The sequence below is a fragment of the Pinus tabuliformis genome, chromosome 3_1 (genome assembly GCF_031772625.1).
Source record: "Pinus tabuliformis cultivar Carrire ecotype Pingquan chromosome 3_1, CPIR1, whole genome shotgun sequence".
NCBI lineage: Eukaryota > Viridiplantae > Streptophyta > Pinopsida > Pinales > Pinaceae > Pinus > Pinus tabuliformis.
Genome location: NC_142301.1, coordinates 534,260,111 through 534,404,289, shown reverse-complemented (window position 1 = coordinate 534,404,289; position 144,179 = coordinate 534,260,111). Strand labels below are relative to the sequence as shown.

General features: G+C 40.4%; 1 pseudogene; it reads right to left on the bottom strand.

Moving 5' to 3' along the window:
* Window positions 1–69,601: 69,601 nt before the first annotated feature.
* On the bottom strand, window positions 69,602–143,305 carry LOC149188175 (putative cyclic nucleotide-gated ion channel 8 pseudogene; annotated as a pseudogene).
* Window positions 143,306–144,179: the final 874 nt, after the last annotated feature.

The following is a 144,179-nucleotide window of genomic DNA, read 5'->3' as shown; positions in this document are numbered from 1 at the left end:
AAAACATAGTCACCTCATGGAATTCAAGGCTCTTTGCATTACATGTCAAACATACTCCATCAAAACATAGCTTGCCAAACACACAGGAAGTCAGAGCATAGGATTATGAATTCTGAGTGATTGTGTTACAACAAGACTATAAAAGAACATAAAGTATAAAACACCATCATTATATTTGAACATAACAATCCATCGAGAATCTTGAGTAGAGAACAACACTGTTTTACTATTACTGTCAAAAAAGTCTTACAATGGCCCAAAACAACTCTGTTTTTCTATAAAATGTCCAACCCTTTCTACATTCTAATCTGATCCCTTTATAGGCAAACAAACTTCTCCACCTCGAGCTTCCTCCTCCAGCATGAGGGGAGCCTCGAAGGTGGCTATTCACTATCCCTATCTAGTGCATAACTAACCTATTAATTACATCAGTGCTGAGTTATGATTACATAAAGTTCTAATCAAACTAAAATACTAATTCCTTTCTCCTCGTAATATGATTCTTCTTGGATGCTGACACATGTCCTTTTGCTGATTGAGTTGAGAAGGCTGAGCTACAGATACAATGAATATTGATTTTGGATGTTTGAAAGCGCTGATGGCTCATTAATTGACCAAAAGATATGCTCCTATTTTAACGGTCTCTGTCTCCCATTTTCCTTCATCATATAAATACCACGCTCCAAACTCTTTAAACCTTTAATGACAACACATAATAACCATATGCCCTATGATTTGGATACTTCATGGACCAAACAGGTGTACCAACCGAACATTCTGGTAACCCCACCAATACCCTAGTAGCTCGGTCATAAAGTGCCTTTGAGAAAACTTTATGAAAATAAACAAAATATTTTATTTTCCCTTCAAGACCTACACCTGTCACTGTTTGAGCTGTTATGAAATCCATGTATAATCTCCCTCCTGTGTTTGAGACCTTCTTTTACCATTAGCTGACCTCATCATCAAAATTCATTGTTTTTTCACAAAACAGCATTCTACAGCAGTTTCGTAGCGCGCTACGAAACTGCTGTAGATGTCAAAACAGAACCTATGTATCTTTGAAGCGTTTTCTGCTTAGACTCATGATCTCTTCAGACATTTGTACAGCTATTAGGAACCTAAATAGTTTTAAAAGGATGAAGCTTGCTTCTGTCATTACATATCACAGCAAACCTAATTAGCATCAAACCAATAAAAAGCTTCATAAATCCCAACTGGAACATAAAGTCACTGTAGTATTCCTTGCTGTCTTCAAATCTTCAAATGAGGTGGTCTTTTTCAAAGTACAGATCTTAAAGTTGGAAGAATTCAATACTTGGACATTAAGCTCCTTAGGATTTCTCAGACCAAACTATCTCACCCTACTGTACCAATTTGACTAGGTCTACATATATCAACTTCAGCTTGTCTGTCAGAATCAACTGCATCTTTTTGTTGTAAAGTTTTCGAATTTTCTTAACCAATGAAACCATCACAATGAACTCCCCTGGATCTAGAAATTTCTCCCATTTAGAGTCAAAAGCATCGATAGTAGAAAATTTAGCCTTGTGCTCCTTATTCTCTACTGCCACTGATGATGAGACCAACTCTTTCTCTTTGAGAGTTGCTTCATCATTAGTAGAACCACATCCAGCATGTGAAAGAAGCCACCCTGCATCTTCAACTTCATCTTCCTTGTCAACAGTTAATGGTGGGGCTAACTTTGGAGTCAGCATACCCCTAACATTATCCCAGTCAAGTCCCTTGAAGAAAGGATGGCTCTTGAGAGAAGCATACCCTTCAGGGCCAGAAGCCAATCTTTTAGATGGGTTCATATCCAGCAAACAATCAATAAGGTGCCGTGCTTCAGAAGAAAAATATTCAGGAATTCAATGATAACTTGAAACTGAATCCCGAGATTTGAAAAATCCTTTCCTTTTTCTTTCTCTAACTGTTCAATCAGAAGCTGCAAGTATTCTTTACATTTTCTTTGTCCATCATCTTCTCCAATCGTATTTCTTGAGTTCAACAAAACATGGAAGGTAAGATGCCTAATACTTCCGCTACAGAGTGCAGAACTAACAGCATACTTATCAAACATGTGATAGATGTAATCTAATGTAGCGCAAGTCTTCTGAGAGCCATGGTTCTTGGAATATTTACAATCTCCCTCTGAATTTGACTTGTGCTTTGGTCCTCTCGAAATTCAAGAATATGTATTATATAGGGTAGGCAGCAACATACTGTCGCACACAAAATGAATGGCATGGCATAACCTATACAACTGAATGTGAGAAACACAATACACAACCTGTAAAGATTTGGAGCATCACTTGAGGATGAGTGACCACCAAATATCCACACTTTCCCAGTAACAAACCAAACAACAAAGAAGCAGTCTAAAGCCAATTTGAACCGTTCTACATATACATTAAACCTGGGATTCCTTCCTGCCATATGCTTCCTTGTCTTTATGATAGCGATTTTTCCTCTCTGTCATCGACATTTGATTATGAAAACCTTGAATTGATGGTATCTTTGGTATGAATTGCGCCATCCTTCTTTATCTTCAGGTATTGCAGTCTTATACTCGGGCCAGCGATAAACAATGGTTGCATTATTCGCTTTAAAGTGTCTTTAATGTGTTCATACACCTTCTCGACAAATGGTGTTGCTAAATACTGTGTTGTGACACCTGTCCAACGGACTTTACCGAGCTTACATGAATCAAGCCAGCCGTTTGCCCTGAATCCACAAGATTATGTATAAGTGAAACCATTCCTTTCATTAACCCCTCCTTTTACCGGACAGATGCTACAGTCATCTAAATCTCTCTAAAAATCCGCTGTTACAAATAACACGATTTTTCACAAGCGGAGAAAAGCCTGACGGTGGGTATGCAACAAGAAATGCCGCATTACAAATGACTTTCCTGGTATCTCCAGTGCCGACCTCCATAGTTGAGACATATGTCATGGTGACAGCGTCCAAAGGTGGAGCATTGTTACAGCTCAGTTGAGTTTATTTGTCGACATGTTCTCCACACAGCTTGAGAAGTCAAACAATGTAACCAAGCTAACATTGATAGATGACACCGACGCTTTTAAATCATTTGTATGGGATATTGTGATTTTTGTATGCGTAAGAGGGCGCCACAGTAAAGAGCGTTGATAGGCAGAGGCAACTCAATTTTGTTGTTTTATCTCTGAATTCACAACCCTTACATATGCTACCTGACCCAAAAAATATAGGAAATTAATCTCAAAACAGGTCCTTACTTCCTTCTCGAGGATCTTGGTTTTGTGTAGTTGCATACAAACTCCTCTTGCAGCTGTACCCTCAAATGAAAATCCTTGCTTATGACTCTCCAAAACTGGACTACGAGAGCATATCTAGATTCCAGTTCCCTCACGATCAAACGATGGATTAGGGACCTCCCATAAACAAGAATCATGATTCTCCAGCTTCCCTATGGAAGGTATTAGATTCTTTACCTTTATATAACCTCCATTCAAAATATCAGCGCAGCTATCTCCAAGGGAAGTATGATATGTTTTAGAATTAGTATAGTCCTGTGAGGCCACAAACAACATTTCCCCCAGCATTCTTTCTTCTTCAAAATATGCATCCATACGTCCATTTGGAACTATGTACTGAGAAAAGCTTATATTAACTGGAAATTTTGGGAACTCACTTTCCACAGATGGAAGACATGCAGATTCACATTGCATCCTTGGAGTGTCTAGCATAGCATCAACCTGTGTGTGAATTGTGTCCTCCTCAACTACCACACTTTAAGAGTTTGAACTAGTGTCATCCAGAAATATGTCTAACCATTTCTTAAGTGGCGCACTATCTCCAGTTGTATCAATTAAAATCTTCGATGATATTTTTGATAGTAAATGTAAATTTGCATCAATCCCCTCCACTGGCTTTGACTGATCTTCTGATTGCACTTCAATGTCACCAGAGTAACCAGGGGAGGGATTTTTCTTTGTAGGAGATAAATCACCCTTCTCAAGTGGTGCCGTGTACTGTTCTCCACTTTTTTCACCAAGTCCACTCTTCTTGAAAACACGACACAAGACAAAAGCATTCTTTAAGTAACTCAGCCGGAGCCTTGAATTTGTAAACCAGATTTCCTCTTGTAGAAGTACAGATCACAGATTAATAGCAGATTTGAAGTCACCACTGAGAAGCAGTTCTTGAACATTCAAAGAGGTGTTGAAGACATTGTTTTGGGCATAGCTGAACTTGGTAACATTGTTGAGTAGTCTATTAAAGGACCCCTGAAGCATTTTTATAACACCTGATGTTGCACCTTATATGTTTTTAGGCATGCCAAATGTAACCCAATATCAAAGGCCAGTTGAAGTGATAGATACACCACCAGTGGATCAATGACTAAAGCATAATCTTCAGACAAACAGTATGCTGACAGAAAGCCCATATGCTTCAAGCATGCCAGCTGAGAACATAATACTCTCTATGATTTGTGGAATTTTAATAGATTTTTTGTCTGGAGGATTCAACACAAAAACTCTTGCAAGTCTCCCACATTAGTATGGACATCCTTCACAATCACCCATGAGCCAGAATTCAGAGATAACTCCCTTAATGTACTTGATTCCAATCCCACAATAGCTGCATCATCATAGGGTGCCTCCTTGGACACACTGTCACTGCTCTCATCAACATTCCTGGAGGGAAGCAAAACTCTATACAATAGGCATGCTAGGATTTGGACCTTCGCTGAAAACTCGAACCAATTCCCAATTTCGTAGCACGCTACGAAACCACGCAAACAGGTAGCACTGCGAAACTGCTAAAAATAATTCAGGCACTGCGAAAACACCCACTCTTTAAGCCAGGCTAAAAATTTTTGACTACAGCATTTTCAGTGATAACACATGGCATGATCCAGATTAAGCTGTTGGATCACCCATCCAAAATTTAGTCAACATCAAGCTATGTACACATATTACCTTCTTTTGAAAATATGGGATCTTTGCATCACCAAAGCAGAGCATATTTGGAACTTTCTTTGCCAATCATGAAATATGAAACCTATTGGTATAGGTATCTAACAACTTCTATAAGCAGTATTGATACTTAAATAATATCAATTCTACCAAATTATTGATACAAATTTAATATTGTACCACGAAAACTCTTACGAATCCTTCTCAAGAAGGGATGTTCATTTACACAAAACAATTACTCCATATGAACCTATACCAACAATTGACATAGAGATACCAATTGAAGGCTAAGGGACATTCTAATCTTGTACCAATTTTGTTTCATGAACACAAGGCTACTACATAAAATGAAACTCACAAGATGAATGAAGTAATGGTATTTCACCCAAGATGCAAACCCTTCATTTACTCAGTAATGCTTCATCCTGAGGCTGAAAATCGTTGCCTACTACTGCTTAATAAATAAACTCCCCCTAAGCTAATGCTCTATGACTATTTCTTCTACTTCCTTGCTTCTTCTTGGGGATTGATCCAGTCAACATGACTTAAACTATGAGCATCTTCCTTTCACATTTCTGTTGCAACTCATCTTATTCTTGAAATATAAAGTGTTGTGAACTTCATCTACAACCATGTCAGATGCCCTCTCCTCTCTCTTTCTATGTTGATACATTTGAAGTAAACCAATTTATTACTATAATTAGCAAGGTGAACACAACCATACCTTCAACATTCATATGCACTTTTCTTTATTCTTCATTGGTTGCCTGGATCTGAATTATATGTCCTCACTTGAGGCCATTATCTTCTTTTAAAGATAAATATAGGATCTACTCCCCCTGAGAAGATCATCCTTCTTCTTCTTCCAAATATTCTATGGTTGAGCCCAAATAGAGGTACTACCCTCTAGTTGTTTATTTTTCCATGTTTGGGAATTCCCTTGACTACACATGGTTTGGGGAAATGTTTCCTTCACCTCCTATTTCTTCACTCAAACCCACTTGCTCCCATTTTTCTTTGTTTGCAAGAGAATGGTAATTAGGTTATTGTGTCGATCTTTCCTTACCTAAATCTTGTGTTGATTATATCTTGTGATTACAGAGGGTTGTCTTCCACTTCTATTTTGCAAGTCCTCCTCATACTGAGAACTCAAGTCAAACTCATAATCCTTTGCTCTTTTGTTAATTTTTGACTTCAAAGCCCAAGGTGCAATATTTGTATGCATACACTGAGAAGCATGTTTTTTCTTCTCATATTTGTAGCTTGCTCTCTTGTGCCCAAGATTGCCACAGTTGTAGCATTTGAAATAGCACTGGAATCGGACAGAGGTGTTACTATTCTCAACAACACTCATTTCAAACTATCACTCCCAACATGCTTACTCCTGGCCACTTTGTGCATTCTTAGGTTGTTTCTACCCAACATATCTTGTTCTGAAGGATTTTTCCTTGACGGGGAAAGGACCTTTGTTGGTTCTTCATGTGCCTTCCATGGTTGTATTGTATTCTTCCTTGTTGTTGGTTGGCTCTCTTCTGAAACAATTATCATTGTTGTTACTTACAATTATGTTGCTTCCTATTCTTCTGTTGTTGTTGTTTCTATCCAACAACTTATTTCCTTTGTTGTTGTTGGAATCACAACCAACCCTGATGAGAGGGGACCTCTGGTTCTTAATCATCTCTTTCAAGGACTTTTTTCTCTCCCCAAGCTTCTGATATTGAGATAACTCTTTATTGTCCCTTTCTAGGTCATGTCTCAGTGAGACTACTTCATTTTGTAGTCTCTCATAGTAAGCTTCTCTTTCACCTAGTTGAATGGTTATCCTTCCATTCAACATGCTAGCCTCTTCTTTTTGACCATTTAGATCAACTTGTTTTGCTCAAATTTTCATTCTCAAGGTAATAAATTTCCAATTTATCCTCTTTCTTGAGATTTTCTTCTCATAACTCCTTGATCTCTTTTAGTGTAGAGATCAACTTCTTCCTAAAATAGATCCTTTCATCTAGATCCTTTTCCTCACTATCATAGGTGCTAGCTGAGTCACCACAAAGGTCTAGATTCCTCTCGATGACCATAGGATCTTCCACAGGTCTGAGAAGTATCCCATCTTCATCACTAACAGGAGTACTCTTATTTTCTCTTATGGATGAGCACACGTGGGATCTTTATTCTTCCACTGAGGTACCATCATTGGATATTGATACAAATGTTGGTCTCTCTTGACAACCAGTAGATGTACTTATATATCTCTCTTCAAAAGCTTCACATGAACATCTAGAGGATAAATGATCTATTTTTTTACATTTATGATAGAGAAATAACTTACCTTATAAGCATCCTGCCCTATCTTTTGGTTCTTCATCGTCCTCTCGAGAGTGATGAGTAGACAATTTCTCATTGGAAGAATTTTTTTCACCATTTTGAGCTTATTTCCTCTAATATTCCTCCTCCTTCTTTTTCCTTCTCTTCTTATCATCAACAACTACATGTTCTAGTTCACTACTTGAGCAACAAGGTTCTTTGGCCTTCTCTTGAGCCACATTAGAATCTTCTCCATATAGACATGGCAATCTATCTAAAATTTTGTTTGTTGTCTCACAATGCCTTACTTTCTTAGGATCTGGCTTAGACAACCCTTTCATGATCATTTCCTTGGATTCTTCATTCTTCTTACTCTTTTCTCCATTCAGTAAGGAGCATCATACATCAACATAAAAATTCATTAAATAGACTTACATTCTAACCTTCCAGAGTGCATACTCTGATCCATTTAAAAATGGAACACCTTATGTTGTTAGCTAACCTTGATTATAAATTGTTTCCCTTTGATCTACCTTCAAGAGTTTAAGATGTTCCTAAAGGAACCAGGCTCCGATACCAATTGTTGGAAATAAGGTTAATAATAAGAGGGGGTGAATCAGTATTAAGGCTAATTCAAACTTTTCTACCAATTTATATTAACAGTCAAACTTGGCAATCATAAACAATTAACACCTCATAACAACAAGCATATGAATCAACACAAGCACACACATCATGAAAAGGACACACACATGACACATAGGTTTAATGTGGAAACTCTTCTCAGATAAAAGCCACCAAAGCTTGTTTCATTATTGATGCAAAATTAAGAGTACCTACTCTATTACATCAACTTGATTATGGGCCACCACTTACAGGAAGCATCAAATCCCTTTTATCATTTATTGGTGTTCGCTTGTTGGGGCCTGACCCAGGTTCAGAGTTAATTAGCCAAACAAATCCCTATATTATTGGTCCTTTCCACAATAGTCCGCGGAGCGAGGATTGAGGCCTCACCTAAAGTAGTATGGGGGGGTGCTAGAACTAGGTTTCTGCACCCTTGAGATGTCTAAGGGTTTGATTTGGTCCAACTGTGAGTCCCTTTGCGTAGGTTACTTCGCACACTTCCTTGGCCTTCGTGCCCTAATATATTCATCTTCACGCAATCCTAACTAGAGGCTGTGGGGCTTTCATGCTGTTGGAGCAACGATCTGCACTATTCCCTTAAGTCATGCCCACGATCTTACTTATCTTCTTATAAGAGTTAGTTATCTTCGTATAAACAGATGCCTTGTGTTATATTTATGTATTCATCACATTCATATGATTTCACTCAGTAAATAAATAGTAAACATGCAATTCATACCCAATAATACATAAAACAGGAAACGATACACAGAAATATGGTAAAAATTCTCTTTAATAATGCTTCCAACGATTACAGACTCGACCTGCCCTGCGCACTCAGCCGCAGGGGTCTGCACACTCAGTTGTGGACTACTAGGCCTTTGCGCACTCAGTTGCAGAGCCTTATCCTACTCTACGACCCAAAGACATGACTTACCCTTCGACTCAATCAATTCCATAGATCGTCCTCCTTTGCTTCTATTCCTCTTTTTACACTTAGAGCCTCACTCTATTTATACAATCCCATGGTCCGCGAACCATGGGCAGATCTTTCAATCTGACATTACATTACAAAAACAAGGGCGAACAACCCTATAACTCTATTATGACTTCGCGCTTCGTGCCCATAAATCGCGGAGTCTTTACAACGGAGTTAGTCAAAATTTGGGCTTTAAGCCCCAAAACATGCCTTACTGGGGATTCCATGCCCAGTAGGCCCCCAACACAAACATCATGACTTGCCTTGTCATAACTTCTTCCCCAGATCTATTCCTGCGTCCCCTGCATTTGCGTGAGCTTGCCTTCAATTTTTGCTGTTATGATGAAGGCCTCGTCAATCCAAGGTTGAACGGATGCCTTCAGAACTGCTTCTTTGTGTCATGCTGCATCCACTTGCTCTTTCAGCGCTTTGGCCTGCTACATCCACATGAGCCTCTAAGTGAGGGCCACCATCTGTGTCATCCCTTTGACATTGTCATACTGTTGTTGGAGCTCACATGCCTCTGTCTCTAAGCGTTGGATGTTAGGGTCCTCCTACAGATTGATGAGGACCTTGAAGGACTCTTCCAACATTCTAGTGCAGTCCCTTACTGCACTGATGGTCTCTTCCATCCCTGATGTAATAGCGCTGGCACGCTATTCTCTTACCTCTGGAGGGGTGGACAACTAGGCCTTCAACCACAACTTTGCTATCTGAAGGTTCAGCTCCAGCTAAATCTTAGTCATTTCTTCTTGCACCTTGCGCACCCCTGCTTTTAATCTGTGGATGCACACCTCTACTGGTGCGTCCGCTCGGATGGCCAACTCAAGGACCATCTAGCAGGCATCTTCCAGTACCTGTAGCATCTGCTTGTTCTACAACACAACCTCGTCGCGCTGCAAGTTCAACTGCTCCATGTTGATCTTTTTCTCAGTCCGCACTTGCAATCCACGACTCTCCCTAGCCCGCAATTTTGTAGTAATCTCGTCCTACAAAACATATAGCATCTCCCACAGGAGCATAGCCATGTTGATCCCTATGCCTTTGAGTGTACTAATCGTAGGCCTGTCGACCTCATTTTTTGTAACCAGTGCCCCTTCTGGCAGCACTATTGTGTTGGTTGTCCAAGCGCGTAGCATTTGCTTGGCTGCAGCTCTCCCTACTGAGAGGCTAGCCGAAAGAGTACCATCTTGAGGAGTGTGCACCTGCAACTCCTGAATCTGCACTCAGAGGGCCCCCAACACAATCTGATTCTCCTCCGCAAAGTTCTGGAGGGCCTCGGTGGTGACGTTGCGCACTATCTCGCCTATGTCATGCAGGTCACCCTCAGTAAGGGTGATTGGGTCGATCAACAGCTCAGATGCTCTCACCTTTTTGCACAGCCTCATCCGCTCACTCAGGCATTGGCACTTCAGTAGTGTGGATGCTGTTTGTGGGTCCGCATCACCCTCCTCTTCCTCAGTTTCCATCTCTTTCTCCTGCCCATGCGAAGGCAACTTCTGGTCCTCTCGGGCCCTATTTGTTTCCTTCTGTGTTGCTGCTACTGCGGCCTTTTTCTATTTTGTTGCTACCTATGCAACATCTTGTGCCTCCTGTGCTTTGTTGACGCTGCTTCTTGCTTTTGCTTTTTTGCCAACTACTCCATACATAGTTTGGCCTCCTCTTTCTTCCTCTGCGTAGCAAACTTCTCCACCACCGTGATGTCTGGGGCATGCCACTCCAGTGGCCGTGTCTCTACTACATTGAAAATCACATCATCTGTGGCTATGAAGGGTAGCTCGCTCTATTTTTTAGTCGGGTCCTTGCACGCTTTGAGATATATGTTGTGGATGTCCACTTTAAATTCCGCAAAACTTTGTAGGCTATTGTAGACAGTGGGTGATAATTGCAGTTTGTGGTTAATCCCCATTCTGATGTTCATCTCCATGAACACCCAGAATATCTCGACGTTGCGGATCCGGTTCACGTCTTTCATGGCCCACAACGAAGCATACTTCACGGCCTTCGGCAGATCCCTGTCAATTGTGGGGAACTGGATGTCCTTCGGCAATTCTCCTACCACCGGCACTATGGATAGGAGAAGCCATGCATAGTGGAACATTTTTCCTTATTCCTATGCCTCACAACAATTTTCCAGGAATTCTTTGCACAAGAACTCAGACCAGTTAAACTGGACCCCTTCCGTGCACTGCTCAGCAAGTGCCACCACCAGTGCGGGTACCTCATCCACGCGGCACTTTTGCATGAGCTTGCCTGCCAGTATCTAGGTCACAAATTTAACTGCTTTGTTGTTGATGTTGGATATGGCATAGGCCCTTTTCTTCTTCTCTAGCTTGTATTTCCTCTTCATGGCCTCTGTGATGGCCAAATCGCTGCTTTTCCCCTTCGAGATTTCTGCGGGGTCCTCTCCTTTACACGGAAGCCTGGTAATGGGTGGATTAAGTGGTTCATGATGGGGATGGGCTCCTCTAGCCACAAACACCCACCACACACCAAGTAGAGCAGCTCCCTAATGACGAATATCGTTACTAGGGTGCGGTGGAAATGCGGCACCCAGAGTAGGTTTAATAACCCTGCCTTTTCCACTCCACGTAACCACTTTCACGGCTCCAATTCGATAACCCCCACCACGGTGTTCTACTTGGGCTTCATGAGCTACACGGTCTCTAGATGAGGGAATTTCTTGTGGTCAGCGGGATCCCAATCTTCAAACTTCAAGTTTGGCATGTGCCCCAGGTGCGTTCCCTCAAAGATGATGTCGTCTGGGAGGAGCAAAGTCTGGAGAGAGATCTTTCTCTCGTCGAGGTCCTTGGGCACTTTCGCCTTCCGCTTCCATGGACGGATATACGTGGGCAGCTTTCCTGGAGGGTGCGCAGCCTCGGTTTCTACTTCCATGCCCTCATCCTTGTCTTCTTCAATTATGAGGTCCTCCAGGTCTTCCTCCTCCTTGTTGGTTTCCAAGCTAACTGCTTTCCCTTTATCCTCCATCATTAATCTAGTGTGCAGCAGGTTTCGTGGAGACACACGCACTAGAATCATTGGCTATTTATCCTTCTTCAGTCTTGGTGTGTGCAGTGATTTAGGGATTTCTGCCACAATACCGGCACCTTCACAGACATCTTCTATGTTCAGGGCTTGCGCGGCCTCCTTAGCAGTCATCTCTGAAATTTCCCTGGTTTCCTCAAATGCTGCCATCTTGCTCATCCAAAAATCTCTCAATTTCTTAATCATGAGCTCAATCAACACTCAGAACCAGGAAAACAAATCTCGGCTCAGAATACGTGGGGCGTACAACAACTCAATTCGCAAATGACCAAGTGTTGTTTTCTGGGCCATGCTTTGTAATTTATATTGCCTTTTGAATATGAATTTGACCATTCCCCCCAAATCCGGTTCATTAATGCTCCCTTGGCGGGAGAGTTTCCCAAATATTGCCCATAAATCACGTCTTAAATGTCTACCACCCGCTCCATTTGGTCTCAAGTTGAGCATCACATCGTGAATAGTGACTCCAATGGTCACTTTCGAGCTAACCCGCATGGCAGCGTAGCCCCCCTTGCATGGTCGTGGACCTTGTGACACTTTGCCCCTACCCGCAGCTCCAACATCATGCAGCTCCTTGGCAGAGTAGTTTATAGTCCCATTCCTCCTTTCAACTACCTGGAGTGCTAAGACTCTACTTCTCATGGCTAGTCAAGTAGTTGTGCCACCTGTATAGGTTTTCGATCGGTCATTCATTCCTTTTCCTAGAAAACTTCCATCTTTTATCGCTACTGGTTGCGTCACACACTTTATCATCTGCAACGCGCCACCATGGTTGATCCATTTAGTAATATGTGGTCTAATCAAAGGCATCAGGCTGATCAAATCTCGACGGTAATCCCCAAATTCATCAAGGTGATCATGCGCACCCTGTTTTATCACCTTGGTCTTCTTATCGAGGAAATCTTCCTTTATCTCATCCTCAAGATTCTTGACTTCCACTTCCACCAGAGCACTTTTCTCCCTTAATTGTACCCTTTCCTTCATAAGTACTTGTAGCCTAAGATCATCCTGTCATATTTCTTCCTCAGGTCCCAATCATTTTACTTCGTTCGGCTGCGCGGTCCCTTCTTCCAAGGCTCTGCGAGCCATCATATCTACTGGCACTGCTATGCGCAGTCTAGTCATTGTATACTCTATGGGAATTACATCGTTCGCTCCATACTCTAGCCTCGAAGGTGTTTGCTCTGTCAGTTTCTTTCAGATGGTTCTATAAGCCCACAGAACTGCTAGTACGCGCAGGTCCCAATCAGTCCGCTACACATTGTGTACCTTATTCAGCGCTTCGCATACTTCGTTGAAGGATTCTACGTGGATAACCTTCTGTGAACTTGTTCTTTCCATACCCCATTATTCCAACTGAAGGGGTCATTCATACAATTTCCTTGCCCGCATATTCTTACTGACCACGTCTGCCAACGTGAAGCGTATGTGCATCCGCGCAAGTTTTTTGAGATACGCCTGTATCCATCTAGACAGCTGTGTGCACGGATTGTTTCGTCCATCGTACTTGCCTTTCAATCCCATATGAGGCTTTCCAAAATGTATGTGCATCATTCTTCTGCATTCGTGCCAGCCCTCAAAGTTTCCTTGGTGTGTGCCCCACCACCTCGCGGGCGTCGCACGCAGTACCCATTTCAAAGCCTTGAACCATTGCTGTTCCGGAACCTTTCTTTCAAATTTGTTTAGGAAGTCACTACCTCGCTTAACCCATCATACATAGGTATATCCCTTACCTTCGTTGATATGCATTGCCACTATCTCATCATCATGTTACAGTTTAGCATGGTTACCTCATGTAACCGATTTTGCCATCGCTCTATTTCTTCGTTCGAATCCGATGTATAGGAGCTTTTTCACTCCCACGAGATTCGTCCATCTCCAGTGGGATTTACCCAGTCTTGCTCTCACGCGGTTATCTTGTAGATGCATTCCAAGTCATCGTCACTTTTGTAGTCACGCACTAGCTCCGTGTAGCACAATCCTTCCGCAGGGTCGAAAGGTACAGCTACATGTAGAGACTTTTTCTCAAAAATCATCTTGCACTTCTTCATATTTATCACCCCATTCATGTTAGTGGCCCAATCGATTCCTAATAGTGTGGTGTAGGGATTTCTATCATCAACAATCTCTATCACTTCAAAATCTGCCAGCGCGCTTGCTCCTTCAATATCCACTATGATCACCTCCAATCTTCCCTTAGGTAGGATCTTTTGTTGGTTCATCATTCACATTTTGATAGGAGACCATTGCAGCGTAGACCACCCCATGTGCTCCCATGTCTGCTTCAGTAGAATTTTTGCATCCAATCCTAGATCCAGAATCACTTGGTCCATCTCATATTCTCCAATTTGCGCTATCAATCTCTTCTCTTCCCATCCTCGTCGCATGCTTTCCGACCTTCCTGACTATGTGTGGTCCTCCTGGCGTGGTCCCAATGCATCGATTAATGAGTTCCTCCAGTCCCTTTACAGCCTTGTTGTCATGCAGCAGCTTCATGCATGTTTCCAGGAACGTCGTGAGCATCAATGGGTCCATTTTTGGTTGCATTCTATCTTTTCTTCCTGAAGTGGAGGCATCATCGAAGCTCTTCCTAGCTTCCATGAAGGTTTCCTTAGCGTGCTCCAAATCAACTCTGGTTCTTTCGTCGGAGCCTTGCGAACCCAAGTACTTTCTTTAGGGTCTTTGCCCTTATCGTCCCCTGTCATAATTCCACTCTGGAGGAAAATGTTCACATTAGGGTCTTCCTCGCACAGTTCAAACCTCATCATTTGCAGGCTCTGAGTTAGGGGAGGTTGGAGTGCTCCTTTGTCGCACAGCCTCGCTATCAGTGTGGAACAATCCTCCATCTTGTGATCAAACAATGTACAATATAGACATGATGGATGCATTGGTTTTGTACAATCACGGGAATAATGTCCTGGCCCTCCGCAATTGTAACATATTAGTTGTCCATGACCTCTTACAAGTCATCCTCCACCTTGGCCTCGTCCACGCCCCTGAAATCCAGTTTGCGCCATCCCTGCGTTCTAGTCAAGGGGCTGCATTTTGACCTGAAATATATAGGTAGGGGTCCTATCCATCATCATCTCATTACTCCTACAGGTGCACTCATCATGTTCCACTGGCCTACAAAAATGATAGAACAACTACTGCAAATTCTGTGTGTACTTCTGCAATAAATGGCAGTTGTCCATAGCATGATTTCCTCCTATTTGACAAATTGCGCACCATATTGCAGGCACCACGCTAGGTCCGGCTTGTGCCTCTGGTCTCAACGACATTGGTCCTCCTCCCACGAGGTAATTCGCAAACATTGGGCAGTGGTCCTTGTCATGACCTTGACCCTTACATTTAACACACCATACCTCGTCTCGCACCTCTAGGCGAGCTATCCTATCCTGTTTCAGACTTTGCATCTCAAGGCACAAGTTTTTCAACTGCGCGTGGATCTACTAAATTCCCAGGTTAGGATCCTATATCGGGGTTTCATGAAGTCTCATCGCGATCACCAAGGCCTCGGCTTGATTTGTTAGCCTCTATTGTGACAACGCATTTCTTAAATGCAACATTAGTGATGCTACAAACCATTTGCGGTGTTGTCCATCTGTCAAAGTCATATTAGCTTCACGAATTGTGCTCTTTAGTCTCTGATCCAACTCCCAAGGAGTCTCACCTGGAAGCATAATGATCTCCTTGAACCCAATGATCGATTGCGCCTCTGACTTCGGCCTGCTAAATTATCTATTTAGCGCAGTTTGGATGTCTGCGATCGCTGCATTCAGAGTGTCATTAGAATGCTTAATGTACCAAGTCAGTGCATGATCCTGTAGAGCACTGACCAATGTTGCTTTCTTTATATTGTCATCCGTGACTCCCTACGCTTCCCATACAACTTTTATTACGAACCAAAACTGGTCCAAATCTTTATTTCCTACTCCCTTGAACACTGGCAACTTTATCGCACTTGCCATATTGGTTCACGGTGGTGGCAGAGGTGGTATGGGAAAAGATGGGGGTGAAGATGGTGAAACTGGTGGTGGTGTGGGTGGGGGTGGTATGCATAGAATCCTTGTCTTATCAAATTGATCACACTTCCTAGTGAGACCTTCGCAAGCTCCCCCTCATCCCCTCGTGGAGGTGAAATCAAGGAGCTAGTTTCTAGTTTTACACTACCTTCGTTTGTAAATTCTACCACTTCGTATAGCCCCAAACATCAATGTATTCACATAATCCACCTTTCACACAGTATAATTTTAATCCAAGTGTTCAAAGACTTAATGTACTTACCTTAAGGTCCTTTGAGGAAGCATCGTTCTGCCTCACTATAGCTGACTGAAGTATCTACCATGAATTTAGTAATTAATCCTCCTATAATTTGACTGAGCCAGTGATCAATAGCGTGCGTGATGTTATCCTTCGATGCTTCCAATCTGCACACCAATTCTGGAGTTCACACAATAGGTCTGTCAAGCTTGCACCTTCCTTGGCTGTCTTCTAGCTTCGCGATCCACTCGTATATTTCAGTAGGGAAAGATGCAAAGAAAATTTCATGGGTCTCTATGTACAAGGAGCTTTCTAACCACTCTTTTTTTGATAGTCAAAGATTCCTATTCTCCTGCATCGCGAACTCATGAATCTTCCTATCCAACCAATCTTCAATTCCTTTGTTAGTTGAATTCTAGTGATACGACATCAGACATCTCTATATAGATCCCGGTCCCGGCAACGGAACCATTTGTTGGCTTGTTGGGGCGTGACCCAGGTTCAGAGTTAATTAACCAAACAAATCCCTGTACTACTGGCCCTTTTGGCAACAGTCCATGGAGCGCAGACTGAGGTCTCACTCGAAGTAGTATGGGGGGTGTTAGAACCAGGTTTTTGCACCCTTGAGATGTCTGAGGGTTTGATTTGGTCCAACTATGAGTCCCTTCGTGTAGGTTACTTTGCGCACTTACCTGGCCTTTGTGCCCTGATTTATTCATCTTTGTGTAGCCCTAACTAGAGGTTGTGGGGCTTTCGCGCTACTCGAGCAGCGATCTACACTATTCCCCTAAGTCACACCAGCAATTTTACTTATCTTCTTATAACAGTTAGTTATCTTTGCATAAATAGATGCCTTGTGTTATATTTACTTTTTCAACACATTCATATGAGTTTGCGCAGTAAATAAATAGTAAACTTGCAATTCATGCCCAATAATACATAAAACAGGGAAAGATACACAGAAATATGGTAAAACTTCTCTTTATTAATGCTTCCAATGATTACAGACTCGGCCTACCCTGTGCACTCAGCTGCAGGGGTTTGTGCACTCAGTTGTGGACTACTAGGCCTCTGCGCACTCAGCTACAAAGCCTTCTCCTACTCTACAACCCAAAGACATGACTTACACTTCGACTCAATCAATTCCTTAGATCATCATCCTTCGCTTCTATTCCCCTTTTTGCACTTAGAGCCTCACTCTAGTTATACAATCCCATGGTCCATGGACCATGGGTAGATCTTTCAAGCTAGCATTACATTACAAAAACAAGGGCAGACAACCCTGTGACTCTATTATGACTTCGCGCTCCGCGCCCACAAATCGTGGAGTCTTTACAATGGACTTAGTCAAAATTTGGGCTTTAAGCCCCAAAACATGCCTTGGGGGGGATTCCACACCCAACAGTTGGCACCCACTAGCAGGAAGCACCAACTCCCTTCTTTTGTAAACACCAGATCAACTTACTAAAAGAACCATATGAATCACCAACTTCAGAGATATGTTGCAAGCACCAACTTGAATCTCCTTGTATTTGTGAAAGAACCAACTTGCAGGAGGCACCAACCTCCAAGCCTTCCTCCGACACCCACTAGAGATGGAAGAAACATCTTCTTGTATGCATGTTCCAACCCACACCGAATAAGGAATTAATGTTCTCTATAGATGGTAGCCACTCTACTTGATATAAACTTGGTTCTCCTCGACAACTTTCAACATTTAGCCTACTTTTCTACTAAAAAAAATCACTCATATATATCCCTTTCTACACTCTCTCAACTCTTTAGCAACATACACCCACACATGGCTCTCTTCTCTTAGCCTTCTTCTTCTACTTAGGCACTCTCGACATCTTTCCTTTGCATAGGAACTCTCAACCTCTTCTCTACATATGCACTCTCAGCCTCTTGTATGGAACACAAATTCACTCAGTCTCTTCTCAAGGTCCCTCACAAAAATATTTCTGCTCTTGGCCCACTTCTTGAGTGAAGAAAAACTTGGCCTCTCCTCAGCATTTCACTCAACTCTCTAAAAAATGTTGTTTCCCCCCCACATTTGTCAATTGCAATCCTAATTTTTGTTCCTATACTTCACATTGTTCGATGTTGTCTATGTTGTTCTCCATATTTCCCAAGTGTACTCAATGCATATATTCCCATATTGTAGTCACTTCTATTCTCAGACATAGCAATTGAGCTAATTCTAGGAATGGGCACCTGATTGTTCTTCCATACTAAGAATTAAATCTCAGTCAAACTATAGACTCAAAGTGTTCTTCCATTAAACTCTTCTAACACACATAGCATTGTCAGGTGGAAAGAGTCGATTGTGCGGACACAACCAACCTCCCGAGGAGCCTAAGACTCTCTAGTGACAAACAAGACAAACAAGAGCAATCCTTCTCTAAACATGCATTTACTATATAAGAAATCAAGTGTTTAGATCCTACCTGTAGTCCAATGTTGTTGTAGCAGTCCAGCTCCACTGATCCGGATGAGCTCCTCCTTCACTTTGAAACCTGCATCCACTAACAATCAAACGATTAAATAGCACTTGATAATCTCATAAAATAAAACATATTTAACACATAGACCAAGGAGTACATGAAACAACTCATAAATAACAAGTTATTGAGAAGAATGGACTCATTTGCATTAATAGGTAACAAAAGGAACAAATACAACCTGAGCCTTGGTGTTGTGCAAGTCCCTCCCAGGGTCCATCAAGAGTTCTCCTTTACTTTGACAAAGCTCACCCACTTCCAAATAGAACAAGCAAAGATGGCAATCTCTCCTCACAAGCTTCTAAATGGGAGTCCTAATTCCTGCAGCATTTACCCTTAGAAATGTATAGCTTCCAACCTCCCCTCCTTCTGGCCCAATGCCTGTATTTATAGTGCTCAAGAGGAAGTTAATCAGGTCCACCATCAATGGGATAATCCCCTCTTTGGATGGGATAGCTCCCTTATTGATGGGATAAGTTCCTCTTTGGTAGGGGTACATGAACCATCTGGAGGCGCTCAATACACGTCGAACAACCTTCTAGAATACTCTAGAAATGACCACAAGTAACTTTTTAAAGATGAAACTTGCGCATTTTGACCTTTACAGGTGCACGCACCTGCCCCTTTACATACAGAGCGTCCAAGGACACAACTTTTGTGAGCATTGGATGCGTACCCGCAGGTAAGGTTGAGAGAACATGCATACCCAGAGATAAATACATTTACAAAGACTTTCTCTCTTTTTGGAGTTTGACATGGAGAGCAGAGGCATAAGACTTGCCTAAGAGGATAGCATGACTGTTGATAGAGCCATACTAACTGTAAATAGCCATGGTGACATTTTTTAGTGTAACAGATTGCCCCCTAAAGTGCGAAGCCTGAAATATATTAGGGTTTTGTATTATCTAGGAAGGGTGAAGCGCTTTATCATTTCAAGGATTATCTCATGGAGAGCCTGGTCAGAACCTGCAATTTTCAACACAAAATAAATGTATAAGATTATATCATCACTGAGGTAGGCATTCCCATACTCAGATCAAAACTTTAACTAACAGACTAACTACTCTGATACAGGAATGATCTTGTAGTACATCATAATCATAGACTTTTGTAGACACAGTATGGGCGCAACCATCTATTTATGATTAGTCTACTTAGATAATGAATACAAAACTCCTCGCAGCCTGGATGGTGGAAACTAGATCCAGGGTCTTCATTTCTACTTCCCGAATTGGTACGATTCTAGCCATGCGAATAAATGAGTTGATGTCGAACATGGTAGAAACCACTTGATTACCAGTCAATGATGTAAACTGTTAACAAGCGTGAGAGAGACCACCAGTAATGTCAATGGTTCTCAAAGTACCCAGTACAATCCATGAGATGTGAATGAATGAGTTGATGTCGAACATTTCACGGAATCCTTTGATCGAAAGTCAATGATGTAAACTAACGTCAAAGGCGAGAAACCTGCCATTGATGCATGCAGACTTCAAGGTACTGACGATTTCTAAGTCATCGCTCTAGATAATGTGTTGATGTCGATAGAAAGCGACCCGTTGCAGGCAAGCCCGCAACACGAAATCATTGTTCAAGTTGAAGAAATGTTGCTGTAAGGACTGACTCAGGGACGGTCAAATGGATGACAAGTATTTTGCAGATGAAAGTTTTGCTTGCAGACCTCTTGAACACATAACGACACAACAGATGGATTGGTGATGAATAACTCAAAGTTAATCCCCGGAACCCGGCTGAAGACTTTCAAAGTGGTTTGATCAACTGTGAGGTAAAAGATTTCCCAACCCAGGTGTTATCACAAAATCACACACTGAAGGCTGCCAATCAGCAAGATTATGTGTAACTATTCCAAACCTAGCTTTGGACTAAGGCTTAGCCTCCTTAGTCTGAGAGGGCTCTCTCACAGATTATAAATATGGACCAATTACAAGGAAAGATGGCTAACTCTTTAAAAAAAACACATGAAAATAAGTTGGCTGGACAAATATCAGATTGGTTCCCATTGGGCTTATGGAGTCTCACACATCTCAGCAAACAAAAACACCATCTTTTCATAGAAATCAGGGCTCTTTACATCTAATGTTCAAACACAACATAAAACACAGTTTGCCAAAACATACAGGAAATCAGAGCATTATACATGAGTTCTGAGTGATTATGCAATGACAAGACTGAAAAAGAACACTAAGAGAATAAACCACCATACATTTGAACAATAAGATCTATTGAGAATCCTGAGGAAAAGCAACAGTCATTTGTATTACTAAAATCTGCTTTACATAAACCAAAATAGACTTGTTCTCTATCAAAACATCCAACCCCAATTACATCCAAGTCTGATCCATATATAGGAATACATGCTTAACCACCTCGAGCTTCCTCCTCCAGCATGAGGGGAGCATCGAAGGTTGCTATTAACTATCCCTATCTACTGTGCAACTAATTCATTAATTACATAATTGCTGAACTGTAACTACAAAGGGTCCTAATTCTTTCAAAACTCAAAATCTGTCCTCCTCGTATCTTGCTTCCTTCCTGACTCTTTGACACATGTCTTCTTTCTGTTTTGGTCAAGATATCTTGGAGAAGAATACACTGAACAAGCTGGCTTTGGATACTGGTTGCGTAGATGGCTCATTAATTGACCAAGATAAGTGCCCTGTTTTCACGGTCCCTGTCTCCCATCATTCTTCACTACTTAAAGAACATGTTCCCAGCTCTTTAATTCTTCACAAACAATGCATATCACCATACTCTCCAATGAGCTGGAAGCCTTATGAACTGAACAGGTGTACAAACAAACATCTCTGGTAACCTTAACCAGAACCCTAACAATTCGGTCATAAAGTACCTTTAACGAAACTTTAGCAAAAAACAAAATATTTCACCTTTTCCAAAATGCACATTTGTCATTCTCTGAATAGCTAGGAGAGTCTTTTATAGTTTCCCTTATGTCCTTGAGGCTTTTCCTTCAAAAATTTGCTGACCTCATCATTAAACTCTTTGATTTTCTAATAAAACAGCACCTACAGCAGTTTCGTAGCGCGCTACGAAACTGCTGTTTTTGCTAAAACAGAGTACATCTGCACTAAAGCATCTTTTGTTTGAACTTATGACTTTTCAAACCTCCTCTACAGGTGTCAAAGACTTAGATGACTTCAAAATAGTGGAACTTAAACAAAATTGACCAAAACTAAGAATATCACCTTTTCCTCAAATCAGTGAGCTAGTTGACCTAGCTGTGTTTTCAAATTTACAATCTCCTTCTTCAAAGCTTTGTTTTCAGCTCTCAGGGTCATGTTCATTTTCCTGATATGTTTAGCTTGTTTGAGGGCGGGAACCGTCCAGGTATATACATCAGCCACTGAATCTTCATGACTCCCTAGGCTTCTGCTACCCTTTAACACAGCTTTTCTATAATTGGCATACCTGACTGCACGCTCCTTAATCACATTCTTTGTTTTGACAATTTCCTCTTTGGCTGCTCCCACTTGATTCTTTATGGCAATCACATTTCCTCCTTGGGTGATGATAACCTTTCTGTTCTTGTCTTTATGTTTGACTGCCTCCACCGTTTTGGTCAATACTTCAATTACCTCTGCTCTGGGTGACTTTACAGCTTTCTTTCCTTTCTGCACTTTCTCCTTTACAGCTTCTTCTCCTTTATGCGCTTTCTCAGCCTCTTTAATTTGTTTCCTTGTAACTGGCCTTCTTGGCTTGAACATAAACTCCTCACTAGGCTCATCAAACCTTAATCTCTTTGAGGCTTTTGATTTCTTAGTGCTCTCAGGAGAAGATTGGGTCAAATCAATATGCATGGGTTCAAGATGCACTAGTTCTTCCTGCTCAAATTCAATAGCCTCAAGTAGATCACTTAGGCTGGCCTTTGAAATTGGACTTTCCTCCACAGCTACTAATTTACCTTTCTCCTTGCTTAATTGACCTCGTGTTTTAACTCTTGATGCTTTTTCGGATCCAATTGATCCCTGTTCATCTTTCTTCTGCTTGAACTTCTCCTTTGATGATGACTGAGGTGGCTAAGGCGGTTCTTTAATAACCAAGGGCTTGACTGGTTTGTTCAACTGAGATTTAACCTTCTTTTTCCCCCTAGCCTCCTTTCTAAGCTCATCAATAGTAGGTTCCTCCATTGATTCTTCTTTTTCTCTAAGTGGCTGTGGGGTGAGGCCTGTCTTACTCTGGAAACCGGCCATATAGATGAAAGAACTCCAATCCCTACCAATCTTCTGCAAACCATCCAGCACTAACAGTTTAACTAGGCCATGATGAAACAATGATGTCTCACAATCATCCTTCCTCAATTGGATTTTGTCACACATCTTGCTGAGGCTTCTAAACAAGTAAAATGGGAGGTCTATAGATGCTTTACCCGTGAAATGAAGAAACAATTTGAAATGATAGGAATAAACTTTGTTATATCTGCCCTCACAAGTTAAATATTTTTGAATACAAGTAAGAAGCATAGCATAACTCTCCTTAACATAACTTCTAGGTACAGCCTTGGTTAAATCTTCATTCACATAGGCTTCCTTCAAGAATACTTTACAGGGGCTCATATCAAATTTGAAATTTTTGAACCACTCCTACCCTCCTCTAGGAATCTCAGTTACCCTAGCAATAGCCTCTGGAGATACTAGGAATTCTAACATAGATACTTTGGAACTTAAGCCTGTAAAATTCAAGGCAAATTCTTTTGTTACCTGAGTGTGTCCTCCCTTTAGCTTTTCACAGAAACTCTAGCAACCAGCGTCTTTGAAGGCCTTTTTAACACCTTCATCCCTCAATGTCAGGTCCAATCCTTCGGGCTCTGCTCTTTGACACCTTCCAGACCGATGCTCCTTCTTCTCCATTACGCTTTAAAAACGTTTGCACAGAGAAACACCGGCAGTCTCAACTCGAAAAGCAAATTCAAATTTTAGAATGCAGGCTCGCTTGCAATACAGCTCTCTTGAAGAAGAAACTCGGGCTCATTTCAATTCAAATATCTTAACATATAAGTTGGCCACTTCATGTAATACTAACAAAACATCATGACACAACTATGCATGACAGAAACATTTGAATGAACTTAATGTGCATGACTATGAACCTATTGGTGGAATGATGGCTCGTAAGTGCTTGGAAGGTACACTAACTGACAACAACCGACCGGACACAATGACTCATCCCCGGACATGACATTTCGAAGATCTGCGCTGCAAAATCCCCGAATCCGCGATTTCGTAGCGCAGACAGTTATAACTTAGCAACATGTGCTGCGAAATGGCTGGCGCTACAAAAAGGCTAAAACATTATTGCGCTTCAAAATCAGCCAATCAAACTGTGCTATGAAACCGCGAAAAGGACAAATGACATATACGAGATAAGACATATCTTAATCAATCATGATGAAGGATGACTAACGGTTTTGGAAATGATTCTCATCGATATCATTGAAAAACATGACCTCTAAGTAGTAAATATAGGATAACAACCATTTGACATCCATTTTTAACAATGAAACTTTAGACTCAACTTATATACATCTGACTGCAGTTCTCAGTGATAACACCAGGTGAATGAAAAGTGTCTTGTCCAAGAGTGGTAATAAAGTTTCTTCTGAGACAAAAGATAACAAATAGGCTCATTCTTCTCTCTTTTCCCCCACCATTTCTGGCAAGTACCTCTTTATTTTTAACAAGCTTGAGGAGGATAACATATGCTTGATTATAAGCTCATCCTTCGGATGAGTCCAACCTAGTTTTGATTCGAACCCTAGGAAGGAGTGGTTTGTTCCTGTTTGTAATTGAATAGGTCCTTTACTGTGAAATGTTTAACGAGCCCAGTATAGGAGAAACTCGGCGTTTTTCAATTTTAGAGAGTCTGAAAAACTTAAGAAGACTCCAAGTTGAACTTTTTCATAGATTTGTGTCCCTCAAGCCCGAAAAAGTATAAAATAATACCTGGGGGAACCGCTTGATCTTGCGACCAAGGAGTACTTTCATAATTAGTGCCACTGACCTGAAAAGTAAAAAGCGATCAAGGACACGTCGTTTTATTTCCATATCGAGTTTGAAACGACAAAAACCCGGCAATCTTTTCCTGATTTTACGGTCAGAAAAGAGCTATAAGGGGACCGTCTTTTAATTCCGTTTTAACGAGTGTAAAAGAAACACTCGGCAATCTTTTCATATTTTAGGAGTCAGAAAAGGGCTTAAAAGATGACTCTAATATTTTGGTTCGTGAAAAATGACAATTTTCCCTCTAAATCCCTTTGTCCTGCACAAAAACGACACATTACTCATACATGTTTAAGATAGGCAAAAATACATTGAAAAATATCCTTCCATGGTGAAAAATGAACAAACTTAGCATTCACTCATCCAAAAAACCTATAAAAAGACTTTTTACCATGTCATTTTTACCATTTTACTGTTGAGGTTGAAAAAAGGGCTTTTGGCAAGAAACTTCCCGTGGTCGCTGCGGAGAATCCGACTGTCAGAATCGAACGCCGTCTCTTTCAGGTATTTCACAACATCCCCCTCTTTAATTTCATCCAATTAAAAGTTTGTTTTAGGTTTTAGTTTTGATTTTTGGGGGGTTTTGGGTTTCAAAAATCGCTCTGCGGGGTACGCAGGTGCCCTTAGGGTGACCTGCGTCCCCCGACTTTTTTCCACACAGGAAAAAGGTCGGGGTACGCAGCCCACCTTCAGGCCAGCTGCGTCCCGACGCTCTGTGTCCTGAACGCGGGGTGCGTCCCCTGCGAAAGGCGGAATTTGAAACCCCAAACTCCACAAACAACCATCTGAATTTTCCAAAATCAATTCTAACCTTCATTTCTTGGTGTGCAGGGCACTCACCATGTTGGATTGGAGAGAAAGAGAGCACGAGGACGTTGATTTAGCCGCAATTAATCATCAACCTTCCATTGATGCCCTAAAAGCATGCGGACTATATAAATACTGGGCCATACCTGGCATGAGGGCTCAGGTGAGATTCTTGGAGTGGCTGGTTGAGAGATGGAACATTCATGAGCAATGCTTTTATATCGGAGGGCACCAGCTCGAGATAGAGCCCTCTGATATATACTTTCTCACTGGCTTGCCAAATAGGGGTGAGCAACTCAATCTAGCCGGGACTAGGCCGGGTGGCCAATCCCTTGCTAGTCTCCGGGCAGATTGGTGCATACCCAATGCACACCATGCGAAAGGCGTAGAAATCAAACACATCTCTCTGCGTGAACTCAAGGTTATAGCTTTCACGGTTACCAGAATTTGCGGTGCAGCCGCTTTACATATTGCCACCGGGTCCCAAATGCGGATGGCGATTGACTGTTTCCAAGGCACCATTTTCAACTGGTGTGATGATGTGTCGGCCAATATGAAGGGCCCACTGACTAGGGCAAAGAACAGACAACTAAAGACCTTTGGATATGGGCCTCTAGTTGTGAGCTTTGCCTTAGAGAGAGTTCCGATGCTGATCCCTCAGCAACTCACTGTTTGAAATCTTGGGTCCTCGGGAGCCAAAGCTGATACGATGGGTTACGGTGATGGCCCGGCATCCTGACAAGGGCGTGGCAGTTGTTCGATTCCCTGATAGTTATTTTCACTGGTTAGAGGACCAGGTTTTTTCGATCCAGGACTTTTCGTATGCCGGAGTAGATTTTCGAGGTGATCCGGACATGGTTCTTCCACAGGGAGAACAATGGGATGACAGAGGTACTTTATTTTTCACACGTTTTCAAATTATATATATTTTTTTGTTTTTTATATATATCGTCTCAAAACTGACAGTAAAAGTTTTCAAAATGCAGATGTTGGTCCACGGCGGCCAGCCAACCTCCGGCCTTTTGAGAGGAGACATCCAGTTGCACCGGTACCGGCCCCACAGGACGCGGCTGCAGAGTCACTAGCTGAGTTGGAGCAGGATCTAGGGCGTCTGACGGTGGATATACTTGAGACTACCATAGATGATATTCCTATCAGACTTCAGCGCTATGTAGTCGCAGTCCCTGGACCGTTTAGGAGATTTTTGTGTAAGGTAGCCTGTGCAGTGGTGTCATATAGGGAGCACCACCAGTGATTGGCTAGTCACTTTTGTAGACACATATGACATTTTTGACTTTTTGTACTTATCATTTTGCCGATCATAAGGTGTTTTTCAACCTATGATCGAAGACGATGTATATTTTTTGACACACTCCTATCTATATATATATATCACTATTACCGGCTTATCTTGTTTAACATATGTGATGAAATTTTTTTAAATTTACTTGCATGATTATCGTAAATGTCTGTCCAACATTCGAGAAGCAATTGCATCTGCTAATGTATTTAAAGACCTCAAAATATGCTGATATTCAATGTAATCAAATTCACGTTCCAAGAGACGCACTCTCAAAAACAACCTTAATAACACAGGATTTCTAATGGCATATACTCTGTTAAGCTGTAATACAACAAGTTCAGAATCTAACCTCACTATCAAACGTCGAATTCCAAATGAAATAGATTCAGATAATAATTCAACCACTGCACTGTATTCTGCAATGTTGTTCGTTGTTTGACCGAGGCTTACCCCATGCATAGAAACTAACTCGTCAGAGGGCGAATAGATAACCCAAGCTGCGGAAGAGATATTCCGTGTACTACGACAAGCACCATCAGCAAATCCGATGTATGTCTGGAGAGACGTCGACATCTGCAATATCAAGAGTAAAACCAAGATAAGCCAGAATAACGACGAAAAACCCACTCTTTAAGCTAAGCACACTGACTAAACTAACAAACATACTAGCTAGAAAGAAAACCTAACCTAACTAAAAATTCTCCATACCCACCATTTAAGCATAATACCTCTTTAGGTAAAGTCCATTTCTGGGTTTACCCAAAGAGTCCCCATCAAAATCTACCAGCTCATAAGCCCCTTTTGCTAGCTTTTGCTTTACAATGTAGGGTCCATGCCACATAGGAACGAATTTCCTAGCACCTAGCTTATCGTTAGCTTGATCATATAATAGCACTAGGTCTCCCTCTGAAAAACTTCGAGGGGTCACATTTCTATGATACTGAGCTTTCATTCGCTTCGCGTGAGTCTCGATTGCCAATGCAGCGTCATGTCGAGTCTCATCTAATTTAGCTAGGTATAATAAACGTTTCTCCTCTTCGGAAGTAGCTGGAAGTAATTCGACAGCCATTTGAAGTGATGGGATTTCGCATTCAATGGGTAACACAGCTTCCAAGCCATAAACTAGCTGGAAAGGAGTGAACCCTGTTGAAGTTTTCACTGAGGTTTGGTATGCCCATAGCGCTGAAAATAACATGTTATGCCAATTCGACCGATGAATACCAATGCTTCGTCGGATCATGATAACCAGAACTTTGTTGATAGACTCAACCAAACCGTTGGCTTGCGGATAATAAGGAGTAGAGCTATCGTGGCGCAAACCAAGCTGGCTTGTAAGCTCAGTCATCATGATGTTTCGAAAATGGCTCCCATGGTCAGTAATGATTGCTTGTGGGACACCAAACCTAGTTATAATATGATTGAATACGAAAACTGCAGCTGTTTTGCCGCTTGCGTCGAATGTAGGCATCGCCTCGGCCCATTTAGTAAAATAATCAACTGCAAGGATGATATACGCGTGCGCCCCGGCCGAGTGAGGGTTACAAGTAATAAAATCGATACCCCATTTGGCGAATGGACCAACGACAATTATAGGGTGGAGAGGAGCAGGTGGTGCGCGCATCTTGCGATCAAACACTTGACAGTTGTGGCACTTCCGGACTGCAATGATACAATCTTTAAACATAGATGGCCAGAAGTAGCCAGCGCGCAACACCTTCTGAGCTGTGGCATACCCAGACATATGACCGCCACATGCTCCAGTGTGACAATCATTCAAAACCCTCTCAGCCTCTTCGTGAGTTAAACAACGTCGAAAAACTAAGTCTGCCCCCCGGCGATAAAGTGTATCTCTAATAATCTTGTATTGCTGGGATTGAAACCGAATTTTTCGACGTTCTAACTTTGAAGCTTTAGGCCGAAAGGTTTGGGCTTGGAGATAGATGATTATATCCCCGTACCACAGATCTAAAGTACTGATAAGAAACAAAGATTCGTCTGCAGTGGACTCTTCTGCCACAGTTTCTGTGTCAGCACGCGGGAAATCACACATCAATTCCGCAAAATCTAAGGATTTCTTAGACTTGGACTTCTCAAACTCCAAGTCGAACTCTTGCAGGATAACGATCCATTTAGAGTACTTGCCCCCTAGTAGTTTTTTTGTCAAAATATAAATAATAGGGTTGCAATCCGAAATAACTATAGTTTTACGGAGAAGAATGTAGTGACGAAAACGCTGGACACCTTGAACGACTGCCAGGGCCAATTTCTCCACATGCGAATATTTTAGCTCAGTGGGATTTAAGGTCCTACTAAGATAATATATCACATGTTCCGCTCCGAATTCATCTTCTTGAACTAACACCATTCCAATGGTGGAATGCGAAGCTGCGAGGTATAAGAAGTAGTCCTGGTTGTAGTTGGGAGGATGCAACAACGGTGCATGGGTTAACGCGTGTTTAAGTGCATCAAAAGATTGTTGGGCAATCTCGTCCCAAAAGAATTGAGCGTTCTGTTTCAACAATCATGTAAAACCTTTAGTGACATCGGCGTAGTTTGGAATGAATCGGCGTAAAAAGTTCGCTTTCCCTTGCAAACTTTGGAGTTGGCGCAAACTCGAAGGAGGAGGCAATTTGATGATAGCTTCAACCTTCGAGGGATCGACGCGAATGCCGGCTTTTGAAACAACAAATCCCAGCAATCGACCCATTTCTATACAGAAAACACACTTGTGAGGATTCAACCGAATTTGATAATGCCTACACCTCATAAAGATTGCTCGTAAGTGGACAAGGTGATCAGCTCGATGTAAAGAATGAGCAGGCAAATCATCGAGATATGGTTGCACAATGTGCTTGATGTCATGAAATGCATAAGACATCGCCCGTTGAAAAGTGGCCCCGGCATTCTTAAGCCCAAAAGGTAATTTGCAATAAGCAAATGTCCCCCATGGACAAATGAATGCCATTTTTGGTTGGTCGGCAGGTAGAATATTGATTTGATTATAGCCTGAAAAACCATCCATAAAGGAAAACATTTCACTTCCGGCACAATCATCAATAATTTGATCGATATAAGGCGTAGGATAGTTGTCTTTTGGACAAGCTCGATTTATATCCCTATAGTCGATACAGATTCTTATTGTTCCTTGTTTCTTGTTGACCGGAACAATATTCGATACCCAATCCGTTAACGGGATCGGATAAATGAAACCTGCTTTCAACAGCTTTTCGACTTCTGCTTTAATCGCAGCCGCTTTCCGAGGGTGAATCTGACACAACCGTTGCCGGACGGGTTTAGCATCCGGGTAGGTTATTATTTCATGAACAACAATGGCAGGGTCGATTCCCGGCATTTCCTCGTAAGACCAGGCAAACACATCGCGGAATTCTTGGAATAGGGCCTTATAAGTTCAGATTTCATCTTCTGTACATGAGGCACCTATATGAATCTTCTCCTCAATTCCGGGCTTCACTGAAATATCAATGGGAATAGTACGATAAATATTCCCTAAATTCAACTCTGAATCAGAATGTTTCGTTGGATTCTGAGCGTCTTTGACATATTCAGCGGTAAAGATAGTGTTGTAGGGAAAAGTATCTGACTCGGATGACCCTATCCCACTCTAAGGGTGATAGTACCTCAGCAACAACTGTAAATAAAACTACTTAAGGTTTACTTCTTTACGAAAGCAAGAGAGAATGAAGAAATGCACTAACCGTTGCCTTGCGCTTAATGTCGAATCCAAACTCTTCTCTTTGTTTCTTGCTCCCAGCTCCTTGCTCTTTTGCTGGCCCAGCTACAATGAGATCCTGCAAAATAACAAAGAAGGAAACTACAAGAAGCATGCAATCATAACTGATTCAAGGATTAGCATAAATCAAATATACAATTATCACAATACATCATTGAAACAAGTGCATATAGAAGAACCTCAATAGATTTTATTAATGGAAGAAGTAAAGTTCTGAGAGTGTTACAACCATTGAAGGCCCCAATCCAGCAACACCTCCCACCAGAAAGAATTTCTCCTCTTCACCTCCTTCAAGCAATCACCCAATAGTTCTATAGTGAAACCAACAACATATCATTACTTTGCACAAAATTCCAGCCTCCTGAGCTCATAGGAGAGAGCTCAATATATAGATGAATTGAGAAAGGATGAGTCAGCTTGCAACTGATGTGTAGCTGCCTTGTGTCCTCTCTCTCTTCAGTTGATCTTCAGTTCTTGAGTCCACTTGGAGAACCTTGCTTCCACTTGGAGAAACAAATCCTCTGACTCATCACAAGGCGAAATCCCTGATCCAAGTGTCATTTTTGGAAGATTCCAGAGCAATGACTCAGTGTGCCACTTGTCCCATCTCGCTCAGCGCAGGTGGCCTTTGTTATACCTGCTTTGCAACGCAGGTACACCATGGAGGAGTTGAGTTTCAGCACAGAAGCCTAGTGGAGCACCTGCTTTGATTTCAGGATTGCTTGTTTTTGAGTGTTTTCAGGTGGAGAACTGATCTGAGAGCTGTTGGTTTGCTGACCTTGTTCCTCTAGGGGTAGGAACATCATGTTTAGGGACTTTGGATTGTTGGAAATAATACTGAGGGGGGGGGGGGGAATCAGTATTATCTAGCAATTTACCAAATCTTCCTTATTTGATCTTTTGAAATATTCTTGCATATCAGTACCATAAAACAATGAGCATGAATAAAGAAAATAGACAGTCACACCAAAGAACACAAGATGTAAGGTGGAAACCCAATGCGGGAGAAAAACCACCTGCTGCAATAATGTCTCTATCTTCTTTCAAGAAATTCTTTTTACAATGATTTTGTACTGGTGCAGTCCTTTACCAGCACGCAGGCTGCAACCTGCAAAGAGCTACAACTCTTTCTCGTTTTCCAGACTTCTCCTGGAAGGGAGCTACAACCCCCTACTTCTTTTCAAAATGATCAACAAGTATACAACAGATACAGTCTACTACAGTTATCAGATCAGTAATTACAGAAACAACCCAGAACACCTTATGAACAGAAATATACAGTTAACAGATCATCTTGAGACAGGGACGCATATTTTCTTTCTGTGGCCTGCGACTGGACGCAGTATACCTTATGCTGTTCTGCGTGCAGACGCACTGTTCCTTTTGCTTGTCTGCGACCGACGCACACAACAACACTATCGCGCCGCGTCTTTCGCTTCAGAGACGCACCCAATACCACAGTCGCGCCGCGTCCTTCGCTTCAGAGACGCACCCAATACCACAGTCGCGCCGCGTCCTTCGCTTCAGAGACGCACCTGATCCTTTACTGTACTGCGTCCCGGCGCACTTTCCTTTCACTGAATCTGCGTCCCTTTAGATATAGAAGATAAGAGGACTTCAGAACCAACCCAAACACTCAGATCCACAGATCTGATCATGCGCCATATAGATCATAGTCCATTAGAAGATTTACCCTTAAAGTTATGGACTAGATCACACCAAGAGATGATCAACCAAGATGATGATTAATCCAAATGAACTCCTTTGCTTTATATAGGCAAGCTTCTCCCCAAAGCGTGGAACAATACCACGAGCCGACACCATAGAAACACGCAACCGTCGGCTAGATACCACACAAGAAGCCCCCACGAGCTTTTCTCTACCTTGAAATGTGTGCACTGGGCGGACGCACCTTCTGAACGGCTGGCCGGCGTCCCTGGACGCGGGTTCTGTATGGAATACCTGCGGGGACGCGCTTGCTGAACAAAATTTCCTGCGTCCTTCTTGATTTACCACCTGAAAGCGTTTGCCATCAAGTACAACACCTGAATCATAATGCCAACAAACTCCCCCTTTGGACTTGATGGCAACCACATAATCTTCAGCTTCATCATTCTCCCCCTTTGACATCAAGAGCAAAGGGTATGCTCCCCCTATGCTCATGCTTCTCCAGAATTGTAACCAGAAATCCATCATGAAGAAGACAGAGACATATTGCAGCTATTTCCAAGATCTCCTTCTCCATAATGCCAACAATGCATTATGTGCTCCCCCTGAGCCTATACCATCAATAGGAAGATGGTCAACAGTGAGATGATGCATCAACAACCCCCAGCTTTTGCCTGAGGTATTCAAAAGTGTCCCTGGGCAACGGTTTGGTGAAAATATCAGCAACTTGTTCCTTAGAAGGAACATACTCCAACTTGACCTTCTGTTCAAGTACTTGTTCCCGGAGAAAATGGTACTTGATTGGTATGTGCTTGGTTTTTGAATGCATAACCGGATTCTTTGAGATGCTGATTGCACTTGTGTTGTCACATAAGATAGGAATAGGAGGTGTACAAGTGATTTGATAATCCTGCAAAGTCTGCATCATCCAAAGAAGTTGGGTGCAACAAGATGCAGCCGCAACATATTCCGCTTCAGCTGTAGACAAGGCAATTGAACTCTGTTTCTTGCTGAACCAAGATACCAGTCTAGAACCCATAAAGAATGCACCACCACTTGTGCTTTTCCTGTCATCCACGCTTCCGGCCCAATCTGCATCTATATAAGCATGAAGAGTGAGATCTGTATCTCTAGGATACCATAGGCCATAATTTTGAGTCCCTTGAAGATATTTGAAGATTCTCTTTACTGCTTGAAGATGAGTCTCCTTTGGATTTGCCTGAAACCTTCCAACTATTCCAACTGCATGCATGATGTCTGGTCGGGTACCTGTCAAATATAGTAGACTTCCAATCATAGATCTGTAGGTTGGTTGATGAACTGCTGCAGATTCGTCATTTGCACTGAGACTACATCCTGTAACCATGGGTGTACATACTAGTTTTGCATCTTCCATGCCATATTTCTTCAAAATCTGCTTGAGATACTTGGTTTGAGATAAAAGGATTCCTCCTTTCTTTTGTTGGATTTGCAAACCAAGAAAGTATGTCAGTTCTCCTAGCAAGGACATCTCAAATTCTTTCTGCATGACTGAGGCAAAGCTTTGACTCATAGCTTCTTCATTACTGCCAAAAATAATGTCATCTACATACACAACAAGTATTAGTAATTTGTCATTTTCAACTTTTATATAAAGATTGCTATCTGCTGAACCTTTTGAGAAACCTTGTTGATGAAGATATTTGTCCAACCGGTAGTACCAAGCCCTTGGAGCTTGTTTGAGACCATAGAGAGCCTTTTTTAATCGGCATACAAGATTTGGATCGTTTCCAAGAATGAAACCATCTGGCTGTTCAATGTACACTTCTTCATCCAAGTCTCCATTCAGAAAGGCTGATTTCACATCCATTTGAAATACTTTGAAGTTCTGACAACTTGAGAGAGCAAGAAACATTCGGATGGCCTCAAGTCTTGCAACAGGAGCAAAAATTTCTTCAAAGTCTATTCCTTCTTGCTGTGCATACCCTTTACAAACAAGTCTGGCTTTGTTTCTAATTACTTCTCCATTTTCATTCAATTTATTTTTGAAAACCCATTTTGTTCCGATAACATTCTTATCCTTTGGTCTAGGAACCAGCTCCCAAGTATTGTTCTTTTCGATTTGCTCAAGTTCTTCATCCATTGCTTTCACCCAACATTCATCTTTGCATGCTTCTTTCACATTTTGTGGTTCAGTAGAGGAGAGTAATGCCAAATAACTTGAAGCTTCTGCAACTGTTCTTCTAGTTTGTATACCTGCTTCCTTTTGTCCCATGATCTGAGATTCTGGATGGTTCTTTTGAACATATCTGGATGGAGTCTTTTCTTCTATTCTTGTTCTTTCTTCTGCTTCTTCGTGAGGTCCGTCTTGAAATTGTTCCTGCGGTTCTTCTTCTTCATCATTCTGTCTTTGAGGGTAGCTTTCATCTTCTTCAATGTCTTCACGATGTATTTGCCTAGGAATGTATCCTTTCTCATCAACCACTACATCAATGCTTTCAACAATTCTGCCAAGTCTTTTATTGTAGCATTTGTATGCTTTGCTATGTGGAGAGTAGCCAAGAAGAATTCCTTCATCTGCTCTAGGATCAAGTTTGCCAAGCTGCTCCTCAGTATTTTTGATATAGCATTTGCTCCCAAAGATTTTGAAGTGCTTTACTGAAGGAGTTTTACCACTCCAGAGCTCATGAGGAGTTTGAGTGCTGTTCACTCGGACATTTGTCTTGTTGAGAATAATAACTGCCGCATGTGCAGCTTCACCCCAGAAGGTTGCAGGAGTTCCTGATTCATCAAGCATAGCACGAGCCATTTGCTGGACTGTTCTGTTCATTCTTTCCACTACTCCATTTTGCTGAGGAGTTCTAGCTGTAGAAAATTCTCTCCTTATTCCATGTTCATCACAGAAATCGAAAAATTCATTTGAAGTAAATTCTCCACCTCTGTCGGATCTGAGGCACTTAATCTTGTGACCTGATTCATTTTCAGCCAAGGCTTTGAAGGATTTGAATTTTTCGAAAGCTTCATCTTTGTGCTTCATAAGTCCCAACCAAACAAACCTGGAGAAATCGTCAATAAATAATATCAAGTATTCCTCTCCTCTAGGTGTTCTTTTTCTGAATGGTCCACATACATCTGTATGTACTAGCTCCAGAGGCATACTGGCTGATCCTTCTTTCTCTGGAAAGTTAGTTCTAGTCTGTTTTCCAAACTGACATGATCTGCACATGGTGTTGTCAGGAATTTTGATATCTGGAAGATCGCGAACTGCCTGATATTTGCAAGCTTTCCTTATTTGTGAGAAACTTAGATGTCCCAATCTTCGATGCCATAACCAGTGCTCTTCATCCTTGCTTAAATAGCATTGTTGTTGTTCTTCATCAAAAATGTATAGATTATTTGAAGTTCTTTTTCCTTTGAGAACTGTTTTACCTGTATCAAGATCACGAACAAGACATCCATTTGATCTGAATATAACCTCGGTTCTTTGATCACACATCTGGCTTACACTTAGAAGATTATGCTTTAGTCCATCAACAAACAAAACATTTCCAGCCTTAACATCTTCTTTTAAAGGAGCAATACCTTTTCCTTTTATAGTTGCAGGAGTATCATTTCCAAAAGAGACTTTCTTTCCCTTTTCTAAATTAGAATAAGATTCAAGTTTTTCTTTATCACCTGTCATGTGCTTTGAACATCCACTGTCAATGTACCATAGATTTTCTTGTCCTTCTGCATAGAATGCTATCCCACATCTTTCTGTTTGAGGTTCCTTTATTTTCCATGTTTTGGTGCCTGAGGTTTGTTCCCTTTTTTGTTCTTGTACCTTTCTTTCCGGAAACCTGCTTCTGCATTCAAAATCTTCATGTCCAAAATTATTGCAAATAGAGCATTCAACTTCATTTTCAAGAGCTGAAAAATTGTTATAGGTCCTTTTTGTATTCCCTGTCATGCTTCTTTGTTTTTGAGCTTCCCTAGTCATGATTGTTTTATACGCAACACATTGGGCTGCTTTGTGACCAAAGTTATGGCAAGAAAAGCATTGTCCATTGAAGAAGTTTCTGCGATTATTGAATCTACCAGCCGACTGATTGTAATTTCTATTTTCATCTATTCTTGAACCAAATTGAGAAGGTTTTACCTGTGGCTGGTTGTGACTTTTGTTCACCCTTAAGCTGGATTGCCCCTGATAGTTTGAAGTTTGTCCCTGCTTTACCTGATGATCTTCCTTGTGTTCTTGCTCATTTCTTCTTGCGGCATCAAGATAACTTTTTGAAGTGGAAGCTTGAGAAGTTTCTCCATTGTAGCCCAGACCTGTCTTATTTAGAGGAGATCGCTGCACACTGATAATCTCATTCAACGTTTCAGATCCTTTGACAAACTTGAGATTAATAGTTTTTGTTTTCTCAATTTCTTTTCTAAGACCAACAATTTCACCTTCTAATTTTTCAAGATGTTTTTCCTTTTCATCAATCTGAAATTGTAGAGTATCAATAATCATGTTCTTTTCTTCTATACATCTCTTGAGTCTAGTAATTTCATCATAAAGGTTATCCACATCTATAGCATCCTCATAATTATCATCTTCAAATGCCATTAACAATCTATATTTGTTACCTTGTTCATCTTCATCACTGTTTGATAAGCCATCGCTATCTTCATGGGTGTAGTAGCTTTTCTTATTTGTACCCTGTTTCTTGTTCCATCTAACTGGTTCCTTTCCTTTATCCTTATAAGAGCATTTTGCAGCATAATGACCTACTCTTCCACAAGCAAAACATTTGAAAGGTAGCTTACCTCTGAACCTTCCAGAACCCCTTTGAAGATTTCTGACAAAGTTTGATTCTTCTTCCTCTTCTTCTGGAACATGACATGCTTCATAGTGATCTTCTTTGCCTGATGCTTTAAAAGCAGCTTCCCTTCTGTCTGATGGACCTCCCTTTCTCATTTCATAAGCAGTTAGAATTCCATGCAGCTGAGACATAGTGAGAACACGGAGATTTTCCTTTTCTTCTACTGCAGATACTTTAGATTCAAACTTGGGAGATAAAGATCTTAGAATCTTTTGAACTACTATAGTCTCTTTTATTTCTTCACCCAAATTTTTCATACAATTAACAATCTCATCTACTCGAAGAAAATAATTAGCCACACTTTCATCATTATACATCTTGAGAGTCTCATATTGAATCCTGAGAGTTTGAAGTTTAGCTTCTTTTACCTGTTCATCTCCTTCATAGCTAGTGATCATTTTGTCCCATATCTCTTTTGCTGATTTGAAGTGCATGACCTTCATGAACTCTGTTTGAGATATACTTCCTAATAGAGTACTGACTGCTTTTGCATTTGTTTCATACTGCTTTTTCTCAGCTGGATCTGTAGGAGTAACTGAAGGAAAGGCATAGCCTGATTCTACAATGTTCCAAACTTCTGTACCAAGAGATTGAAGATATGCAGTAACTCTTACCTTCCAATAATTGAAGTTTGTTCCATCGAAGACGGGTGGCCTGATTGATGCTTCTCTCTCGTAGTTGCTCCTGATGAACGATCTACCTTCAAGCGATCAAGCTGTTCTGAAGGACCTGCTCTGATACCAATTGTTGGAAATAATACTGAGGGGGGGGGGGGGGAATCAGTATTATCTAGCAATTTACCAAATCTTCCTTATTTGATCTTTTGAAATATTCTTGCATATCAGTACCATAAAACAATGAGCATGAATAAAGAAAATAGACAGTCACACCAAAGAACACAAGATGTAAGGTGGAAACCCAATGCGGGAGAAAAACCACCTGCTGCAATAATGTCTCTATCTTCTTTCAAGAAATTCTTTTTACAATGATTTTGTACTGGTGCAGTCCTTTACCAGCACGCAGGCTGCAACCTGCAAAGAGCTACAACTCTTTCTCGTTTTCCAGACTTCTCCTGGAAGGGAGCTACAACCCCCTACTTCTTTTCAAAATGATCAACAAGTATACAACAGATACAGTCTACTACAGTTATCAGATCAGTAATTACAGAAACAACCCAGAACACCTTATGAACAGAAATATACAGTTAACAGATCATCTTGAGACAGGGACGCATATTTTCTTTCTGTGGCCTGCGACTGGACGCAGTATACCTTATGCTGTTCTGCGTGCAGACGCACTGTTCCTTTTGCTTGTCTGCGAACGACGCACACAACAACACTATCGCGCCGCGTCTTTCGCTTCAGAGACGCACCCAATACCACAGTCGCGCCGCGTCCTTCGCTTCAGAGACGCACCCAATACCACAGTCGCGCCGCGTCCTTCGCTTCAGAGACGCACCTGATCCTTTACTGTACTGCGTCCCGACGCACTTTCCTTTCACTGAATCTGCGTCCCTTTAGATATAGAAGATAAGAGGACTTCAGAACCAACCCAAACACTCAGATCCACAGATCTGATCATGCGCCATATAGATCGTAGTCCATTAGAAGATTTACCCTTAAAGATATGGACTAGATCACACCAAGAGATGATCAACCAAGATGATGATTAATCCAAATGAACTCCTTTGCTTTATATAGGCAAGCTTCTCCCCAAAGCGTGGAACAATACCACGAGCCGACACCATAGAAACACGCAACCGTCGGCTAGATACCACACAAGAAGCCCCCACGAGCTTTTCTCTACCTTGAAATGTGTGCACTGGGCGGACGCACCTTCTGAACGGCTGGCCGGCGTCCCTGGACGCGGGTTCTGTATGGAATACCTGCGGGGACGCGCTTGCTGAACAAAATTTCCTGCGTCCTTCTTGATTTACCACCTGAAAGCGTTTGCCATCAAGTACAACACCTGAATCATAATGCCAACATGGATCCCTTGGATTATTGACAATTCATGCTCGATGCTGCCAGGCACAAAATTGTCTATAACAGATGCCCCCTAAAGTATGAGGTCGTTTATCGGGTGAAATGCTTTATTAGGAGGATCGGAAGTTCATTCAATCTGCTGAGAAGTGTCCTGTAATAAGATACAATACAATACATTATTTTTTATTCTTTTTTATGATCTAGCTGAGGCGGGCATTCCCATGCTCAGCTTTATAAATTCATTTTGGTACATAGCACAGACGATCGTCTGATGATAGACTGATAATTCTCTGTTGAAATTATCATCCTTTGAGAAGGATGATCATCTGCTGCAATGATGTACATATCAAATGTCTTTATATCCTGAATATATATCGCAGCCCGGATGGATGAAACTAGATCCGGGGTCTTCAATCTCTTCTGATCTTCACTCGATGTACAAGTCGATCCATGTGAAAATTTCTTGAAGTCGAACATGGAAAGACATCGCTTGATTACCGGTCAATGATGTAAACCGTTAACAAGCGCGAGAGGAATCACTGATAAGGATGATGACCCTCAAGGTACGGCAGTACAATTCACATGGTGGGAATAAAGGACTTAGCGTCGACCACCATGCAAAATCTTCTGGTCGAAGGTCATTGATGTATACCTGTCGCCAGAAGTGAGAAACTTGCCATTGATGCATGCAAGCTTCAAAGTACTGAAGGGGTTGTTCCTAGATCAACTCCTTGGATAATGAGCTGATGTCGACAAGGAGCGATCCGTCAAAGGAGGGCCTTAATGAATCCCACATCAGTGACACGGAACGGAGCTAGTGATTGTGATGAGGTGAAAACAAACTGTGATATATGATTCAGGGTGGCGGTCATGAAATGGATGAAGGACAATGTATGGCAGTGGATGGGACACGGTTGACTCTTTGCAGAACAACATCTCTTGAACATATAACGACACTGAGGTGATGGATTGGTAGCATTACCCCAAATGTGGATGGTGTGGCGAGGACCATGGTGATGAGACCGGTGAATGAAACAACCCAACCCGATGTGATACGGAGGACAAAGTGTCATGTTCAAGAGTGACTTGCTACCATTAAAGCTGTGAGGTTCTCCCAATTTTTCCCCAGTCATTGCTGACCAGTACCTCTTTATTTTTATCAAGCTTGAGGAGGATAACATATGCTTGTTCTATAACCTGCCCTTCCGGCAAACCCATCGCTATGTTTTAACGAGCCTAGCGATAGGGAAACTCGTTCTCGTCTAAAGACAAGTTTTTCGCTATTTAATGAATTTAACGAGTCTAACGACAAGGATAACTCGGTCCTTTTCATTTTTAGAGAGTCTGAAAAGGTACATAAAGTCAACTCCAGAATTCCTTTTTCATCATCTAATCCCTTAAGTCCGAAAAAGTATAAAACAATACAGAAGGGATGAATTTTCGATTTCTTTAACGAGCCGAACAAAACAAGCGCTCGATCTTTTTGTGCAATAATCCCTCAGGTCCAAAAAGATTAAAATCTAGAGGAGGGATAGCTCTTCCGGTCGTTTAACGAGCTGGAAGGCCAAAACTTGGCAAACTTTTCATATTTTACGAGTCAGGAGAAAAGAGCTCAAAGAAGACTCGTCTTTTGAGGAACGAGTGATAAACAGGGATATCAGCAGATTCCAAGTATAGGTTGGAATTTTCCAATCACGGCAGTGTCACAAGGATGGCTAAGTGAAATCACTCTTCGCAGCTGTTCCTCAAAATGGGTAAACAAACATATGGAGATGAACGATTGGCCAAATGAACGGATGGAGGTGAGACTGCAAGAACACGACCAAGGGCTTTAATATGGCTATCAAAGGTTACATTTACCAAGGTTATTTACCGGTTCATTTTTTCTGGGTGAGCTTGAACTCTAGGGGAAGATTGCTCACAACTTATGTTTATTTTTTAACGAGCATGAACTATGTGCTAAAACTGCTTGGATCTTGCGTTTATTTTTTAACGAGCATGAACATTGCTAAAACTGCTCGATTATACCAGTCTTAATACAAGGAACGCCTCAGGTGAGGTAGTCATATTTAAGGAGCTATACCTCACTAGTTACTCCAATTTGGCAAGTTTTAACTTTTGCCCCACATCCTTTCTTTATGCAAGCTGGAAACGGCTAATCCTACGAGTTTAACGGCTTAGACCTACAGGTTTAAAGGGAGGACCTAAAAATTTAAAAAATAAATAGTCGTCCCATGCTTGCACTCCAAAAGGTTCGCATGCCCCCAGGTATAAAGTATAATTTCAAGGCTACCCCTCCTCTGTCCCACCTCTGTTTTTCTACTTGTCGTCTTGCTATATTTTTAACGATACTTGTCTTCTCTTTATTTTTTGGTGCCGACGGTACTTGTCTTCCCATCAGTTCACTTTTTGATTTTTGCAAGATCGCAACAGATAAAACATTGGCGTTACGGAGGGAGGTTTGCCTCTTACTTATTATCCGAAAAATGGTTTTGTTCGCTGCCGCAAACTAAACTCTTTTTTTCGGCGATGTCTATTACTAGGTTACTAAAGATGGTGACCACTTGTTGCAGCAATTTCATCTCTTTCTTTGGAGGCTGCCCCTACTTATCCTTCAAAACATATGTTTTAATGGGTGAGGCTTGCCTTCAAAGATGGTGGCTACTTGCCGCCACAAATGGATCTCCTCCCTCGGCATCCTACTTACCTAGACAAGGGGAGCGAGAAGCTGATTATCTCACTCACATAACTTTGACAAAAGAACTTTATCCTAGAACAACCCTCTCTTCCATGCCGGACGGGGTACGGACTAGTCATATTCTTCTGCGGAAATTAACTTTATACCCAAGGTTTTCTCTGCCAAGGCAGGCCAGGGTGCATGCCCCCTGGGTCCCAGTTCTTTCTTCCGAATCACTCACATTCATCGGGAAGTAGAACCGGGAGTGGAGGCATTCCTTGAGTGAATAAACCGTTAAGGGATGGTATTTGACTATTTGTGATGCGTGATCCTGGAAATGAAAGTTGGTCTACGAGCTTGACCATTCTTCCTTCGTGCGGAAAACACATAACTCTGAAGAGTGAGGACACTATCGCCTCCATGCAATATATATAGTCTCGTCCAAGGAGTAAGTTATACACCAAGGGTCCCTGGACGACCATGACGTTCATATGAACTGTCTTCCCCTTCAATGTAACGGGAACATTGGGGAGAATCCCTAACGGGCGACTGGTTCCTTTATCAAAACCTGATAGATTTCTCATCTCAGGTAAAAGCGCCGGGGAACCCAGTGCTTTCCAAGCAATAGAGGAAAGGATACTCATAGATGCCCCTTCATCAATGATAGTTCCAGCCATCACCATTCTGTGGATTTGGACGATGATTCTGAATGGGATACTGGCTGGTAACCGGGGTCTGCCTAGTTGATTCCAATCAAAGGACACAACCAGGTTGTTTGGTGGTGGGACCGAATACACGGCCGGATACGACCCTGACGATGTTCCTTCCTGCGATAAAGGAATGGGAGCGTTGCCCTGATGCTCATCGGAGTCTGTGTTGATGAAAAGAATCTGGATGGTGTCATCCTTGTTCTCTTCAGTGAGGGTGTCATTTGAAGATGAATCTTCAACGATGGTGTCATTTGAGGATGAAACCTCTGAAGGAAGAACCGGGTCAACTGCCGTTTCGACCTTTAGACTTTCGTCTGGTCTGGATTCAGTAGGTTCATTCTCAATGACCAACACTTCAGCTGACCAATTGATCGGGCCAGCTGGATTTTCAACTATCGAGGGACTTGGCATGAGTTTTTGGTATCCAGGAGGAAGTCGTAACGGTGAAACCGAACAATCTTCCAAAACTCTCTTCGCCTCATCTAATAATGGACAACGATGGATGGCGTGATCGCCTTCACACAGTCTGCAGGGTGATCTTGGTCTCCCTCTTTGTCCTTCACTCTCGCTAGTTGACGGAATGCAATCAACATGTCTATCAGAGGTTGATGCTACCGGATTGTGCAACCTGGGGGACCAGTCCCTTAGTATCCGGGGAATACAAGGACAGTCACGGTGGAAGTCGGTCCCTTTGCAAATGACACATGGCGATTTAGGCCCGGTCGGTGCAGTATGTGGATTTTTGTCAGATGTCTTTTGCTTGCCCCCAGTCGCCTTCGCCTTAGGCTCCTTCTGCTTCTTTTCTTTCTTCTTCTTCTCCTTCTTCTCCATGGGAGGCTGACTTTTGCTGGCTCTAGCTTGCGAAGATGAAGGATCAGAGGAAGAATTGTAATAAGTGGAAGGCTGGTGGGTAGCTCTAGATTGGTCTGACTGTTGATTCGACTGCTCAGGATTAGTGGTGATCTGAACTACATTAGTTGAAAAGAGCCATACAGGTAGGCCAATTGTCAATCCTGGAAGTGACAATGTGGCCATATGAGGCGCACCAACATCTCCCCAAGAGGAGAAGGGATTGGGACTTCCACCAAGGTGACTTCCTTGGTTGGTGGGCTCCATACTTTTCAACTGAAAGATCAACGTGGGAATAATAGGTGATTATGTTCCGATTAAAATAAATTTTATTAACGACGCTTTAGACACAACTTTGCTTTTTCATGTTTTAAGAGTCGAGAAAAAGCTAAAGATGACTCTAGTCTCCTTCGATGTTTTAACGAGCCCGAAGTGACAAATGCTCGGATGGACTTTTTCAGTTATAGAGTTTGAAAAAGGCCAAAAGAAACTTCTCTGGAGTTCTAGGCAGAGGGTGTGCCAAACTTTTCGCGAAACCACAGAATACGTTTTACGGTACGGGTGGTCGATCTTCGTGAATGCTGTGTTCACTGCATCGCGATCAGTAGGGCGGCCGACACGGCTTCCTATGGATAAAGGCTTTGTTCCTATAGGGGTCTCCCAATATATACGCGATGGTACGTGGGAGCACAAGTCCGTATTAGTGCCACCGACTCTCGGGAGGAATCACCCACCTTCGTAGAGATCGACAGTCACTATGTTTAACGACACCGGAACACGTCTCTACCTAGACCTCTATGTGTTTGCGTTATGTTACAAAGCGTTGTTATGTAAATTGAATTTATTTTAATGTTGATCTTGTTTAGCAGTTTGCCTTTAAGGATCACCACGAGATGTATGTAACAAATTCCTGAATGCAGTCTAAGATGAGAAGCAAACTTTTCAATCTTTCAACTTTGAAAATCTTAACTACTGAGGGAAAAGAAAGACAAATCTTTTCACACAGATCATAGAGCACACACTAATGCAATTTTTCCTAATTCAGTATGCAAATAGTCAAATGCAAAATGCACAATGCATGTATTTTCTTTTCCCTTTCTTAATGTTGATGTATTACAAAAAGAAAGTTGTTATATAACTTTGATTTCGATTTCAAGCGAAAGTAAACAAGCTAGTCCAAAATCAAAAGACACCTTAAGATTTACTTGTTTAAACACTGGAAATGCATGAAATCAAACCATAATGACGAAAGTAAAAAGACTAATCAGATATGGACAGCAAACAAGCTAACTCTTTAGACCAGCAAAATGCCTAACACAGGTTCAGATCTAAGAGGCCAAGGCAAGACTAGTTCACTTTCGTTATGGGAAATTGTAAATGATGTAAGAAATACAAAAGAACAAGTACAATTTCGTTATATAACAGAGGCGGAATGATGGCAAGTAAGGTTGGTTTCAGAACAGGTACAAGACTGGTAACTGGCTGCAAAATCTATAGTGAAAACAGGCAAGAAAAAGGGAGGAAACCCCAAATGCACAAGGCAAAATTGGGCCAACGCAGGTGCTGCACAACCAGTCTGGCTCTCAGCGCAGGTAGCCCCTTCGGGACCTGCGTTGCAAAGCAGGTAGCCTGTGTACTACCTACTTTGGAAAACGAAAGTTGTGTTTTCTCAGTTTCCGGGTCACAATTTTCTCAAAAATTCACAGTTTTTGCTCAAATCAGAAGCTATCAGTCAAGCACACACTAAGGGATGACAAGGAAGATGAAAAGCTATCACTAAGAGCTTACAAGAATCCTTGTAGATCAGCTCTTCAAATCATGAACATGCTCAGAAATGAGCTAGAGTAGCTGCCCTCTACTTCGCTTTTGATATAGTCAAAAGCTTTTCGATTTGGTACTCTTTTGTTCAGGAAATGAATAGCAAAATACTACAAACAATCAAACAGATACGATCCCCAGCGGAGTCGCCAGTTTGTTGTAGGGAAAAGTATCTGACTCGGATGACCCTATCCCACTCTAAGGGTGATAGTACCTCAGCAACAACTGTAAAGAAAACTACTTAAGGTTTACTTCTTTACGAAAGCAAGAGAGAATGAAGAAATGCACTAACCGTTGCCTTGCACTTAATGTCGAATCCAAACTCTTCTCTTTGCTGCTTGCTCCCAGCTCCTTGCTCTTTTGCTGGCCCAGCTACAATGAGATCCTGCAAAATAACAAAGAAGGAAACTACAAGAAGCATGCAATCATAACTGATTCAAGGATTAGCATAAATCAAATATACAATTATCACAATACATCATTAAAACAAGTGCATATAGAAGAACCTCAATAGCTTTTATTAATGGAAGAAGTAAAGTTCTGAGAGTGTTACAACCATTGAAGGCCCCAATCCAGCAACACCTCCCAGCAGAAATAATTTCTCCTCTTCACCTCCTTCAAGCAATCACCCAATATTTCTATAGTGAAACCAACAGCATATCATTACTTTGCACAAAATTCCAGCCTCCTGCGCTCATAGGAGAGAGCTCAATATATAGATGAATTGAGAAAGGATGAGTCAGCTTGCAACTGATGTGTAGCTGCCTTGTGTCCTCTCTCTCTTCAGTTGATCTTCAGTTCTTGAGTCCACTTGGAGAACCTTGCTTCCACTTGGAGAAACAGATCCTCTGACTCATCACAAGGCGAAATCCCTGATCCAAGCGTCATTTTTGGAAGATTCCAGAGCAATGACTCAGTGTGCCACTTGTCCCATCTCGCTCAGCGCAGGTGGCCTTTGTTCTACCTGCTTTGCAACGCAGGTACACCATGGAGGAGTTGAGTTTCAGCGCAGAAACTTAGTGGAGCACCTGCTTTGATTTCAGGATTGCTTGTTTTTGAGTGTTTTCAGGTGGAGAACTGATCTGAGAGCTGTTGGTTTGCTGACCTTGTTCCTCTAGGGGTAGGAACATCATGTTTAGGGCTTTGGATCCCTTGGATTATTGACAATTCATGCCCGATGCTGCCAGGCACAAAATTGTCTATAACAGATAGATGAAAGATTATTTTCAAGAGCATCATCCTTAGGTAAAAACGAAGATCTGTGATGGAGATCTTCCCATGGTAGATCGTCTACACTTAGGATTTCGCGAAGTTGTTCGTCAGATGACACGACTTCGAGAAACGCTATCCGTTCCAAGGTTGATGTGAAAAGTGACTCTTCACTGACCACATTCATTTGGTCGATCTCGGTTGAACGCGAGTCGGTAAAAGACATGACAGCTTCATAAGCAATTTCATATGGACTCAAAGGCATAGCATCACCGAATGAGCCTATCTCAGATTCAGATGGGACGATCCAAGGATCATCATAAATTATGTTTTCTGATGTAATCATATGAATTGATGCAAATGAAGGGTCTGCATTGATTGGAGGGAAAGGAAAAGTTCCCAGTAAACCGGAAACTTTAACTAAACCTACGCCAACGTCCCTATAAGGGATTGTCGTCTTACCGACATGTTGGATACTTTCTGAAGAGGCTGGGTCGGATGAAAAGTATGTCAGCTGATCAATCGTCACGATCTTACCGTTATGTGGAAACTTAATTACTCTGAAGGCCGATGAAACGACTGTTGTCATAGCATATGACCAACTTCGACCCAAAAGAAGGTTGTAGTCTAGAGGGGCATCAACCACCTCCACATCCAGACTAACCGTTTTACCTTCTACCCCTATAGGCAATTCCTGTAGAATACCAAACGGACGGAACCCACGGCCATCAAAGGCCTTAAGGATGGTCGAGGATTGGTTCAACGAAGGAGAACCAAGCGATCTCCAACATTGAATCGACATAATACACGTAGAAGCTCCCTCATCAATCACAGTCCGATGAATAGGCCTGTTTTTGACTATCGCTGGAATTTGGAAAGCCATTTGATGGGGTAGACGCGGTGTACTATTTTCTAGATCGAAGATTATCAGGTTCGGGTCCTGAACATCAACAGCGCCGATAGCCGACAAAAGTAATTTTCGTTGTGCTGGGCATGATTGCACCACTTCTAAAGCCGAAATTGCCGAGGGTGAAACAGCTAAGTCCTCAACAATGTTGTAATTTTGGGCCGCTCTCGCATGTGGATTGAAAGCAGACCTTCGAAGTACACCCTTGGCGGGTGGTTTGATTACTAGATCCGGGTTAGGTTTCTCGATCTGTAGTGGATCGGAACCAGGAGCTGAGGTTGATGGAATAGAATGAGAAGATTCTGCTTCCTTACCATCAACAGGAGCCTTACTACCATAATCTTGCGATCGAGTCACAATCTACACATGGGACATCATCAAAATGGGTTCTTCACTGGCAGTCGAGGAAGAACCTATCATCTTGCTTTCCTGCTTTGGAAATGGATCTTTTAACACAGCAGGAGTAGGAGAACCTTTGACTATTTTCACAACCTCGGCCCGATGAGGGCAATCTCTCGTAAAATGATCCTCTTCACAAATAAGACAAGGATATCGAGGTTTGCGCTTTTCGTCATTGGTTTCCGACTTTTCCGTTTTCTCCTTCGGAGCCTTGTCTACTTTAGCTTTCTTATTTCCTTTCTTCTTTCCACCGTTTTTTTATTTGGCCGTAGATGACTCTACAGCGTGAATATCGGCAGAAAGTTCAGGAGAAGACTCTCCTGTCGGGGAATCGGGTAAAGTGATTATAGGAGTAGTTGATGCCTTGGAAGACTTCATCTTGCTCTTTGTATTCACGATACCAATCATACCATCAGTGGCATGAGATCCCGAAGGAGCAGCAGCGATTTGATTCGATTTTGGAAGATCTTGAATCTTCTCGTGTAACGTACCCGACTGAGTATAAACTAAGTCAAGGTATTGTGCCTGAGCAATGACTTGCTCCTCAGTAACTACTCCGGCCTTAGCTACATCTTCAGTAATCTTCAGTAATAATGATTTAACAAACCATTCAGCTAATATTTGGTCCGGGATAAAAACTTTCACTAACCTTCTTCGACGTCTCCACTCATGAATGTGATCAGAAATATATGTGGACGTTGATTGTTTTAGTGAAGTTAATAACTCCGTGCTGTTATCGTATCTGACCGACAACTGAAAGTGAGTTAAGAATGAGGTAGCTAACTAGATGAAATTGTAAAAAGAGGCCCGTGGTAACTCAATGTACCACTTGGCCGCGAGACCAATGAGCATACGCTGGAAAAGACGTAAATGGATCGAATCATCCAAGATAGAATTTGAAGCACACCAGAGGTGGTAAGTCATCACATGATTGGACGGATCCTCTCCTGACTTACCTTCGAACTTGGGTATATCGCTGGGAAACTTATTTGGCATTGGTGGCCAGAACGGAAGATATTGAATTGGATCGTTCGTTAGGCGCGTCAAGTATGGTAAATCCAAAGTTGCGATAAACAGTAACTGCCGGTTAGGATCTCTAAAACTCTGGGTCACAAGACCAGTCCCAGGAGGAGGATATCCAGGATAACTAGGAACAGGAGTCGCATTAGGGATATTATATCCTCCTGGAAAACCAGGATTAACCAGACCGTACTGGGGTTGTTGAGGTTGTTGATAAGTGTAGCCAGGATACGGTTGATACTGGTAAACTGGCTGTTGGACAGCTTGCCCAGGTTGGTACTGTCCCTGGTACGATTGATGAACAAATTGAGGTTGAGTAGTGACAAACGTACTTATACCAGGCTGACCTGTAGGCGTCTGGACCGTGGTTTGAATCGTAGATCCGGACAACGGTAAATATGTCTGAGGAGTGGTTACAGAGACAGTAGAAACCGGAGCTGTCGATACTCCAGAAGTAAGTGCGGCAGATGTAGCGGTAGTTGCAGCAGCCGTTTGAGATGGAGTACTAGGTGCAATTGGCGGCTGAGTAACTACCGAAGTTACATAAGTTTGAACATTTGACTGGACAGGTTGCGGTTGCTGGGGTGGACCAGAAACTACGGGTTGTCCAGCTTGAGGTACCAACTGTAAACTTGGCTGCAACACCTGTTGACCTTGTGATGGATCCCACACTAACATTCCGGGGTATTGACCCGTAACAGGTTGAGGATACTGAGATCCATAACCAGATTGAGGATAGGATTGATAATTGTAAGGTGCAATTCCCATACCTTGAACATATGACTGACCTTGAAGTGGTTGATAACCTTGACCCGAGTATCGACCTTGAGGTAAATGTGGATACTGGGGTTGACCTTGACCTTGAGGTTGATACCCTTGGGGTTGATACCCTTGAGGTTGCCATCCTTGAGGTAAATATTGATACTGAGGTTGACCCTGGGGTACATATTGAGGCTGGGGTTGACCTTGAGGCATGTATTGCACCATAGGTACATACTGACCATGAGGTTGCCCCCCAGACACGAATGGTGTACCTTGAGGTTGCCCTCCAAGCGTTAACTGAGGCTGCCCCCCAGGCGGTAATTGGCCACCTTGAGGTTGGGAAATGGGAACTGAACCTGACATCATGTAAATGTCACCTACACCCAATGGTATATTACCACTGTTTCCAGCTAATAGCCCATGATCAATGGGTTGAGGAGATGCCCCCGCAAAGGTACCAGAAAGTGATTGATACCCAGTGGGAACAGAAGGACCGCCATGTAAGAAAGATTCAGGAGCTTGAGTAAACACGGACGACTGACCAGACATATTTACAGGAGTATAAATACCTCCAGGTGGAAAATGGAGTACGAGGTGTAGAAAAACCTACCCCTGAGTTGTCTAAAAAATTGGTTAACGAAAGGTACCAAGTAGTACTCCTAGGAGGACTGTAAAAGATAGATTCATGCTCCCTGAGTTCAATAGTAAGTTGATCTTCAAGGTTAGAGACGCCTATTTCTTCCTCTGGAGAAAGTTCTTCAAACGCAATCAGACCAGTAGGCAGATTTTCGGTGATAACTCGTTCTACTCTTGGTGAATCTGGAACACTAGAAGTCGGAGTAACAGGTTCAGATATTTCCGGTTCTTCGCCTGTATCACTAGCAGACGAAAAACTACCAACAAGCTCAGAAACTGTAACAGCTTCGGGATTATAAACTGTCTCTAGGCCTTGGCAATCTGAATGGACTACCAAGGAAGATTCTCCTTCTTTAGGTGAACCTACTCTACTACCACTAGGAGGAGTTACAAGGACCTTCAAACCCTCTAGATTATTGGGGTCGTCTCGAGGAGGTGATCCCCTAAGTCTACGGGATCTTCTCAACAATTCGGCCACAAAAACAACTTCAGGAGACTGGCCCCGAAGTCTACGGGACTGTCTCGGTAATTCTGCCACAGTTAAAAACTTTTAACTACTACACACGAAAACAAAGTAAAAATTTCAAATCAAACCACCTAAAGTCTCTAAAGAACCAAACAAATTTGAATCACACGCCTAAAGAATCTAGGGCGTCAAACCAAGCACAAACAGTAGCCTTCCAGACCGAAAGCGCTAGTTGGTGATGAAACCCAACATCGCCGGATTCAGTACAAAAGTGGCGGGTGGAACAGTTACCCCGGCAATGTTGGGGGGAAAAGTATCTAATGCAGAATGCCTCTATCCGTACTCTGAAGGTGATAGTACTCCAGCAACAATAGAATGCAAAGCTATTCAAAGTTTCTTCTTTATGAGATGAGAGAGGGAAGAAAAGGATGATCTACTAACCGTTATCTTGTGCTAATAGTCGATCCAGTCTTCACTCCTTGCCGCTTTCTCCTAACTCTTTGTCCTTTCACCGGCCCAGCTACACACAGATCCTGTAAAAGCACAAGAAAAGGAAACTACAAGAAGCATACATCCATAATCGATTATAGGATTAGCATAAATCAAATATACACGCATCTATTCATCATAAAACACATGCATATAGAATAACCTCAAATACTTTATTGATAATAGAAGTAAAGTTCTGAGAGAGTTACAACCACAATGGGCCCAATCCAGCAACACCTCCCAGCTGAAAGAAATCTCCTCTTCACCTCCTTCAAGCAAACACCCAATAGCTCTAATCACAAACCAACAGCACTTCCTTACTTGCACAAAATTCCAGCCTCCTTAGACCTCATGAGAGAGCTCTATATATAGGTTTTTGGAGAAAGGATGAGTCATCTTGAGACTGGCCTGAAGCTGACTTGTGTCCTCTCCCACTTTAGTTAATCTTCAGTTCTTGAGTCCACTTGGAGAATCTTGCTTCCACTTGGAGATCAAGACCCTCTTACTCATCACTAGGCGAATTCCTTGACCCAAGTGTCAGTTTGGAAGCTTCCTGGGCAGTTGACACCTTGCAGAATGACTGTGCCACTTGGCCAATCTCGCCCAGCGTAGGTAGCCTTCATTAGTTTTGACCTTCAGCGCAGGTACAAGGAGGAGCAGTTGACATTCAGCGCAGATGCTCAGTGGAGCAGCTGACATGATCCAGAAATAGCCTGTTTTTGAGTGTTTTTAGGTGGAGAACTGATTTTCAGTGTTGTGGTTTGCAGACCTTGTTCCTCTAGGGGTAAGAACAACATGTTTAGGGACTTTGGATCCCTCAGTTTATTGACATTTCATGCTCCATGCTGATAGGCACAAAAATGTCTATAACAGTTGCCCCCTAAAGTATGAGGTCGTTTATCGGGTGAAATGCTTTATTAGGAGGATCCAAAGTTCATTCAATCGGCTGAGAGGTGCCCTACAATAAAATACAATACAATACATTATTTTTCATTCTGCTTTCATGATCTAGCTGAGGCAGGCATTCCCATGCTCAGCTTTATAAATTCATTTTGGTACATATAACAGACGACCGTCTGATGATAGACTGATAATTCTCTGCTGAAATTATCATCCTTTGAGTAGGATGATCATCTGTTGCAATGATGTACATATCAAATGTCTTTATATCCTGAATATATATCGCAGCCCGGATGGATGAAACTAGATCCGGGGTCTTCAATCTTGTTCGATCTTCACTCTAAGTACAAGTCGATCCATGTGAAAATTGCGTCGAAGTCGAACATGGAAAGACATCGCTTGATTACCGGTCAATAATGTAAACCGTTAACAAACGCGAGAGGAATCACCAATAATGACAATGACCCTCAAGGTACTGCAGTACAATTCACGTGGTGTGAATAAAGGACTTGGCGTCGAACACCACGCAAAATCTTCTGGTCGAAGGTCATTGATGTATACCTGTCGCCGGAAGTGAGAAACTTGCCATTGAGGCATGCAAGCTTCAAAGTACTGGGGGGGTGTTCCTAGATCAACTTCTTGGATAATGACCTGAAGTCGACAAGAAGCGATCCGTCACAGGAGGGCCTTAATGAATCCCACATCAGTGACACGGAACGGAGCTAATGACTTTAGTGGAGGTGAAAACAAACTGTGAGATATGATTCAGGGTGGCGATCATGGGTGGATGAAGGATAATGTATGGCAGTGGATGGGACACGGTTGACTCTTTCTGAACACATTCCTTGAACATATAACGACACTAATGTGATGGATCGGTAGCATTACCCCAAATACGGATGGTTTGGTGAGGACCATGGTGATGAGACCGGTGAATGAAATAACCCAACCCGATGTGGTACAGAGGACAAAGTGTCATGTTCAAGAGCGACTTGCTACCATCAAAGCTTCGAGGTTCTCCCAATTTTTCCCTAGTCATTTCTGACCAGTACCTCTTTATTTTTGTCAAGCTTGAGGAGGATAACATATGCTTGTTCTATAACCTGCCCTTCGGGCAAGCCCATCGCTATGTTTTAACGAGCCTAGCGATGGGGAGACTCGTTCTCGTCTAAAGACAAGTTTGTCGCTATTTAATCATTTTAACGAGTCTAGCGACAAAGGCAACTCGGTCCTTTTCATTTTTAGAGAGTCTGAAAAGGTACAGAAAGTTAACTCCAAAATTCCTTTTCGTCATCTAATCCCTTAAGTTCGAAAAAGTATAAAACAATACAAAAGGGATGAATTTTCGATACTTTAACGAGCCGAACAAAACAAGCGCTCGACCTTTTTGTGCAATAATCCCTCAGGTCCAAAAAGATTAAAATCTAGAGGAGGGATAGCTCTTCTGGTCCTTTTAACGAGCTGGAAGGCCAAAACTCGGCAATCTTTTCATATTTTACGAGTTAGTTGAAAAGAGCTTAAAGAAGAGTCGTCTTTTGAGGAACGAGTGATAAACGGGGATAGCAGCAGATTCCAGGTACAGGTTGGAATTTTCCAATCACGGCAGTGTCAGAAGGATGGCTAAGTGAAATCACTCTTCGCAGCTGTTCCTCAAAATGGGTAAACAATCATATGGAGGTGAACAATGGGCCAAATGGAATGGAGGTGGCAAGTGCAAACACAACCAAGGCTTTTATGGCTAATAAATTTACGATCACAATGGTTATTTACCGGGATAGGTTCATTTTTTAATGAGCTTGAACTCTGGTGGAACCCTTGCTCACGCTTTTCTATTTTTTAACGAGCATAAATTCCGCGGTAAAACTACTCGAATCTTGCGTTTATTTTTTAACGAGCATGAACTTTATGCTAAAAACTGCTCGATATACCAGTCATAAGATAAGAATGTCTCCTGAAAGATCCCATTTTTTATAGAGCTTGCGCCTTACCAAAGCTATGCTCCTTCTCATCCTTTCTTTATGTAAGTTAGGAAACGATCAATGACCGCTCTTAGCTTACACTCCAAAAGGTTGCATGCCCCCAGGTATAAAGTACAATTTCAAGGCTGCCCCTACTTATCCGATAAAACAATTGTTTTAAAGGGTGAGGCTTGCCTCTTTCTGGTTACCCAAAGAATGGTTTTATTTGCTGCCGCAAATGAAACTCTTTCTTCGGCGATGTCTATCATTAGGTTACTCAAAGATGGTTACTACTTGTTGCAGCAAACGAATCTCCTTCTTTGGAGGTTGGCCCTACTTATCCTCTAAAACATTAGTTTTAATGGGTGAGGCTTGCCTTTTACCCAAAGATGGTTTCCATTTGCTGCCGCAATAGAATCTCTTTCTTTGGTAGCCTACTTGTTTAAACAGAGTTGAATGACCTTTGTCACACAAGTAACCTTATAAAAATAATCCTATTCTAGAACAACCCCTCTTCCATCCACGGATGGGATATGGACTATTCATATTCTTTCGCGGAAATTCCACTTTATACCCAAGGTTTCCTCTGCCCGAAGCAGACCAGGATGCATGCCCCCTGGGTCCCAGTTCTATCTTTCCGAATCACTCGCATTCATCGGGAAGGAGGACTGGAGGTGGAGACATTTCTTGGGTGAATAGACCATTGAGGATTGGTATTTGACTATTTGTGATGCATGATCCCGGAAATGAAAGTTGGTCTACGAGCTTGACCACCCTTCTTTCGTGTGGAAAACACATTACTCTAAAGAGTGAGGAGACTATAGCTCCCATGCAATATATATAGTCACGTCCAAGGAGTAGGTTATAATCCAAGGGTCCTTGAACGACCATCACGTTCAAATTAACGGTCTTCCCTTTCAATGTAACAGGCACATTGGGGAGGATCCCTAATGGTCGACTGGTTCCTTTATCAAAGCCCGAGAGATTTCTCATCTTAGGCAAAAGCACTGGGGAACCCAGTGCTTTCCAAGCAACAGAGAAAAGGATACTCACAGATGCCCCTTCATCAATGATAGTTCCAGCCATCACCATTCTATAAATTTGGACTATGATTATGAATGGTATACTGGCTGGTAACCAGGGTCTGCCCAGTTGGTTCCAATCAAAGGACACAACCAGGTTGCTTGGTGGTGGGACCGAATATACGGCCAAATACGATCCTGACGATGTTCCTTCCTGCGATAAAGGAATGGGTGCATTGCCCTGATGCTCATCAGAATCTGTGTTGACGAAAAGAATCTGGATGGTGTCATCCTTATTCTCTTCCATGAGGGTGTCATTTGAAGATGAATCTTCAGTGACGGTGTCATTTGAGGATGAAACCTCCGAAGGAAGAACCGGGTCAACTGCCGTATCGACCTTTAGACTTTCGTCTGGTCTGGATTCAGTAGGTTCATTTTCAATGACTGACGCTTCAGCTGACCACTTGAGCGGGCCAGCTGTATTTTCAACCAACGAAGGACTTGGCACGAGTTTTTTGTATCCAGGAGGAAGTACTACCGGAGAAACCGGACGATCTTACAAAACTCTTTTCGCTTCGTTTAAGAAGGGACAACGGTGGATGGCGTGACCGCCTTCACACAGTCTGCAGGGGGATCTTGCTCCCCCTCTCTGTCTTGAACCTTCACTTTCGCTGGTTGACGGTAAGCAATCAACATGGCTATCAGAGGTTGATGCTCCCGAATTGTGCAGACGAGGGGACCAGTCCCTTAGTATCCGGGGAATATAGGGACAATCTCTATGGAAGTGGTCTCCTCTACATATGACACATGGCGATTTAGGCCCGGTCTGTGCTGTGTGTGGGTTTTTGTCAGATGTCTTTTTCTTGCCCCCAGTCGCCTTTGGCTCCTTCTTCTTCTTCTCTTTCTTCTTCTTTTCCTTCTTCTCCGTGGGAGCTTGGCTTTTGCCAGCCCTACCTTTTGAATATGAAGGATTGGAGGAAGGGTTAGAAGAAGTAGAAGGCTGGTGGGATGCTCTAGACTCATCCAACTGTTGACTCGACTGCTCAGGAACCATGGTGTTCTGAACTACACTAGTTGAGAATAGCCAAACAGGCAGGCCAATTGTCAGTCCTGGAAGCGACAATGTGGCCATGTGGGGCGCACCAACTTCTCCCCAAGAGGAGAATGGACTAGGACTTCCATCATGTGGAGTTCCTTGGTTGGGGCGTTCCATGTTCTCAACTTTAAGATCAACGCGGGAATAGGAGGTGATTATGTTCCGTTTAAAATAAATTTTATAACGACGCTTAGACACAACTTGCTTTTTCACTTTTTAAGAGTCGAGAAAAAGCTAAAGATGACTCTAGTCTCCTTCAATGTTTTAACGAGCCCGAAGTGACAAATGCTCGGATGGAATTTTTCAATTATAGAGTTTGAAAAAGGCCAAAAGAAACTGCTCTGGAGTTCTAGGCAGAGGGTGTGCCAAACCTTTCTCAAAACCACAGAATACGTTTTACGGTACGAGTGGTCGATCTTCGTGAATGCTGTGTTCACTGCATTGCGATCAGTAGGGCGGCCGACACGGTTTCCTATGGATAAAGGCTTTGATCCTATAGGGGTCTCCCAATATATACGCGACGGTACGTGGGAGGACAAGTCCGTATTGATACTTATCGCTTCACTGTGGAGGAATCACCCAACCACTCAACGCTAAGATATCACGTTTAACGACGCCGGAACACGTCTCTAGCTTAGACCTCTAGATGTTTGCGTTATGTTTCAATGCGTTGTTATGTAAATTCAATTTATTTTAAGGTTGATCTTGTTTAGCAGTTTGCCTTTATGGATCACCACGAGATGTATAGAAACACTCCTGAATGCAATCTAAGATGATAAGCAAGCTTTTCAATCTTTCAACTTTGAAAACCTTAACTACTGAGGGAGAAGGAAGATAACACCTTTTCACACAGATCATAGAGCACACACTAATGCACTTTCCTAAATCAACATGCATACTGTCATAATGTACATGCACAATGCTAGTATTTCTTTTCTCTTTCTTAATGTTGATGAAATGCAAAAAGAAAGCTATTGTATAACTTTGAATTCAATTTCAAGCGAAAGCAAACAAGTTTGTCCAAAAATCGAAAGACACCTTACGATCTACTTGTTTCGACACTAGAAATATATAAATTCAAACCATATAACGAAAGCGACAAACTCAATCAGCTATGAACAGCAAATAAACTAACTCTTAAGATCAGAACGACACTCAATCACAGGTCTTAGATCTAAGAGGTTAATGCATGACTAGTTCACTTTCGTTATGGGAAACTGTAAATGACACAAGAAACACAAAAGAACAAATACAGTTTCTTTATACAACTGAGGCAGAATAATGACAAAGGAAGATGGTTTTAGATAGGCCTACTGACTGGCAGCAAACAACAAAAACAACAGTGAAAACAAATCAAGACACAGCAGGAAACCACAGTAACTCAAGCCAAGACTGGTCCAGCGCAGGTGTAACACTGCCTGTTTGACCTTCAGCGCAGGTAGCCCCTTCGGGAACTGCACTGAAATGCAGACTGCTAGTGTACAACCTACAATGAAGAACGAGACTTTCGTCCGTCTTGGTTTCCGGGTCACAGATTGCTAAAAAATTCACAGTTTTTGCTCAAATCAGAAGCTATCAGTCAAGGACACACTAAGGGATGCAAAGGAGGATGAAAAGCTATCACTAAGAGCTTATTAGAGTCCTTGTGGATCAGCTCTTCAAATCATAAACTTGCTCAGAAACTGAGCCAGAGTAGCTGCCCTCTACTTTGTGTTTGATAGACTCAGACACAGTTCGATTCGGTACTCTCCTTGTTTATGCAATGAATAGCAAGAAACACAACAAACTAACAAGATACGTTCCCCAGCGGAGTCGCCATTTTGTTGGGGGGAAAAGTATCTAATGCAGAATGCCTCTATCCCTACTCTGAAGGTGATAGTACTCCAGCAACAACAGAATGCAAAGCTATTCAAAGTTTCTTCTTTATGAGATGAGAGAGGGAAGAAAAGGATGATCTACTAACCGTTATCTTGCGCTAATAGTCGATCCAGTCTTCACTCCTTGCCGCTTTCTCCTAACTCTTTGTCCTTTCACCGGCCCGGCTACACACAGATCCTGTAAAAGCACAAGAAAAGGAAACTACAAGAAGCATACATCCATAATCGATTATAGGATTAGCATAAATCAAATATACAAGCATCTATTCATCATAAAACACATGCATATAGAAGAACCTCAAATACTTTATTGATAATAGAAGTAAAGTTCTGAGATAGTTACAACCACAATGGGCCCAATCCAGCAACACCTCCCAGCTGAAATAAATCTCCTCTTCACCTCCTTCAAGCAAACACCCAATAGCTCTAATCACAAACCAACAGCACTTCCTTTCTTGCACAAAATTCCAGCCTCCTTAGACCTCATGAGAGAGCTCTATATATAGGTTTTTGGAGAAAGGATGAGTCATCTTGAGACTGGCCTGACGCTGACTTGTGTCCTCTCCCACTTTAGTTAATCTTCAGTTCTTGAGTCCACTTGGAGAATCTTGCTTCCACTTGGAGATCAAGACCCTCTTACTCATCACTAGGCGAATTCCTTGACCCAAGTGTCAGTTTGGAAGCTTCCTAGGTAGTTGACACCTTGCAGAATGACTGTGCCACTTGGCCAATCTCGCCCAGCGCAGGTAGCCTTCATTAGTTTTGACCTTCAGTGTAGGTACAAGGAGGATCAGTTGACATTCAGCGCAGATGCTCAGTGGAGCAGCTGACATGATCCAGAAATAGCCTGTTTTTGAGTGTTTTTAGGTGGAGAACTGATTTTCAGTGCTGTGGTTTGCAGACCTTGTTCCTCTAGGGGGTAAGAACAACATGTTTAGGGACTTTGGATCCCTCAGTTTATTGACATTTCATGCTCCATGCTGATAGGCACAAAAATGTCTATAACAGGCAACCTGCTTAATGAATAGACCGGCACAAGTTCCTCCACTTTAACCGTCTCGAGTGAAGTGAACCCCCCGGAAAATCCAAGTGAGTCTAGCCGACGTCTGCTCCAGGTACAGTGGGATCTTCCCTCCACCATCACCTCGGTAGAATCCTAAATATAATGGTCACTAAGGTTACCAACCGCAACAAATGCACCTGGGGGAACAGTCTACACTCCAACAGCACGCAAGGGCAGAGTATCAAGCTCAATCCCCTTGTCGGTTCCTTGACAATAATCCAAGGTTTACCGACAAGTGACCCCTCGCTCCTCGACAATGGTTAATCCGAGGTTTACCGTTTGTAATACGTGCGCGTCTGGTGTCGTTCCCAACGAGGGGGGATTGATCCCCTCACTGGTTCGGACACGAGCTCGTGCTTCTCCTTTAAGAGGAGCTTTCCCAGAGTACAAATGAGAAAATTGGATTTATTCTATCACAAGATAAGCTACTTGTTTGGTTTTGTTGTCTTGGAGAGTTAATTACTCACCTACTCCAAGACACTAGCCCGATCTAAATTGGTGTTTCAGAGCCCTAGTAAATAAAAGTTACTACGTTGCTTTTACTTTAGGTGTTAATTTTATGGTTTTTCTTAAAGACAAAAGGTAGCGGAAGTGAAACCAATGGTGTGTAGACTCGACTCAAACCACTACAAAGATGCACCTAAGATGATTTACGCTACTTTCCTTTTTCAATGAAATTCCTAACTAAGAGAGTTGAGAGATGCAAATTTTACAGAAAACAACTTTCTTAGTAAAGACAATCAAAGAAACAATTCTCTTTATCTTTTCAAGCATACAAACATAACCACTCCTTACGTGCACGAAAAACTCTTTTTCTTTCAAAACTCTTCAAAGCTACTTGAAACAAAACTTTTCAAAGGAGATGTTTTGTATTTTCTCTTTTTAATAAAGCATATAAATCTATCTTAACGAAAATCAATCTTAAAAGCTATAAAATCTATGAAAACTTGACTCACAAACAAATTAAAAAGAAATTTACTCTAATCAAACCTAACGAGGCAAAAGCCTACAAAGATGATTCTAAGATGTTTTACTTGACCAAAATCAAGTCAAGGACTAGCCAATGCAGAATCAAAAGACTAGTCAAAATAAAACTCAAATCTTTTTGTTCTTTTTGTAAAATGGAATTCAATACTCAATGGTAAGTTGCTCTCACAGGTAGACTTTATGACAGGTCTGACTTCTAAGAATGCTGACAAAACCAGAGAGATCTAAGGCTTGGCAACTTCTACCGTCAAAGTCACTACAAGACCTACTCAAAAATCAAACCCTAGGGCTTAAACTTCTATGAAATCCACTAAAACACTCAATGCTATCGAAACAAGTTTAGGTGAAGATCTTTGATAAGAGACTAATGGATCTGGGCAGTAAAAACTAAGAAAAAGCAAAATCTAAGAGAAAAAATGCAAAAAATGGAATTTTCTTAAATTTTAGCAGGGGACGCAGGCAACCAATTAAACCAGGTGCGGGCCCGCTCTGTGCACACAGCGACAGTGCGTGCAGGGACGCACTGTGCAACACTCAGAGGGTGCGTCCTACTGGAAAATTCAATAAAAACTAAATTGAATCTAACCCTAAGCTAACCCACCCAAAAACAAAGTCACAGAGCCAAAAACCAGAAAATAAATGACTTATCTCAGAGCAAAGTTGCATACAAAGGAAAAGACTTTCACATTAATGGATTCCCCAGTGGAGTCGCCAATTTGTCAGGCGGAAAGAGTTGATTGTGCGGACACAACCAACCTCCCTAGGAGCCTAAGACTCTCTAGTGACAAACAAGACAAACAAGAGCAATCCTTCTCTAAACATGCATTTACTATATAAGAAATCAAGTGTTTAGATCCTACCTGCAGTCCAACGCTGTTGTAGCAGTCCAGCTCCGCTGATCCGGATGAGCTCCTCCTTCACTTTGAAACCTGCATCCACTAACAATCAAACGATTAAATAGCACTTGATAATCTCATAAAATAAAACATATTTAACACATAGACCAAGGAGCACATGAAACAACTCATAAATAACAAGTTATTGAGAAGAATGGACTCATTTGCATTAATAGGTAACAAGAGGAACAAATACAACCTGAGCCTTGGTGTTGTGCAAGTCCCTCCCAGGGTCCATCAAGAGTTCTCCTTTACTTTGACAAAGCTCACCCACTTCCAAATAGAACAAGCAAAGATGGCAATCTCTCCTCACAAGCTTCTAAATGGGAGTCCTAATTCCTGCAGCATTTACCCTTAGAAATGTATAGCTTCTAACCTCCCCTCCTTCTGGCCCAATGCCTGTATTTATAGTGCTCAAGAGGAAGTTAATCAGGTCCACCATCAATGGGATAATCCCCTCTTTGGATGGGATAGCTCCCTTATTGATGGGATAAGTTCCTCTTTGGTAGGGGTACATGAACCATCTGGAGGCACTCAATACACGTCGAACAACCTTCTAGAATACTCTAGAAATGACCACAAGTAACTTTTTAAAGATGAAACTTGCGCATTTTGACCTTTACAGGGGGACGCACCTGCCCCTTTACATACAGAGCGTCCAAGGACGCAGCTTTTGTGAGAATTGGATGCGTACCCACAGGTAAGGTTGAGAGAACCTGCGTACCCAGAGATAAATACATTTACAAAGACTTTCTCTCTTTTTGGAGTTTGACATGGAGAGCAGAGGCATAAGACTTGCCTAAGAGGATAGCATGACTGTTGATAGAGCCATACTAACTGTAAATAGCCATGGTGACATTTTTTAGTGTAACACATGGCTATCCATTTCATTTTTTTCTTCTCATTTAATTCTTCCTTGCATGAGGGACACTCAACGATGGCTAATTTTGTTTCTCATCAAGATCCATTAATTTTCTCCTGCATGTTGTTGTCCTTGCTGCCTTTAACCAGAGCTATTGGTAACATTAATTCAAATTCTCAAGTCATAACTACCTATTAACCATCCTATAGAGGTCCTCCAAATATGGTAGAAGTGACAAGCTTGGCCGAACGTGCCAAAACATTGTCGAATAGAACTCTACGACCCTTACTGATTATAACCCCTCTCATGCTAGCGCCTTGCCTCTTTCCTACTCCTCTTGGTGCCCCTTTTTTTATTTGCCCTGAATTCCCACGGTCACAATAACATGAAAAACATTGGAAAACCAAGATTTGGGTGCCTTTTTGAGCTATAGCTCTGAGGGCTTATTTGCTCCGTTAACTTATTTTCACCCTTGGTCTCATTTTCTACACATAACCATATGTCAATGCTTAGCCTGTAGCTCTCTGAGAAGGCAGTATCATTCGTGTAACACCCTCATCCCACATCTACCCAAGTAACTAGCCAACCAGGGTAAATATGCAATGAGAGGCCATTAAAATGGGATTCAACCTCCTAGGTGACCTTAAGGAAGTGGAATCGATGGAAATCAACAACAAAAACCTTATATACATGCTACGTGACTCCACAAAGCCTTCCCAGTCATTCCCATGACCAATACTTGGGTCCAATTGAGTTTTTAGAGCATTAAAACCCTTAGACTCTCCCTTGATATGGACAAGGGTGTATCTGGGAGGATATAGTCGCTCCCAGAACAAGGCATGGGTGCTGTTGGGGACTTTTCACCTCAGTCCTATGCCTGTGAATCCAGGATTTGTGACACTTTTTCAAGACCAAAGCCTAGGTGACTACCCAAAACTCGATGACAGGTTTACAAATGAAATTCCACAGTGGAACAAAGATACATTTGCAAAAAAATCAACAAGAAATAGACTAGAATCCTACTAGCCATGACAAGAGTTTCGTCAAACATGTCACAAATATGTAATCTACAGGTCTTAATAGTAGAACTAATCATAGTTGTCTCATATTTATCTGAGAATCACTAAGAAGCATTTTTCCCTCATATCATTGCCTGCATTATCATTTATTAGGTCAAAGATACATTTTTCATTCATTTACAAATCAAATCATGAGGAGAGCCATACATCATCAATGTCATAATACATGCTTATAACCAGAATAATAAAAACAGAAATACCAAGGATACATTATGCATAGAATCCACATATAAACGAGGACATTTACACATAAGATACCAAGGAAAGAACCTCTTATTACTGAATGCAAAATATAACTTGGTATGGGACTACCACATTCCACTCGACCGTAGATTCATTGAGCCAAATCACTTTTCTTCCAATCACCCCCATGCCATATTCCAAGGATGAATGTGGGACTCAGACCAAAAGAACCAACCAGGGCATCCCGAGGGTAAACCACCTTACCCTCACCAATAGAAACCATTATTTACTGCAATCCACACCAGATCACTGGGCCAAAATAATAAAAATGTAATAACAAGCTTTACCGTGATATCCACGAGATCACTAGGCCAAAACAAGCATGGATGCCACCAAATTTTTCCACCTACACGCTGAGGAATGTTTCTATCTCCTAGTCTCTAGGCTTTACCGCAATCCACAGTAGATAACTAGGCCCTAACTAAGACTCCACTCTCCAAGATTTACCGTATATCCCATCCTAGGATTACTAGGCTTGATGGAGAGCACCCACCTCTAGGATTTACCATTTATCCCTCAATTCATCGATCGAGGATTCCTAGGCCCATCGTGGCAACAAAAAATTCGGCTTTACCGCAACCCATAGTCTGGTTCATGGGTTACTAGGGCATGTGTTATTTTATTCAGAGAACCACCTCACTCAGCTTCGAATCCATCTCGAAATCTTTCTCGTCCTTGTTTGATATCTTCTTCCTCTTTGCCTCATTTCCCTTTCTTGATCCATTGCTAAAATTCTCCAAGAAAACCCTAAGGGTCTGTTAGCACTCTGTAAATTTCCCTAGTACGAGGAGAGAAATATCAGAGATAACCACTAACCTATTTTATGCGAAGGTCCAGCCCCCCTCACCTTAGATAGGGCTCTCTCATTGTCTTGTGATATCAATCAAATAAATGACTGGTTTTAGGATAGTTATACAAATCAAAATATAGTTCAAAACTTGTTTTTTTTTTATATATTGAAGGTGGGTGTAGAGGGAAAAACTACTTAGGATCATAGCACTGTTAGAGATCCAAATGAATGAGGGATATGATGCAATTGAAACAGGGGCAAGATAGGTAGACTTATTGGCAATCAATGAAAATTCATTGTAGTGGAAGAATGAATGAGGTAAGATAAAAATGACACACTGGGTATAAAGCCATGAATCAATTCAAATTTCCATAGAAGAAAATGACACATCTATGATCATTTGAATCAATTAGAGAAATTCATGAATTCTGAAAAATGTCCTTTCAAGATGAGCATGAGGAAGTTATATAGTATGAATCTATATATTTCAAAAGGATCTGAAAGAAATACATATCACATCACAAGAGAAAATAAATACCAATAAGTATGACATAGGTTTCACTGTCCAAATTGCATCTGCCTTCTTCTACTCATTTGGCAAAAAGATACAAAATTTCAGAAATATGTAGTCTAGTCTCTTACAGTACCAACCAGCCTATTTTCCATTTATTTACATCATTATATATAATGAGGAACTCAAATTACCACTCTAGGTGGTCGAATTCACTGCTAGATACAATTCATCTTTACTTGCTATTCGAAAAAATAGGAACTGCTAAACAATTTAGAAACATCAAGCAAGTTGGAATATTGGTTTAACAACTCAAAATACATGAATTTAAACTTATTGACACTTATCCAACAACTAAAATTACTTCTAGAAGTTCTAAAATTCGAAATTTTCAAAAACAAAATTAATTGATATGCTTGTGCATCAGAACGCATAAGTCTTGAAACTCGACATGGTTGCAGATTGTTATGGAAAACAATGAGAAGCTGCATGTGCTTGATATGATTGTTTTTGGTGTAGAACCCACTGAGTGCTTCCTTCAATGCTTGTAGGCCTCCAAAACGACTATTCACAATTTGCATAGAATTTGTGCAACAAAAGTTGAATTTTGAACTTGTATTGAATTCTCCTACTCCAAAATGACTATGAGTGACCAATAAACCATCTCATTCACCTTATAGTACCTAGAATACTTCAAACCTTCCAAAACCTCCACCATTTCACCAAAACATGACATTGTGGAACTTTATATAAGAGGATTTTATGGCTTCTAAAGTTTAAGTAGTGGTGTCATTGGTTCTGATAACTTCTTATTATGCATATTTGAACTCCACAAAGAGCATTAGTAGAAAAACATGATACATAAATACTTTCTCCAAGACTAGAAGAAACAACACCACTATTTGTTGTCATAGCAGTATGTAGTTTTAGCTCCTCTTTGTTGTGGAAGCCATCATTTTTCATTTACATTTTGTACGCCAAGTTGCTTGAATGAAACAAGCAACCCATGTTTTCCAATGTTGAGAGTAATAACGAAATTTATGTTGAACTTGTTTAATGTACAAATGCCTGAACTAGCTTGCAACATGTTGAAAAATGTGCAACAAGCAATGCTAAATTTAGAAAGTGGTAAAAATAGATCTGCTAAAAATAGCATGTCTAAAAATAGCAGTTTGGCCAATGAGCATTTTGGCCACCTTGGGTGAGAGGTGAAACTGCTAAAAATAGAAACTTCTAAAAATAGCATTTCTGGGTCCCTTCCTATTTTTAGCATTCCCTGGTCTAACTATAGCAAGTAAAAACGAATTTGGTCTTACCAGCAATTTAAAATATTAGTTAATTAATCTCCATGAGTTAATTAGTTATGGAAAATTAAACTTGAAGTCTTTGAGAGATCATGCAATTATTTTCTCTCTTGATTTAGGAATTTATCCCTTGATTAAAGGAGATAAGGCTCAGTTCTATATCGAGAGGATCAATTGACTTAGTTTAACTTAGTCAAATCCAGTTAGATTAATTTAACAAGTTGTTAAATTAATGAGATATAGTTTGTTGATGCTTGCATGCATGTGACAACTATTATTTTCAGATAACTGAGTATTCTCTCATGAATAACTGATGCATGGCAGTTCAGACAAAGACCCAGTTGAGATCAGATGAGGGACAGTGTACTATCAGATGCTTCGATATTTCTAGTAAGTATTCCTTACATGAGGAAGGAATATATTTTCTTCTATGACTACATAGTTAGAACTAAGGTGATAGCAGGTATGATTAGGCCAACTTACAACCTATATATTGAGGCCTAGGTAGTCCATGATTTTCATATTATGATTACAGAGAGAGCAGGATAGCTATTGAGCTGATTTTTTTGGATGTTGTTGAGGATCTCCACTTGATTGATAATACAGTGTTGGGGTTCTATGTTGGTGCTTTCCCCAGTGATATATTCTGTGTTATGTGTGATTGATTCCTTCTTATCAATTATATGTGTTCATGCTTGATGTTGCTCATGTTCAATTAAGCTTCCGCAAAGTTTATGGTAGATGTAGATCTAGTATTATGTTTTAGTACATTGCATATATCAATTTGATCTGCAGGTGAAATTTCTACATGATATGAGTGAGTTAGCTGATTTGTAGAGAAAATTCTACATGGTATCAGAGCACAGGTGATCAAGGAAGAACAATATACAAGAAGGAATTTGAAGTTTATTATTCGGGATATAGATCTCATGTTCTTATCACATCTATTTCACCGATGGCATTCTATGGTTTGAGGCTTGAGTATGCCCTTGATGGCAGCTCAAACTATATAGCTTGGAAGGATCGCATGGAGGCAGTATTGGAAGATAACGACCTTAAGGACTTCATTGATCAAGAAGTCCCTAAGCCTATTGATGCTACTCAATTGGCGGAATGGAAGAAGTGTGTGGCTAGAGCTAGGAGAATTCTCTTGGAGGGAGTGAGAGATCATATTGTCTTGAGCCTCCATGGGAAGGAGGCTCCATTTGAAATGTGGAAAGCATTGAAAGATTTATATTAGAATAGTAGTGATCAGAGGAAGCTGGCACTGAAGGACAAACTTCGAAAGATCAAGTGTGAAAAGGATGAGACGATCTCTATGTATTTGACCAAGCTCATGACATGCAGGGATGAGCTTGCAAGTGTAGGGGTCATGAGAGCTGATGATGATATGGTGAGTCTAGCACTCCTTGGCCTTCCTAAGAGCTAGCATAGCTACCAGGACTCGGTTAATGGAAGGGAGAAACTATCAGATCGGGAACGACTATGGTCGGATTTGATGCAGGAGGAGATCAGACGGAGCACTAGAGACGATTCTTCATCCATGGAGGATGAGGAGAATTGTGCCTTAGCGAGTAAGGAAAAGAAGGGGAAGGAGAAGGTTTCTCTTTTTGAATCCAGTTCTTCCAATGGTGGGAAGAACGTCGACAAATCGAAAGTGCGATGCTTTCGTTGTCATGAGGTGGACCATTATGTTGCAAATTGTCCACAGAGGAAATCCAAGAAGGGATCTGGGGAAGGATTTGAAGGTGAGGCACTTGCTTCACAATTCGAGTTGGATTTCACAATCTTCACATGCATGGTTTCATCCATGGTGGGAAGTGGTTGGTTTCTTGACAGTGGAGCTTCTTTCCGCATGACCGGTGACAAGCGTTTGTTTAGTACTTTGGAGGAGAAATATCTTCTGATACTCATAGCAATGGGTAATGATGAGAAGTATAGTGTCCCAGGTGTAGGCACAATTATTTTTTAGAGGGAGCATGGAGCTCACCTTTCCTTAACCGATGTCAAGTATGTACCAGGACTGAAGAGAAACTTGGTGTCGATCGCGATGCTGGAAGACAAAGGCTATGATGTAGTCTTCAGTAAGGGAAAGGTTTTCCTTAAAACATCATCACTAGACAGGTGAAATAGATTGGTTCACGGGTCAAGAACTTGTATGATCTTGAGGTTCAAGATGCATGCAAAGCCTTGAGCAGCAAGGCAACTGATGGAGACTTGGTGATTGAGAGGGAGGGTATGTTACCTCTCAACATGCAGTGCTAGAAGAAGCCTTAGACGATTGTGGAGGAGCCATGATTGGTGTAACAACTTCAGGAGGTTGTGGAGCAGCCACAACAGGGGAAGCTAAGTGGAGATCGAGTAGATACATCTACTCATGTAGAGACCTCCAGTAGGGAGAAACTTCGAGCCAGGTGGGCAGAGGGATCACATGCAGCCATACCTCCAGGTAGGAGGTGGGGCAATATAGAGTGATCATCCCAAGGAGGAGGGGCAGGATCCTTGAGGTACCTAACCTCTTGGATGAGACCTTGCTACGGGAGCCCCGATGTGGAGTAGTAGGAACTGACTAATTGGGTAGAGATAGATGCGGATGGAGCGACACAGAGAGCTACAGTGCATGGAATCCCAGAACAGCGCAGAGCATGCAGGCTACAGCAATGCGAGAGGCATAAGTGTGTTGCACAATGGAAGGTATCACAGGGAAGGGTGCAATGGTGTAAGATGCATGGAGATGTTGCAGTAGCGCAGAGGTCAGAGAGGGAGCACTTGTTAGCAGCAAGTAGAGCTTCAACATCAGAGTATGTTTCTAGCCCAACAGAGTGGTCAGTTGGGAGTTTTTTTTGTTCCGAGTGTTGCTGAGAAACCACACTTGATAGATGTGTTGCATGCAGAACATTCCAGAGTTACAGGATTGGGTTCAAGAGGAAGCCTTTCTTGTTGAGAGGGAGTGTTGAAAAATGTGTAATGAGAAATGCTAAATTTAGAAAGTGCTAAAAATAGATCTGCTAAAAATAGCATGTCAAAAAATAGAAGTTTGGCCAATGAGCATTTTGGCCACCTTGGGTGAGAGGTGAAACTGCTAAAAATAGAAACTTCTAAAATAGCATTTCTGGGTCCCTTCCTATTTTTAGTAGTCCCTGGTCTAACTATAGGAAGTAAAAACGAATTTGGTCTTACCAGCAGTTTAAAATATTGATTAATTAATCTCCATGAGTTAACTAGTTATGGAAAATTAAACCTGAAGTCTTTGAGAGATCATGCAATTATTTTCTCTCTTGATTTAGGAATTTATCTCTTGATTAAAGGAGATAAGGTTCAGTTCTATATTGAGAGGATCAGTGACTTAGTTTAACTTAGTCAAGTCCAGTTAGATCAATTTAAAAAGTTGTTAAATTAATGAGGTATAGTTTGTTGATGCTTGCATGCATGTGACAACTATTATTTTCAGATAACTGAGTATTCTCTCATGAATAACTGATGCATGGCAGTTCAGACAAAGACCCATTTGAGATCAGATGAGGGACAGTGTACTATCAGATGCTTGGATATTTCTAGTAAGTATTCCTTGCATGAGGAAGGAATCTATTTTCTTCTATGACTACGTAGTTGGACATAAGGTGACAACAGGTATGATTAAGCCAACTTACAACCTATATATTGAGGCCTAGGTAGTCCATGATTTTCATCTTCTGATTACAGAGAGAGAAGGATAGCTATTGAGCTGATTCTTTTTGTATGTTGTTGAGGATCTCCACTTCATTGATATTACAGTGTTGGGGTTTTATGTTGGCGCTTTCCCCAGTGATATATTCTGTGTTATGTGTGATTGATTCCTTCTTATCAGTTATATGTGTTCATGATTGATGTTAATCATGTTCAATTAAGCTTCCAAAAAGTTTATGGTAGATGTAGATCTAATATTATGCTTTAGTACATTGCATATATCATTTTGATCTGCAGGTGAAATTTCTACATGATATTGGTGAGCTAGCTGATTTGTAGAGAAAATTCTACACAACAAACTTCAGATCCTCTGCTCTCAAATAAAATGCCTCTACCTCAGACAAAGCTCTCATTTTTCCAGTAGAAGAGGAAAAGTTTGCATTTGATTTCAGATCAAAAGCCCATGTGAGTAGTTCCGCCCCACAAAATTTCCCTTGTTTAAGAGAACTATGATTAAAAAACCCAGTTCTCCCTACTCCTATTTTCATAGTTTCTAAATAACCCCGAATAATGAAAAGCATCTCATCAACATGATCTCCCTCTTTTACAATGTAAGTATCTTATGTGTAAAGGGATGTCTTTAGACACTCACATACTACATCTAGCAAATGGTCATACGTACTTCCAAACAAATTCATCCATTCGACCAAGCCTAGAAAGAGATGACATTTGATGTCACATCTCAGGTCCTTCAGAAGGCTCTGAACTACTCTTCATCAACTCCTCTTATTTCAAGCCACTTATATTGGTCATACTGATGAACACGTTTCTTTAGATCCTCTTAAAGAAAACGATGGCGCATCCATTGCTATGTATCATGCATCTTTACTCTCATTTCTTCCAGCCTAATTGTCAAAGATTACAAATAGTTTTGCATATTACTAATGAGAAGTGAAAACAATATGAGCCCCAGGACTATAAGGGTTATTGAAAAAACCACCTCTCCAACGTACTTGCTTGTTTGCAAACCCTGGCCAAGTGTGAAAGACCCTTGTAGAGACTTTAAATCCCATGTGCAGTGACCACGTACCTTGAGATTCAAATGCCTCCCTTTGATTGTCTACAACCTTCTTTGAAACCTTAGACTAATTCAGAGCTCAAAATTCACTAGGGATTTAGGAGAAATGAGGGATGGTTTTTTTCTTTGATATTTTGAGTTTTATGCCTTTGAGATGTCTCTTTCATGAATTGATGGTGAATTTTGATTGGAGGGAGTGAAGCAACATAGGTAAAATATTTTAATGATGAAAGCTACACACCACTAATAGATCCACAAAACCTTATCTATTTTGAATATATTTTCATATAGATGTTTAGACTATGACACTTAGTGACTCATAGGATAAAATTGACAGACATACCCCCAAGATGAATAGTAAGAGACAAACACACTTTTATTCGTAGATTATAGGACCCTAATAGTGTCCAAGAGTGCGAGAGAGAGAATAGAGAGAGAGAGCTCCAAAACTGAATTGACAAAAGGTATCACTAAAAAAAATTACCAACTGATCCTCAAAAGCCTTTTTATTAACTAGGTTTCAATTTCCTTCATTTTCCTCCTCACATGCAACCTCTAACCTTTCATCTTCCTTTTCTCCTAATTTCCATTATTTTCATAAATAAAATTCCAATTAATGTCACTTTTCCTTTCCAAATTCCTTAGCCTTTGCATTTTCCAATTTCCTTAGCCATAATAAACCAAATGAACACCCACACTATGATGCTTATCCCAACATTTAGCTTGGAATAAGTATCCCATAATATGTGGTTATTATTTTTCCTTTATTAACGTTTATTACATGGAATTTTCACCAGGGCTACTATAGAATCCCCCCCCCTTGGGGGACACCGACCTCGGTGTTCAACCACACCTATACCTTAGCAAAACTATCAAAAATAAAACATACTACCCATGGAGCTTTATAATGTAGTTCGATGCAGTGTTTAAAATGATCACCCTAATGAGAAGAAAACCAACATGACAATATAACATCATAATAACATGACACCCATACTACTTATTGGAGCTTTACAAATTATCTCATGGTGTTATTTACATCCACATACATATGTACATATATCAAAACATCACCCAAACATATACCAAACATCATACCAAAATTGCTTTGCCTCAACTAGTAGACAATGAAGGATACATAGCCCACATTTGACCTACCATCTCCCTTGCAGCTTCATCGGGCCCAAAGTGCTTCCACTTCACTTTAACCTTCTCGATTCCGTGGTTTTGGAGCATGAACACATTTCTCTGTAATATACACTACGTTTTTGCTGGAATTTTCCTTCTAGCTCCACTTGCAATACAGACCAGTCAATCACATGATCAACATATTTAACATAAGTATGGGGGTTCTACGCAGTGCATTATATTAGATATCATTTTTGGGATTCAACTGCGTTAAGTAAGATCATTCACGTATGACCATTTCCATGAGAGGTAGTCGTAACTGACTAATTTCTCATGATTTTTGAATAGTTCACTTAGCACTCATTGCATCGGGTGATGCTCACAGGGGTGAAGAAGTGGGATTGAAACTAGTGAAATGTGCAGAATGAATCACATAGCATCAATCATCACTTCCGGGGCTTGCACCCGGTAACCAGGACTTCCCAGGAGGTCACCCATCCCAGAACTCCTCTGGCTCAAGCGCGCTTAACTGTGGAGTTTTTCCCCACAATCAAGCCCACTTAGCTTGCTACCCCATTTGCAAAACCTTAGCAAGTATTGTGCCTCATGAACCATTCAAGTAGAGATCCCTTGACTCTTTTTGAATTTAAGTATGGGGGTTCTACGCAGTGCATTATATTAGATATCATTTTTGGGATTCAACTGCGTTAAGTAAGATCATTCACGTATGACCATTTCCATGAGAGGTAGTCGTAACTGACTAATTTCTCATGATTTTTGAATAGTTCACTTAGCACTCATTGCATCGGGTGATGCTCACAGGAGTGAAGAAGTGGGATTGAAACTAGTGAAATGTGGAGAACGAATCACATAGCATCAATCATCACTTCTGGGGCTTGCATCCGGTAACCAGGACTTCCCAGGAGGTCACCCATCCCAGAACTCCTCTGGCTCAAGCGCGCTTAACTGTGGAGTTTTTCCCCACAATCAAGCCCACTTAGCTTGCTACCCCATTTGCAAAACCTTAGCAAGTATTGTGCCTCATGAACCATTCAAGTAGAGATCCCTTGACTCTTTTTGAATTTAAGTATGGGGGTTCTACGCAGTGCATTATATTAGATATCATTTTTGGGATTCAACTGCGTTAAGTAAGATCATTCACGTATGACCATTTCCATGAGAGGTAGTCGTAACTGACTAGTTTCTCATGATTTTTGAATAGTTCACTTAGCACTCATTGCATCGGGTGATGCTCACAGGGGTGAAGAAGTGGGATTGAAACTAGTGAAGTGGGCTTGATTGTGGGGAAAAACTCCACAGTTAAGCGCGCTTGAGCCAGAGGAGTTCTGGGATGGGTGACCTCCTGGGAAGTCCTGGTTACCGGGTGCAAGCCCCAGAAGTGATGATTGATGCTATGTGATTCGTTCTCCACATTTCACTAGTTTCAATCCCACTTCTTCACCCCTGTGAGCATCACCTGATGCAATGAGTGCTAAGTGAACTATTCAAAAATCATGAGAAATTAGTCAGTTACGACTACCTCTCATGGAAATGGTCATACGTGAATGATCTTACTTAACGCAGTTGAATCCCAAAAATGATATCTAATATAATGCACTGCGTAGAACCCCCATACTTAAATTCAAAAAGAGTCAAGGGATCTCTACTTGAATGGTTCATGAGGCACAATACTTGCTAAGGTTTTGCAAATGGGGTAGCAAGCTAAGTGGGCTTGATTGTGGGGAAAAACTCCACAGTTAAGCGTGCTTGAGCCAGAGGAGTTCTGGGATGGGTGACCTCTTGGGAAGTCCTGGTTACCGGGTGCAAGCCCCGGAAGTGATGATTGATGCTATGTGATTCGTTCTCAACATTTCACTAGTTTCAATCCCACTTCTTCACCCCTGTGAGCATCACCCGATGCAATGAGTGCTAAGTGAACTATTCAAAAATCATGAGAAATTATTCAGTTACGACTACCTCTCATGGAAATGGTCATACGTGAATGATCTTACTTAACGCAGTTGAATCCCAAAAATGATATCTAATATTTAACATAATTATTAAGAAATGACAAGTGGAAAACATCATGGAATTTCATTGTCGGAGGAAGTGCATGTCATTAGGCTACTGGTCTAATCCTCTCAAGAATCTAGAAAGGTCCACAAAACTATGGTGTCATCTTGGCACATGATTCAATATGCAAGGATCTATTCTTAGATTTGATGCATATGTACACTTGTTCTCCAACCTAAAAATACTTGAACACCCTATTCCGATCTGCATATCTCTACTTCCTACCTTGTGTTGCCTTTAGACTCTTCTTGATTGCCTTCATTTTTTTCTCCATGTATTTCAACATGTCCAGTCCAATCAATACCATGTTCAAAGGATGCTCGAACACATGGGAGTATTGCAACTCCACCCATACAATGTCTCAAATGGAATCATCCTCAAGGATTCCTAATACCCATTGTTGTCAGCAAACTCTACCAGTGGAAGGTACTCATCCAGCTTCCACTGTTGATGCATCACATACATCCTCAGCATGTCCTCCAATATCCTATTGACCCTCTCTCTCTGTCCATCTGTCTACAGATGATAAGTTGTACTGAAAACCAACTTTGTTCCCAAACCTTAAGATAACTCCTTCCAAAACTTGGAAGTGAACTTCGCATTTGTGTCTGACATAATATTCTTCAAAAATCCATACAATCTGATCATGTCCCTGATGAAGACCCATGCTACATCACTTGTTGAGAATGTAGACTAAACTCGAATAATGTGCGCTACCGTTGTCAACCTGTCCACCACTACCATGATAGAATAATTTTGTCTCACTGTCCTCATAAAACCTATGATATATTCCATGGAAATGACCTCCCATTTCCATTCTGGAATTGAAATTTGTTGTAGTAGTCCACCTAGATGCTTATACTCTACCTTCACCCGTTGACAGTCTAAACACCTAGCCAAAAACCTTGCTACATCCTTCTTCAGATTTAAACAATAATAACACTTATTCACCACCTTCAATGTCTTCTCATAGCCTAGGTGACCTAAATATGGTTTCACATGAAACTCCCTCAAGATCACCTTCTTGAACTCACTGTTGTATGGCACATATATCCTATCTCTAAATCTTATCAATCCATCTGATGTGAGAGAATAGTTCACATCTTGTACACATGCCCCTGTACCTGTACCACTACCTATACCTATACTCTATTGTAACCTATGCCTAATCTCCATGTACTTAACATCCTTCTAACCTGCCCAAAAGATCTTATCATCTAGATTTGTTCCATAGGAACTCATAGCTGCTATATGATTTACCTGTACCTGCCTGCTAAGATCATCTACAACCTCGTTCTACTTTCCTTTGATGTATCTGATCTCAAAATTAAACTTATTGATCATGGACAACCATATAGCTTGTTTGGTGTTCAGATTCAGCTAGTCAAACAGAGACCTCAATCCACTGTGATCACTCATTAATACAAACCTCCTGCCAACAAGATAGTGCATCCACATCTTCAATACATGTATGATCACCGCTAGCTCAAGATCATGCATTGGATAGTTATTCTCATGCTCATTTAGATTCTGTGATTCATAGCACACTACTTGTCCTTCGTGCACACGGAATCCACCAAGTCCTCTCTTGTAATCATTTATACACACTACAAATCATTTTTACATATCTACGATATTTAGCACTGGAGCATGTGTCAAAAACTTCTTAAGTTTCTCAAAACTAGACTCACACTCCTCTGTCCATTCAAACATATTACCTTTCCTATGCAATGATGTAATATGATAAGAAATCTACAAGATGTTCTTGATGAACTTCCTATAATAACCTCCCAATCCCATGAAGGATCTCACCTCATCTACATCTCTAGGAGCTGCCCACTCCATGATAGCTCTTACCTTTTCTGGATCCACTATTATGCCCTCCTTGGAGACAACATGTCCCAAGTAATGTACCTCAGTCTAAAAGAAACTGCACTTGTTGAGCTTAACTAATACTGATTCTCTCTCAACGATCTCAACACTGTTGCTAAACACTCAGAATTATCTTATTCATTTTTAGAGTACACCAATATACCATCAGTGAACACAATAACAAAATTGTCCAAATAGGGATGCAACACACTATTCATCAAATACATAAAGCTACTTGGAGGATTAGTCAAACCGAATGGAACTACAAAAAAATCATAATGCCCATACCTAGCCAAGAAATTTGTCTTGTAAATATCATACTCTTTAATGCGTACATGATGCCATCTAGATCTCAGATCAATCCTCGAGAACATTGTTTCTCCCTTCAGTTGATCAAACAAGCCAACCGTCCTTGGTAATGGATACATGTTCTTGATGGTCACTTTTTCCAATTTCTTGTAGTCAATGCATAGCCTAAGAGTACCATTGTTATTCTTCAAAAAAAATAGCGATGTGTCCCATGGAAATACACTTGGCCTAATGTATCCTTTGTCAATCATCTCTTTCAACTGCAAGTTTAACTCTACCAACTCAGGTGTGCTCATCCTGTAAGGTTCTTTTGATGCTAGATCTGCCCCTGGCACCGACTCAATAGAAAACTATACTTCCCTATGAGATGGCAACTCTGAAATATCTATAGGAAATACATCAAGAAACTGTTGTAGAACTGGGTACCTACTGAAAACATCTACATCCTCAACTTCCTTACCTTTTTCACTAGAGATATGTACTAAAAATAACACACACCCTTTCTTGTGATTATGCTTGGCCTACATAGCTATCACCATCCTAACTGATGTGGCTTTCTTCTTTCCCTGTAAGACTCTTTATTCCCCATTGTCATCCAAGCACTCAATGGATTTTTCATAACAATCCACCTTGGTCCTATGAAGGTATAAATTGTCCATACTGAATAGCATACTATATGATCCGAACATAAATATGTTCAAGTCAACTGATGTAGACATGCCATTCAACTAAAATGCACAAGCTCTTACCCAATGATGAACTCTTTTCTTTATACCTATAGCCAACTACACTAACCAAGATTCTGCATGCACTTCTTTATTCAAACCACACTTATCCATGAAGTGAGGACTAACATAACTATAATTATATCTAGGGTCAATCAAAATAGAAACAACTTGATCACAAATATTACCGTCCATCTTAATGATAGATTCCTCATGGTCTTCCTATCTATTGTCCAACACTGCATAGATATGAGGAATGCTTTGTCCAACATCCCCAACAGTCTGTGCCTCTTGTGAACTATATATCTGAGGCCTACCACCTTGATTATATGGAAAATATCTCTTAAGATGTTGCTTACCACATGTCCAACACTCCAACTGTCCAGTACCATCACCTCTATGTTGTTGATATGATCCATGTCCCTATCTAGCTACATTGAACTTCTTGTAATTAGGTGTTGCATTCTCTTTCTCTTTTGTATTCTAAGGCCTTTCTCTTTTTCGTTTCGATTTACCCTTACCTTTATCCTTATCCTTCACATTCCATCCTTGTTGAGATTCATTCTTATGACTTGACTGTTCATAATAGTGTTTCAATTTCCCAATAACCTTCTCAAGTGACCAAGGCTCATCATAATCAATCTCATATTTAAATTCTAATGCAAATCCACTAACAAATAAATGAACTTTAGCCTTATCATCTTTAAGATATGGTACATACCTCAATATATCCATGAACTTATTCATGTACTCTTAATCTATCATTGATCCCATCTTTAGCTCATAAATTCTTTGGCCTTACCATCGTAGTACGTTTCTAACAAGTACTTCTTCTTGAAAAGCCTCTTAAGCTCATGCCAACTCAAGTCATCTGTCTTGATGTCTCTAATCCGATTCACATATTCCCAACATATATTTTCTTTACCTCTTAGGATAAAGATAGATACTCTAGTTTTCATATTATCTGTGTAATTATGCAACTCAAAGAGCTTCTTTATCCAAGCCTATGCATCTTATGCCTTCTTCAAATATCTATCAAAATAAGGTGCCTTTGCTTTCTTAAATTCATCTAGAAAGTATCCCTTATCACTCCTCCTATAAGGACGATAATGATGATGATCATAATTCCTATCAGAACTACAACTAGGGTAGTATCTGTGTCCATCACCTCTCCTATCTAGAGTGTCAAACAACCTGCCATCTTTCACTCTGTCATCTCTATCCTACCTTTGATCATCATGAGACCTACTTCCATATGCCCCATTAGTTTTGTCGTCTTGCCCATGGTTGATCTGAAGTGGCCCCTATCACTACAATTCTGACAAATTCTGAAGGAGTATTACATTAACCTATGATTGTTTCTCTTGTTCCTGCATGATCTTGTCATTGTCCACCTTATAACTCCTTATTTCTTCCTTCAAGATTCTCAATGTGTCTCCTAAATCATAAGAGTTCCCAACACCATGCTGCTCATCTGATTCATAGGGAGAATATTTATAGTCTACCATCTTTCTAGTCATTTTTTATCTCTTTCCTACAAGGCATACTATGTTATCTAAGCCAAATCACAATAACCCAACGTAACTTAGCATAAATCAAGGAGGATAAATCACCTGCAAGATCAACCAAATCATCGTAATACATGTAAAAAAATAATCATATCAACAGATAGACATATAAAAAATAGGTGTATCAACACATAAACATCATTCTAGCTAGAGTCTAGTCATCAATGCATGACCATATCAAGCAGACACGATGACATAATACATGACAACAAAAACCATACCGATGTACATTGACAATATGAAAGCTTAAACAACATGTATCCAATCACCCATTCATGACGACACCTTCCACGATACCACCCTCAATTTCACATGGAAACATCACTACAATCATGACTATCACCATACATATGAAAAAATCATATAAACCATAAGGATGAGTAACACATGTGCAACTAAAATGAATGCATGAGAAACACACACCAACCATCCAGTCCAAGGGGTGAGCCATGCTCTGATACCACTTTGTAACACCCTCATCCCACATCTATCCAAGTAACCATATAACTATGGAAAATATGTGATGAGAGGCCACTATGATGGGATTCAACTTCCTAGGTGACTTTAAGGAAGTGGAATCGACAGAATCCCACAAGAAAGACCACCTATACCTTCTACAGGACTCTGAGAAGCCATCCTAGTCATCCCCATGACCGTTCCTTGGGCTCCATTGACATTTTAGACAATTAAACCCCTGAACACTCCCTTGATATGGAAAATGGTACATCTAGGAGGCTCCAATCACTCCCACAACAAGGCATGCGTGTATCTGGAAACATTCCTCCTCAATCCTGTGCCTACGACCTCGGTATTTATGCCACTTTTTCAGGCACAAAGCACAGGTCACTACTCAAAACTAAATGACAAGTGTAGAAATGAAATTTCATAGTGAAACAAAGATACATTTGAAGAAACAGCGACAAGGACTAGACTAGATTGCTACTAGCTGTTTCTGGGAAAACTAGTGTCTTTTCGATTTGCTAGCCCTCTAGGATTGGCAGCTATCCTAGAAACAGACAATCAAAGCAATTTACGATTTCCTCTATGTATGATATATAAGAGAGAGGCAAAGGAACCAACCTGGATCTTCTGCTTGACTCCTTACTTGATCTCTCTCCCCCTTGACAGAGCTTGCAACTCCTCTTCATACTTATCCCACTTGAAGAGTACCTATAGAAGCACAGTAACAAAGAACTATCAAAGAATCTCGATCTATTATATCATAAACATTGCAGAATCAGAAATACAATGAACATACAATGGCATTCACAAATAACAACATTCAAAAATACACGATTGTATGGAGGAAAAATCAAAGAACTTTATTAAAATAGAAGGGAGAATTATAACCCAACTGTCTGATCTAGCATCATCCTCCCAGCATCAAGGCCCTCTTCACCTCATGAAAAGCAAGATCACCCAACAATACAATGATCTTTCTCAAAGACAAACTATCAGCACTTCCTTGCAAATTACAAAATTCTAGCCTCTGAATCTCTCAGATGAGGGATCCATTTATAGATGTTTGCAAGGGTGTGAGTCATCTCTAGGTTTTTGATTAGTGTCATTCCACTTGTAGTTCTTGGTTCCACTTGGAGATTTCATTGATCTCTTACTCATCCCTGGGCTAATTCAGAGAGGCAAGTGTCATAAGAGAAGTTTCTAGAAGATTCCATGAGCATCGACTTAGCAAATTGTCTCAGACATTTTTCCATCCTCACTCATCGCACCCTACAGAAGGCCTCTTTAGTATGCATCGCACCTGGCTAGTGTAGCAGTCAGTATGCATCACACCTTGACAGTGGATTGGTCAGTATTGTCCAGTTTTGGCCAGTTCTGAGTGGCTTTTCAGGTGGAACTTTTGGGGAATGATGTATTCAGTTTACAATGATCCTTTAGGGTATGAAACAACATTTTTAGGGGTTAAAGAGCCCTTTGTTTATCGACATATAAGATTGGGGTTGCAGTGCCCAAATATGTCTATAATATTTCCCCCCTAAAGAATGAAGTCATAAATCTTTTGATGTCAGGTGAAATTCTTTATCATGAGGATCCAAGGTATTCAAACTGGAAGGTGACCTATATAAGATAAAATAGAATACATCATCATCATATTATTTTCATGATCTAGCTGAGGAGGGCATTCCCATGCTCAGCTTTATAAACTCATTTTCATGTACATAGAACAGATAATCGTTTGCAGTTGCAGACTGGTGATTCTTTATATGTAGAGTCATCATCCCTTAGCTTAGATGATCATCTGTGTAGCTTCTATGTACATTTGATGTCTTTATATTCCTGAATATATCACAGCCCGAATGGATGAAACTAGATTCGAGGTCTTCAAACTCGTTCAATATTCACCCGATGTACAAGTCGATCCATGTGAAAAGATGTCCTGAAATCGAACATGGATAGACATCGCCTGATTACCATCCAATAGTGTAAGATGTTAAGAAACATGAGAGGAATCACCAATAATGATAATGACCCTCAAGGTAATACAGTACAATTCATGTGGTGTGAATATATGATCCGATGTCGAACACCATGCAAAATCTTTCGGTCGAAGGCCGTTGATGTAAACCTGTTGTCGGAGGTGAGAAACTTTCCATTGAGGCATGCAAGCTTCAAAGTACTGAAAGGGTTGTTTCTAAGTCAACTTCTTGGATAATGAGCTGATGTCAACAAGAAGTGACCCATCGTAGGAGGGCCTTAATGTATCCCACATCAATGACACGAAACAAAGCAAATAATTTTCTAGAGATGAAAAACGATCTCACGATACAAGGTTCAGGAATGGTGGTCATGAAAAATGGAGGGTGAAGGTATTGCAGTGGATGAGGCATTAACTGGATGGTGAATTCTCTGAATGAATTCTCTTGAACATATTGGCGACACTGAAATGGATTGGTAACATTAACCCCAAAAGATGGATGGTGTGGAGGACCAATGGTGATATGATTGGTGAATGGAATAACCCAACCCGACTCAATCATGGTGATGGAGTGAAAGTGTCATGTTCAAGAGTGACCTGCTACCACTAAAATTCTTTAAGTTTTCTTCCCTTTTTCCCCAATCATTGCTGACCAGTACCTCTTTATTTTTGTCAAGCTTGAGGAGGATAACATATGCTTGTTCTATAATTTTCCCTTCGCGCAAACCTGCCGCTATGTTTTAGCGAGCCTAGCGACAGTGAAACTCGTTCTTCTTTTGGTGGACAATTTTTTCACTGTTGTTTTAATGAGTTTAACGACAAGGATAACTCGGTCCTTTTCATGTTTAAAGAGTTTGAAAAGGGACGAAAAGGAAACTCCAATAGTTATTTTTCATAGCATAATCCCTTAAGTCCGAAAAAAGATTAAAATAATACGAAAGGGATGATTTTTCGATAACTTTAAAGAGACGAAAAGACAAGTTCTTGAACTTTTTCATGAGATAATCCCTCAGGTCCGAAAAATATCAAAATATACAGGAGAGATGGCACTTCCAATCACTTTAGAAAGCTGGAGAGGCCAATAGCTTGACAATCTTTCCATATATAGCGAGTCTGAAAAGAGTTTAAAGGAGGCTCATTTTTTGATGAATGAGTGGTGTTTAGGGTAGCAACTAGTTACAGGTAATCTTGGAACTTCTCAAAACATGGTGATGTGAAGAGGGTGGCTAACAGGACCACTCATTGCAGCGGTTCCTCAAAATGGTAAACAATCAAGTGGAAGCGTATGATCGGCCAAAAGGATGGAGGCGATGGAAGGAACAAGACCAAGGTTCAAAACGCTGATATAATGGCAATCACAAAGGTTATTTACCGAAGGTGGGTTCATTTTTCAATGAGCTTGAACTCTGGGGGAACATATGCTCAGTGGCAGGTTTATTTTTTAACAAGGTTGAACCTTGCGGAAACATTTCTCATTGGTAGGTTTATTTTTTAACGTGCTTGAACCATGCGATAACATTGCTCATTTTCCTTTTTATGTAAGCTAGGAATGACCAAACTAGAAAGCTAGAAAAACTAGAAAGCTAAGGAACTATTGAGGTTAGGTAGGATGGTTTCATCTGCAGAATGGTTCAAACTCTTCCTTTTCTTTGTCTGCGCACTGCCGACAAAGGTGAATGGTGGATCAGACCAATCACCTAACCTAAGAAGTTGAAAAACTAAAAAGCTAAAAAATTAAATTGGTCATTTTTCACTTGCATAAAAAGGGTTTGCATGTCCCTAAGCATCGAGAAAAGGAGAGTCTCCAATAACCATATGGGAATCACTATGGTTAAGCAGGATTGCTTTTGTCAATGGTTAGACAAAAACATTTCCTTGGCTTTGTCCGCCAATTAGACAAAGGTGAGTGGTGTGTCACACCAATCACTTAACTTACAGGGAAATTCATATGGTAGGATGGTTTCATCAGCAGTTAGATAAAACACTTCCTGGGCTTCGTCCATAGAATGGAAAAAGGTGAATGATGTGGGATGGCACTTCCAATCACATAACCTACAGGGAAACCTATCGTTTTAGATATGTTTGTCTCAAAATAGACAAGGGTGCATGCCCCCTAAGCTTCGTTACATTCACCAGACTACTCGCTGCAATCAGGTGGATGGAATGAAGGTTGAAGAGAAACTCTTGATGCAAAGAGACCATTTAGGGAGGATGTTTGACTTGGAGCTGTGTTTGAACTGGGAAATGAAAGTTGGTCAATAAGTTGGACGATTTTGCCTTCATGCGGGAAACACATCACTCGAAAGAGTGGGGAAACAATAGCTTCCATGCTATAAACATAGTCACGTCCAAGGAGTAGATTGTAATCTAACAGCCCTTGGACTACCATCATGTTCAAGTGAACGGTTTTCCTTCTCAAAGTTATCGGCAACTTAGGAAGGGTCCCTAAGGGTCAACTGGTTCCTTTGTTAAAGCCTAACAAATTTTGTGTAATAGGCATAAGCGATGGCGAACCAAGTGCTTTCCAGGTAGTTGAGGAAAGGATACTCACTGAAGCCCCTTCATCTATGATAGTGCCAGACACGATCATTTTTTGAACTCATACTATGATCCAAAATAGCACATTAGAAGGAAGGTGGGATCTCGCTAGTCGATTCCAATCGAAGGAAGTGATTAGACTGCTTGGAGGGGGTACCGAATAAACGGTTGAATGAACCCCTTGAACTAGGGAATTTTCCTCCTATTGTAAAGGAATGGGCGGATTGCCCCCAATTTCATCAGACTCTGTATCAACAAAAAGAATTTGAATGGCATTGTTCTCATTCTCTTTGGAAATTGTATCATCTGAAGGTGGACCTTCTGAAGGCAAGACTGTGTCGATTGCCATCTCAACCTGCTAACTTTGGTCTGGTATGGACTCAAAAGGTTCACTCTCAACGACAGGCATTTAAAGTGATGATTGAGTTATGTTAGTCGTATTTTCAACTAGTAAAAGGACTTGAGGTGAGTTTCTTGTATCCAGATGGAAGTCGCTGCGGTGAAGCAGGACAATTATGTAAGACTCTTTTAGCCTCATCCAAAAAAGGACAACGAGGAAGGTGATGGTCCCCTTGACATAATCCACATGGAATTTGGAGCTTTCCTTTCTGTCCAGGAACTTCATTTTTACTAGTTGATGGTCTGCTGTCAACATGATCGCCACGGGTTGATAACACTAGACGGTGCGAATAGGGAGACCATTCTCTCAAGATCTGCGGAAGGCAAGGACAATCTCGATGAAAATGGTTTCCTCTACAAATTACATAAGGATATTTGGGAGATTTAGTGTGCAGATTTTCACCAGATGATTCATGGTTGCCCCCTTTCTTAACTGACTTCTTCTTCTTCTTCTCTTTCCCTTTCTTCCTCTTCTCAGCTACTTGGTTACTAGTGTCACTATTTTCACCAAGCGAAGAGGAAGAAGGGGAGGGAGAAACAAACAAAGTAGAAGGTGAAGGGTCAACTTCAGTATCAAATGGTTGCTGATTCGATTGCTGAGGAATTACGATATTTTGAACGACAGAGGTTGAGAATAGCCATACCGACAGACCAATTGTGATTCCTAGAAGGGACAATATGGCCATATATGGAGCACCAATATTTCCCCAAGAAGAGAATGGACTAGGATTCCCCTCGAGAGGGATTTTGTGATTGGTGGACTCCATTATCTCAACCTAAGATCAATGAAGAAACATGGATGTTATTCTGAATTTAATAAATTTTAATGATGATTTGACACAAATTTGCTTTTTCAATTTTTAAGAGTCGAGAAAAAGCTAAAGATGACTCTAGTCCCCTTCGATTTTTAATGAGCCTGAAGTCACAAGTGCTCAAATGGACCTTTTCTTTTAAGGAGTCGAAAAGGAACGAAAGTGACTACTCTGGAGATATAGATAGAGGGATTGCCAAACAAATCGTAAAACTGAAATATACATCTTGCTAGTAAATTAAAGAAAAATTACCAAGGACTTATGTACGACAGTCAATCTTCCCGAATGTTGTGTTCAGTGCATTGCGATCGATAGGGCGGCAGACATAACTTCCTATAGATAAAGGATATAAGCCTATTGTGGTTTCCCAATGTATACTCGACGATACGGGGAGCACAAGTCCATGCTAGCACTTGTCGTATCAAAGAGGAGGAATCACCCAACCTTCGATGAAAACAATAGTTACTAGATTTTATGACGCCATAACACGTCTCTAGCGTAGACCTTTAGATGCATTGCATTAGGTTCCAAAGCATTGTTAAGTTCATTGAGATTTGTTTTAGAGTTGATCTTGCTTAGAAGTTTGTCTTTCAAGGTTCACTGCGTGATGTAGATGTAAAATTCCTAAATATGTAATCTAAAATGATAAACAATCATTGTTTACTTTTAGCAATGAAAATCCTAGCCACTAAGGAAAGAAGATTACGATTCTTTCAAACAAAGAGCAAAGAGCACACACTAAATGCACTTTTCCTAAATCATTTTTCGCACACAGTCTAAACGCAAATGCAAATGCATGTATTTTTTTTTCGTTCCCTTAATGTGAGGATTGCCAAAAAAGAGAACTAAGTATAAATCTGAAACATTTCACTCAAAGCGACATTTCAACAATTTCTTTTCAAAATGGAAAGGAAGACTACACGACACTTTTCAATTTCAAATAGAAAGTTCTTTTGACACTTCAAATAAAAACAAATCAAATCAAATAAAAAACAAAAAGTTCAATCGACTATCTAGAGAAGGAAGACTTTACGACACTTCTCTTTTTGACAAAAAACGACAGCTACGACATTTTTTTGCACCAAAACGATAGTTCGATTTAAGTAACTTTTCAACGAAGGACTGTAAATGATGGACAAATACATAAAAAATTTTACTAATCCTAATAAATGGAGGCTGAACTATGTAAATCAAGGAGGCTTCAACCATGAGATACTATTCATAAGCAGCAAAACAATCAAACAGAGTTGAAAACAAGGAGAAAAACCCCAAATTTCAAGAAGAGAAATAGGATTACTCAGTCATCGCACCTGTGCTTCACAAAAACAGGGATGCATCTCACCTACTATAGATGGGAAGTGAAATGCATACTGGCTTCTAGTTATAGCTAGTGCGATGGGCCAGGGAGCGCAACTGGGATGAGTTTTGGCTCAAATTTATAACTGATTTCAGTGGATTAAGCTGAGCTATTATGGACAGTAAAGAGAAAATTACAGGGGTATGATATTGGGAGGTTAATGAGCCACCACAAGGGCATCTAGGATGCTTGTAAGTCAAATGTTCAGTTCATAAACTAAATCGGAGATTGACTGAAGCAGCATTGCTCTACTTTGCAATTGCATAGCAAAAGTAGTTCGAAGGCTATCTGGCTAACTTCAGGCTTTGTCTATAGTTTATAAAGCAAACAAAAATAATGAACAAACAAACTATTCACTCCCCAGTGGATTCGCCATTTTGTTTCTGAGAAAATTAGTGTCTTTTCGATTTGTTAGCCCTCTAGGATTGGCAACTATCCTAGAAACAAACAATCAAAGCAATTTGTAATTTCCTCTATGTATGATAGATAAGAGAGAGGCAAAGGAACCAACCTGGATCTTCTGCTTGACTCCTTGCTTGATCTCTCTCCCCCTTGATAGAGCTTGCAACTCCTCTTTGTACTTATCCCGCTTGAAGAGTACCTGTAGAAACACAGTAACAAAGAACTATCAGAGCATCTCGATCTATTATATCATAAGCATTGTAGAACCAGAAATACAATGAACATATAATGGCATTCACAAATAACAACATTCACAAATACACGATTTTATGGAGGAAAACTCAAAGAACTTTATTAAAATAGAAGGGAGAATTACAACCTAGCTGTCTGATCCACCATCATCCTCCCAGCATCAAAGCCCTCTTCACCTCATGAAAGGCAAGATCACCGAATAATACAATGCTCTTTCTCAAAGACAAACTATCAACACTTCCTTGCAAATTACAAAATTCCAGCCTCTGGATCTCTCAGATGAGGGATCCATTTATAGATGTCTGCAAGGGTGTGAGTCATCTCTGGGTTTTTGATTAGTGTCATTCCACTTGTATTTCTTGGTTCTACTTGGAGATTTCATTGATCTCTTACTCATCCCTGGGAGAATTCAGAGAGGCAAGTATCATAAGAGAAGTTTCTAGAAGATTCCATGAGCATCCACTTAGCAAACTATTTCAAAAATTTGTCCATCCTCGCTCATCGCACCGTACAAAAGGCCTCTTCAGTATGCATCACACCTGGCTAGTGTAGCAATCAGTATGCATCGCACCTTGATAGTGGAGCAGTCAATATGGTCCAGTTTTGGCCAATTCTAAGTGGTTTTTCAAGTGGAACTTCTAGGGAATGATGTAATCAGTTGAAAATGATCCTTTAGGGTATGAAACAACACTTTTAGGGGTTAAAGATCCCTTGGTTTATCGACATATAAGATTGGGGTTGCAGTGCCCAAATATGTCTATAACACTAGCCATGAGTCGCATTTCATCAAACATGTCACAAATATGTAATTTACAAGTCTGAACAAAAAAACGAGAATAGGGGTCTCATACTTATTTGAGAATAACTAAGAAGCATTCTTCCCTTATATCATTAGTTGCATTATCATCTATTAGGTCATAGATACATTGTTCATTCATTTACAAATCAAAACATGAGGAGGGCCATACATCATTAGTGTCACAATACATGCTTATAACCAACATAATAAAAATAGAAATATGAAGGATACATCAGTCATAGAATCCACATATAAACCAATACATTTACACATAAGATACCAAGGAAATAACCTCTTATGAATGAATACAAAAACTAACCAGGCTTGGGACTACCATGTTCCACCCGACCATAGATTGGTTGAGCCAAATCTCTATTCATCCAATCACCTCCATTCCATATTCCAAGCATGAATGTGGGACTCAAACCAAAATAACGAACTAGGGCATCCAGAGGCTAAACCACCTCACCCTCATCAATAGAAAACAAGCTTTACCGCAATCCACACTGGATTGCTAGGAAAAAATAATATACATGTAATAATTGACTTTACCATGATCTCCACTAGATCACTAGGCCAAAGAAATCATGGATGCCACTAGATTTCTCCACCTACACCATGAAGAATTTTCCTATCTCTAAGTCTCTAGGTTTCACGAAAATCCACACTGGATCACTAGACCCTAATCGAGACTCCACTCTCCAAGCTTTACCGTATGTCCCATCTCGAGATTACTAGGCCTGATGGAGAGTACCTACCTTAAGGCTTTACTGTATATCCAACCATTCACCAATAGAGGATTCCTAGGCCTACGGAGGCAACAAAAAACTCAGCTTTACCGCAACCCATAATCTGGTTTAGGGGTTTCTAGGCCATGTGTTCTTTTATTGAAAGATCCACCTCACTCATCTTCGAATCCATCCAACTATCTAGCTCAACCAAAACATGAGAACCCCATCACACCATGACTATCTAGAAATGGTGAGGCTAGTCTGAAAAACATTGCCACGCCTATAAAAACCCATGCCAATGACAAAAGGAGAAACAAGAACACACATGCAACACCATGCATTCCAAATATAGAAAGGATAACACACATGAAAATTGATACCTATAAAGAATCCTAATGTATCTACTTGATCCTTCTCTTCCTTGCTTGATCTCTACTTCCACTTTTTCTACTTTTCCTTTCTTGATCCAATGCTAAAATTCTCCAAGAAAAATCTAAGTGTCCAAGAGTGCGAGAGAGAGAGAACAGATAGAGATCTCTAGAACCAAAATAAAAAAGGGTAACATTGACAAGAAGGTACCAACTGATCCCTAGAAGCCTTTTTATTAATTAGGTCTCTATTTCCTCCATTTTCCTCCTCACATGCAACATGTGACCTTTAACCGTCATTTTCTCCTAATTTCCATTACTTTCATAAATAAAATGCCAATTAATGCCACTTTTCCTTCCCAAATGCCTTATCCATTGCCTTTTCCAATTTCCTTAGCCATAATAAACCAAATGAACACCCAAACTAGGATGGTTTGCCCAACATTTAGCTTGGAATAAGTGTCCCATAATTTGTCGTTATTATTTTTTCTTTATTAACTTTTATTACATGGAATTTTCACTAGGGTTGTTACAGTTCATGTCTCCTTTGTAAGCTTCCAGCCCCTCTTAGCAGGCTTAGTTTTCCTATGAGGTCCACCTTGCACTTTCAATGGCAAGTTAAAGGCCCCATTGGTATGAGTTCTCTAACCAATGTGTCCTAATGCTTACTACCTGACGCATTCCATTTGTGCTTCCTTATTAAACATTTAGTCTCCATACCTTTAGGATGACGTGTCTAGGTGGAACCATTGGTTCACTTGTGCACAAATTAAAACATAGTCAAGATGAGTCAGCTACCATGTTTTCCTGATGCCTCTTGCCCTAGCACATCCTCTCTATGCACATTTCTAATCCTTTCGAGGTATCCCTTTCAAAATGATTTCATGTTTATGTCATCAACCCCATCTGGTGCCTCCTGAGTTGTGACATGTGTCACCTAGATTTGGCCCATTAGACCACCCAATAATGTCAAATTTTCCTGTCACATGTCCCTCGTATAGTTACATCATGTTGATTTCATATTCCACCATCATATCCTAAGATCCAATTCCATGTTGCCACCTGTCCTGTCAGAGGAGAAAGAAAGTGTCCCCAAGACCTTTGTTTTGCGAGGAATTTCCTTTGTTAATAAAAATACCATCTAGTTCAAGAACCCAACCTCGACACCACTCCATTGTGGTTTGTGGTATTAGGGGGAGTGGCCCTAAAGTGGTTCTTTGCCATTGATCTATATAATCGACAATATGGGAAACCAACTCCCAACGCCTGGAGGATCGACAAGACTTCAATATCAAAGCCCCTCTAAATTATTTTGTGTGGTCCGGAGACTACATCCTAACACTTAACCTTGTACTCCCAAAATAGTTTTTCAGGCTCTCCCTCAGCGGGTGGAGCTGTCATAGTGGGGGCCTTCCACTTGAATCCTCATTGGTCGCTTCTCTATTGTCATATCCCAATGTCGATTGCCCGATGCTTTTGATTTATGTGCCCTTTAGAATCCTCCAAGGTGAACCCATCGGGGTAACTCCACTAGGATGGTGTCATATCCTAACATCATATTTCCCCTTTTTTTAAGCGCTTCTATCAATTTCGCTAGCGTATATCCATCGGGCTTCCCCTGCCGGGCTAGGCTGTCAAGTGGGCTCCACCTATGACTAATGAAGTGCCTTTTTACTACTTTGTTTTCCATGCCACGTCTTCCTAGCTCTCCTTTACCAGCTCCATCAAAAGGATTTTCCAACTTTGTATGACTACCAAACATAGTTTCCACTTTGATCCAAGGCCACATTTAACTCTTTTATCTAACTTTGGGGCACCTCAATTTTGATTCACAATAAGTTGTGATCCAGGAAGAAATTTGGAGACTTCAATATTTTGTTGGAAAACCCTTTCCGATCACTATCCAACTGTACAATATCCAAGAGCATCTACGCTGATCTCTTGAGGTATAATTTCCTTCAAATAATGGGACTCCCCTTGAATAGAATGCTTTACACCACTAACATATGTTTCCTTTGTCCTCAATGCTAGTCTGGTTGACATCAATTCCAACACTCTTTCCAACTATCAGGCAATGCCAACTACCGAATACATTGCTCCCATGACTGTTGACATCAATTCCAACACACTCATTTCAACTAGACACCTAGGCAATACCAACTGCCCAACAATTTAGTACTAAAGAACATCAAAGTAATACACAAACACAAATATAAATATTAGAGGAATAATTCATAGAGTTTGAAAAAAAACAATGTATCAAAAAAGAAATATAAATATCTTGAAGACATGTCTTACAATAAGTCAAAAGAAAATGAACAAAAAAATTTTCACCTAAGTGACCATAATAAAAAATTACTTGAACAGATCAAGAAGTCCAAGGCTAAGAAATAAAAATTAAAGCAAGAAAATGAAAGTTCCAAAAATAAACTCAATGAGAGTCTATCTTAGAAAGAAGAAAAAAATATGCGCTTAAAAACCCTTAATCAAAGGTTGTCAGAACCAATCATAATTTTAAAAGATGAAAAGCTTAAACATCGAAACATTGAAAATAAGTTAATGAATCATAAACTGAAGAAATTTTACGTCTCAAAAACTATAATGAAAGTCTACTCACTCAAATTAAGAATCTTAAGGATGATAAGAAGTCATTAAGAAAAAGAATAGATGAACATCTCACAAAAGAAGTATTGAAGTCTTTAGATGTAACAATCCAAGTTCAAGAAAAAGGAAACAATACAAATTCCATTAAGCTCACCTTTGAGACAAATCCAAATCAAATTAAGGTGAAGACACATTCAGATGTTGTAGTTCAAACAAAAAAATATTAGATGAAGATCTAATAATTACACAAGCAACTTATGTACATGAAGGGAATCAAATACCTCTAGTAAACCAAGAAATCACCACAAAATGTTTAAAGGGAGACTAGAAAAAAACAACCCATTATCAATATATGAATCACAAGAGGATACATCTCGAATAGTCTAAAAATATGCATCACTCAGAACATAAATAATAGACATATGTTTCGAAGACTACTAATGTCAGTGCAATTCAATACTGTGATAAAACTTCATTTGAAATTATAGTAAATACAACATTATACATAAGATTAATTTAGGATGGTTAGATCCATTCTGAGTTTGACAATTTTCTTTATCACTTAGAGTATCATATCGTCTTGTATCAATGAAGATAACAGTTCAAAGAAAATAATACATCTGAATCAGAAAAAGAGACCAAGCATTTTCATCAGTAAGATTTGAGGACAAAAATTTTCTAAAGGGGAAGGAAATGTTATGAATAAAAAATATATAAATAATATAAATAGATAAATAGATAATAAATGTAATAACAGTTAATCAAACAATAACTATTTCCTCTAAAGGACATGACCAGTTATGAAATGGCACGTTCCTAAGAATATAAACAACCCCTCATTTATAACAGTATCATCTCATATCTTTTGTACAATTCACATATAATATATTATTGTCCTATAATGAATATTTACATTTATGATATTTTCTGAGTATTTCACTATATAAACGAACTCTGTTCATTATAGAATCTATGGAAAATTATTCATCATCTCATCTCTTTGTCGCTTAAGAGTTTCTTCGAGAAATAGTTTAATAGGATCTCCCACTCCATCGTCTTTCTTTTCTTCCGCCATGGGAGACCATCGAGGTCAATGAGGATGATCTTGCAAGGGCTCTACAAATTTGAGTCCCAAATCCATTTCCCTAACTTTGTTGGAGACATGCACAAAATAAGAGAGAAAGAAGAGACCATTGTAATACTACTAGTCTTAATTTATGAATGAAACAAAATGAAATACAAATTTGTAACAAAAAAATAGAGATACAATGAAACTAGACTTTAATTAATAACTAATGTTTGAATGGAGGATTTTGGGAGTAGAATTATTTCGATATATGCCTTCTAGATCCATCACATAAATATATTAGGTTCTTATGATTTTTTCACCAACTAATGTGGTTCATCATCAAGGTAGATAGGTGAAGAGAATCTAATCCAACAAGGGTATAAAAAAAAACAAAAGGACAAGGTCAACGAAATTAGATGTTAGAAAAACTAATAAATTAATAATTTTTTATTACAAATAACTACAATAAGAGAATTAGTCTTAATAATAAAAATTCAAAATCATTAAAAATTATAATGGAAAATGTTAAAATTGTATACATGTAGAATGAAAGCGAACTAGCTTGAATAGTGGTATTCTATCTGTGAGAAGATATGTGATGGTTACATTTCTTCCTAAACTATGTACAATGAGGCTGATAGGAATTTTTATCATGAAAGAAATAGTGAGAAACCCTAATAATCCAAAACCCTAACCCTATGAGATGAAGCACCAAATGCTTATGGGGCATAATGGGGTAAGTTGAAACGTCAACTTCCTAAGGTTGTAACTTTGGCATGCAATCTCCATTTGGCATGCATGATAGCTCATTAATAAGGTCTATGTGAGGAGTAGATATTTCGAATACTAATAGTAACTATGATTATTGTTAGCCTGTTTCCCAAAAATATTCCATTTAGGGCCTCAAAACGGTTTTGGAAGTTTAGAACCTGAAAACTACCAAAATAGGAACAATGTGCTATGAGCTACTAGAAACGGTGGGTGGACACCAATATCCACTTAGATCACTCAGTCCCATCACAATAAATTTCTATGATATACACATGAGGCTCTAACAATATGGGCATGGCTACACTTTCCAATGAATCACCACAAGTTATTCTAAGATCGTATGTTCACACAATATGGAAACATTCCTAAAAAAGGGCCATTTTGGGCACTAGTGCCTACTTGCATGTTATTAAATCCTTTGAAAATCCTTCCCAAATCATTCATCGATCTCAAAATGTACCTTCTCTTATCCAAATACCACTTACTTTTTGAGACTTCCCAACGCCTCCCACCTTCCCATGGTACTCATAATCATTCCATTCCATTAATGCCTAGTAGTCCCCCACCAAATATCTTCCCTTAGTAGCACCCATATTCTAAGAAAAATGAGATAATTTTTATTTTTAAGAATTTCTAACCATGTGTGTCATCCACCCTGTTACTAATCCTTATTCATCTCTCATTTATGTGGTACTAAAAAAACAAGGTATTTGATAGATGTTCTTTGATTTTAATGTTCTCAAAAAAATAAACATCAAGGATAAACTTCCCATTCCCATCATTGATGACCTTTTGGATGAACTTAGTTTTGATAAATTATTATCTAAACTTGATATTAGTTCTAGTTATCACCCTATTCATATGAAGAAGTATGATATTCCCAATACTTTGTTTCATCTCGTGAAGGCCATTATGAGTTCTTGGTCATTCATGCATTATGGTCTATATAATTCACCATCAACCTTATAAAATCTCATGAGTCACATATTTCAACCATTTTTATGTCATTTTTTCCTTGTCTTTTTTTATGACGTACTTATTTACAGTAAAATTTAGTAGGTCCATCTTTGCAATGCTACAAATTTATATCTATATTTTTATTTGCTTGTTCAAATATAATTTGTATGCTTTATTTGGTTAATATAACTGGACAATTTTGAGTAAAAGAACAGGAAACATGTAAAAAAAAGCATAGCATGTCAAAAATCTATATATTTCATCTAAAAATTGATTGGAAATTTAATGCTTGTTTGATATTGATGATTAGTTTTTTATGTCATCTTTTAAATTATAAAAATTGGAGGTTATTTAGGTGTTAAGATAGTGGCCCTAGTATAAGAATCTACCATGGTAATGATCAAAAACATAATAGAAGGAGCACAAAATCACCAATCCTCCATGGAAGAGTTCATGTAAATGTTTGCAAGATATTATATTATAGGTTTATAGATAAATTTTCGTAGGTCATGGAGTTTAAGAACATCTAATTGTAGTTTTGAATCATTTGGAAACCTATAGTTATTGTAGTGGGAGCTCAAAAAATGGTATTAGTGTTGGGGCCTTTTTTTGAGATTTTGTAGAGAAAGATGCCGATGACAAGTGGCGGGGACGATTGTTGGAGTTTTGAATTGACACCCAAGTGAAGAATAGAAACTAAAATATGAATGGCAATCGTGGAAAGGTTGCGGGAAGAAGTAGGGACAACCGAGCAAGCAGAAAACAGAGGCAGCCTAGAATGAAGGCACTCAAGAAAAAGGAAGGCAAAACTGGCAGCCTGAGCACATGGGAGGGGACAAAAAGTAGAAGAAAGATAGAAGGAGGTTTGTTGCTAGTCAGTTGAGTGAACCTGTGATAGTTGGGGTCTTCCTGTGTTGCGAAGTAATGTGAACAACTCCATGGTCCTGTTTGTATCTGTTTATGTTGGCTATGTTATTCATGTTGTTGATGATCAGGCCTTGATCCTTATGTACCACTTTATGTTATGTTAATGGAGAAGACAATTTAGATCTACCTTGTGTCCTTAAGCTTTGTGTTGACTCTTTAAAAATTTTAAAGAATGCATTTGGTTATATATTTTCCTAATATGGCATGAGTAAGTCATTGTTATTGGGTTAATATAGGTGCTAAGCTATTATATTTTTATCTCTTCTATTCGATATGACTCCTCTGGCACCTAATTCCACCCTGATATAACTTCATTTGTGTCATGCCTCGAGTGAGTCTCCTTACCCTCTCTGGGTAAGGTGAAAATGTCGACATTTCTCTACATCATAGAGGAGCCTTGTTGGCTCCTTGTGGCTGAACCCCTGGTCTTAACCTTGCTGTCATTTTCATTCGAACAAATGGTTCTTTTGTCGGGACCTAAAAGAAAAAAGGAGTGTTCGGAATATGGTATCAAGGATTTTTTTAAAGGAAATATGAAACTGGTTGGATGACCAAGTGGATCAGTTTATATCTCAACAAGCTCTACTTCACCACTGAGCTATTTTGAAATTGAAAGACGAATTTCTATATTGAGAGATTGTAAGTGATCAGTACAAGATATTCTAGTGTAAGTTCTCAGAAGAACTGTACAACAAGTTGCAGAGATTGCAAGTGAAGGGTACATCATGAGCACATACATTATCTCGTCGTGACTGGATTCTAGAAAACCTTGTGGTGCTCTATTGTCTTGACATGGATCTAACAAGAGCACTCAATTTTTGGGTGAAAACTACACTGGAGGGGTACGTTGTCGAGTTCGCAGCAGAAAGCTATCAGTCCTTTTGAAAAGCTGACGTTGTGTTTCAAGCGGGTTTAAGAGGGAAGTTGTTGAAATAAGTGCCTCTCTGGATTAAATTCTTAATGGTGGAAGAAGGCCTGCTTATATTCTAAAGTCCATGCATGGCAGTGTAAACCTATAGTACTAGGGGAAGAATGGAAGGGGAGGGATCATGAGGCTATTATAAGGATGGACGCAGAGGATCAACAAAGCACCAGGGAAGTGAGAGCACAAAGGAGGGCATGGATATCAAAGTAAAGGCAGGAAAGGACCATGCAGGTGATCAAAAGGAAACCAAAGGATCTAAACCAAGAAAGAGCAGTGTTGAGGAGCTTGAAAGAGGATGAAGGGATGGAGAAGAACTTAGTGAAAGGGATAGAGACAACTAGAACTCTTGGAATTCCAGATGATGATAGGAGCCCTCCCTCACTAGTTGAAGAGGAGGGGTCCAATGGAATTAGTCGTGTTGACTCAGAGGAGGACGTGGAGGAAGAGATGTGCTTTGTGATGAGGAGACAATTCATGGAGGATGATTCATTTGGAAGAATAAAATATCCAACCCCCCAAGGGTCATGTAGCATTCCCCCTCGACCTTCCCCTGGTACTCTACAACAACCCTGGTAAATTTCTTTCTAATTTTCTTAAGACGATAAAAGTGCGTAGTCTGCATGTTAACTATAATATTGGTACTGCTAGTAGTAGTGGAAATAGTAGTAATAGTAATTTGGTAATACAAGGATCTCAACATCTAGTATCAAAAGGTTTTGTGCTTTTAGCGTGAATCTAGTCTATAATGGAAGGGTCATTTACAAGATATTCAGAATTCTTTGGTAGAGGGAATGAAGATGTGGAACAACATTGGTACCTATGTGAGGCTACCTGGAGGGCTCGCAAGATGCCTAAAAATGTAAAGATGATAGAATTCAAAACCACTCTCAAGGAAAGGGCCCTAAGGTGGTTCATCCAGTGGTTGGAGTTATGCCAGAACCCAATAGTGGACGAGATTAAAGAAGAGTTTGTACAAGAATTAAAACTTCCCCAGATGGATCAGAAAAGGTTGTAGGAGTTGTGGGAAATCAAGCAGCAGGAGGGAGAAACAACATGGGAACCAATGAAAAGGTTTAAATATGTAATTGGTAAGCTTAGAGATACCTTAGACCCAGATCATGAGAGGGATTGGTTAATCAAAGCCCTATTACCCCTCAACCGAACGTCATTAACACAGCATAAAATTGAGACAATACAGGATGCCCTAACATAAGAAACCTAAATAGAGCCTATGGCAGGGTATCCACATGAATATCGTGGGGGAGATGCTTCAAATGAACCCTATATCCTGGGTCTTTCACACCAAATTGAAAGTTTAACGGAGAAGCTAAAATATCTACAACCAGCCCACCCAACATGACCGAATGTGTTTTGTACCAACTTCCAAGTGGAGGGTCATGTTTCCATGGAGTGTCTGAGGCTTAGGGGTGTAGGTGCCATGTCAAGGCCAGGGGGACCATTAGGGACCTCACCTATAGCAGGAGTCGTGGCGAAAGGTTGGCAAGGTGCAACCAACCAGAGTAATATGAAGTGTGTAGGGGCTATGGATAGCCACCGTGCTTGTGCCTGATATTTCAAAAGTATTTGAACGTCCCAAACAACAAGTATCTTGGGTTATGCATGTCCACAACCCACAACATTTACTAGTGACAAGCACTGGATGTGCTAGCAGATCAGCTAGACTGTTCGACCTTTAGGATCAATGAGACTGCTTGTGTTGGGCGAGGAGGAGGAGAAATGAGAGGAGGAAGGATAGGGGACAAGGGACAGGTCCCTCTGTTGTTACAACTGTTACGAGGAGGGACATGTCACATGGGACTTCCCCCTACGAAGGATACCCTGGTGCTCCTAATGCAGGGTCAATGCCCACGAGACGGAGGATTTCCTAGAGCTGATCGCAAGATGGGAGCGGAATAGGCAATGGTGGATGAGTCTGATCAATGAAAAAACCAAGGTTACAGAGGTAGCCCCATTTTCCAAAATAAACATAGTTTCCCATGAAATAAAAAATACTGGGGCTAACCAGGGCACTCGAGACAAATGACAATCATCCGAGCAGCCTTGCCAAAGCGTGCATATAACTCTGAGCAGCAAAACAATTACTACAAAAAGAAACCAAATTGTTCAACAATCTGACTGAAGGCACGAGACCATCAAGAGAATAGATAGAGTCTAGCAAGGGCAAGAATTCAGATCTTCAAAAATCCACCAATACCAGAACTATTGAGGTATGGTTCAAGTTATTCCTATAGATTGTCAATGATGAGAAAATGTTGGGGCAACTATGGAAAATCCTGGGGGAAGACATATTGAAAGAAGATACTGAAGGGTGGGTAATCTGTATCAAATTTCCCGAAAGGAACACCATGATAGTAAGGATAAATAAGAAGAGAATGAGCAGGTAATTCAGAATTGATGTCCAGATTGCTCGATTCCAAATCAAAGACATTATGTTAGACCTGGGTTCTGATGTTAACATCCTACCAAGAAATATGTGGGAGGAAATGGGGAAGCCTGAACTAATATTCTCAACAATCCAGCTGTGAATGGCTAATCAATATTGTATACTTCCGATTGGGAGACTGGAGGGCGTGGAGGTGGATGTAGTAGGGGTAAAGACACATGTAGATTTGAAGTAATTGATATAATGGGGGAAAAATATCCTTACCTTGCACTACTAGGTATCGACTAGGCCTATGAAAAGTATGCCATTATAGATTTGAAGAAGGAGCTGATGATCTTTAAAGTAGAGGGAGTAAGAGTTATCCAACCACTAGACCCATACAAGGGGCTTAGATTCACAGAACCTATAGAAAACAGAGAATATCAAGGGATGTTAGACCAACTATACAGGTTAACAATGGGTAAGAGAGAATATTATATATACCCAATCGCTAAAGGATTGCTTAGCTGAAGGAGTATCCAGAACTCTAAGGTTGGTTCAGAATCTACATGGGATTCTTAGCAACAAGGTGGATATGAGGTCAACACTAGACATTTTGGTACAATGTACCGCGTCAATTGGATCAGAACAAAGGTAAGAGACTTTCCCATTTTCAATGGTATAGACTCAGTGGATTTATTCCTTAATAAATTTGATGTAACCGTAAGGGAGGAACATCAAATACCATTGTTAGACATTACACTAAAAGCAACCCTAGCACGATGGTGGGGGTTCCATCGAAACTATCTCCAGGACTAGGAAAGAATTAAGAGAGAAATGAAGAAAACATTCAAATAGGCAGGGGAATACCTGCAGGGATTTACAAAATATAGGGTGGAATCTGATCCCCAACAACACGTAGAAAATTGTGAGGACATAAGGAACCGGGAGGGGGTTCCGAAAGATATTTCGGTGTATGGGTTCATAGACACATTGGGTACATTTCCTAAAGCCTAGTATATACAAGAAGAAATAAGGAGGCAAACGGGAGATTGGGACGCCCTGACAGAATAGTTTATTAGTAGTCTCTCTTTCAGGGTAGTGATAAAAGGCTAAATGAGGCATTGCATGCTATCAAATGTGTCCTCCTTACATCAAGTCAACTCTGGGATGGATGCATACACCAGAGAATCTTAAAATCTTAAAATGATTCTAGATATTTGGAGGTAATGGCCTATGTGAAGGTGGACAAAGAACTAGATGAGGATGACCTAGAAGGGTTACGCAACCTGGAATTCCATGAAACCAAAGGGGAGAGAGATATACATCAGGGACTCATAACATATACTCTGCAATTTCTCCCAGTGAAGTTGTGGAAGCACAACATTGCAATGGAAGATAAACCTAATATGGCATCAATCATAGACTATTGGGATGAACATACGAAAAAATAAATTTTCAATCTCCTAAGGGAATATGAAGATCTATTTCCCTCATCAATTGTAGCACTAAAAGGGATTAAGGGATAAATAGGAGAAAAAAAAATTGTGTTGACGCCCGATGCCAAGTTGATGAAGCATAGGCCATAACTGTTGAACCCAAGGGTCAAGAACAAGGTAAATAAAGAAATAGAGAAGATGCTAGAGGAGGGACATATTTTCTAGGTGGACGAGGCATAGTGGGTCAGTGCCATAGTAATACAGAATGAAAAGGATTACATGGAGATAAGAGCCTATGTAGACTATCACAACCTTAATAATGCTTGTGTGCATGACCCTTTCCCCACACCATTTGGCGATGAGGACCTACACAATGTCGTCGAGAAGGAGGCATATTTCTTCACATATGGGTTCTCGGGTTACTGATCTGAATTGGATCCATAAAAAATTTCAAAGTGATATGACTGTATAAAATCAGGACAGACTTCAAAAGCTTGTGAACAATGAGCTGTTAGGAAGACCTCTAGACAATGGCAGTTTGTAGCCAGCAAGGAATGATGAGAACCTCGGTCAAAGTGCGCTGACCAAGGTCCATGGAGATTGCACAAGATATAAGGCCTGAGAGGTTCAAGCAATCCCTGAGAGGATATCTATCGGGAACTGGGTACCAAATTGGACTCATCCCATTCAAGACCAGTTGAGGTCGAGACTTAGTAAGGAAGAGTCTGTGCACTCTAGTGGCTTGGGGAATCCAAGAACCACCCTGCTAAGCATCATCTGTTTCAGGAGACTCAAATTGAGCTCCTCATTGTAAAAACTCTGCTTTAAAGACACAATAAGAAAAGGCCACCACTAAAAGTTGGACTGGAGACGTAGCCCAAGAGGATTGGGTGAAATCCTTGTTAATTTGTTGTGTTCTTGTATTTGCTTACTGTGTTTCTCTTACTGTTTTCCATTTTCTAGTGTCTGTGTATTTTGAAATTTGATTGATCCGTTGCCTAAGATAACATAGACACACACCAGCACATGAGTCTGTAATACCTTCATTCATTCATTAATTAACTGAGGTCACTCACGAGTGATTTTTAGATCAAGTGGTATCAGAGCTCAAGGCTGTCAAGGTTAGACAAGCTTGTGTTGGATTTAGCTGTTGAATGCTAACTAAATCAAAGCTCCAATTAGGAGAAGGAGAGTTGGTCGAAACTAATCCTAAAATTGGGAGAGTCTATCCTCGGAAGACAATGTCAGAGGAAAGTTCTATGGGGCCAGACCCTCAATTCATAGATAGTTTCCTAGCCATAAAGTCCATGGTAGAGGAAATTTATAGGGAATTTAGAAAACACAAAGATGAAGATTCATCAGGCTCCAAACAAGATAAAGGGAAGATGAGTCTCACTTCCATGACCACTCAAAAGGCAAGGGGAAAGAAGAAAGCTTTCTCACACCTCCTAATAGCCCTGAACATAAAAAGAAAGCATCTTTGATTAAACTAGATGTTACATTTGATTTACCTATATATGATGGAGATTTGAATGCAGAAAAGCTGGACAATTGGATTAGACAAATTGATGTTTATTGCAGAGTGCAGAATATCGATTTAGACAAGAGAAAGATTCAGTTAGCAAGCCTACACCTTGGAGGCACTGCCTTAGCTTGGTGGGAAAGAAGGACCCAAACTGATACGAAAAGACATGGTAAGACTATCTCTGTCTGGAGTGAATTTGCTTCTGCAATCAAAAAACAGTTCTATCCATTGGCCTACATGTAGCAATCCATGATGAGTTGGAAAACTCTCCGACAATTGAAAGGGCAAAGTGTACTGGGATACACCCAAGAATTTAGAAAGAGAGCATTGATTCTAGGAATCTCATTAGACTCACCTGAGACTTTGTTGAAGTACATTGATCGTCTACACAGCTACATGAGGCACACTATCCTCATGTTTAATCCCACTAGTATATATGAGGTATCTATTCAAGCTACTCATCTAGAAGCTAGAGGAAAGAATGGAAGTCCAGAAGATGGGGGATCATCCCAACCCACTGCAAGCAAGAATAAGGAGAAAAGAAAGTAGAAATGGAAAGCAAGGAAGGCTAACACTGCACATAAAAGAAAGGCTTCATGCACTCACTATAAAAATGATGGGCATGATGATGAGCATTGTTGGATTCTGCATCTAGAGCTGAGGCCTAAGAAGTTCGAGGGCAAGAAGAAGAAGACTACTGCAGCTATTCAAAAAGATTTGGGGTCAGACTCAGGAGATGAAACAACTATTGTAGCCATAGGTATAAGAGGTAAGAATTTTGAAGCATCTACTAGTAATTCTACACAATCTACTATTGATGAAGAAAATGAGAGAAAAAGACATGAGCTTTTCCATATTCGATTTATTTCCAAACGTCAAAAGATTGATACTTTGTTTGATAGTGCCTCACATGTAAATTTAATTTCTGAAGCAATTGTAAAGAAGTTGGGATTAACAACTACACCTCACAAGAAACCATACCCATTAGGATGGTTGAATGATAAAGCACAACTACAAGTGACTAGACAATGCAAACTCAAGTTTTCTTTTGGGTCAACATTTGTAGATGAGGTTGAGTTAGACATAATTCCTTTGGATATATGTGGAATTGTTTTAGGAAGTCCTTACTTGCATAAAAAAAAGCTATTTTCTATAGAGCCGGGAACAAGTATCTACTTGTTAAAGAGGGAATTGAATACTTTGTAAGAGCTCATAAGCTCAAGAATAACTATACTCTCATAAACTCAAGGAAGATGAAAAGAATGATAAATTCATGCAAACAATTCTTACTGATGGTTGCAAAGGAAAAAAAAACTGATAAAACCAATGTATTTGAGGGCTATAATGCTAAACAACAAGCTGATTTAGAAAAGGTTGTTTCAGAGTATGATATCTTGTTTCAAGAACCTAAAGGTCTGCCACCCAAAAAGGAAATAGTGCATGATATTATTTTGCAGCCAGATGCTCCATTGCCTAACATTGGAATGTACAGGTTGTCAGCTTTAGAGAACGCAAAAATCAAGAAGCAGGTGCAGGAGTTGCTCGAGAAGGGATTCATCAGACCTAGCACATCACCATGTGGGTCACCAATCGTTTTGGTGAGAAAGAAATATGGCTCGTGGAGAATGTGCATTGAGTACCAAGCAGTGAATAAGATAACAATAAAAAACCGTTATCCCCTTCCTCGCATCGATGATCTTTTAGATCAATTGAAAGAAGTTGTTTATTTTTCCAAGTTAGACTTGCATAGTGGATACCATCAGGTCAGAGTCGCAGAACAAGATGCATCGAAGACTGCTTTCAAAACAAAGTAGAGATTGTATGAGTGGCTGGTTATGCCTTTTGGCTTAACTAATGCTCTTGCTACTTTCATGAGATTAATGAATGATGTACTCAGACCTTTTCTTGATGATTTTGTTATTATGTATCTGGATGACATTCTGATATTTAGAAAAACATGGGAAGAACACTTAAAGCATGTTAAGTAGACACTAGATGTTTTGAAAAGTGAAAAACTTTATGTTAAACTCTCAAAATTTTAATTTGGTAAAACATCTTTGAATTATTTGGGTCATATAGTAGGGGGTGGTGAATTGAAGATAGATCCCTCTAAAGTGGCAGTCATTGTGAACTGGCCTAAACCCAAATCTGCTATAGAAGTTAAAAGCTTCTTAGGAGCAGCACAATATTGGAGGAAGTTCATTTCTAACTTTTCTTAACTGCAACTCCCTTACATGCTTTAACAAGATTGAACAAGGTGTTTCAGTGGGGAGGCAAACAACAGAAAACCTTCAACACCTTGAAAGAAAAGATTAGTACAGCACCTGTACTAGCACTGCCTGATCTTCAAAGATCATTTGAGATCCAAACGGTTGCCAGTGACTATGCCATGGGAGCAGTGTTGACACAACACGGTAAACCCATATGTTATCAATTAGAGACATTTAATTATGTGGTAGTTAACTATCCTACATATGATAAAGAATTGTATGCATTAGTACAGAGTGTGAAAAATTGGGAACATTACTTAATGGGCAAAGAGACAGTAATACATACTGATCATCAACCACTTCAATATCTACACTCCCAAACTAAGTTGCAGCAATCAAGGCACTATAGATGGATTGGTTTTCTACAACGGCTTCATTTAGTCATCAGATATAAAAAGGGCATACACAATAAAGTTGCAGACATGTTATCTAGACCAATTATAAATGCATCTAATATACTTAAGAATAATTATGTGTTACATGAGAGCTACATTGAACAATATGCTCCAGATATAGACATTAAAGATGTATATGCAACTTTAAGTCAAGGAAAACGAGTAGAAGAATTGGTTTATCATGTAAAGGACCGACTCTTATATCATTGTGGGAAGTTATGCATTCCACAAACTGAAAGAGTAAAGATGATTCGAGAATCACACACTTCTCTAATATCAGGTCACTTTGGGGTAAGTAAAACAGTTACACAACTGCAGATATTTTGTTATTTGCCAAAAATGAATGAGACAGTTTCTAGATATGTAAGAGGGTGTACTATGTGTGCTAAAAGCAAGCCTAGTAACAAAAAACTAGGCTTGTACACCCAGTACTAGTTCCTTCTCATCCTTGGGAAAGTGTTTCCATGGACTTTGTTGGAGGATTGCCTAAATCTAGGAAAGGTCACGATTATCTGTATGTTGTTGTGGATAGGTTCAGCAAAATGTGTATTTTGATACCTTGTAATAAACAGATTACAGTTGAAAAAACTGCAAAACTATTCTTTCAACATGTATGGGTTCATTTTGGATTACCCACTTCCATTGTATCTGATCGAGACACCCGATTTGTGGGAATGTTTTGGTCAAGTCTGTGGGAACTGATGGACACCAAACTGAAGAAAAGCACAACTTTTCATCCACAAATTGATGGCCAGACAAAAGTAGTTAACATGATAGTGATCTAGTTACTTAGGGGATATTGCAGCAAGCATCCTAAGCTTTGAGGTGAACATTTATGTTATGTGCAACATGCTTAGAACAGAGAAAAACATTCTTCCACATAGAGACCTCCTTTTGAGACCTGTTTTGGTTTCACACCAAGGTCTCCTTTGGATTTTTTCTTTGGTAAAGACACCACAGTTGAGGGACACAGTGATGTGGACAGGGCAACTAGGTTCATTGAGTAGATCCAAGAGATCCACCAAGAAGTATAGGAAAAGCTGGAAAGAGCCAAGCCAAATACAAGGCAAGGCATGACAAGCATCAGATGGAGCATAGTTTCCAAGTTGGTGACCAAGTCTGGCTGTATATCAGCATGGACAGGATGTAAGGTGAAGGTAAAAAGCTAAAGCCTATTAGGTATGGACCCTTCAAGGTCCTTGAGAATATTGGTGAGAATGCTTTTCGCCTTGATCTACCAACTTACATGCACATCTACTCAATCGTAAATGCAGATTGCTTGAGACTATTTGAACCTTCACTAATTGAAGATCCCGAAGAGCAGAGTCAATTGCCTTCTATTGATGATCTGTTACCTGAATATCTTAATTAATTGTAGGAAGACACAGTTCTAGACAAGAAGGTGAGGATAACGCGTAGGGGAGATGTTGAGTACCTCGGGTTGGGCTCAAGGGTTCAAAGCCGAGCAATGCAAAGTGGATAGAGATTGGACAAGTGAGACAATTGTACCCTCACTTAGTCGATCCTTGAAAACCAACTTTTGGTGGTCCAAAAGCTTTTTCAGTGGGAAGGCCATGATCTGAATTGGATCAATAAAAATTTCCAAAGTTCTATGACTCTATCAAATCAGGACAGACTTCAAAAACTTGTGAACAAAGAGATATCAGGAAGACCTCTTGTAGTGGCAGTTTGTAGCCAGTAAGGAATGACGAGGACCTCGGTCAAAGTGCACTGACCGAGGCCCATGGAGACTGTGCAGGACGCAAACTAGCAGTTAGGAAGTCCGGATCAGAAAATGGAGGCCGTTTCTAATGTGTGATTAGCACAAGTGCTAATCTCACATCTTTGGGCAAAACTCCTTGAAATGGAAAGGCCCCGAGAGCTCGGTCACAAGGAAGTGCCGAAAGCCATGGGAAAAGCGCTAAAGCGAAAGGCGGGTCCCGCGCCCCAAAACCGGCGAAATATCAGAGGCATGTTGGGTGGTAAGCGGAATTGTCAGGAGACCCAGCAATGCCATATAGTGAACGATGTGTGTCCAACAGATGAGAGAGAAAACCACCTCTCATCGCGGGCTAACGTCCAAGAAAGTCAATCGCGCGATATGAGCGATAACCGTAGGATTTGGAGGCCCTAGATATAATGGTGGAGATTGCACCTGATGAATGACCGGATCTAGAGGAAGAATTAAGTTGCGGCGTATAAAAGTCTGAAGTCAGATTTGACCTCTAAGTTGGCGGATGAATCATTACACAACGTAACTAAAATACCAAACCGTTTGAGGAAGAGCTGGCACATTTCGTGAGAGGACAAGTGGCCACTTCCCTGTGAGATGTTACACAGTGGCGATGACACGGAGGCAGGGAGCTCCAAGCGAATAGTAGCAGGCGATCCGAAGGGGCGGAAGAGGAAGCGAACAATGATGAGACAAATTGGCTTTAAGCCATGAACAGACAAAGACAAGATAGAGAGAGTGCGAAGCGAGAGCGACGCAAGCATGTAAGAAAGAAGGAGACAGTGAGATAGAGAGACAAAATAGAGAATAAGCAAGAAGCAAAAAACAGAGAGCCGAGCTAACTTGCAGAGTAAGGTAGCATCGAGCAGACAGAAGGCTTGAGAGGTTCGAGCAATCCCTAAGAGGATATCTATCAAGAACTGGGTACCAAATTGGACTCATCCCATTCAAGACCAGTTGAGGTCGAGACTTAGTAAGGAAGAGTATGTGCACTCTAGTGGCTTGGGGAATCCAAGAACCACCCTGCTAAGCATCATCTGTTTCAGGAGACTCAAATTGACCTCCTCATTGTAAAAAAATTGCTTTAAAGACACAATAAGAAAAGTCCACCACTGAAAGTTGGACCGGACACGTAGCCCAGGAGGATTGGGTGAACTACTTGTTAATTTGTTGTTTTCTTGTATTTTCTTACTGTGTTTCTCTTACTGTTTTCCATTTTCTAGTGTTTGTGTATTTTGCAATATGATCGATCCGTTGCCTAAGATAACATAGACACACACCAGCACATGAGTTTGTAATACCTTCATTCATTCATTAATTAACTGAGGTCACTCAGATCAGTTACCATCAGGTCAGAATAGTTGAAGAAGATAAGAATAAAACCACCTTTACTATAGAGTGGGGATCGTTTGCCTACCATGTATACCATTCAGTCTTAAGAATGCACCTACAATATTCTCCAGAACAATAATTGTAGCATTCAAAGACTATATCCACAGCTTCTTGGAGGTATACATGGATGACTGGAGAGTATACAATCTATTGAAGAAACACTCAAGCCTACTCAGGATAATTTTTAATCACTATAAACAATTACATATATCTTTGAATCTAAAGAAATGCATATTTGCAGTTCCATTCGTCACATTTCTAGGCCATATTGTGTGCAGCGATGGGGTATGCGTAGATCCTACCAAGGTTGTGGAAATCGCCAACATGGACCCATCGACCAATGTTAAGAAGTTCAGATCAAAATTAGGGCACACTAGATACTACCGAAGATTAATCTGCAACTATGCCTCCATCACTGTCCCTATGGAGAAGTTATTAAGGAAGGTGGAAGCATTTCCATGATCAGAGGAGTGTCAAGCCGCACTGAACATATTGAAGGAGACGCTGCTAAGTGATCTGATTTTAGTCTATCTTGACTTGAATAAGAAATTCCATGTCCATATTTATGTATGTGGTATTTCTCTAGGAATAGTATTGGAATAGCGGGGAGAAGGAAGGTTGGGCCATCCAATCTATTTTTCCAGCAAGAAGTTATCAACTGCAGAAAAGAATTACACCACGACTAGGAGGGAAGCACTATATATGGTATACTTTATTCAAAATTTTAGACACTACTTACTTGGGGGCCCATTTAAGTTCTTTAGAGACCACTCTACGTTGAAATACTTGGTCAACAAATCTATACTCGAGGGGTGAATTTGTAGATGGTTCCTATTATTTCAAGAATTTACTTTTGAAGTAATCATCAAACTAAGCTAGTTGATTGTTGGGCCTAATCACCTTTCGAGGTTGGAATCAGGAGAAAGTGGGGGCTCCTTGGAAGACCAGCTACCTGATGATGATTTATTCAGATGGGAAGAAATACCAGATTATTTATAATAGATCGCAACCTTTCTAGCCATAAAGAAATTCCTTGAGGAGTACACGCTAATGGAAAGAAGATACATGGTCATGCGAGCAACTGATTACTAGATTATTTCATGGAACCTATACAAAATGGGGTTAGATTAGGTGTTGTGGCAGTGTTTCCTCCACCATGAGCAATAAGACATCTTATGGGAATGCCACTCTGGAGTTGTGGGTGGCCACGTAGGAGGGAAAGCCACTATGAGGAAGGTGTTGTAGGAAAGGCTATGGTGGATGAAAGTTTATAAATATTCCAAAGAGTATGATACATAATGTGATGTGTGCCAGAAAGTTAGGAAACCATCACATCTCAATGAGCTCCCACTATAGCTCGTACGTGCCTTATAGATATTTGAAAACTGGGCAGTTGATTTCATAGGTCCAATCAATCTGTCGGTGTGTCACACTCAGGCTAGGTACATAAGCGTAGTGATAGAATATCTCACAAGATGGGATGAGGTAGCACCAGTGAAGGAATCCACAACAGACACAATTGTAAGGTTTATATTTGAAAATATCATCTCAAGGTTTGAGTGCCTAGGATCTTGACAAGCGATCAAGGAACTCACTTCATCAACAAAACAATTGCTTCTCTATTGCAGGATTTCATCATACATCATTACAAGAGCAACCCATATCACTGTAGGCAAATGAAATAGTAGAAGCATTCAACAAAATACTTGAAAAGGTACTAACTAAGGTGCGTCCATAAAATAGGGATGATTGGGATGAAAGTGTGCTAGCCACGCTATCGGTATACTACACAAGAGTGAAGAGACTACAAAAATAGACGCCATTCTAATTGGTGTACGGATGAGAAGTTGATGTGCAGGTATAGTTCACAATACAAAGCATCTTTATCTTCTAAGCCACAAAAATGACAGAAGAAGCATCACTCCAGAAGAGATTGGAGGACGTATTGGAACTAGATGAAGCAAGGTTCAGAGCAGATTTTCACCAGTTGGTCGAGTAGAAAAGACAAAAATCATGGCATGCCAGACACATCAAGAAGAAAAAATTCATAGTCGAGGGGCATGCTTTATTATATGAAAGAAAGTTCCAAAAGTTTCCAGGCCAGATACAAATGCATTGCCCAGGGTCGTTCATAATTGTGGAAATTAGGGAGTCTGGAGTTGTCAAGCTCACACAATTGGATGGAATACTGCTACCAGGTTGGGTGAATGGTGCATGCTTGAAACCCTTCCACACATCAAAAATTGAAATTCAAAATTGACTGGGTCCCTAAAAACATATCATAGGTAGGGTTAGGAAAATTCAGTAGGATTCATTTCATCGGTTTAGAATAAGTTTAGTTAGTGAGTTAGCCAGCTGTCAAAATATTTTCAATAAAAAAAAATCTGGGACGTCAAGTTCAGTTGCGGTTTCCATGTCACCAAACTGCAACTAATTATGTTCAGGGCGGGGGGGGAGGTAAGTCACATGTGTTATGAGACTTTTCCATAACAATTAGACAATAATACCAATATCAGCTCATATTTCAATAAAATCTTTCCCATTATAGAAAAAAAAATCCTTAACATCTGCCATTATGTTAACATAATTACCCATAAATTCCACCTTTTCCTTTCAATAAGTACATCACCCAAGTCATGTCTAGGTCAACCAATGGAGCATTAACATGTTAGCATCTGCATAGGGAAAGTTGTCATAGTAATTAGTTAGTGAGTCTCATCAGAAGTGTCATGTTGAGCTGGTCTACTTATTTTGCATGGATATGCCAAAGTTCTCAGAGTTTGAAGCTAAGGTGATAGAGTCACTCAAGTCGCAGTCAATTTCTTAGTGTTATCGCCCAAGAATTCATTATCAGCCACTAGTAATTTCAGTCTACCGGCGATGTTCCAGTATGACAAATCTAATTCTTTCCATTCTTGAAATCGGGTTGGATGATAGGATTTCAATTACAGAGCCACTCTATGGAAAATACAATAAGGCCATGCTTGTCAATAATGATTTGTCAGATTCTTTTCAATTCCCAACCCTGAAGTAGGAAGTATATGTAGAGACGATCACAAAGGAGGATGGGACAAAAATTGTCAAGGCCAAGGTCACATACAGTGGAATTCAATGATCAATACTGTTAAATTTGAGAAGTTTACCCTTGTTTGGAATGACTCTCATGGCAATGAAGTGTACTAAACTTTTGATCAAAAGGATGCATGGCAGGTCACTCTGGCTGGAGAAGGAGTACCTAATTCGTGCGGTCGATATTCACCGAATCACAAGCCTATCAGGAACGGGGGATGCAATTTCGATGACATTCTATATGAACTCAAAAAGAGTAAAGAAGGAAGGAGATTCTGACTACTATGCCAAGTACAACACCAAGAGGGGAGGGAAGGGAGAGAAAATCTACCTCATCAAGAAGGAAATATTATTTTTTCCTGCTAAACCATCGTAGGTCTATTGATCTGCCATTTTTCAAGGAATGAATGCATGTTGGACACAATATGAGTTGCGGAGAATTGTACAGAGGGCACCGAACTGAACTGGTGCACATTTCTACTTAGTAAGCAGTCTGAGGCCTGCGAATACGTTTATAAGCAGAGCACTAACTTCATCTATGGCTATCTAGTGATGACTCTGGCGATGTGGAAGTGGGGCCCACCAGAGGGCAGGGAACTGGTACCAATCTCAGACGACCAACCCTTAGCTCTCTGGTATAAACCATGGAGGACATCAAGAGACCCAAGAATCAAGGAAATCAATGAAGCTTCTTTTAGAGGATGGTATGTTAAGATGCTTGAGGTGATAAGGATCATTGAAAGAATCCCCAGTTCACTACTCAATGAGTACTCAACATCAATCTAGTTTGGGGTCACTCATGGGAATACATTCATCAAGTTGCGTTGCAATCACCTACACACCTTCCATATTCGGGTCCAAAAATTCATGCTATTAGCTAAATAATTCCATGCGGAGGTCGAGTCATGACTAAGGGTCACAAGCAAGTTAGAGAAGGAAAATACCTATACTTATTTGGTGGGATGGTACCACCACTGTTACCAGGAGAGACAATTATGGACACTAAGAAGAGGCCGGTGAATCACAAGTTGTAGTCACTTTTCACTCAAATGAAGAACCAAATGGTCTCGCTCAAGAAAACCATTTTGATCTTAGCCAACTCTGTTTACTTGCAAGGTTTTACGCAGCAGAACACTCTAGTCACCACACCCCTTTCTGTTGTCATACCGTATGTAATACCTCATTCACAATCCAATTCGACCATTCCCAAACCCAGGAGAAAAAAAAAGCACCAAGCTTCCAACAACAACCAAGAAGAGAAAGGTTGACCCTGTAGTGCATATAGTCAATCTCACCACTAAGGGACCCCAGACCATCGCGGCCTCCACAATCATAAAAGAACTCCCACCCTCCACCTCCAGCTTTTCACCTATCTCGCACGAACCATCCCCACATACAACATCCACTTCCGAAACTATGTTAGATACCATTCCCTCTAGGAAATGGCTAGGCACAGAAGATATGGGGGTTGACTCCATCATTCAGTTTCCAATGGCAGTCCCCACTGGATATGTTAGGTGTGGAGCCTGATTATCTTCTTTATCCAAAGGTATCATCGCATTAGACCCTAGTTCATAATGTGGCGGAAACACCACCCATAATATTTTTGCTGCAAGGGGGGTCCAAGGGGGGGCGAAAATGATCTTTAGGAGCCCGCCCCTGGCGGGGGATCGCGGGTGGCGCCCTCGAAGCTAAAAATAGATGTAAAATTGCCTTGTAAAATGTTGTAATTTTGTAGTCAATCTGGTTTGTTCATTAGGTGGAGATATGACAGTATAAGTTATGTTTAATTTAGGGTTTTCTTCCCTAGAAGGAAACCCCTCACTATATATGAGGTAATTGTATTGCATCTATGTAGATCTGTATTCTGAGAGAGAAAGAGAGATGAGCTTGTGTGAGAGCGAAGAGGGAATTACAACATATATGTTGTAGGTTTTATCTCTTCAGTTTGATGGATAATATAAAAGGAAGGAATCGTTATTTCTTGTTGATGTAGCCTAAATTGGGTGAACCACGTATATCTGTGTCTCTCTTGCTTTATGTGTTTTCTGTGTTTATATTTCTGCAATATATTTTATGTGTTCCATTACTCTGTAATATATAATTTTCTAACAGGATAAAACATCACCACCTCCATGATATCACTCCTATTAGACTCGAGCCCACAACTTAGCACAATGCCCACTACCTCACAACCACTGGTTACAACTATCGACCCCTTTGTGGCCCCCTTTCTTTAAATTTCCCTATTGTTCCAAATCCAGTTTCTATTATAGCAATGACCCAAGTTTCAAAACCCTCAAAGCTAGCCACCTCACCCCAAGTCCATTCTAATAAGTCCATTTCTTGTGGGAAGCCTTTACAGAGCCGATTCTCGCATCCATCCACTATGCAGAAAGATAACCTCTAGACCTGGTCATTAACACAGTTTTTTCATTTCATACAGCAAGCTGCGTAGTGGGTGGAACAAATTCACAATGACCTGACCGCCAACCATGAGCAACGAAAGTAACAAATCATCACCCTTACAACTGAACGAGACTAGCCCCGCTAAAGAAATCAACAACTGCAAGCACATGTTGATCAAATAACTTCATTGTTCTAGATGCTTTGGCCGACCATTTCTGGTCTAGTCATTGAAGTTTTGGAGGACTTTTCTACTTTCAGCCTGGTCGAATGTTGTGACCAAATTCAAGCTACATGCACTACGTTGATTGTTATAGACATTTTTGTGCCTTACAGCTCTAAGCATGAAATGTCCATAAACCAAGGGATCCTAAGTCCCTAAAAGTGTTGTTCCGACCCCTAGAGGAACAAGGTCAACAAATTACAGCTTCTCCCAGAAGTTCTCCACCAGAAATTGCTCAGAATCAGTCAAATCAGGATCATTTCAACTACTCCACTAGCTAGCTGTGTTGCATAGCACCCAAGTACACTAGCTAATGCACTACCAGGGTGCGCTGAGCGGGAAATGACAAATGGCAGTGTCATTCCGTGAGGTGGACAGACAATGGAAGCTTCTAGAATCTTCCCCAATGACACTTTCCTCACTGAGTTCGACCAAGGATGAGTAAGAGGCTCTCAATCTCCAAGTGGAAGCAAGAACTGACAGAGAGAAGCCACTAGTCAAATCATAAGCTGACTCATCCTCTTTGCATACATCTATAAATGGATCCCTCTCCCAGAGATCCAGGGGCTGGAATTTTGTACATTGCAGAGAATTGTTGTTGGTTTTGAGATAGAGATCAGAGTATCGGGTGATTTATGCTTTGTTGGAGGTGAAGAGGGGATTCCTTTGCTAGGGGGTTGATGCTGGATCAGGAATCATCGGTTGTAACTCCTCCTGGATCTTCTTGTTATATCAATAAAACTATTTGAGTTTCTCCTACATGCTTGTGTATCAATGATGTTTTGTTATATTTGCATGTTTAGCTTAAATCTGATCCTAAGCTATTTATGAATATAAATCCATGTCTTTGTGTAGTTTTCTTCTTCTGTGATCTTGCAGGAACTTGGTGAAGCTGGGCAAGTAAGGGAGCAGGTAGCTGGAAGCTGTCAAAGAGGAGAGAGATTGGATCAAAAGAACTAGAGAAAGACACAGGTTGGTTCATCCTATTCCTCTTCGTTTATAGTTCATAAAGAAGAATATGAAAGTAGTTTTCCTTGTTTGTTTCTAAGGTACTGGCACACCTTAGTGGGATAGGGGCATTCTGAGTAGACACTTTTCCCGTTAACAAAATGGCGACTCCGCTGGGGAATGTGTCTAGTTAGTTTGTTTGTGTTTCTCTTCTTGTTTGTTTCATAAACACAGAAGTAGCAATCGAACCGCATTTTCCATTATCAAATGCAAAGTAGACACCTGCTACTTCAATCCATTTACTGGATTTGTTTATGATTTGAACAGCTGATTCACAAATGATCTGATTACCCTTTGTGATATCTCTTAGACCTCCTTTAAATCCACCCTCTGATTGTGCATTACTGATTGCTTGTACTCGGCCAGAAACCATAGATTAAACTGCAAACCGTGACCCAGAACCCGGATAGAATTCTCGTTTCTACCCCAGCGCAAGCACTATGAAGAGATTCTGCATTTCAACGCAGTTCCCGAGTGGGCTACCTGCGCTGCAATCCAGTTTCTCTGTGTAACAGGTTCGCTGATCAGCCTAGCCCTGTGCAACTGAGGTTCTTTGCTTCATTTTTTCAGTTTTGTCTCTGATTTTGCAACCTGTGATCAGTGTGTGTCTGTTTAAAACCCCTTTTCTTTGCCTTAATTCCACCTCCTTTGTACAAAAAGACTGTAGATGTTCTTTGTGTGTTTGTTACATCATTTACAGTTTTCCATTGAAAGAGTAGAATAGTCACACTGTCATCCTTGGATTTAGATCTGTCGTAAGTGTCGATTTTGATCTTAGGAGAAAGTTCATTTGTTGTTGACAGTCGATTATGCTTTTAATTTTGCCTTTGGTTTGAATTTGTCACTTTCTAGTGTCGAAACGAGTGTTTATTTCAAAATCATAAAGTGCTGTAATCTTCTCTACCTTTTGATTTCGAAAAGAAGCTTGTTTGTGTTTGTCACTTGAAAGCAAATTCAGATTTGTACATCAACTTTCTTTTTAGGCATCAATATTAAGAAAGTGAAAACAAATACATGCATATGTGCATTTGCATATTGATAGTCTGTTTGGCTTGATTTAGGAAAAGTGCATTTACAGTGTGCTCTTTGCTCTTTGAGAAAAGATTGTCTTTCTTTTCCCCTTGTAGCTAGGATTTTCATTGCTGAAAAGAGATAAAAGTTTGCTTATCATCTTTAGATTGCATTTTAGGAATTATATATACATCTCGTGGTGATCCCAAAAGGCAAACTTCTAAGAAAGATCAACTTAAAATAAATTGAATGAATCTAACAACGCTTTGGAACTTAACGCACAACATTTAGAGGTCTAGGCTAGAGACGTATTCCAGCGTCGTAAAGCCTGGTAACTGTTGTCCTTACTGATGGTTGGGTGATTCCTCCACCTTGACACGATAAGTGCTAGTACAGACTTGTGCTCCCACGTACCATCGAGTATATATTGGGAGACCCCTATAGGCTTAAAACCTTTTATCCATAGGAAGCCGTGTCGGCCGCCCTACTGATCGCAATGCACCGAACACAACATTAGGGAAGATTGACTGTCGTACCGTAAAAGGTATTCTGCAGTTTTGCCAATGGTTTGGTACTCCCTCTACCTAGATCTCCAGAGTAGTCCCTTTCGTTCCTTTTCAGACTCCTTAACGGAAAAGGTCCATCTGAGCACTTGTCACTTCAGGCTCATTAAAAATCAAAGGAGACTAGAGCCATCTTTTGTTTTTTCTCGACTCTTAAAAATTGAAAAAACAAGTTGTGTCAAAGCGTCTAAAAATTTATTTTAAACGGAATATTAATACCCTTTTCCTACGTTGATCTTAGGTTGAGAAAATGGAGTCTACCAACCAAGGAATTCCCCTTGGTGGAAATCCTAGTCCCTTCTCCTCTTGGGGAGATGTTGGTGCACCCCATATGGCCACATTGTCGCTTCCAGGACTGACAATTGGCTTGCCAGTATGGCTCTTCTCAACCAATGTCATTCAGAACACCACTATTCCTGAACAATCGATACAGCAATTAGACGAGTCTATAGTTGCCCACCAACCTTCTACTTCCTCTAATTCTTCCTCTCCTCCTTCCTCTTCGCTTGATGGGGCTGGCAAAGCCAAAAGTCAAGTTCCTAAGGAGAAGAAGGAGAAGAAGAAGAAAGAAAAGAAGAAGAAGGAGCCAAAGGCAAATGGGGGAAAACGAGTGTCATCTAACGAAAATCCACACACTGCACTGACCAGGCCTAAATCGCCATGTGTCATTTGCAAAGGAGACCACTTTCACAGAGATTGTTATTGCATCCCTCGGATACTAAGGGACTGGTCTCCTCGTTTGCACAATCCATTGTCATCAACCTCTGATGATCATGTTGATAACACACCGTCAACAAGCGAAAGTGAAGCCCCAGGACAAAAAGGGAGAGCTAGATTTCCCTGTAAACTGTGCGAAGGCAATCATGTCGTCCACCGTTGTCCCTTCTTAGACGAAGCGAAAATAGTTTTGGATGATCGTCCGGTTTCACCGTTACGACTTCCTCCTAGATATAAAAAACTTGCCGAGTCCGTCGCTAGTTGAGAATCCAGCTGGCCCACTCAAGTGGTCGGCTGAAGTGCCTATCATCGAAGGTAAACCATCTGAATCCATACCAGACGAAAGTCAAAAGTTCGAGGCGGTAGTTGACCCGGTCTTGCCTTCAGAGGTTTTATCTTCGGATGATACAGTCACTGAAGAGAACAAGGATGACACTGTCCAAATACTCTTCATCAACATAGACTCCGACGAACATGGGGGCAATCTACCCATTCCCTTACTGCGGGAGGGAATTTCGTCAGAGCCATACCCGGCCGTCTACTCGATCCCACCTCCAAGCAACCTAGTTGTCTCCTTCGACTGGAATCAACTAGGCAGACCCCATTTACCAGCAAGTATACCATTCCGAATTACCGTTCAAATATATAGAATGGTCATGGATGGTACCATCATAGATGAGGGGGCTTCTGTGAGTATCCTTTCCTCTATTGCTTGGAAAGTACTTGGTTCGCCATCGCTGTTGCCTGAGATGAGAAATCTGACAGGCTTTGATAAAGGAACCAGTCGACCTTTAGGGATCCTTCCCAATGTGCCCATAACATTGAGAGGGAAGACAGTTCAAATGAACGTAATGGTAGTTCAAGGACCCTTGGATTATAACCTACTCCTTGGACGAGACTATATTTATTGCATGGGAGCCATCGTCTCCTCACTCTTTAGAGTAATGTGTTTTCTGCACGAAGAAAGAGTGGTCAAGCTCGTGGACCAACTTTCATTTCTGGGATCACGCATAGAAAATAGTCATATACCATCCCTAAATGGTCTCTTCACGCAAGAAATGTCTCAATCCCCAGTCCATCCTCCCGATGAGTGCGAGTAATTGGGAGGGATATGACTGAAACCCAGGGGGCATGCGTCCTGGTCTGCTTCGGCAGGAAAACTTCAGGTATAGGGTAGATTTGTGCGGGAGAATATTACTAGTCTGTTCCCCGTCCGTTATTGGAAGAGGGGTTATTCTAGAACAATATTCTCTTGTCAAAGTTATGTGAGTTGACAGAACAAAGTCACTCGCCTTTGTTTATCTCGGTAGACATCGCCAAAGAAGTGTTTTGTTTGCACCGCGAATCGAGCAATCTTTGGGTAACCTGTAAGAGGTAGGCCTCTCCCGGTAAAACAAATGTTTTATTGGACTAAAGAAGGGGTAACCTTGAAACCATACTTTATACCTGGGGGCATGCAAACCTTTTGGAGTGCAAGCAAGGGGCGGCTATTTATTTTTTTAAATTTTTAGGAACTCTAACCCTTTAAACTCGTAGGATTAGTCGTCACCTAACTTGCATAAAGAAAGGATGTGGGGCAAAAATCTAAAAGTTGCCGTTTCTATGAGAAATTCTTACCATATGACTGGATTAATCGAGCAGTTTTTGCACATAGTTCAAGCTCGTTAAAAAATAGACATAAGACATGAGCAAATGTTTCCACCCGCATTTAAGCTTGTTAAAAAATGAACTATTCCCCGATAAATAAACACTGTGAATCAAGCATTTCAGCCATTAAAGCCTTGGTCGTGTTTGCACCGTTACCTCCACTTTTCCATTGGCCGATCATTCACCTCCATTTGATTGTTTACCCATTTTGAGGAACAGCTGCGAAGAGTGATTTCACTAGCCATCCTTGTGACACTGCCGTGATTGGAAAATTCCAACCATTACCTGGAATTAGCTGCTACCCATTTTATCACTCGTTCCTCAAAAGACGAGTCTTCTTTAAGCTCTTTTCAATTGACTCATAAAATATGAAAAGATTGTCGATTTTTGGCCTTCCAGCTCGTTAAATCGACCGGAAGCGCTATCCCTCCTCTAGATTTTAATCTTTTTGGACCTGAGGGATTATTGCACAAAAAGATCGAGCGCTTGTTTTGTTCGGCTCGTTAAAACTATCGAAAATTCATCCCTTCTGTATTGTTTTATACTTTTTCGGACTTAAGGGATTAGATGACGAAAAAGGAATTTTGGAGTTACCTTTACATACCTTTTCAAACTCTCTAAAAATGAAAAGGACCGAGTTATCTTTGTCGTTAAACTCGTTAAAAAGATTAATAGCGACAAAATTGTCTTTAGACGAGAACGAGTTTCACTATCGCTAGGCTCGTTAAAACATAGCGATGGGTTTTCCCGAAGGGAAAATTATAGAACAAGCATATGTTATCCTCCTCAAGCTTGACAAAAATAAAGAGGTACTGGTCAGCAATGACTGGGGAAAAATTGGGAAGAAACTCAAAGAATCTTTATTGGTAGCAAGTCGCTCTTGAACATGACATTTCCACTCCGTGCCTGAGTCGGGTTGGGTTGTTTCATTCACCGGTCACATCACCATGGTCACGCCATACCATCCACATTCGGGGTAAATGCTACGAATCCATCACATAAGTGTCACTGACATGTTCAAGAGAAGTCATCCAGAGAAGCCATCCGTGTCCCATCCACTACCATACATTACACTTCATTCTTTCATGACCGCCATCCTGAACGATATATCATCAGATCGTTTTCACCTCCATCAAAATCATTTGCTCCCTTCCATGTCATTGATGTGGGATTCATCAAGGCCCTCCTTTGACGGATCGCTTCTTGTCGACATCAGCTCATTATCCAAGAAGTTGATCTAGGAACACCCCATTCAGTACTTTGAAGCTTGCATGCCTCAATGGCAAGTTTCTCACTTCCGGTGACAGGTATACATCAATGACCTTCGACCGAAAGATTTTGAGTGGTGTTCGACGCCATGTCCTTTATTCACACCACGTGAATTGTACTGCAGTACCTTGAGGGTCATCATCATTATCGGTGATTCCTCTCGTGCTTGTTAACAGTTTACATCATTGACTGGTAATCAAGCGATGTCTTCCCATGTTCGACTTCAAAACATTTCTCACATGCATTGACTTGTACTTCGAGTGAAGATCGGACGAGAATGAAGACCCCGGATCTAGTTTCATCCATCCGGGCTGCGATATATATTCAGGAAAATAAAAGACATTGAAATGTACAGCGTTGCAGCACAGATAATCATCCTACCAAAAGGATGATGGCACTATCAGAATCATCAGTCTACCATCAGACGGTTGTCTGTCCTATGTACATGAAAATGAATTTATAAAGCTGAGAATGGGAATGCCCGCCTTAGCTAGATCATGAAAACAATATGAAGATAATGTATTGTATTGTATCTTATTACAGGTCTCCTCCCAGCATTGAAAGAACTTCGGATCCTCCTAATAAAGCATTTCACCCGATAAACGGCCTCATACTTTAGGGGGCAACTGTTATAGACATTTTTGTGCCTTACATCTCTAAGCATGAAATGTCCATAAACCAAGGGATCCTAAGTCCCTAAAAGTGTTGTTCCGACCCCTAGAGGAACAAGGTCAACAAATTACAGCTTCTCCCAGAAGTTCTCCACCAGAAACTGCTCAGAATCAGTCAAATCAGGATCATTTCAGCTGCTCCACTAGCTAGTTGCGTTGCATAGCACCCAAGTACACTAGCTAGGTGCGTTGCAACGCACCTAAATGCACTACCAGGGTGCGCTGAGCGGGAAATGAAAAATGGCAGTGTCATTCCGCGAGGTGGACAGACAATGGAAGCTTCCAGAATCTTCCCCAATGACACTTGCCTCAATGAGTTCGACCAAGGATGAGTAAGAGGCTCTCAGTCTCCAAGTGGAAGCAAGAACTGACAGAGAGAAGCCACTAGTCAAATCATAAGCTGACTCATCCTCTTTGCATACATCTATAAATGGATCCCTCTCCCAGAGATCCAGGGGCTGGAATTTTGTACATTTAAGAGAATTGTTGTTGGTTTTGAGATAGAGATCAGAGTATTGGGTGATTTATGCTTTTTTGGAGGTGAAGAGGGGATTCCTTTGCTGGGGGGTTGATGCTGGATCAGGAATCATTGGTTGTAACTCCTCCCGGATCTTCTTGTTATATCAATAAAACTATTTGAGTTTCTCCTACATGCTTGTGTATCAATGATGTTTTGTTATATTTGCATGTTTAGCTTAAATCTGATCCTAAGCTATTTATGAATATAAATCCATGTCTTTGTGTAGTTTTCTTCTTCTGTGTTCTTGCAGGAACTTGGTGAAGCTGGGCAAGTAAGGGAGCAGGTAGCTGGAAGCTGTCAAAGAGGAGAGAGATTGGATCAAAAGAACTAGCGTAAGACACAGGTTGGTTCATCCTATTCCTCTTCGTTTATAGTTCATAAAGAAGAATATGAAAGTAGTTTTCCTTGTTTGTTTCTAAGGTACTGTCACACCTTAGTGGGATAGGGGCGTTCTGAGTAAACACTTTTCCCGTTAACATTGATCTCCACCAACAAAGAACTCAGACAAAGTCTCAACACTACAGGAAAGGCATTGTCTAATCCTTCCACAACCTATATTGATGAGATTGAACAAAATATCACTACTGTTGCCGCTCTGAAGGCCTCCATTTCCTACACTCTGAATGATGGGTACATACTGATGCACCAAGTCCATGACTAGTCAGAAAGTATGGAAAGGAAAAATAATCCATTCTACCCACTCCACTAGTGAATTCAACAGATCCTCATTGAAATCAGGAGCTCTAAGGAAAAATATCGGTGGAAGAAGTTCGAAGTAGAGGTACCCTCTCTGGAAGTCAGTGTCTAACAAATCGAGGATGAGTCGGTGAAGACAAAATAGAATATCCATGATTTCTGACCATCGGTCGACAGTCATGTCAACACCCTACGAGAGTTCAATGACGAAGTGGAGGAGAATCAGGCTTCCCTATTGAGCAATTGACCAACCCAACCAACCTCTAACACAATGACAGAGTTCATCAAATAATCCAAGGCAATCACCAGACCCTGGCAAGCATCACTTGATGACTACACCTAATTCTTCCATGACACAATTACTATCGTAACAGATTTGGGGCCTTCATTTTGAAAATAAGGCCAACAAGAAGCAGCAACAGTGTAACAAGAAACAACATCAACACAACAAGAAGCAGCAGCAATGCCAATAGAAGCACGTGCGACAATAATAACAGAGGCACCAGAATAAATTTCAACCGCACCAACAACACTGACAACACCAAGAGAAAATTGCCTCGAGGATGAGTCAATGGACTGTGGTTGAGGCCTATTGGGGCCTTCATTTTAAGATTTTCTGGAGAAATAATTTGATGAAAAGTGGTGAGGATGACCATTCGAGTTGCGGAGTTAACAACCAAGGGATGAATACAAAATTAAAGATGACTATTAGTCACAGAAAGGTGGTGGGAAGAAGCATGGACAACCGAGCAAGGAGAGAACATAGGCTGCCAAGAATTAAGGAAACCAAGAAAAAGGAAGGAAAAATTGGTAGTGTGATTGCATGGTAGGGGATAAAAATTAGAAGAAAGAGTGAAGGAGGGTTGTTGTTAGTCAGTCGAGCGAGCCTGTGATAGTTAGAGTCTTCATGTGTTGTAGATTAATGTGAACAACAACATGGTACTTTTTGTATCTATTTATGATGACTGTGTTATTCATGTTCTTGATGATCAAGCCTTGAGCCTTATGTACAAATTTATGTTATGTTAATGGAGAAGACGGTTCAGATCCACCTTGTGTCCTGAAGCTTTGTGTTGACTCTTTAAAAATATTAATGAATGCATCTGGTTATATAGTTCCCTATATGGCATGGGTAAATCATTGTGATTGGATTAATATAGATGCTAAGATATTATATTTTGGTCTCTTCTATTTGATATGACTCCTCTAGCACCTAATTCCACCCTCATATAACTTCAGTCATGACACGCCTTGGGTGAGACTCCTTACCCTCTCTGGGTAAGGTGAAAATGTCGGTGTTTCTCTAGACTACAACAGAGCCTTGTTGGCCCCTTGTGCCCGAACCTGGGTTCTCAAACATGCTATCATTTTCATGCCAACAATTAACCATTTGCATTTATCACTCACATAGATTTCACAAGCGGGTGTAGAAACCCTTAGTTCTTATTGTAACCCATTTCCCATCTTCCCTGGTAATCTCAACACCAGGGGCCACAGCTCGCAAGTTGGTTCATGTTGCTAGAATATTGGTCCTTATCAAAAGTGGGAGGTATCTTGCAGTCGTAGGAAATATTTAGATAAGAATGTTTGATAAATGAATATTGAGGGTGGTAGATGTAGTATTATATATATATATATATATATATATAACCACGTATTAAGGTGTCAATTTTTTCAGACATATAATGATAAACACATGAATATAACATCAAATAAAACATTGTTAGTTTCAGGATGTATTAATGGATTCATGTTTCTAGATGGCAATAATCATAGTAAAATATGTTGTCATTCAACATTTTCTTTTAAGAATATATATAGTGGAAAATGATTCCACCTATTGAAAAATTTATAATTGGAAATCACTTAACAAAAGAATAGCCAAAAAACTTACATATATTTGATGTAATCACTTTAGAAACTGTACAGGCAAAGTAATGAGCACAATTCTATTTGAGATCCCACAAGTCCAATGGAAATTTCTTTGAGCAACATATGGCAGAGGACATATTTAGAAGACAAAAAAGGAAAAACCACAACTTTGTGCAATCAACCTCTTGAGAAACCTCGAGTTGTGAAACCCATTATTTAAACTGTACCATTGAAGTAATTTTGAAGCACATCCATTGTTAAAAAATGTAGTTTCATGGCCTTTGGATATTTAACCCATACTTGTCTTGTGCATATTACATATTGAATGAAAATTTTCATCACAAAATGCAATTATTACATGACTTTTCTTATTTTTAGTTAGTTGGATTTGACAGATTTATTCAAGCTAAAATGCATCATGTTTTAGTGTTTATTTGAGATATTTCCCAACATGTTCATTGTGTGATTAAGATAGTATTTCCATATTAGACCAATACTTGATTTATTTATATGTGTGTTCAACATATGCAACATATATTTATGTTTGCAAATATTTTATTTTGGTAGCAAAGATGATAGCTCTGGGTTAACTCCCTCTTGGGAGGGCCTAGGAATGTTTGAAAGTAGAATAGTGTAGGAGTATGATAGTAGTTTGTTGTTGTGAAGATTTTATATGTATCTATGTAGGTGAGTTTTTTTAAATGTGAGAATCATCCATCCTGAGTTAACAAATACAAACATGGGCCTATGAAATATATCCATATTCATCAACATTGACCTAGATTTTATTAAACTTGGATTGGAGATGTGAAGCATTGAGCTGTGTGAATACCTGCATGTGGATGAACAATTGTTTTGAGTGTGGATACTTTTGTATACACAATGAATTAATCTAATATAAACATAGTTTGCATTTTCATCTTGCAAGAATTTGAAATCTCAAATGTATGATGCTCACCCGAGAAATTTCCATGCCACATGTGATGAAATTAGTAGGAAATGTAGAAGCTAGTAGAAGTATTAAGGAAAATGACTGGAAACAAGAAACTTGAAGAAGTGCTTCATGATTCTTTGTAGGGAAATCATAAAAGGTTATGGTATCATATGTTTTTCCTAATTTGATTTCTTGAGAGCATACACTTAATAAGTTGATATATGCAAATATTGTTCCTTGCTACAATCTATTGTCATTTCTTGTAGCAAGGATCCTTGGAAGTAAATTGAAGCATGAAAAATCCTCTCAAGGAGTCAAAATTCACTTTAAACAACCTGCAATGAAAATCAAAAGAGTAATGGTAGTGAATATGGCTCAAAAATTCATATTTAGAAAAGACAATTTGGAGTGGTTTTCTTATTCTCACAAATCCACCAACTCGTGTTCCATAAAATAATTGCATCATAGGCCTCTTGACTATTTCTTCACCAAGAAGGATGTTATGGAGTATGGTCTTTAATTAGAAGGAATTTTAGTGGTTATGGTTTCCACATTAAAGTTGTTTAGTAGAATATGTTTTAAGTGCATATTAAAAGCATATTAAGCATCTTTATGAAATAAATAATGATGAATATTTAAAACTAGATGAAATAGATCATGTTGTAAGATTGTCTCTCACATGTTCAGTGTCTAGATTTATTTCTTAGATAATAAAAAAGTACAATGTATCTCGATAGATGGAAGCGCACCCATAGAATGAATAGTAGTTCAATGATTATAAACAGGGAATTTATTGTGGTTTGAACAAATTGTATCTTCAAGAGATCGAGTGGAAGTAAATTTCAACATGGGTGGTTTTCCAATTGATTTGGAAATTATGGATCTAGGGAATAATCCCTCATTAGTTTTTGAATACATGAGAGTGGGATACTAGTGAGATTGTTTGACAACTTGTGGATGTTGTTCAGTAATTGAATTTGAAAGATCCATGATTGGGGATTTTAGGAGTGGAAATCAGAAATTGAACTTTCCAACTACACCTTTACAAACGTTATGAGATAACTTGATAGAGTTAACTCTACATGATTTCAAAAATGATTAGAGAATTTAATGAAGTGTTTTGCATATTGAATGATATTTATCATCACAAAATGTGATTGTTACAATGGTTGTTTGATTAATTGGATCTAAAAGATTTATTCCATCTAAAATAACGATCCTATTTGAGTGTTTAGTTGAGATATTTTCTCAACTAGTTAATAGCATTACTAAAATAGTATCTCTATCCTAGACTAGTAATTGATGTATTTATAAATACATAAAATATGGTCATGTTCATGTATTTCCTCAATTATTTCAATGTTTTCCATCATAAAAATATGAATGATATTGAAATGTTGCAAGTGTGTGTTTTATACTTCGAATGCTACAAAATTTGAATGGTTTTCCTTCATCTAAAATTTTCTTAGGTGACTTGATGGAATAAATCCAATGGTATAGTAGGTTAGGCCTGTTGTTGGGAAAAGTATCCAATACGGAATGACCCTATCCCACTCTAAGGGTGATAGTACCTCAGCAACAACCGAATACAAAGCTATTCAAGGTTACTTCTTTACGAGATGTAAGAGAGAGGAGAAAGAGATCCACTAACTGTTATCTTCCGCTAATGATTGATCCAATCTTCCCTCTTTGCTGCTTGTTCCCAGCTCCTTGCTCTTTCACTGGCCCAGCCACACCAAAATCCTGCAAAATGACAAGAGAGGGAAACTACAAGCAACATACATTCATAATTGATTCAAGGATTAGAATAAATCAAATATACAAGCATCGATACGCCATTGAGACACATGCATATAGAAGAACCTCAAGTGCTTTATTAATGGAGGAAGTAAAGTTCTGAGGGTGTTACAACCATAAGAGGCCCAATCTAGCAACACCTCCCAGCAGAAAGAAATCTCCTCTTCACCTCCTTCAAGCAAATCACCCAATAGTTCTATACTCAAACCAACAGCACTTCCTTACATTCACCAGATTCCAGCCTCCATAGACCTCATGAGAGAGCTCTATATATAGGAGTTTTGGAGAAAGGATGAGTCAGCTTGAGCTTGGCATGAAGCTGACTAGTGTCCTCTCCCACTTCAGTTATTCTTCAGTTCTTGAGTCCACTTGGAGTTTCTTGCTTCCACTTGGAGATCTAGATCCTCTTACTCATCACAAGGCGAATTCCTTGATCCAAGTGTCATTTTGGAAGCTTCCTGGGCATTTGACACCTTGAGGAATGACTGTGCCACTTGGCCAATCTCGCCCAGCGCAGGTAGCCTTCATTGCTTTTGACATTCAGCGCAGGTACAGAGTGGAGCAGTTGACATTCAGTGCAAATGCTCAGTGGAGCAGTTGACATGATCCAGAATTAGCTTGTTTTTGAGTGTTTTCAGGTGGAGAACTGATATTTAGTGCTGTGGTTTGCTGACCTTGTTCCTCTAGGGGTAGGAACAACATGTTTAGGGACTTTGGATCTCTCAGATTATTGACATTTCATGCTTCACGCTGTAAGGCACAAAAATGTCTATAACAGTTGCCCCCTAAAGTATGAGGTCGTTTATCGGGTGAAATGCTTTATCAGGAGGATTCGAAGTTCATTCAATCGCTGAGGGGCACCCTGTAATAAAATACAATACAATACATTATTTTTCATTCTGCTTTCATGATCTAGCTGAGGCAGGCATTCCCATGCTTAGATTTATAAATTCATTTTGGTACATATAACAGACGATCGTCTGATGGAAGACTGATAATTCTCTGCTGAAATTATCATCCTTTGATTAGGATGATCATCTGCTGCAATAATGTACATATCAAATGTCTTTATTTTTCCTGAATATATATCGCAGCCCGGATGGATGAAACTAGATCCGGGGTCTTCAAACTCGTTCGATCTTCACTCTAAGTACAAGTCGATCCATCTGAGAATTGCGCTGAAGTCGAACATGGAAAGACATCGCTTGATTACCGGTCAATAATGTAAACCGTTAACAAGCGCGAGAGGAATCACCGATAATGATAATGACCCTCAAGGTACTACAGTACAATTCACGTGGTGTGAATAAAGGATTTGGCGTCGAACACCACACAAAATCTTCTGGTCGAAGGTCATTGAGGTATACCTGTCGCCGGAAGTGAGAAACTTGCCATTGAGGCATGCAAGCTTCAAAGTACTGAGGGGGATGTTCCTAGATCAACTTCTTGGATAATGAGCTGAAGTCGAAAAGAAGCGATCCGTCAAAGGAGGGCCTTAATGAATCCCACATCAATGACACGGAACGGAGCTAATGATTTTAGTGGAGGTGAAAACAATCTGAGATATGATTCAGGGTGGTGATCATGGGTGGATGAAGGATAATGTATGGCAGTGGATGGGACACGGTTGACTCTTTCTGAACAACATCTCTTGAACATATAACGACACTGATGTGATGGATCGGTAGCATTACCCCAAATGTGGATGGTTTGGCGAAGACCATGGTGATGAGACCGGTGAATGAAACAACCCAACCCGATGTGATACGGAGGACAAAGTGTCATGTTCAAGAGCGACTTGCTACCATTAAAGCTTTGAGGTTCTCCCAATTTTTCCCCAGTCATTTCTGACCAGTACCTCTTTATTTTTGTCAAGCTTGAGGAGGATAACATATGCTTGTTCTATAACCTGCCCTTCGGGCAAGCCCATCGCTATGTTTTAACGAGCCTAGCGATAGGGAAACTCGTTCTCGTCTAAAGACAAGTTTGTCGCTATTTAATCATTTTAACGAGTCTAACGACAAGGAAAACTCGGTCCTTTTCATTTTTAGAGAGTCTGAAAAGGTACAGAAAGTTAACTCCAAAATTCCTTTTTCGTCATCTAATCCCTTAAGTCCGAAAAAGTATAAAACAATACAGAAGGGATGAGTTTTCGATAACTTTAACGAGCCGAATAAAACAAGCGCTCTACCTTTTTGTGTAATAATCCCTCAGGTCCAAAAAGATTAAAATCTAGAGGAGGGATAGCTCTTCCGGTCCTTTTAACGAGCTGGAAGGCCAAAACTCGGCAAACTTTTCATATTTTACGAGTCAGATGAAAAGAGCTCAAAGAAGACTCGTCTTTTGAGGAACAAGTGATAAACAGGGATAGCAGCAGATTCCAGGTACAGGTTGGAATTTTCCAATCACGGCAGTCTCACAAGGATGGCTAGGTGAAATCACTCTTCGCAGCTGTTCCTCAAAATGGGTAAACAATCATATGGGGGTGAACGATTGGCCAAATGGAATGGAGGTGGCAGGTGCAAACACGACCAAGGCTTTTTATGGCTAATAAATTTACGATCACAATGGTTATTTACCGAAATAGGTTCATTTTTTAATGAGCTTAAACTCTGGAGGAAACTCTTGCTCACGCTTTTCTATTTTTTAACGAGCATAAATTCCACGGTAAAACTACTCGATCTTATGTTTATTTTTTAACGAGCATGAATTATGTACTAAAACTGCTCGGATCTCGCTTTTCTATTTTTTAACGAGCATAAATTCCGCGGTAAAACTGCTTGATATACCAGTCATAAGATAAAAAATGTCTCCTGTGAGATCTCTATTTTTTATAGAGCTTCATCTTCACTAAGCTTTGCTCCCTCTCATCCTTTCTTTATGCAAGTTCGGAAACGGCTAATCCCAAAAACGGATAAATAACCACTCTTAGCTTGCACTCCAAAAGGTTTGCATGCCCCCAGGTATAAAATACAATTTCAAGGCTGCCCCTACTTATCCGATAAAACATTTGTTTTAAAGGGTGAGGCTTGCCTCTTCCTGGTTACCCAAAGACTGTTTTGTTAACACCATCAAACGAAAACATTTCCTCGGCACTGCCTACCGAAGTAGGCAATGGTGAATGACTGTTGTCAAACAAGTAACCTTATCAAAAGAATCCTATTCTAGAACAACCCCTCTTCCAAATACGGACGGGGTACGGACTAGTCATATTCTTTCGCGGAAATTCTATCTTATGCCCAAGGTTTTCTCTGCCCGAAGCAGACCAGGACGCATGCCCCCTGGGTTCCAGTCCCATCTTTCCGAATCACTCGCACTCATCGGGAAGGAGGACTGGGGGTGGAGACATTTCTTGAGTGAATAGACCATTTAGGGTTGGTATTTAACTATTTGCGATGCGTGATCCCGAAAATGAAAGTTGGTCTACGAGTTTGACCATCCTTCCTTCGTGTGGAAAACACATTACTCTAAAGAGTGAGGAGACTATAGCTCCCATGCAATATATATAGTCTCGTCCAAGGAGTAGGTTATAATCCAAGGGTCCTTGAACGACCATCACGTTCATTTGAACGGTCTTCCCTTTCAATGTAACAGGCACATTGGGGAGGATCCCTAATGGTCGACTGGTTCCTTTATCAAAACCGGAGAGATTTCTTATCTCAGGTAAAAGCTCCGGGGAACCTAGTGATTTCCAAGCAATAGAGGAAAGGATACTCACAGATGCCCCTTTATTAATGATAGTTCCAGCCATTACCATTCTGTAGATTTGGACTATGATTCTGAATGGTATACTGGCTGGCAACTGGGGTCTGCCTAGTTGGTTCCAATCAAAGGACACAACCAGGTTGCTTGGTGGTGGGACCGAATACACGGCCGGATATGACCCTGACGATGTTCCTTCCTGCGATAAAGGAATGGGCGCATTGCCCTGATGCTCATCAGAATCTGTGTTGATGAAAAGAATCTGGATGGTGTCATCCTTATTCTGTTAAGTGAGGGTGTCATTTGAGGATGAAACCTTTGAAGGAAGAACCGCGTCAACTTCCGTATCGACCTTTAGACTTTCGTCTTGTCTGGATTCAGTAGGTTCATTTTCAATGACTGACGCTTCAGCTGACCACTTGAGTGGGCCAACTGTATTTTTAACCAACGAAGGACTTGGCACGAGTTTTTTGTATCCAGGAGGAAGTCTCAACAGTGAAACCGGGCGATCTTCCAAAACTCTCTTTGCTTCGTCTAAGAAGGGAAAACGGTGGATGGTGTGATCGCCTTCACACAGTCTACAGGGGGATCTTGCTCCCCCTCTTTGTCTTGAACATTCACTTTCGCTGGTTGACGGTAACCATTCAACATGGCTATCAGAGGTTGATTCTCCCGAATTGTGCAACCGAGGGGACCAGTCCCTTAGTATCCGGGGAATACAGGGACAATCTCTATGGAAGTGGTCTCCTCTCCATATGACACATGGCAATTTAGGCCCGGTCTGTGCTGTGTGTGGATTTTTTTCAGATGTCTTTTTCTTGCCCCCAGGCGCCTTAGGCTCCTTCTTCTTCTTCTCCTTCTTCTCCATGGGAGCTTGGCTTTTGCCGGCTCTACCTTGCGAAGATGAAGGATTGGAGGAAGAGTTATAGGAAGTAGAAGGCTGGTGGGCAGCTCTAGACTGATCTAACTGTTGACTCGACTGTTCAGGAACCATGGTGTTCTGAACTACATTGGTTGAGAATAGCCATATTGGCAGGCCAATTGTCAGTCCTGGAAGCGACAATGTGGCCATGTGGGGCGCACCAACTTCTCCCCAAGAGGAGAAAGGACTAGGATTTCCATCATGTGGAATTCCTTGGTTGGGGCGTTCCATGTTCTCAACCCAAAGATCAACGCAGGAATTGGAGGTGATTATGTTTCATTTAAAATAAATTTTATAACGACGCTTTAGACACAACTTGCTTTTTCACTTTTTAAGAGTCGAGGAAAAGCTAAAGATGACTCTAGTCTCCTTCGATGTTTTAAAGAGCCCGAAGTGACAAATGCTCGGATGGACTTTTTCAGCTATAGAGTTTGAAAAAGGCCAAAAGAAACTGCTCTGGAGTTCTAGGCAGAGGGTGTGCCAAACTTTTCGCAAAACCACAAAATACGTTTTACGGTACGAGTGGTTGATCTTCGTGAATGCTGTGTTCACTGCATTGCGATCAGTAGGGCGGCCGACACGGTTTCCTATGGATAAAGGCTTTGATCCTATAGGGGTCTCCCAATATATAAGCGATGGTACGTGGGAGCACAAGTCCGTATTGATACTTATCGCTTCACCGTGGAGGAATCACCCAACCACTCAACGCTAAGATATCACGTTTAACGACGTCGGAACACGTCTCTAGCTTAGACCTCTATGTGTTTGCGTTATGTTTCAATGCGTTGTTATGTAAATTCAATTTATTTTAAGGTTGATCTTGTTTAGCAGTTTTCCTTTATGGATCACCACGAGATGTATAGTAACACTCCTAAATGCAGTCTAAGATGATAAGCAAACTTTTCAATCTTTCAACTTTTCAATCTTAACTACTGAGGGAAAAGAAAGATAACATCTTTTCACACAGATCATAGAGCACACACTAATGCACTTTTCCCTAAATCAACATGCAAACTGTCATAATGCACATGCCCAATGCAAGTATTTCTTTTCTCTTTCTTAATGTTTGTGCGACACAAAAAGAAAGCTGTTGTATAATTTCGAATTCAATTTCAAGTGAAAGCAAACAAGCTTGTCCAAAATCAAAAGACACCTTAAGATTTACTTGTTTCGACACTAGAAATATATAAACTCAAACCATATGACGAAAGAAAAAGCTCAATCAGCTATGAACAACAAATAAACTAACTCTTAAGATCAAAACGACACTTAATCACAGGTCTTGATCTAAGAGGCCACAGCAAGACTAGTTCACTTTCGTTATGGGAAACTGTAAATGATACAAGAAATACACAAAGAACAAACACAGTTTCTTTATACAACCGAGGTGGAATAGTGGTAAGGAAAGTTGGTTTCAGATAGGTACATTGACTGGTAACAGGCTGCAAAAACAAGAGTGAAAACAGGGCAAGAAACAGCAGGAAACCCCAGTAGCACAAGGCAAGACTGGTTCAGCGCAGGTAGTACACAGGCAGTTTGACCTTCAGCGCAGGTAGCCCCTTTGGGAACTGCGCTGAAATGCAGACAGCCTTCACACAGCCTGCACTGAAGAAAGAAACTTTCGTTTCTCTTGGTTTCCGGGTCACAGATTTCTCAAAAATTCACAGTTTTTGGCCAAATCAGAAGCTATCATCCAAGTACACACTAAGGGATGAAAAGGAGGATGAAAAGCTATCACTAAGAGCTATTTAGAGTCCTTGTGGATCAGCTCTTCAAATCATAAACTTGCCCAGGAACTGAGCTAGAGTAGTTGCCCTCTACTTTGCATTTGAAAGATCCAAATGCAGTTCGATTCGGTACTCCCTTTGTTTATGAAATGAATAGCAAAAACACAAACAACCAACAAGATACGTTCCCTAGTGGAGTCGCCAATTTTTTGTTGGGAGAAGTATCCAATACGGAATGACCCTATCCCACTCTGAGGGTGATAGTACCTCAGCAACAACCGAATGCAAAGCTATTCAAGATTACTTCTTTACGAGATGTAAGAGAGAGGAGAAAGAGATCCACTAACCGTTATCTTCCGCTAATGATTGATCCAATCTTCCCTCTTTGCTGCTTGTTCCCAGCTCCTTGCTCTTTCACTGGCCCAGCCACACCAAAATCCTGCAAAATGACAAGAGAGGGAAACTACAAGCAACATACATTCATAATTGATTCAAGGATTAGAATAAATCAAATATACAAGCATCGATACGCCATTGAGACACATGCATATAGAAGAACCTCAAATGATTTATTAATGGAGGAAGTAAAGTTCTGAGAGTGTTACAACCATAAGAGGCCCAATCCAGCAACACTTCCCAGCAGAAAGAAATCTCCTCTTCACCTCCTTCAAGCAAATCACCCAATAGTTCTATACTCAAACCAATAGCACTTCCTTACATTCACCAGATTCCAGCCTCCATAGACCTCATGAGAGAGCTCTATATATTGGAGTTTTGGAGAAAGGATGAGTCAGCTTGAGCTTGGCATGAAGCTGACTAGTGTCCTCTCCTACTTTAGTTATTCTTCAGTTCTTGAGTCCACTTGGAGTTTCTTGCTTCCACTTGGAGATCTAGATCCTCTTACTCATCACAAGGGGAATTCCTTGATCCAAGTGTCATTTTGGAAGCTTCTTGGGCATTTGACACCTTGAGGAATGACTGTGCCACTTGGCCAATCTCGCCCAGCGCAGGTAGCCTTCATTGCTTTTGACATTCAGCGCAGGTACAGAGTGGAGCAGTTGACATTCAGCGCAGATTCTCAGTGGAGCAGTTGACATGATCCAGAATTAGCTTGTTTTTAAGTGTTTTGAGGTGGAGAACTGATATTTAGTGTTGTGGTTTGCTGACCTTGTTCCTCTAGGGGTAGGAACAACATGTTTAGGGACTTTGGATCCCTCAGATTATTGAAATTTCATGCTTCATGCTGTAAGGCACAAAAATGTCTATAACAAGGCCAAAATATCCTCAATTGATAAGTTTTATTAAAAAAACATGATGAATTTATTTTCCAAGTTAATGAACTAGTTGAAGGAAGAAAAATGTGAATTTATTCATCACTTTTGTAACTTCTTTTTTATAACTTTACATTAGAAAAATAACCATGAGAAGGATATTTTACTTATATTCTTTCAAGAATTTTATAAAATAATTTGATACTATAATGTGTACCATTAATGCACAATGATATCTATCTATATCTATATATATATATATACATTGTGTCTCAAGGATTTCTTCAACTAGTTTGTTATAGAAGTGTTTAGCTATCGATGCAACTCTCTCAATTTTTATGTCTATTTAATTACTTATGTAATTTAAAAAAATAATATTAAGTCTATATATGGTGACTCATATATATTTTTTTGTTTTCTTTTAGGTTGGTGACTATAAAGAATACATTTAAACTCTTCACAATATTATAAATAATTACATGGCCATTCTTCAATATATTGAGATTAGGTAAGATATTTAAGGTGTTCATTTAGTCCACCTATATCATGGGATATGAAAGAATACCATCACTTTCATTAGATATTGATAAAAAAATCCTAAAATATTTTTTAGTAAAACCCCTCACAATACAACTTTTTAATAAAAATAACCCCTATTTTTAATAGATATCTCCTATTTTTTTCCAAATACCTCATTTTATACCCCTTAATACTTATAATTCCCACCCTCTCATACCTAAAATATATTGAATTTATTTTTCACAACTTAAAAATCTTCTTTATGACTGAATGTGGCAAGATATTGCTTAATAAGGTAAATCCTTGGTGCTTCTATTGGTTCAATCAAAGACACCAACTACTATGAAAACTAGAGAAACATCCATGTCCAATGATTTCTAGCTTTAATGATTATTTGTCAAACATGCATGTTTACTTGATGAAATCAAAAAATCTCTTCCAAGTTTTAACGAGTTCACAATTATTTGTTTCACCTCTTAGTTTGTTGTCTTTTTAATGCACTATAAGGATAGATCACAAGGAATGTTTACCAGATTATAGATAAGTAAATTATTCCTTCAAGGCGTTTTTAGAGAAATTAGTCATTAGTATGATGGATTATTATGTGTTGTGTTATGAAAATGAATAGGAGGAGAAGAAAGTAAGCTATGACGGCTACAAAAACAATAGTAAAAAAATAAAATAAGGTGAGGATGTTGCTTCAGTTAGTAAGGAAAGTAGAGTGAGAGGCCTTGGAGTATCTCTCTCTTAATGGAAGGCTAACCAATTCACAAAGGGTGAAGTATAGCTAGCATATATGGTTTTCTCTTCTCATAACTGAATGTGGATAGACATAAATGTAGGTAAGCCTCTACCTGTCCCTAAATACAAAATAACTTAAGACGATAGTGTAGGTTACAACTCAAAAGAAAGTTACCTATGGACTATGCATCAGTAAAAATGGGTTATGGAGATTATTCATAAACAAACAAAACATTTAATGTGAAGAAGTAATTCCAAAGTTAAACATAGCTCTAACATCACTTGAATTCGTGAAATGACTAATCAAATGTAGGTTTTAATTAAGATATGGGTGGAAAATGTGATAGAATTAATGCTTACTTTAGAATTGGTTGGGGTTTGTTGGAGACTCTTGAGATATTATTTCAACCTTGTTAGGACTCAGAATTGACCTATTTTGACCTTATATTTTTGCCTTAATATTATCCTTTTCAGTCATAAGTTGTAAGCTTTTGATTACATAATGACTTATCACCCCAAGGTACGAAGTGACTTTCCGCATATCTATATGTTTAATTGTTCATAGCATATTCGTGAGTATCTTTATATTTATCTTGGAAAAGCTGATTAAATTGTCAAGTAATTATCTTAAGCCTGCAGGAATTATAAGTTATAGTTGTTGTGACACCAGAAACAACAACTACAAAGTTGCTGCAACACCAGAAGCAGCAGCTACGCAGTTGCTACAGTCAGCAACAACAACCATCTAAAGTAGGCTATTTTGCAACAGCTGGAAATAACAACCGGCTACTATCTGAAGAACGTTGACGCAGCACGATCTACAGCTATCTAAAGCTGGTAGAACACATTTACCACTGCTTAAATCAGGAACAGCATGGGGAAACAACAAAGGAATGTGAAGATCCCAAGAAGATGGTCGAAGACAGTTACCAGTTGTGTAACAGCCAGAACTTAAGAAAGAATATATTGTTATACTGTTGTAACAACGATCTGTAACTTTTATTTTTGATCAAATGAGTTAACTGAATGAACTATAATGATCTATTGTAATAGATGTCTCCTCTATAAAGAGGAGACATCTACATTAAAAGGGGGTTAATGTGTAATCTGTAGGAGAGATTTTGAGAGACATCAGCAAGTCTGAACTTCATTGCATTTGAATCTTTTGGCAGATGAATAAATAATCGTTCTGAGCACTTAATCTAGTCTTTGTGTGACGGGGAATCTTGTGAGAGGGACTGGGCCCACCTTCCTCACAAGATTCACCCATTTACTTTTCTATTAAAGTGTGTAAGTGTGTGATAGTTTCTTTCCGCTGGTACTCTGTTTGGATTCTGTAGCATTACCTCTGGTATTTCCGCTTTGCTAGTACTCTGTTTCATTCATTGCTTGGAGTTGTGCAAGGATATTTCACCGGTGAATTTGAGTGCAGTGTGTGTTAGCAATCTGGTTACAGAGGCAGGTGCTGAACGTCCTCACCTGGAGGATAGGGTCTTGATCCTCTACCAACAGAGCATCCATCATTTCGCTTTTCAGATTTGTAATCTTAATTAATTACTTTCATTTTAACAGTACAGTGATAACTTAGCGTAAGGATGACGTATACTACAGCTTTTTAATGCTTTTAGGAGTAAGTACATACAGTACGCGGTAGCCTTTGTAATAAAAGACTTTCCCAGGTTGACAATTAATGTGGTACTTGAATGTTTAATCCATAAACAATTCAACTAGCCAACATTTTGGCGCCGTTGTCGGGGAAGGCAACTAGAGATTTCTAAAAGCATTAATGATTTCTTTCTGAGAATAACAGGTGCATGAGAGGACGCAAGAAACCTAATTTCACAGGCGGCAAAGGAGGAAGAAAGACTTATATTGACGAAATCATCTCAAAGGTCGAAACATCACAGAGGACGAGTTCCCGGAGACCTCAGATCCAATACTCCTCACAAACAGACCGACAGACAAAGGAAGTAATAGGACCTGAAAGGAAGCTGGAAGTACCAGAATACACTGAGGAACCGGTAGAAGAACCTGAAGAAACAAAAGACACAGAAGATAAAGCAAGTGATTCAGGAAAAATACCAATGGAGGATAACAGAACAGAAGGAAGGGGGAAAAACTCGCTCTCTACCCTGGGATTCCCTATTGGGGAGCTCCCGAGAGGAACGACCCCCATGAAAAACATTCCACTCTTGGCATTACCCAACTTTCATGGGTTATCCTCTGAAGACCCGGATGAATTCCTCTTTGAATTCGACATACTATGTAGAAGTTATGATTATATAAGTCCTAATCAGAAGCTAAAACTGTTTCCAGCAACACTAAAAGGGAATGCGTTGAGGTGGTTTATGAGCTTAGGAGCTCAGGAAATCACCACCTGGGACCAGATGAAAGAAGGATTTCTGGCCAAATATCAAGACTACTGCCGGACAAGAGAAAGGAAGGAGGAATTGTTTAAAATGGTTGAGAAAGAGGAAGAGAATTTGGAAGATTTTGTGGAAAGATTACAGTATAATCTACAGCGGTCTGATCATCCTAATATGAGTAAAGATATTTTGAAGACCATATTGCTGAAAGGGGTAAGAGATGACTGCCTGGACATGTTGAACATGCTTGGAAAAGGGGACATTTCCAAAGAACCCTTTGATGAAATTATTAATCTCTGCATGAGATGTTCAAGGGGAGCAGCAGGCAGATCAAAAAGCAGAGATAATGTGTATTGAAGAGTTCAGAATTCAGCCAGTGGAGGAGCAACAAGAGCTGAAATAGGTAAATTATTGGAGGAATTTAAAACTGAGATGCTAAGTTCTTTTGCTTCACAAATTGATGCTCTGCAGGTTAAGAAGAAACAGGCAGAAGCAGAAGCTGCTCTGGCAATTTTCTATTCCAAATGCAGAGAAAAACATCCACTCAGAGAATGCCCACTGGATAAGATACCTATCTTCACAATCTGCGAGAAGGACCATGAAACAAAGCAATGCCCCTCTCTGCCTGGAATCAAAGCAGCACTGCAGTCAACCGAAGAAGAAGATGAAGCAGTGTACCTGATGACACAGAGGAGGCAATGGCCACAAAGACAAGGTATGAGCTCTAACACAACATTCAATCGTTGGAATAATAACTCTCCTTTTCAAACAAACTACCCACCCATGAACCAAATGCAGTACCCACCCTTTAATACAATGAATTTTCCACTTATGCAGCAACCAAATCTTCCTTTTCCTGATCCTACTATATGGAATCCTTGGGCTCCCCAGCAACCGTATTTTAATCAATGGAATCCAAACTGGGCAGCCCAACAGATATCATTTCCTCAACAACAACAGTCTCTTTCCTTACCATCTAATACTCCTCCGAATAACAAGGCAATGAGACCACAACTGCCTGTACAACCTAACCCCAATCCAAATAATAATAAAGCCCTGCAAGTTATTGACATTCAAAATCAGCCTGTCTCTCCCCTGCAATGTAATGATATTCATCTTCGCTCAGGGAGAATTGTTGAACCCATTATAGATGATATTACTGACTCTGACAAAGAAGAAGCTAGAAAAGAGAAACCAGCTAACAATAATGCTGAAACAGTAGAATCAACACCTAATAATAATGATCAAACAATAGATCCGCCATTCCCTGAACGGCTGGCTCTCACTAAAACACCTGAACAACCTACCTTTAACCTTTTAGGAGAGCTACAGAACTTGTATGTTAAAATCCCATTATTGCAAGCGTTAAGGGATGTTCCTATTTATGCCAGAACTATTAGAGACATTTGTATAAAAATGCCTCGAAGGAAGGCTAAAGATCCCCTCACAGTTCATGTGATGGGGGAATTAACTGCCTTAATGACTGAAAAAGATTATCCTGTGAAGTATGGTGACCCTGGTCACCCTACAGTAACAGTCCAGGTCAGAAAAACCTTTATCTCTAAAGTCCTAGTAGATTTAGGAGCTGCAATAAATATAATGACACTCGAAACAGCACAATTGCTCCAGTTAAAAAACTTTATCAGGGAAACGCCAACTATCTTAGAGTTGGCTGACCGTTCTACGATTAAACCTGAAGGGGTCATTGAAGACCTTATAATCTCTGTAGAATCCTGGAATTACCCAGTTGACTTTGTGGTGTTACAAACTAAAACAAAGTTGGGGGGTCATCCGTTGATTCTAGGGAGACCTTGGTTGGCTACAGAAGATGCTTTCATCAGCTGTAGATCTGGATCAATGACCATCTCTAATGGACAGGAAACCAAACAGCTTACCCTCTATCCTCATGCTACACCCATGATTAATAATGAAAATTCTGTATGGGTAGACTATGAGGATGAGGAGACCCAACCTATATTAACTATTGGACAAGCTTTGACTTTTAAGGACTCCACCGAAGATGAATTAATCAGCAGCTTTATTTCTGAACCCTCTTCCGTCAGCCCTGAAACATATAATCACTTCACTACAATCTTAGAATCTGAATCCCAACAGAACATGAAAGATGAAAACTTATTTCAGACAGCAGTAGACAGCCCTTCCAAAAGTACAACAATCGAAATTGAACCTGGTAAAACATTAAATATAAATCCTGATTTGACTGATAATGAAAAACAGAAATTAATAAAGTTACTCCAAGAAAATAAAGAGGCATTTGCATGGGACTACACAGACATGAAAGGGATCTCCCCTGAACTATGCACTCACCGTATTTATATTAAGGAGGGATCTCGGCCAGTATGTCAACCCCAGCGAAGAATGAACCCCAACCTTAGAGAAATTGTCAAGGAGGAACTTCAAAAACTCTTAAATGCAGGATTTATATACCCCATATCTGATAGTGAGTGGGTTTCCCCACTTGTAATTGTACCAAAGAAAAATGGGAAATGGAGAGTATGTGTGGATTACATAGCATTGAATAAAGCCACCCAAAAAGACCATTTCCCTTTACCATTTATTGATCAGGTATTGGATAATTTAGCAGGTAAGAAATTCTTTTCATTCTTGGATAGGTTTAGTGGATATAATCAGATTAAGATTGCACCCCAGGACCAGGACAAAACCACATTTACTAGCCCATGGGGAACCTTTGCTTATAGAGTACTTCCATTTGGGCTGTGTAACGCTCCAGCGACATTTCAAAGAGCGGTAATAGGGATCTTTTCTGATATGTTAAATGATTCATTGGAAATTTTTATGGATGACTTTACTCCCTATGGAGTGACCTTTGAGGATGCACTGCAAAATCTTGAAAAAGTACTTAAGCGGTGTATAGAAGCACACCTTGCTTTAAGCACTGAAAAGTGCCATATGATGATGAATCAAGGTATTGTATTGGGTCACTTTGTTTCATTTTTAGGCATTCAAGTCGATCCAGCCAAAATACAGGTAATTCAGAACCTTCCTATCCCAAAAACACAAACGGATGTAAGAAGCTTTCTAGGACATGCCGGATATTATAGAAGATTCATTAAGGATTTTTCCAAAATAGCTTCTCCTCTATTTGTGTTGTTAATGAAAAATGCTAAATTTAAGTGGACTGATGATTGTGAAAATGCATTCAATAAACTTAAACATCAGTTGTCAGCAGCTCCTATTTTGAGAGGACCTGATTGGGCATTACCCTTTCATATCTCCTCTGATGCCTCAGACACAGCAATTGGAGCTGTCTTGGGTCAGGAAGAAAATAGTCTCCCCTATGCCATCTATTTTATCAGCAAGAACATGACACCAACTGAGCTAAATTACACAGTTACCGAGAAGGAATTTCTAGTAGTTATTTATGCTATTAACAAATTTAGACATTATATTACTAGCTACACTACCTTTGTGCATACTGATCACTCGGCCATTAAGTATTTAATGAATAAATCAGTTACAAATCCCCGAGTCACCAGATGGCTATTATTGTTGCAGGAATTTGACATCACAATTGTAGATAGGCCAGGTAAAGAAAATATAGTTGTTGATTTCCTTTCTCGTTTAAAAACTGATGAAAATGCTCGAGTAGATGATTCTTTTCCTGATGAGTATTTATTTGCAGTATCTGCTCACTCACGTTGGTATGCAGACATTGCCCATTATCTAGTTGCAGGAAAATTACCATCACACCTATCACACAGGGAAAGAAGAAAGATCATCCAGCAAAGTGCTAGGTACAGCTGGATAAGCGGGTGTCTGTTCCACACAGGAATAAGAAATCTGGAGATGCATTGGGGAAGACGAGATTTATGATATACTGAAAGCTTGTCATGATGGTCCTTGTGGAGGACATTTTGTAGATAAAAGAACAGCTCACAAGGTACTTAGAATGGGTTATTACTGGCCATCACTTTTTAAAGATGCTAGAAAATATGTGAAGGCTTGTGACAGCTGTCAAAAAATGGGCCAGCCCAACCATAGGGATGAAATGCCACTCAATCCCCAGGTAACTCTTGAACCCTTTGAGAAATGGGCATTATATTTCGTAGGTCCCATTAATCCTCCATCTAATCAAAGAGTTTATATTTTAGTATGCACAGATTACATGACTAAATGGGTAGAGGCCAATGCACTCATTAAAGCTAATGAAGAAGCGGTACTAACATTCTTATTTGAAGAAATCTTTGTTAGATTTGGACTACCCAGAGAATTAGTCACTGATGGAGGACCTCCTTTCAATTCTCATGGCTTCAAAGATACGCTCCAAAAATATCATATCAAGCATAAAATGACCACACCATACTACCCCCAAGCAAATGGGCAGGTGGAAAGTACCAACAAGGTCATAGAAGCTATCTTAACAAAAACGATAAAGGAGAATAGAAGGGACTAGTTTCAGAGGTTGCCCGAGGCTATATGGGCCTATAGAACCACTTTGAGGAATACAACAGGCTTTTCACCCTATGAATTAGTTTTTGGAAAGAATGCTATTTTTCCTGTAGAGTTTGAGATTAAAACCTTAAGAACTGCCCTAACTGTTAACCTTGATTTAACTGATGCATAGACAGCCAGGTTGCAGCAGCTGCAGGAATAGGATGAGAAACGTCTGGATGTCGTCCATCAAACAACTATGATACAACAACAGAGAAGTAGATGGCATGACAGAACCATCAAGCAAAAGCAGTTCCAGAAAGGTAACTGGGCTCTACTTTATGATTCACGTTTCGAGAATTTTCAAGGGAAGCTGAGAACAAGATGGTTAGGGCCGTACGAAGTGGATACTGTCTTCCCAAATGGAACAATTAGACTTTTAACAATTGATGGAAGCAGAACACCACTGTTAGTGAATGGCTATCGACTTTGGTTATATCAGCGACCGGTTTCCAAAGAGGATTTTAAAGCCACTTGCATGGCAATAAAACAGTATTCTTTTCCAGGGGAACTTGCTATCCCTCAAAGCACTTGAGTTTCTATTATTTATGTAATTTTTTAGGTTAGATATTCTTTTTTCTAGAAACTAATAAATCCTGCCAAGGATTGTGATATTACATTTCAGTATTTTGCAGATTTTGGCCTGGGAAGTAGCTGAGAACAAAAGTTTCAAAGGAATTATTTTGCGGACTCGGAACTCCTGTTGCTGCAACACCATTTCCCTATTGCTGCAACACCATTTCCTCGTTGCTGCAACACCACTCCCGTTGCTGCAACACCATTCCCTGTTACTGCAATATCATTCCCCGTTGCTGCAACACCATTCCCCGTTGCTGCAACACCACTCCCGTTGCTGCAACACCATTCTCTGTTGCTGCAACACCATTCCTATTGCTCCAGCACAATTCCGTTTTTACAAACACCTCACATCATTCCCTGTTGCCACATTAGCAATTTTCCGTGGCTGCAACGCCAATCCCGGTGCTACAACATCACTTCTGATCACGGAATATCTTTCCCAACAGATTACTTCATGTAAGAAAACGCCAGTCTTACCACTTCAGCCCCAAGGAACAAATTTTGATAAAATATACCACTCCTTGTGATGATTACAGCACCCTACTATCACTTCCCGTCATTATCATTACAAATTACCGGTATTCCCATGCTTGTAGATCCGCGGTAATCATTATGATCCAGCACAAGACAAGACAAGACTTTTTGACGCAGCAATCAAAAAGGTAAAATACGAAGGTACGCATGATTATGTATGGACATTAAATGATAGGTAATGCGGAGAAGTTGATAGGACTATTAAATCATTGTACTTCCAATCATATCATTGACACGTAGGGGGGGGGATTACCAAAGCAACTCTCATAATGACATACCACGCCAACTACCGCCACCCTTAACTCTCCCGGTAATATGTAAAAGCCACCCTATCACAGCATGTTACCATTTGCGACGTTCTACTCTGAACTGAAATTGGAAGCTCGGCTCTGAACTCTGAAAGTTACTGAAACAACAGCTATGGGAGGAACCCTCATTACACATGAGCCTGGCTCGACAGTAGTCCTTGAACTCTTTCCGGAGATTTATCAAATTTTCTTACAAGCGGGTTGGATAGAGTACTTCAGGAGACTTCCGGACTTTGACGAGCAACAAGTCCTTGAATTCGCATGCAATTTAACAGAAGGATTCTCGGTCGTCCAGGGAATTCAAGTTCCAGTCACAGAGGAAATCATAGCCGAAGTTACCGGGCTACCAGCTAATGGCACACGATGGTTCAGCAGAAAGCACCTGATTCTTAATGCGCAGCAGGATTTTCTCCGACCAGGCGAGCACGTAGAGACAAAAGGCAGAGGCATAACACTTCGGTCGTTACCTCAATCGTGGTTGAAAGTCGCTGAATTTGTCAAGAAATATCTGACGTACGAAGGCCGCTACCAGGTAATTTACCAGCATGACTTTGTCCTGTTAAATCATCTAAGAAATGGTCAGTTAATAAACATGCCATATTATCTATTGGGTTGTCTCCAAAATATGTCACGATATGTTGTGAAAGCGAAGCATCAACTAGTTTCCTTAAAACACCACCGCTTAGCCCAATTACTGATTAATAGAGCCCTCACTCTAAATAACCCTCCACCCCCCATTAATCCCCATGAGGAGGCACAAATTCCACAGCCGGAGCATGAAATTACTCACCAAGAAGAGGAAATTCTTCACCAAGCTGAGGACATACCTCAGCAAGATGAAGAACTTCCTCAGCAAACGGAGGATATGCCTGAACAAACCCCCTTGGAAAACCCTCAGCAAGCAGAGCACATTCCCGAACAAATCCAGCAAACACCCCCGCAAGATGCTGAGAAAGCTACAAGGACAACCCTATCTCCCAAAGGAATCCATCCTTCCATTCCCATACTGGGTATCTCTACTGATGACTTCGATGACAATATCCCTATTACCCTGCTTAAAAGAAAAAGGCAGCAGGAAAAGAAAACCCCATCGAAAAGAAGGAGAACCAGGGTTTCAGCTAAGGCACCTGCTACTTCGGCTACTGTCCCCATCCTAAAGAAAGCTAGCCTAAAGAGAAAAACGCCTGAATTCCCTGCTTCTCTACCAAAGAGAAGAACTCGGTCATCGGTAGCAGCTAAATCTCCCAATTCCCCCAGTTCACCACCCATCACTATAAAGATCTGTACTCCCACCAGTCCCCAAAATTCCTCTCCTTCACCCTCGGAAGCAGATATGCAGAGCGTTCATAGCTTCGTGACATCATACTTTAAGGCAGCTGACACACAAGAACCAGCTGCCGACACCCAAGATAATAGTGACCAAGTGGCTGCAACACAAGAAACAACCACTACACCAGGCGACACACAAGAACCACCTGTGGGGAATACTGATCAGAATGATGAAACACAACCTCTGCCTCCATTGGAATCTACTGTTCCGCAGAACCAGCCTACCATACCTTCCCTACAGGAAGAAATTGAATTCCTGAAATCTCAGATTCAGGACTATCAGGAGGAAATAATAAGGGTTAAGGAGGCATATCACAAGGAATTCAGCCTGCATGTTTTAGCACGAGTAGTGTCTGCAGCAGAAAAAAGTAAGGATAATGAATATGTGTGCACCAATTGTGGTGAAATATACACTCAGGCAGGATATAAGGTAGTGGCAGAGCCAATGAAGGAAGCGTCTGATGTTGTTGATGAAACGAAAGAGCCTGCTATTATACAGACGGAAATGTCGCAATCTTCTGTTGAAATAAAGGAACCTGTTGTGACACAAGAACCAACAGGTACTCCAGAAGAAGTGCAAACAGAAGAACCTGTTGTCACACAAGAACCAACAGGCTCTTCAGAGAAGATGCAGGACCAAACTGAAGGACTTACTGACACACAAGAACCAGTAAGTTCCCCAAAAACTGCACAAGACAAAGCTGAAGGGCTTACTGACACACAAGAACGAGTAAGTTCCCCAGAAACTGCACAGGTCCGAACAGAAGAACTTACTGCTACACAAGAACTAGTAAGTTCTCCAGAGATTGCGCAA